General features: G+C 36.1%; 1 protein-coding gene and 2 long non-coding RNA genes across 3 annotated transcripts; 2 read left to right on the top strand and 1 right to left on the bottom strand.

Moving 5' to 3' along the window:
* Window positions 1-26195: 26195 nt before the first annotated feature.
* Window positions 26196-90214, top strand: LOC123868539 (neuropeptide Y receptor type 2-like). The gene is made up of 3 exons (XM_045911097.1): window positions 26196-26433; window positions 83194-84742; window positions 89735-90214. Exon 2 carries the CDS (start codon window positions 83436-83438, stop codon window positions 84732-84734), a length of 1299 nt encoding a protein of 432 aa, XP_045767053.1. The 5' UTR covers window positions 26196-26433; window positions 83194-83435; the 3' UTR covers window positions 84735-84742; window positions 89735-90214.
* Window positions 90215-93304: 3090 nt separating this feature from the next.
* LOC123868560 lies at window positions 93305-99831 on the bottom strand. Its single transcript, XR_006796656.1, has 3 exons — window positions 99652-99831; window positions 93599-93633; window positions 93305-93393 (listed from the first exon to the last, which is right to left on the bottom strand). It is a non-coding gene; the product is annotated as an uncharacterized LOC123868560 (long non-coding RNA).
* Window positions 94090-112719, top strand: LOC123868557. Its single transcript, XR_006796652.1, has 3 exons — window positions 94090-94126; window positions 108113-108117; window positions 112564-112719. It is a non-coding gene; the product is annotated as an uncharacterized LOC123868557 (long non-coding RNA).
* Window positions 112720-113456: the final 737 nt, after the last annotated feature.

Below are 113456 nucleotides of genomic sequence, written 5' to 3'. Positions count from 1 at the left end.
AGCCATGTCAGTACAGTAATAAAATAGCACATTCATATTTGTCTATGTTAGGTTACCACTTACCACCAGGTGAGATTGCAATCAAGGGCTAACTTGTATAAGAATTTAAAAAAAAAAGTAAAACTTATAGGTAAGCCCACCCGTGTAAAGCTGGAGCGCAGCAACAGCGGAGCGGAGCGAAGTTTATTTATATTATAGCTTTCCGATTTTCCCCTATATTTCGCATTTCGGAGAGAAAATTCTGTTTACACGATAGTCGATATCGTATAGTATGGAACGTGGAAGCCAAGAGTTGTAAAAGTCGTAAATGTACGCATACATTAGACATCTTTATTTTACGAGCTAAATTTTATGTTAGGTAATTATATTTGTTTGCTGAAAGTATTGTTATTTCTCAAATTTGGTTTCCTATTGTTTCTGAAATTAAATACAAAGAAAAAGGCTTTTTGTTCAAATAAAGTTACTTATACAAAGTGCTTTTGAACAGTCAAGTGAATCCTACCAAAAAGACCCAGCATTAAACTCGAAGGGTTAGACTTTTAAAAGTCCAAAGAAAGTTACATTACGATATGTATTCAGTATTTACATATTTTATTCTTTGGGCAAAGAGTTTTGTATATTTTAATAATGGCGTTCTATTGAAATGAAAGTATGTACCTAATCTATTTATTTCATGTAGTACTCCACTGCCACTGGTACGGACTCCGGACTCTACCACCGGTTCGGAACGAGTTCTACTGAGAAAAGCCGCATTTAAAGAAACAAAAGTAGGATATGAAGTTTGCTAATCCGCACTTGGCGAGCGTGGACTACCAAACCGTAGAGAGAGTAAAGGAGACATAGCTTCGGTACCATACCAATACCAGTACCCAGCCCCCCCCCCCCCCCCCCCACCAGGTCTATTTTTTTTTATTTGAAATTTTAGCGTACAAGGATTATTCTACAGACAATATGAATATCCAGGAAAAGCTATAGCCTGATTTATCCACTCAAGTTCTAAAGGAATTCAAGGAACATGCTTATGTAAACGAAAATGCAAAGCAAGCATACAAGTTAGACTTGAGGCAACCCAGTTTGTTCAGCTTTCCACCAATCGATCGACCGATTCACGTTTTAGAATCACTTTCATGAGGCATGCATGACCTATAATAATAGACGGTTAAATAGATAAAAAGACCAAAAATAAATAGACTCCCTGGCGTAGTGATAAGCCATGTGGTCTTATAATGTGGGAAATCCGGGTCTCCAGTCGCGTATGGGACAATATGGAATATTTTTAAATTGATGGCGGCAGGACATTCCATATCCTAGCAGTTCCGATTGAAAACGAAGAAGCAAGTCGCTTTGTACATAATGGACAGACAGCGGAGAATAGGGTCCCGTTGGTAACCTTTTGGTAAGATACCCTAAAAAGATATACAGCTGCAGACGTTCACGACGTCTTGCACTACGATAGTAGAAAGGTGAGAGAGGAATCAGATAGATAGATAGATAGTTAGATAGATAGATAGGTAAAAGTCTTTATTTGCACACAAGAAACACATGTAACACAATACAGAAAGAAGAAAACAGAAAAAACATTGTGTGCAAAGGCGGCCTTATTGCTTAGAGCAATCTCAACCAGGCAACCATTGCTGACAGGAGAATCAGATTGATGGAAGAAGGGGATATGAACAAAGTCACAGTTCTGCTTAAACATTCTTTGGCTCCAGATTTTTGTCCCGGGCAATAAGAAAAAACTTGAAGTACAACCTTATAAGTTGAACCTATACAAAGTTGTGTAAAGTTAGCCCTGACTTGCCATCTCGAACTAAAAGTTCGGCACTAAGTGCCCGTGTAGTTGATGTGTTCGAAAGTCGTGAAGTTGGATGTTTTTCTCGAATATTGGAAGTCGATACATATAAAGACGCAATATTACTAATATGAAGGATTCGAGACATGGTCGCTAACTTTGGGCCTCATTAGAAAGCTCAGAGTACTCAGCGGTCGATGGAGAGAGTATGCTTGGATTTAGAAGCCAGAAATGGGGAAATTCGTAAGAGAACCAGAGTTAGCAACATACAACGGGTTAGAAAGGTGAAATGGCAATGAGTAGGGCACATAGAAAAAACCGGTCAAGTGCAAGTCAGACTCGTAGACGAAGGGTTCCGTACAATATACCTAACACCTTTATCTAGAATTCTGCAAGTTAAGAGGGCTCTCTCCGTCACTCGTTTCCACTCGTTTCATACAATCGTAGTTCCAATTTCATTTGAATACTAAGCAACCAAAGTCCATGAAATTTTGCAGACATATTCTAGAAACTAATATCTATGTCTGTGGTTTTCCAGATTTCTGTTAAAATATTCGGTTACGCGGTCTTAAAAATTTCATACAAATCTTTGAGCCTCTGTAATTTTAAAACTACATATTTTTATAAAAATCTAAAACACCACAGACACAGATATTAGTTTCTAGAATATGTCTGCAAAATTTCATGGACTTTGGTTGCTTAATATTCAAATGAAATTGGAACTACGATTGTATGAAACGAGTGGAAACGAGTGACGGAGAGAGCCCTGTTAATAACGGTCTGCGCCATATATATTATGTGATTTCGTAAATTAAATTTTTCGTAAACACATTTTAATATTTTTTTTAATGAGTTAACCACAAAGTCACGATTTTCGGATTCATTCCTTTACTTGTGCTATAAAAACTACCGACCTGCCAAATTTCATGATTCTAGGTCAACGGGAAGTACCCTATAGGTTTTTTTGACAGACACGACAGTCGGACAGACGGACAGACAGAAAGACAACAATGTGTTCCTATAAGACGTTTATCGGGTGACAATGACGATGATGATGATGAAAGACGCAACCTGACAAGTGGTATAGTATGACTCATCTTAGAAGTCGTATCGAACCAGTAACGAGTTTACAACACGTGCCACTTTCAAAGTGAGACTATAGGTTTCTGTAGAGAAAACCCTTGTAGTTTATTCGGTCCATCTGTTCGTCTATCTGTCTGTGTATCACTACTGCGGAACCCTGAAAGTAGCTAAATGCGTATCACGTGTACATTTCACACGTAAACAAGATGCCCCTAATTGATATTTACAATACATCACGCGCTGTTGTCCTTCGCCAAAAAGGGTAAATGAAAACAGAGTGGGTAAACTCGCTGCGTGAGAAATATTAGAGCATGTGCCATTTGCGCTGTATGACCTAGGTTAGGTCATAATAATTCAGAACGGTAATAGACTAGAGACTAGATATATATTCATTTTTAAGGTTTGTCCGTCCGACTCCCGTGGAGATCTTTGCTTTTTTGGGATAAAAATAACCCATGTTCGGCCCCGGGATGTAAGCTAACTCTGTACCCAATTTCATATTGGGCCGTGAAAAGCTAGCAGACAGACAGACATACACCATTTCGTATTTATAATATTAGTTTGGATTTGCTACAGAGGTAGTTTGCGTCACGGAAATTGACGACAACTTTTTATCCCAGAAAATCAAAGAGTTCCCAAGGGATTATAAAAAAAACCTAAATCCTCGCGGGGAAAGTCACGGGCATCATCTAGTTTTTTTTTTTCCTTACCATAAAGCTCCATTATATAATGACAGCTTTATTCCTACTACGATCTAGCCTATGGGCTAGTAAGTAATTTTATTCTAGCTTAAACTTCTACTTATACGGGCATCATCTAGTGTAATATATAAACAAATTTTGTGTAACAAAAAATCTAAATTTAGGGTGGCAGAATAAACACGTAACGAAACGAACGTAACGAAATGTTTTTTTAGGCACATTATAATTAACGTATAAAGCTGCAGAAAAAAATCAAAAACCCATAATTCTTAAACATAAGTGGTCGTAAACAGGGGTCCAAGATTGAAATTAGCGGATAAAGTTTATACGCAATCACGGGCCTCATAAGATAACGGTGGGAGGTCCTCTCATAACGCGCTCCTACATAGGAATAACCGTTATAAGGCATGTGGGATTACCTAACATAGATAAATCATATTGTAATACTAGGGGTTTCTTTTAATTAAAAGAGCTTTTTTACTGAGTGCAAATTATAGGCCGCAAAAGCCGCAAAGGCTGCAAGATGTACGCTGATGTAAAGGGACTTGTTCGGCCAGTGGTGAGCGCTGTGGTGTTATAAGAAGGAAGCCTCGAATTAGTACCTACACACTGCTATAATATGAAATCCGGCTTACTAGTAATACAATTGGTAGGTACCTTTAAAAGAAGAGTGAATAGGCACAGTTATTTAGGCAAGTGCGCTCCACCAGACTACATCAACACTTACTAAAACTAATAATAAAATCAACATTATCTGTAATTTGTCGATAAGTTACTTAGCATTGGTACTTAGCAAGTTACCTACGTTGACATTGGTCACAAATTGTATGGTCTTTATATAAATAACAACATTGCTGAGAAATTTATCGATATATTATTACGCTACGATATATTTTTTTTTTTTTTTGTTACTAACACAAATGGATCTGTGTTGTCCGATTATTAAATAAATAAATAAATAAAATTACAGATACCTTGATTATTAGGGCCTCATTTACACGAGAGCTTTTTTAACGTCCGTTAAAAAAGCGACCAACAAGAAAAAATGTATTCCCAAGTATATTTTATTATTGTTCACACGTCAACGCTGATTTACTTATTATTATTAATCTCATCCATAACTCCATGTGGTCGCAGTCAAAGCCTAACTAATTATATTTACTTATTACTTAATATTAGTATCGAATAAAAAAAATAGTTAAATAAATAAATATGAGGGTTGGCATGTTTAGATTTAACATAAAAACACCACTCAATGTAACCTGCGACTCGAGTGCTAACATAACATACTTAAGGAACATGTGGAAACATGATTTAAATTCTTCCCATACTCAGACATACGAGTGCCTGCTTTTGAATCGCAAATGTGGTTACAAATCCCTTTACCTTCCCATTTGCGAATCCTCAAAGCCTCTCGCTAGCTGACGTTGTCAATTGCACGTCGCGCCGGGTTGCTTCTCTTTCATTATATTTCTTTCAGAGCTGATGGGGAATTTTATAGAGATGCTTGATAAAATCTCCAGTAACTTTTTTATACATTTTCTAAGTATGGTAAACTATAACTCTTTCTTAATACTAAATATAAATAACTATTAATATTATGTACCTACCTGGATCGATTTAATTTATAATAAGTGGTTGTATGTTGTTACAACATACAACCACTTATTATATACTGTGTCTTCTATAATATATATAGTTGTTACAACTCCTGAAACACAGTTTTCACTTCATCAGGAGGCATTGCTTGTAACTTTTGGTCTGTGGTGGGATCATGATTTCTAATGTTTAATTTTTTTATTATATTCAAAAACTACGTAGCTTTTTCTGTAACTTTGTCCGCATGGAGTTAGGATTTTTATTGATTAAAAATTCAGTTGGAATTTCTTGAATTCCTAACTTATTAGTATCGTCGGTCCATCGTGCTGGAGGGCGAACCACAGTACACTTGCTTACACGCGGTCTCCACTCAAGGACTTTCCGGCTCCAACGGCCATCGCCTCTACGACAGGTATGGCCTGCCCACTGCCACTTCAGCTTGCTAATAGTTTGGGCTATGTCAGTGACCTTGGTTCTCTTGCGAAAGGAACCATAAATAATTGTAATACTATTCACTAGCGCCTCCAAAAAAATTACTACCAGCTCTCGGAGAACGATGTTGATGATGCCTCCCACATTTACCTTTGTACATGATTTCCACTTTGTTAGCGCATAATTTCTACTCTCTAATCATCGCTTTGATTTTAGAATTTAGAAAAACATTATCAAGAATACAGGGTTTTAAACCTACACTTTAGTAGTTATAAATTATAATTAAATTACAACATATTATTGAATAATTTTTAACCCCCGACCCAAAAAGAGGGGTGTTATAAGTTTGACGTGTTTATTTGTGTATCTATCTGTGGCATCGTAGCTCCTAAACGAATGAACCGATTTTAATTTAGTTTTTTTGTTTGAAAAGTGGCTTGATTGAGAGTGTTCTTTGCTATAATCCAAGAAAATTGGTTCAGCCGTTTGATAGTTATCAGCTCTTTTCTAGTTACTGTAACCTTCACTTGTCGGGGGTGTTATAAATTTTTAATTTACACTTGTTGATTTATTTATTTTGTAACACGTTCCAAGTCGATAAAAGCTAGGTTTAGATTTAGAAATACATTCATTAATCGTTACTTTAATAACGAACATGAGTTGGTTATTTATAACATCAAAGGAAGCTATCTAACTGTATACCTACCACTTAGCTGGAGCATCAAATGCATCACGTGCTGTCAATTTTCTCCCTCACTCGCTTGGACAGTGTTGTACTCGTATAGGGCGATTACTGCAGTTTTGCGACGTTTTAAATTTTAGGTTGACTAACAAGGAAACCTTTTTAACCCCCGACCAAAAAAGAGGGGTGTTATAAGTTTGACGTGTGTATCTGTGTATCTGTCTGTGGCATCGTAGCTCCTAAACTAATAAACCGATTTTAATTTAGATTTGTTTTTGCTTGAAAGGTGGCTTGATCGAGAGTGTTCTTAGCTATAATCCAAGAAAATCAGTTCACCCGTTTGAAAGTTATCAGCTCTTTTCTAGTTACTGTAACCTTCACTTGTCGGGGGTGTTATAAATTTTTAATTTACACTTGTATTCATTATTTGCAAGCGCTTGACCACAAACACACCTAATGGAAAGTGATGATGTGGCCTAAGATGGGACGCGTTTACCTAGAAGATGCCTCACTCTTGTTTTAAAGATACCCGGATTGTAATTGGTTGTAAACACAGATCGCGGAAAAGTATTAAGAAGTTCAAACCATACCCATTAAAGTTAAACAGAGGCTCGAACATTTGCATCTATCCGTAATTCATCATCACACAAGCTAAACTACTCAATCCCTACCCTCGTTTGCTGCACTTTGGAAAGCGAACATTCGTGAAAATTGCAATCACTTCCATTTGACATGATCGTTTAGTGCGATTAATTATAGAGATCGTTGTATCATAGGCTGACTTTTAACCCGGCAATACCGGGTAAAAGAGGACTTCGTCTGAATTGGTGTTAGCTGGCGGGCGTGTTTTGCCTTTTTGGAGTGTTTTTTTTTTTGTTAAAACTGACTGGAAAGCGCTCTAAGGGGGTGCCGTGCGTGTGTCGGCGAGCGCCGGCACAGACGGGGTCCATACTTGTATAGTTTAACTAACTTGTTACAAATAACTACAAACTTGACATTGGCTAATCTTTGTAAAGCCAGACGAGAGAAAAAAAAAAGATACATAATCATAAAGCATTAAAATGCCAGCTTTTTTTGTAATTCTAAACATTGTGTTTTTTGGAAATGTACATATATAGCCTAGCAATTCCTATTTCTCTCGGTCTCTTTTTTAGGTGGTCCAGTTCTATACCAGAATAGCTCCTGTAAATTCTTGGAGTTAATATGTGCGTCAAGCAATTAAATTAATTTTGCATTAAAGATGAAGGGAAACATCCTAATTAATTCGCGATGTTCTCAAAGGTATGAGTGTTTACGATAACAGTTTTCAGTGGGAGATAATTCAAGCAAAAAAAAAAATTATACGTATGCTTCTAACGGACGGAACCCTTGGTGCGAGAGTCTGACACGCTCTTGGGCGGTTTTTTTTTCATTTTCACGTAGGTGTCAAATGTATTTGTTTCTAGATCAGTGATATGGATAAAATAAGTTTCGATTCACTAGTTTCATGAATAATATTGGTTATTGGCAGCAAAAAGTGACCAAATGGTTTTTGTCTATTGTATCATAAGATAAAAACCGGATAAGCGTGAGTTGAACTCGCGTGGAGAGGGTTCCGTACGATAAAAATAAAAATTAAATAAAAATTATTGTTTATCTAATTAAAGTTTTACAAATACTTTTGAATCTGGTTCTACGAACTACTGGTTCGGAATGCCTCAGCTTGTGTTGAGACGTTCGGGCCTCTCAGACACAAACTCTATGGCGAATATCTGAGGTACCAATGGGTACCAAGGGCCCCAACGGTGATTTTGAGTAGGGGCCCTTTTTGCCATTCGACGTGCGGAATTCTAAATCCTTCGTTACAGTGGAAATGTTATTTGTTTTTCAAGATCAGTGTCTTGGAAGATACGAATATGCCTCATTGCCTCTACAAATACGAAACAGTTGGGATAGTAATGGTCGGAGGCGTTAATAAATAAGGATGATTTACGATACGCGCTAAATAGACCATCGTTAAGATATAAGATTTATGTAGATTAGACTTTTACGATAATATAATGATTGTTATATTTATGATCTGCCATAAATGTTTTCTCTTCTAACTCATTAGTGGTATGTATGTAGTAATTTTAAATTCACAACCATTGTGTCATCTTTTTAAAAATAAACTATTTTGATACAACAATAATATTTATCTTTTATCGCAGTTCAGAGGCATACCTATTAGAATTTTAAATAAATACATTTTCATGTTACTTCCAGGACATGAAAAGCGCATGAGTCATTATCTTATAGGATTACTTCGTTGTCTGTCTGTCTGTGTCTGTCGTGTCTGTTAAGAAAAGGGAATCAAAAAGAGGGGAAAAGTTGTCCCTCATTAACTTGCAATGTTGCACATAAAAGTGTTATAATATTATATCTTGAATCGATCGTACGGAACTCGTCGTATGTAAGTCCGCAATCGCACCCAAACCACACCCAAACTCGCACTTGACCGGTTGTTTTTTCTTTTTTAGGGTTCCGTACCTCAAAAGGAAAAACGGAATCCTTATAGGATCACTTCGTTGTCTGTCTGTCCGTCGTGTCTGTCAAGAAACCCTATAGGTTTCTTCTAGGTACTTCCCGTTGATCTAGAATCATAAAATTTGGCAGGTAGGTAGGTCTTATAGCACAAGTACAGAAATAAATCTGAAAACCGCGAATTTGTGGTTACATCATTTAAAAAAAAATTAAAATGTGTTTCAGTTTTCAAAGTAAAATAACTATACCAAGTGGGGTATCATATGAAAGGGCTTTACCTGTACATCCTAAAACTGATTTTTATTTATTTTTATGTAGGTATAATGGTTTTTGGTTTATCGTGCAAAATGTTGGAAAAAATATAAGAATAAGGAACCCTCAGTGCGCGAGTCTGACTCGCACTTGGCCGGTTTTTTTTTGTTCTACCTACTCGTCGTTTGTTTTTTTGCTGGCGCGGCGTTCATGACACCCGCCATTACACAGCGCGGACGATTTCGCTCGCGATGCATTTGCGTCATTGTTCGTATTAATTACTGCCGGCTTTGTTTGAATTTCTGTCGGAGCTTTTTTTTAAAAAAAAAAACAAATGATGAAACGTGTTTATTTTCTTATTTCTTCTTTAAACAGCTGTAGATACGGTTTTTTAATTTGCGCATGCTAATTCTATTGTACACAATCCAAACGAAAGCACATTGACAGGTCTAAACACAGAACAATCCATACAATCCATACCAATATTATAAATGTGAAAGTATGTCTATCTGTCTGTCTGTCTGCTCGCTTTTCACGGCCCAACACTTTAACCGATATTGATTAAAGGTACAGAGTTAGCTTATATCCCGGAAAATCAAAGAGTTCCCACGGGATTTAAAAAAAGCCTAAATCCACACGAACAAAGTCTCGTATCATCTTCTAGTCAGTAAGATGCTGAGTTGATTCCTGATAGTAGCTTACGTCTCATACCCCGATTGTCATCTCAACCTGTCGCGTACCTACTAGGTAATGCCTGAGCCTATCCAACGTCACGCGGTGTGTCTGACCAAGCCTTTATTCCTTCGCTGTACTCTATCAGGGCTCTTTTGTTTATTTTGCAGTGAATCACGCGCTTTGAAACGTGATATCATTGATATCGGTTGGCTTAGGTGAGATGCAGATGGGACGTCATTTGCAGAATTTCTAGGTTATTTTTTGCTCGATTATAAAGAATGGCTAGTAGTAGCCATGTTAAGGTTACTTATTTTTATCTGTTTTTCGTCATTTTAATATTTTTTTATGTGGCGTCGTCCACGTAAACTTTTTTTTATAGGATCACTTTGTTGTCTGTCTGTCCGTCTGTCTGTCAAGGAAACCTAGATAGGGTAGGTACTTCCCGTTGATCTAGAATCATGAAATTCGGCAGGTAGGGTAGCTCTTATAGCAAAAGTAAAGCAAGAAATCCAAAAAACCGTGAATTTGAGGTACAGCAAATAAAACTAAAATGTTTATATGAACAAATAATAATTAGTATTTTCAATTTTCAAAGTGGGGTATCCTTGAAAGGGATTTTCTAAAACAGGTTTTTATTTATTTTTACGCATAATAGTTATTGATTTATAGTGCAAAATGTCAGAAAAAATATCCAGACTGACTCGCACATGGCCTGTTTTCTAGAAATATCATTTCTTGAATCTCGGTCATAGAAATTACCTCCACATTCTTATACCTCCATGTAATATCTCAAGAACTAGCGATATCCCAAGAAAACCTACTATTATGTAATTAACGGAAAGAGGTTACGACCCTATACGACGGAGCAGAGAGTTAGTACTGTGTTCTAAAGTTAGATGCTAAATGGAGTATGATTTCCTTTGGTGCGACCTCGGCTATCGGGAAGTTTGTAACCAGCGATATGATTGTTCCACTGGATGCGGCGCTAACATGTCCCAACGAACATAAGTATCCGCACTCCTTTTTAGGGTTCCGTTCCTCAAAAGGAAAAATGGAACCCTTATAGGATCACTATGTTGTCTGTCTGTCTGTCCGTATGTCTGTGCCATGCGTTGCATTCGTATTATGTATGTACAAAAAGAACCCCTATGTTACACGGCACGAAATATTGCGCATCGAACTTTATAAAGAGATTTCGGCCTCGTAGAGCGTCGTCTCTGTCACTAATACCTGTGTGACGTTTTGTCGGTCGCAACGACAGAGACAACGCTCTACGAAACCGTTATTTCATTCTAAAGTTCGAAGTAAAGTATTTTCTGTCGGGTACTGTAGGTACTCACCACTGTGCCAGAAAGGACGTCGAAAGTCGTTAGATGCCTAATGGAGCATAATTTCCTTTGGTGCGAGCAGTCGGCTGCCCAGAAGTTTAAGTAAATGTTTGAGATTGAAAATCGAAGTTACACGTGAACTACTCGTACGTTGAATCGAAGCGTCTCAATGCTTGCAGCAATGCTTTCGAGGCAATACCTATCCTTAGCAGTAGGCCGACGATACTTTGAGATGCTAGTTATAATGATAGAGGAAAGGCTATTTCTCGTTAAAATTAATTAATACCTAAGGATTACTATTTATTATTGTTTATACGTATTGTTCTACCGTGTAACCTCATTAATTGCCGTCCTATCCTAAATTTTCCCACATAATAACATTGTCTCACACGTACCCCTAATGCAATCAATCACTTCACTTATTTACTGTAACACGATACAAGCAGGCTCAATTTATTACACAAGCGTTTAAGGCGCAATAATTAATTTACTTCATCAAAATTAGTAGTGCCTATCTCATATTGGTTTTTTTTATCTTTTTTTTTTCTTATTTATCGAACTATCAAAATGTATATACTCGTAGTTAGAGCGGTTACTCATCAGATTCGAGTCCGTGAAAATACGAATATAAAAAACTCGAATCGAGTACGCACTAATGCGATCTCTGATAACAAGTGTAAATTAAAAAATTTCAACACCCCCGACAAATCATTTTCAAATAAATAATTATGTATATCTAGGCAACGTCCATCTTGACAGCTTGACATTTGTCAATTGACACTTGAATATTATGAACCTAAGGGTTATCTAACCTTCTTTTCTACAAGAAAACTAGAAAATAGCTGATAACTTTTAAACGGCTGAACCAATTTTTTTGGATTATAGCTAAGAACACTCTCGATCAAGCCACCTTTCAAACAAAAAAAAGTAAATTAAAATCGGTTCATTCGTTTAGGCGCTACGATGCCACAGACAGATACACAGATACACAGATACACAGACACACAGATACACAGATACACACGTCAAACTTATAACACCCCTCTTTTTGGGTCGGGGGTTAAAAACCAAGCTATTCAGTGGACATCTTTGACATATCTATGTCATACGTCCGAGGCACATCCGAGATATTCTCACGGGTGACGGAGAGAAAATTTGGGTGACGGAAATCGGAGCTATAGTGCGTAGACTACCTACAACAGTTCTATGACTACTTCGAAATGTATTTTCACGGGATCCCGGTGAAGGCAAACTTCGTGAGGAAACCTGCATGCCTGAAACTATTCTCAAAGACATATAAGTCGCCCAATTCGCATTTGACCAGCGTGGTAGACTATGGCCTAACCCATTCTCTTCTGGCAATGGTTAGATGAATATTTTTCAGTACAACGCCATCTCTTGGCAGTCCTGTGAACGACGTGATTTGCGTAGGAAAATGGTTTTCACAAAAACGTTCTCAAATTAAACTCGAGTGATAATCTGTGAGTGTTTTGTTTTTCTTTCAATTATAAGTACTTCATTGCCGTGAATGAGGTCGCTGTGTGTTAATATAAATTAAGGGCTTATTTTTCAATCGCCGAATGACCTACTGAAAATCGTGAAATTTTTAGACGTCACAGAATTCGTCTTTAGCTATTTAGCTAAAAGTGAATAGGCATTTTCAAGGCAAGCGCGTCCCAACCTAAATTAAAAATTAAAACACATTTTAGTTATTTTTTTGGACGATATAACCACAAATTCTCTTTTTCGGATTTATTACTTTACTTGTGCTATAAAACCTGCATACCTGCCAAATTTCATGATTCTAGGTCAACGTAGAGTACCTACCCTATAGGTTTTCTTGACAGAGACAGGCAGACGGACAGACGGACAGACGGATAGACAGATAGACAGACAACAAAAAGATCATAAGGTTTCCGTTTTCCTTTTGTAGTACGGAACCCTAAAAAAAATCGATCAGCTGTCGATTTTCTAGGTATAATAACTATTTACCTACTCAAGACAAACTCAAGGACTTGAACTGAATAAATGGGTCAAAGCCAACCATTTGACATAAGCACCCGCGAATAAATAAAAACAGATTTGTATGTAGTCGGTTTGATTTATTTACACTACATCATAAGATCTGATAGAGCTGATGATCGATAGACCAGGAGCCGATGCTCACTAAATTGATATCTTCTAAACAATTAAAAAGAAATGACTGACTGACCTGTCAACGCACAGCCCGAACTACTCGACGGATCGGGCTGGCATTTGGCATGCAGATAGCTATTATGATGTAGGTATACCTCCGCTAAGAAAGGATTTTGGGAAATTCAAGCCCTAAGGGGTAAAATAGGAAATTGTGTTTTATAGGAAATTGTTTTTCAATCCAATAATTTTATGAAATATCGTATTACACAATGCATTTGTTTTGAACATCGGTCTTAAAAATAGAGATTAGATTTTGAAGATGCCTACAGCAAACCCATTGACTTATTACAAATTAATATGTATAGAAATATGCAACATTCGCGGATGAAGTGGCGGGCATATGCTATTACACAATTATTGCATACTAGAGGATGCCCGCGGCTTCGTCCGCGTGGATCTAGATTTTTATAGATCCCATGGGAACTGTTTGATTTTCCGGGATAAAAAGTAGCCTATGTCCGTCCCCGGGATATAAGCTAACCCAGTACCAAATTTCGTTAGAATCGGTTACACTGTTGGGCCGTGAAAAGGTAGCAGAAAAACCGACAGACAGGCAGACAGACACACTTTCGCATTTATAATATTAGTGTGGATGAGCTATGATGCTTTGCTATATTATGAGCGGTGAGCTGCTTCGTGAGCTCACTGGCTCTTGGCCCACAAGCTTTCAGGATGATGTACGATCGCACACACGATTTATTTACGTTGTCAGTTATCATCCCTGAAGCGAATCGAAAGAGTTTATGTTAACAGCGAGTTCCAATGAATGTTTCCCACTTTTCTCAAGGATACCTAAATATTTCATCAAAATTAAAAAAAAACCAAGTCACAAGTGCGAGTTGGATAGGCGGGGCATTAACCCAAGTTTTTATCTGTATCTGTGTATCTGTCTGTGGCATCGTAGCTCCTAAACTAATGAACCGATTTTAATTTAGTTTTTTTGTTTGAAAGGTGGCTTGATCGAGAGTGTTCTTAGCTATAATCCAAGAAAATCGGTTCAGCCGTTTGAAAGTTATCAGCTCTTTTCTAGTTACTGTAACCTTCACTTGTCGGGGGTGTTATAAATTTTTAATTTACACTTGTAACTATATACATTGCTGGTTTAAAGAATAAATTGTTATTGGTATTGGATTGTGTATAGGCAGTATAATAATAGCGCAAGCTAATTTGTTAGTGTTCTAATTACATCCTGAAAGGTTAAAAAAACTTGTATAAAAGTAATAAGTTTTCTGTAAACAATTTCCGATTCGCGTAAGAATCAGGCCCAATGTACATTGTGAGAAATAAATGGCGGGCGGAAAGATTTAGTTGGTAGGTAAATTGTGATTTAAAATGTAATTCTTATACGCTTGCGTAGATTGTCTGGAATGTTGAGGAAATTATCTATTGAAATAAAATAGTCAGATGTGTCTGAAGCTAATTTGTTAATTTGGAACTACGAATAATAATATTGGAAAATGTTAATGGTGGCACAATACATTTATCTTTAATCTATTGACGATTTTCTACGAAAAATTATTTTTGTTTCACTCGATGAAGAGGCAATGAAGAACCAACCAATGTCAAATGAACTCGGTGGCTATCATTCAGTGTTAGACACTGCGATTCCCCCGCAGGACTCCTTAGAGTCAATAGAGGAGTAATTAGATTTGGCTAGCTTAACTTTTATTTGAACATTTTCGAGAAAAAGATTTGAAAAGAAAAAACTGAAAATTAAATTAGAATAAACAAGAGAGTCTTAATTCCGCAAGCGGACCGGTCGTATCTTGCACTCGGCTTTACGTAATTGTATCAAATGAAATGCCGACAATGAAACGTTTTTTTTTTGGAGAATCATCTTTATTAGATTTAACTTGATCATTAATTATTGCACAATTCAATTTCGCTCGGGTAAGATGTTTTTCTGGGAAAACGGTGCCACTCATTTCTTAAACAAAAAAAACCAAGCAAATGCGAGTCCCACATAAAGGTTTCTACGGAAACCATCGCGTACAAGAAATAACCTTTTTTTGGCGATGTAACCAAAAATTCCGAATTTTCGGATTTGAAACCTACATCCGTCATCAGAATGCAAGCAATCACACTAATATTATAAAGGCGAAAGTTTGTATGTGTGTGTGTCTGTGTGTGTGTGTGTGTGTCTGTGTGTGTGTGTGTGTGTGTCTGTGTGTGTGTGTGTGTGTCTATGTGTGTGTGTGTGTGTGTGTATGTGTGTGTATGTTTGTTACTCCTTCACGCAAAAACTACTGGACGGATTTGGCTGAAATTTGGAATGGAGATAAATAATATCCAGGATTAGCACATAGGCTACTTTTTATCCCGGAAAATCAAAGAGTTCCCACGGGATTTCGAAAAAGCTAAGTCCACGCGGACGAAGTCGCGGGCATCATCTAGTCATTGATAATGATGACCGCGATTTCGTCCACGTGGATTTAGGTCTCTTAAAATACCCTTGGGGACTCTTTGGTTTATCAGGACAACAAGTAAGTAGTTCGTGCCCGGAATGCAAGCTAGATTTCTGTACTATATTATAACACTTATTGTTTCTTGTTTGACACAAACTTCCGTATAACGCCTGTTTCTATCTAACATTTTTAACCCCCGACCCAAAAAGAGGGGTGTTATAAGTTTGACGTGTGTATCTGTGTATCTGTGTGTCTGTGTATCTGTGTATCTATGTATCTGTGTATCTGTGTATCTGTGTATCTGTGTAGCTGTGTATCTGTGTATCTGTGTATCTGTCTGTGGCATCGTAGCGCCTAAACGAATGAACCGAATTTAATTTAGTTTTTTTTGTTTGAAAGGTGGCTTGATCGAGAGTGTTCTTAGCTATAATCTAAAAAAAATTGTTCTTAGCTATGATTCAAGAAAATCGGTTCAGCCGTTTGAAAGTTATAAGCTCTTTTCTAGTTACTGTAACCTTCACTTGTCGGGGGTGTTATAAATTTTTAATTTACACTTGTTATTATTCTACTAGCTTATTTACTTACTTACTTTACTTATGCCCGCGACTTCTTCCGCGTAGACTACACAAATTTTAAACCCGTATTTTACCCCCTTAGGGGTTGACTTTTTGAAAATCCTTTCTTAGTGGACGTCTACGTCTTAAAAGCTATTTGCATATCTTTCAGCCCGATCCGTCCAGTAGTTAGAGCTGTGCCTTGATAGGTCAGTCAGTCAGTCAATCAGTCAGCTTTTTCTATACTAATATTATTATTTATTATAATATTATAAAGAGGAAACCTTTGTATTTTTGTATTTTTGTATGTTTGTATTGAATAGGCTCAAAAACTACTCGACCGATTTCAAAATTTCTTTTACGATTACTTAGAGGGATTCTTCCGAATCCGTATAGGCTATATTTTATCCCGGAAAATAGATAGGATTTTTCGTGGTAGTGAAAATTGTGGAGTAAGGCGTCGAAAAAACTGCCGTACGTTAACGATTCTCGCGAACGCTGCCTAAATGGTTAGAGATGTATGGTTGACTTCTATGGAAAAGTTGTAGAACTCAATAATGTCTCTAAAAAGTCCGCGATAGTATAAACCAAACATTTATATTTTAGCCATTATAACCACTTTTCCATAGAATAAAAGTAATTAAAATTACTAGCCTATGTTTATTGTCGTCAAATACTAATCCTTATCCAAATAAACTATTTATTGAGATAGGCTACTTTTTATCCCGGAAAATCAAAAAGTTCCCACGGGATTTCGAAAAACCTAAATCCACGCGGGCGAAGCCGCGAGCATCGGCTAGTCTTTTATATATCCAGCAGCAAGGTTTAATTTTATTTTTCACACGAATTCGCGAGAATTTTGTGATTTAGCTACGAAATTACAATAAAAAGGACGAAATTATTAAAACGTGATTACGCACTCTACTCGGCGTTTTATATCGCCGTGCTATTACACAGCAATTTGGAGTCAGCTAAATACTGTTAAATTATAGGTGCTTTTAAACATGCTAGCGGCTGGTAGCGCTTTGAGTTACCGATTACAAATGGAGCAGCATATTTATGTATCTGCTCTATTATACAATGTTTATAAGTATTAATAGCACTCAAAAAAGCCTACTCAAAATTAAAAGCGCGATCAAAAAGAACTCAGAATTAGTAGAATCATTTTTAAATACATCCATTACATATTTTTTAAAAATACCGGTAAGTGCTGGTCGGAGTTGCACACGAAGGGTTCCGTAAACGCTTTTATGTGCAACACTGCAAGTTAATTCCGGACAGCACCATCTATGATGTGATTTACTGGAATTACTAATTAGTAATTACTTGTTCGTGAACTCAAAATTGCTCAGAAGACATATGGGAAATGTCTCTCAATAAGTTCAAAGTTTTCGTAAAACGTAAACTGATTGAAAAATCCTATTATAATGTAAAGGATAATTTAAATGATACGAAAGCTTGGGAATGAGTTGCCAATCAGCTTTGATAGTTCTAATAAGTTTATGTGATTTTATAAAGTAGTGATAATAAAAAAAAATACCTAGCTAAGTTTGTTGTGGGCTCTTCTCAGATTTGGGCGCGTTTGGTACTCTCGTAGCTTTAGTTTTAAGATACGTAATTAATTTTCACCACTATATCATACAAAAACAATTTCGACCATCAAAACGAATACAATTGTACCTACTTTGAATAAATGATTTTGACTTTGACTTTGAACCTTTACCTATCCGATGACTTGAGTACTTTTTGCTCCTCTAGTAGTATAATAACGCTCTATGGTAACGTATAATAAAATAACAAGATTATAATATGCCATTTTGACGCTGCTATTTTGCCGAGTGGAGCATGAGCAAAGAAATCAGAACAAGTATAGAAGTGTTAACAGGGCTCTCTCCGTCACTCGTTTCCACTCGTTTCATACAATCGTAGTTCCAATTTCATTTGAATACTAAGCAAGCAAAGTCCTTGAAATTTTGCAGCCATATTCTAGAAACTAATATCTGTGTCTGTGGTGTTTTAGATTTTTCTAAAAATATGTAGTTTTAAAATTACAGGGGCTCCAAGATTTGTATGAAAATTTTAAAACCGCGTAACTTTGAAACCGAATATTTTAACCATCTGGAAAACCACAGACACAGATATTAGTTTCTAGAATATATCTGCAAAATTTCATGGACTTAGGTTGCTTAATATTCAAATGAAATTGGAACTACGATTGTATGAAACGAGTGGAAACGAGTGACGGAGAGAGCCCTCTTAATGAAACCTGAGAATGTACGCACGCCCCGCCGATAGATAGTGTTCTATCATTGCACGCACTAATTTTAAAACTAGACTCATTCACATAACATTATAATCAAATTTACTTTACTTTGAATACTAAATATATTATAAATACATGATGGCCGGAATAGGTAGAGTGATTAAAGAGGAAGGTTTATACGTATGGTTTAATATTGTTTTGTGTTGATTTGTTGAAATGTGGCGATAATTGTTCAATATATCGGAAAAAATAAGCCGACTCAAAAATGCTGTCTTATTCTTTTGAAATATAACACAAGTGTAAATTAAAAATTTATAACACCCCCGACAAGTGAAGGTTACAGTAACTAGAAAAGACCGAAAAGACCTGATAACTTTTAAACGACTGAACTGATTTTCTTGGACTATTCCGCGCCTACGATCCAAAGTATCTGAGTTTTCCAAAACATCATTTTCAAATAAATAATTATGTATTTAGGCAAGGTCCATCTCGACAGCTTGACATTTGTCAATTGACATAATATTATTATGAACCTAACGGTTATCTAACCTTCTTTTCTACAAGAAAACTAGAAAAGAGCTGATAACTCTTAAACGGCTGAACCAATTTTTTTGGATTATAGCTAAGAACACTCTCGATCAAGCCACCTTTCAAACAAAAAAAAAGTAAATTAAAATCGGTTCATTCGTTTAGGCGCTACGATGCCACAGACAGATACACAGATACACAGATACACAGATACACAGATACACAGATACACAGACACACAGATACACACGTCAAACTTATAACACCCCTCTTTTTGGGTCGGGGTTTAAAAATAACCACACTGACATTACATTAGCACCATTACACCTGTACAAAGTCGGGGCGGGTCACTTGTTTATAATATTAGTATAGATAGGATGGATTATATACTTTCCAATTTTTTTCGTACATTTTTGTATGAGTGTACGCAAGCGTAAAATCGGCGAGATGCCGTTAAAGACGACCAATACCATTTCTATAAACTCATTTTGAGTTCTGTAAGCATGCCCTATTTGTTGAATATACGTACACGGAAGCGCATATATTAATCGACACATATTTATTTCAGCTATACACAGCATAGTCATTTTATGAATGATACTCAAATAATTTCCAAAATTTATATACGCATTTTAGCTGTTATTGAAACAAATAAGTAGTCGAAATGAAAATCGAAATACATTTTTTAACAATGTTTAAAGCCTTTTTTAACCCCCGACCCAAAAAGAGGGGTGTGTTATAAGTTTGACGTGTGTATCTGTGTAACTGTGTGTCTGTGTATCTGTGTATCTGTCTGTGGCGACGTAGCGCCTAAACGAATGAACCGATTTTAATTTACTTTTTTTTTTGTTTGAAAGGTGGCTTGATCGAGAGTGTTCTTAGCTATAATCCAAAAAAATTGGTTTAGCCGTTTAAGAGTTATCAGCTCTTTTCTAGTTTTCTTGTAAAAAAGAAGGTTAGATAACCGTTAGGTTCATAATATTATGTCAATTGACAAATGTCAAGCTGTCAAGATGGACGTTGCCTAAATACATAATTATTTATTTGAAAATGATGTTTTGGAAAACTGAGATACTTTAGATCGTAGGCGCGGAATAGTCCAAGAAAATCAGTTCAGCCGTTTGAAAGTTATCAGGTCTTTTCGGTCTTTTCTAGTTACTGTAACCTTCACTTGTCGGGGGTGTTATAAATTTTTAATTTACACTTGTTATTAATCTAACGGTCATACGATTTTATCCAAAGTACTAAATTTTGTTTGCTATTGCGATAAAATGCATAAAATCTATCAATAGGCGCTTTCATTACTATAACATTCTTTGTTTAAAATTTTTCTAGGGTTCCATACTCGAAGGGTGCCATTGGGACCACTGTCCATCCGTCCGTGTGTTCGTCCATCTGTCTGTCTGTCAGCGGCCTGTATCTCATGACCCGTAATATACAGAGTTAAATTTTTTACAGTGTGTAACTATTGCGGCTATGGCAACAAATATTAAAAATTTCAAAATGGCCGCCGTGAAAAATTAAAAAACAAGTTCATAGTCTTGTGCGATACCGATGCGAGTCCAAACCGCACATAACCGGTTTACAAAAAAAAATTGTTTAAACATTTCTTTAAATAAGGTCAACCCTGGTTCAATGTATGAACTCCAATGATAATAACACATAAACAGTATCTACAAAGACTCACACTTCCCAAAACCACACAGCATTTGTTTGGTCACAAACTTTACCCGTTTCACGCTCTACCAATTTGCTAGACATAATTACATCGAGTTTACAACTAGATAGTTGTTGCTAGTCTAAGAGCCCACCTTATTTTCTACTCGACCAAAAGAACTTCGTCTAAAAACTTTGTCCGCGTGGATTTAGATTTTTTTAATCAGGTTTTTTCCGTCTCCGAAATGCCAGCTATCTGTGACCTCCTCTTCAGGGTATCTAGAATCCGATACTGGACACTCACTTTTAAATGTTTAGAGTAATTTGCGTTATAAGTAATTAAATATCAATTGCCTTAACGGTGAACGAAAACATATCAATGAGCAAATCTGCATTGCCTGACAGTTTTCCATAAAATAGTTTGGTGTAAAATCTGTCAATCCACTCTTGGGCAGTGGGACTATCGCCTTAAACCATTCTGATTCTGAGAGAAACCCCGATCGACGATGGTTTGGGGTGACGATGAAGATGATACCAACGTAGACAAATAATTAAAAAACCACCACTATTTTTAGGGTTTCGCACGACAATGCAGAAACGCTACCATCACACTAATATTATAAAGGAGAAAGTTTATATGTGTGTGTGTGTGTGTGTATGTTTGTTACTCCTTCACGCAAAAACTACTGAACGGATTGGGCAAAAATTTAGAATGAAGATAGATTATACCCTGGATTAGCACATAGGCTACTTTTTATCCCGGAAAATCAAAGAGTTCCCACGGGAATTTTAAGAAACCTACATCCACGCGAACGAAGTCGCGGGTATCAGCTAGTTAGGTATATGACCAATTTGTTGGATATCTATCTGTCCCTGTGGCCTTTTTCCTTAGAAACGGCTGAAAACTTAACAAATAAAAACTAACAATAGATTGAAGGTGGTTCCAAGGAGGTAAAATATAATTTTACCTCAATAAAACCAATATTTTTACGGTTTTTGTGTCACGCTCCACGCACTACTAACACCGATGGCTCTTAGTCTATACGGCTCGAAAGTCGTCGTTTGCAGTTGTTAACAAAATTTGCGGTTGCAGTTGTTTATGCAAAGCTAAATGAATACAGTAAGTACTGAATGTAAACATTTATTTAACTGATAGTACTGATATTGAACTTGGAACTGAATCTCGCGCTCGAGGAGGCGCGGTGGTTATGTCAGACTCTTACCTACGATTTTCCGTCTCGTTCGTTGTTGCTGGGCACAGGGACACGATCGTATTCAACTGCACCCCAGCTAAAGGCACAGGCCAAGGCAGACCTAGTTCTGGGACTAAAAGGGGTCCCAAACTCAGTTTAAGGCTCGCCGGAAACAAGGGCGGAAGTTCACAGAAGGAGACAACTACTAGGGGCTTACTAGGAAAGCTCAGAATCACTCAGCGAGCTATGCCTGGAGTTTCTCTACGTGGTCAAATCAAAAATGAGGAGATCCGTAGAAGAGTGACTGACTTAGCCCTTGTTCTATGATAGAACGGTGAAAGAGGAACAAGATTGCAAAATTCCTAAACAGGTTGTAACCAGAACACTAGCAAAACCGAAGACCGGTGATAGTACTGATGATAACTGATAACTGATAAGATACTAAAAGAAAAAAAAATGTTTTTTTTTTAATCCTGTATTGTTTAAAAGTATACAATTTATTGCAAATAAAACATCTGACTGACGCTAGAGGTCAACGAACGTTCCGTGAATAGGTCACTCGAAGTCAATGTCGCGTCGTAGGGGGGGGGGGGGGCATTGACCCGAGTTTTGCACGCTATACAATGCGGGTTTGAAAAATACTGAATCACTAAAACTACAAGATAAGGCAAATGGTTAATATTACTTATTAGCATTGGATTATGTTACAGTAGTATAATAAAAACACTAAGTTTTTACTAACGTTCTGATTACTCCCGGTATCTTCGGTGGAACACCAATAGGGAGATGATATTACGACTGTTGTGTTGTAATAGTTTTGCTTGAGTTAGTGATTGATCACTGATAGTTAATTTTTCGGGCACGGCGATCTATCAAGTCTAATGCGTCGAGGTACTTGGCAGATCTATCTCAGAATTGGCAACAGTAACTACTCCGTGCCAGATCGAATCTTTTTTTTTTTCTTCGGGGGAGGAAAAAATCCCGACGGACTTCTGGTTGCTGGAAGGGTGTGTGCAACTTGCACGGACTAAAATAACCTCCCCATGTCTGCCAAGGTGAGCACGGAACTGTGTGGGATTACTTCATGCTGACCTCCTAAATCTCTATCTTCTTCTTTTCTTCTTTTTCTTTCTCTTCCCTTCGCATCATGATAGCCAGACCGAATCTGAGCTTAGTAAAATGGAGGCGTTCACTTTCAGTTATAGGTATCAAAGATATTAAAATGTTATAATATTTCGTCTGGAAAAACATTATCACGATCCTAAATAAATGAAGGCCTGAAAATCATTTTATCGGCTGAAATTAATTAGTCCTCTTTAATTAACGGGTTAAAAAGCTTTTGAGGGCCTTTTCAGTTCAGTTAATTATTAATTATTATTTAATAATCATTATTCCTGTTCGTCATACACACTATAATAGATGAATCGTTTAAAATAAAAATCTGTTTTAGAATGTACAGGTAAAGTTCTTTCTTATGATACCCCACTTGGTATAGTTATCTTACTTTGAAAATTGAAACACATTTTAATTATTTTTTTTACATGATATAACCACAAATTCGCGCTTTTCAGATTTATTTCTGTATTTGTGTTATAAGACCTACCTAGCTGCCAAATTTCATGATTCTAGGTCAACGGGAAGTACCTACCCTATAGGTTTCTTGACAGACACGACGGACAGACAGACAGACAGACAACAAAGTGATCCTATAAGGGTTCCGTTTTTCCTTTTGAGGTACGGAACCCTAAAAACCGTTCCGTCCCGTTGGTTCTCTTCGGGTACGTAGCTTAAAATGGCAGATATAATCAGTATTTAAACCTATCACTAAGTATTTATCTAATAATAATAAACTTTATAATTTACAGTTACTTATACAGCAATAAAACTTTCTCCTAATGAGAAAACAAATTCAGATAGATGGTAGCTATTTGATCGGATAGGAAAAATAAACACTCTTTTGTGATATTTATATTTAAACATGATCGTGTTAGTTGGCTGGGTAGCCCACGCATCTGGCTATTTGCTGGCCTTCTTTGTAAAACTGAAAGATCTTTGTTGTTTTATGAATAAATAAATCGTCAATACCGTTTGAGAATAATTTTTGTTTTTTCACCGAGAGTTTTATTTCTGTTTAAATAACAGTAAATTATAAAGTTTATTATTATTCTTCAGTAGTAATTGATTGAAAAAGCGATTAATTACGCGATTATTATTTTTAAGATGTTTTTGTAAATACATTTATGAAAGAATGAATAGAAAGTTTGGAATTTACTTTAAAATTTGTACTTTGTATCGAACAGGCAAACTAACAAAGAAGCAGACAAGAAATCAAGTTAATATTGCATTGTCATCCAGTTCCAATCTAGGTTTAAAACAAAGATCAAGCCCATCGGAAAATTTAAAATCGATTGCAATATTTGTATCGAACAGTCAAACAGACCGACAAGTAGCGAGTCAATAAAAACTGGTCAAGCACAAATCAGACTCTCACACGAAGTGTTCCGTACCGTCGTATTAGATCTATGATGTTTTTTAATTTGCCTGGCGACCACTTCGAATTCCACTTTCTTGACTTATATTAAGTACCTATTTGTTGTTAAAGCGGCAATAGAAATACACACTCTGTGAAAATTTCAACTTTACGGTTCATGAGATAGGTACAGCCCGCTGACAAACAAACGGACGGACAATTAAGGCTTAGTAATAGGTTCCGTTGGCACCCCTTCGAGTACGGAATCAAAAATGTGTTAAAATATATTTAATGTTTTCACCTTTGTGACCTTTCCGTGGTTCCGTAATGGCCATCAACATCTTTCAATACCGATATTATTTGTACGCCGCCGCTTTGAGTCATAAAAAGTAGGCAATTAAGTAGTCCAGCCGTCAATATCCTTCACAAAACAACTGATTTGACGATCCTCTAACAAAATTGAAGTTTTTTATAGAAAACTATAGGTATACATAACCATTTATATAAGTCTATGGCATAACTGAGTAGGCTCCTGCGGTAGTAGAGAAGTTTAGTTTAGACTTTGTTTAGATTTAAGTTTCTGTTAAAACGAGATAGATTTATGCCAGGTATATAACGCTGTCTCGTTTTACCAGTATCTTAAGTCTGAGCAAAGTCAAAGTGCGCTCTATATATCTCAGCCTTAAACACTAGGCTATCACCGCTCTCTTTTCCCTGTCTTATTTTTTTTCAAAAATCTTCTTTGAAGTTATGATCTATCTGTGACTTAGATGAAATAATATCTCTATGATCTGTGACCACTTGGAGTTCTGTGTCTATGACCTAATTTTTTGTATAAAATTCGTTTCAGTAATATGCTGTAAATGATACTAAAACCTCTGGTTTAAAATTAATTTAGAATACACGAAGAAGCATATACAGTTTTTTATACCACGCACTCTTCGGAGAAGAAAACCAATAAACTAAATAAAAATTAATAACTGGCCAGTCTGGTAATTTTTATTAGTGTTCAATTCTGTAACGTACCTACCAATGTTTTGATAAGCAATGCACTTGAGATAAATTGTGAAGATATTTTCTTATCATAAGATTTGCAGCATAATAATATGAAACTGTAAATGGTAGAGGAAAAAATACACGAAGAATCACTAAAAGTCCAATACTAACAAAATTTAGTTGATATTATTCATGTTACATTACAATAAAAAGTCAAGAGGCATCTTCTAGGCAAGCGCACGCCATCTTAGGCTGTAATCTGTATAAAATTCTTCATGATATTTCCCATCATTTAATTGTTTAAAAGCACAATATAACTCCGAAAGGCAGTTCCTCTGGTAGTGGTTATTTTAATTTAAACTTCGAGATCCAGGATCTACCCCAGGACAGCGGAAAAGGTGTTAGAAATCCTAACTACCTTCTTATCTATATCTTGCTATCACTGGTCTATAATATAAAATAAATAAAGCCTTTACATAACAATTCATTCAAATCTCCCACTTAAGTTCCTTTGCGATCAGCGCGTCTTCTGACGCATAGGCTTCCTCCAGGTAGTTCCAAATGAGTCTGTTTTGTGCTTCTCTTGTTCATAGTTACCCAGTTGTCTGCTTTATGTGTATAACAACGACATAATAATTCTTATACAGTTTTATCTAGGCCAAGTATTGAAGTAATTCATAAAGTTACCTAGTATCTATTCAGCGCATAGTTGTGATTTTTCAAAGCTAACGCAAGCAATTTCCTTTCCGTTTAAAATCTACGTCGACATTGTTTAGATAAAAATGTAAAGTACGCTATAAAATTCAGTTTTATGACATGCTACTATTAATAAAAAATATTTATGTATTAAATTAATCCTTTATATCAGCAGTGTGAACGACGCGCCAGTCTATTTCAATCTATCGTTGCGGGCGCACGGTACACTGTTCTTTGCCTCTACGCGCGAAAGAAAAAACTTGACGCTACGAAGTTTTGAAAAAGGAACACTATCAATTTTCTGTGCATATTATGACCTCTTAAAATTAATTCAAATTTCGAACTCACATTTTGGACTTGTAAATGTAAAAGTTTCGTGTTTTGTTTTGTTCGAAAACCAAAAGTTTCATTGCTGAATTGAGATTATTTGGTAAGTTCATTTTCTGTCTGTAATATTACGACACCGAAAATAATATTTTAAGCTACAGGTACTTACGGACATGATATTATCAAAATTAAAAAAAATCTCACACTTAAGTAATCGGCGTTCTATTACAAGTGATAAAAAAAGAAAGACTTAAGAAATAAAAGGATTTCCCTGAAAGCTCAAGGGAAGTTTCAAAAGACTGCACGACACTAAAATTTTGAAATTGCTTAAATTATTTCTAAAATTACTTAAATATAGGTACTAACTTATATAAAGGCGTTATGAAAATTAAAGTAAATCTCAGTTAATTGGTATTTCGGAAATGATAAAAAAATTAGGAGACATAAGAGTTAGAGCGGTTACGCACTTACCCGATACGATAAAATCTTGCACTTAGGTACATTGATTGACTTGATTGATTGCCAGTCTATAAATTAAAAAAAAAACTAAACATTCACTGTTGACTGTGAAAGATTGTCCACTGCACTAGGAGTATAACTTGTCATCATGATGATCACACTAATATTATAAAGGAGAAAGTTTGTATGTGTGTGTGTGTGTGTGTATGTTTGTTACTCCTTCACGCAAAAACTACTGAACAGATTGGGCTGAAATTTAGAATGGAGATAGATTATACCCTGGATTAGCACATAGGCTACTTTTTATCCCGGAAAATCAAAGAGTTCCAACGGGAATTTTAAAAAACCTACATCCACGCGAACGAAGTCGCGAGTGTCAGCTAGTTAATAATAAACAAATTACGGATCACTTGTTCGACCTACAATCTACTGTTTTATAAGTCTAGAACTATGAATAAAAATACTTGTAGAATGTAGATGATATCGCTTGTTTAAAATCCTCTGTATTATACTTGTGTATTATCACTTATCACCTTTGAAACTTGCGGCTAGAGATTACAACGAGATTAGGTTCTCTAAGTTTATCTGTACCTATGTTTGATCGATACAAAATTCGGAGATAAATGCAGGCCTTATTGCTGCTAAAATGAATTTCCATATCTCTGACAAGGTTTGCACGCGGTTAGTTCCCACCAGAGAGGTGTTGTACTACAAGAGCATGCAATGCCCTGAAAAAACCGCCTCTACCTCTTTCCAAACCAGAGTCTTGACATACGTATTATAAGTGGCACAGGTGACAGGATGTCATATTGCTACATGAAATAAATAAATACATTTCATTTTTTTTTATTGTTACGATTGGAGGCTCGAATTCTTGTTCCTCAGTAAATTGACACTTTCACCTTGTCTAAATCAAAATCGTGTGTATCAAAATGATCAACAATATTTCTAGCCAGGGCGTTACAACATGCTGGAAACTGTTTGCTATTCTTAGTTTGGACGTATTATACAGGTGTTTATTGTATTATTACTACTTTGGATAGCAGAACCTGCTGAAAACTAGCAAGAAACCTATTCTTTCAATCAATAATCGATATTCTTCTGACGCATCTTCTACGATAACACGAGTTAATCAAGATAAAGAGAGATTTATGTTAATGGTGCTTACTTAAAAAAAATATTGATCACTCTAAACTTGCGCGCGAATCGTTGTGCATACTGTGCATAAACCTGTGAACCGTTCATGAATGATGGGAAACACCTAACCTATTCACGGGCTTTCGCACTGCATTTCGCGCGTGAGCGAAGAGAGGGCCTATTAATTCCAAGCTTACGCCTTTGTAATCATTAGATGAGGGTTAACGCTTGATGTATGATGTATGTTGCTCCATAGGTTTTATCTCCATGGTTCCCACTAACTTTATGAACTATGATAACCAGTATAACTTGAGCTATGTGCAATATGTAAGATAATTGCATGGTAATTCATTTCCGCCACAGAGTAATTGCATCGTCAATAATAAATTACATGGAGTAATTAATAGGTTGTTCAGTTGTTCATTACAGATTTATAATAAAATTAATACTCACTAAACAGATTATGCAAACACGATGACACATCAATTAATTAGATATGTACCTATAGATCGTTTCAACGAATACTTCCTATGGCGTTATGTTGACTCCCCTGTCTGTCTAAGTCATTGGCACCATATTGGCATGAGAAGACGCAGATTTTGTTATTTTCATTTGATTTTCTTTTCATTCATTCCTTATTCATTCATGAAAAGCAAATGAAAATAGCAAAATCTGCGTCTTCTCATGCCAATATTATCGTGACTTAGACAGACAGGGGAGTCAACATAACGCCATAGGAAGTATTCGTTGAAACTATCTACACTTAACCCACTTAACATGTTTCTCTGGACAAGTAGGTATTAGCTTCATTGCCTTTTTTTTTTTTTTTTTTTGACGCTGGGGAATGCATTTACGCATCCCCCCCGGAGGGAGGGTATGTGGGACTCGCCGGCCGAGAGGCGACCGGAATACCCACTAAACCCCAGCGGCGCTACTGCGCGTCGCCTGGCGACTGGGTCACGGGAACGGCCGAAGCAAACAACCGCGACCCAGCCAGCGACGTCTGCCAAGGCAGACCCTCCACCGGGGACCTGCTCGGTCCCCATCGACGCACCTCCGGGACGCACCAACGAAGTGCGTCCCCCGACCTTGGGACGCGCACGTCGCCCGCGTCCCATCCTCCGCTTCATCCACTGTGCCCTCTGCTAGTCAGAGGGACACGCGGAGAAACCTCCCCCCCTGCCAGGTCATTAGCCATAGCCAACAATATCTCCGAAGAGAAATTATTAACCATGTTACCGGGGCGCACCGGCCCGAACACTGCTCTTCCCCTCGGACGCATCCAAAAGGGACCAGCAGCATCCAGGCACACTGGGAGGTTACCTGGCTGGCGCCCCTAGCTTCATTGCCTAGTGCCTACTTATATAAAGCATGATACCGCCTTTGTAAAGGTAGTGAATTATAAATTAACATGTCACGATTTACAATTATTTACCTATAGTTTCTTAACAGGGCTCTCTCCGTCACTTACTCCATACAATCGTAGTTTTCATTTGAATACTAAGCAACCAAAGTCCAAGAAATTTTGCAGACATATTCTAGAAACTAATATCTGTGCCTGTGATGTTTTAGATTTTTCTAAAAATGTGTAGTTTTAAAATTACAGGGGCTCAAAGATTTGTATGTGAATTTTTAAGACCGCGTAACTTTGAAACCGAATATTTTAACGGAAATCTGGAAAACCACAGGCATAGATATTAGTTCCCGGAATGATACAAAATTCCATTGAGTACGACTGGATAGTATTCTAATGAGAGACAAACTACGTTTGTATGGAGCGAGTGACGGAGAGACCCCTCTTAATCTAAGATTTAAAATAAGATTGACAAAATATAATGGAGTGACAAAAAAACGAAGCATAAAACTTGTTGCCAATTTATTAGAAAATATCCTAAAAAAACATTTTCCATATTAATAATAATTATGTCAACGTTAGGTCTTTATTAATATTAATTTTATGTTTCAGATATCCTCAATTTGACATTTAATTACCTTATCACAATCATCTGTCGTATCTGACCTTTTGATCTCTTTATAAAATCACAGTTTTACGAAAAATGTACACCACGTTATTTTATTTTCTATATTAATATGTGGTTTATGTATAGGTACGACAAGTTAGTAATGTTACCAATAATTATTTATGATAATTACTTTTGCTTTTATTTCACAATACAACCTACAAAGGTTAGAAAAAAAAAGACCTCGTGAACCAAAATGGTACAATACAAATAAATAGATTAAAAAATAAATTGAGTAATCGCCGTTAAACTGGGCGTTTTTCGACTGTCTGTTAATTGCAATTTGTCTGTTTTGTTATTTTAAATGTTTCAATGAAAATCCCAATGTCCTTCAAAGTTTACTTTTTACCCGGCTTAGTGGCTACGGCCTACGAGCTCCTTCTCAGACCAGGGTGCGTTTGAAACTCTCGTAGCTTTACTTTTAATTTCACGCAGGTAATTCATTCATTTATTATCACCATTACGTCAATTTGTCTGCAAAATTCAACAATTTACGATCAAAAGGTACAATGATTCCCAATTTTAATAAACAGCTTTGATTTTACGCTAGCAAACAGTCAGCCGCAAATTATAAACTTCCTGAAACCACACCCTAGTGTGTGAGTGTCTCGAACCAAGCGTGCTCGTGGTTTGAGTAAATGAGTCAGTTGTGAATTTTCGAATATCTTACATTAATCTGTGACCATTTACTTATACTTAGTTGGTTCATACAATTATTGGTTTATTATTCTTGATTTTTATAACACACTAGCTGATGCCCGCGACTTCGTTCGCGTGGATGTAGGTTTTTTCAAATTCCCGTGGGAACTCTTTGTTTTTCCGAGATAAAAAGTAGCCTATGTGCTAATCCAGAGTATAATCTATCTCCATTCTAAATTTCAGCCCAATCCGTCCTGTAGTTTTTGCGTGAAGGAGTAACAAACATACACACACACACACACACACACACACACACACACACACATACAAACTCTCTCCTTTATAATATTAGTGTGATCATCATCATGATCAACCCATCGCTGGCTCATTACTGGTGTGAGAAAGGTTTTGGCGCTGGCCAAGTGCGAATTGACTTCACTCAACTTTGAGAACATTATGTAGGCATGCAAGTTTCCTCACGATGTTTTCCTTCACCGTTAAAGCGAGTGATATTTAATTACTTAAAATGCACATACCGCCGAAGAGTCAGAGGCGCGTGCTTGGGATCGAACCCCTTACCTCCGATTAAGAGGCGGACGTCCTAACCACTATGCTATAATAATCTATTACAGCTTATTTTTATAACACAGTAGGTATTATTTAAGTGATAAATGGTCATTGTTACTCAACCGATTGCTAACTGACCCCCAGATATTAGAGGGCGATTCACTAATCACAAAAAAGTAGATTGATTACCTGCCAAACTCGCAATTATTAGAATGTTTGTTATGAAATCCTAGACTAACTTGAGTCGGCTATATTTAGCCATACCATAATATACGAGTATACCACCTCTCACTGTTCATTTGTTGGTTTTCTCCCTAGAGCATAGATTAGTATGTGGAGGATCTGGAAGAGATCGCTTTTAGCGATAAGACAGTCTTTTTGTTTTCTTTTTAACCCCCGACCCAAAAAGAGGGGAGTTATAAACGTTTGACGTGTGTATCTGTGTATCTGTCTGTGGCATCGTAGCTCCTAAACTTATGAACCGATTTTAATTTAGTTTTTTTTTAATTTGAAAGGTGGCTTGATCGAGAGTATTCTTAGCTATAATGCAAAAAAATCGGTTCAGCCGTTTGAAAGTTATCAGCTCTTTTTTAGTTACTTAACCTTCACTTGTCGGGGGTATTATAAATTTTTAATTTACACTTGTTTGTAACCTGTCATTTGTGTTTTGTGGTAAATAATAATAAAGTATTACATCTACATTTTTTTAAATCGTTTAACTATTACATATTGAGATCATAAATTCATTTACATGCTAGGAACAGTTTACCTTATCAGGCATACGATATTATTATGTAGAGGGTAAATACAGCTTTAGGTAACATTATACTAAATAATAATTTGTGAATATTAAATTATTATTACCTTTAATAATGTCTGAATTATTTAATTTTAAAATAAAGTTCTTGCTTTTATCTTGATTGAAAAAGTCATTTATGCTGTAAAATGTAATGTTAATTAACCATAATTTAAAGATTCCTGCTACGGCTTATGAGACACAGCCCGCTGATAAACGAACTGATATACCTACAGCAAAGTCCGTTGGCACGCTTTGAGTACGGATCCCTGAAAACCAACTTTTATCTTATGAATTATTTTTTGAGACAAAATTAAGTTATTCTTAAGTAATTTAATTGTAATAAGATACCAGAAACCAAAAATTAATGTCTTCAAGCCCGACGAGTATCGAATAAACTTGTGTGGCTGGTTTTAACATGTTATACTTAATCAGTACAGCGTTATTAAGTTATCCACATTCTCTTATGTAAACTCTACTGAAATGAAACCCTCACAGAGTTGTATTATCTATTTAAGTTAAAACTTCCTCTTCGATCACGGCAGGAAAACTTTCATTAAATGAACTGATGTATGAACAAGTGTAAATTAAAAATTTATAACACCCTCGACAAGTGAAGGTTACAGTAACGAGAAAAGACCTGATTACTTTCAAACGGCTGAACCGATTTTCTTGGACTATTCCGCGCCTACGATCCAAAGTATCAGAGTTTTCCAAAACATCATTTTCAAATAAATAATTGTGTATCTAGGCAACGTCCATCTTGACAGCTTGACATTTGTCAATTGGCATAATATTATGAACCTAACGGTTATCTAACCTTCTTTTTTACAAGAAAACTAGAAAATAGCTGATAACTTTTAAACGGCTGAACCAATTTTTTTGGATTATAACTAAGAACACTCTCGATCAAGCCACCTTTCAAACAAAAAAAAAAACTAAATTAAAATCGGTTCATTCGTTTAGGCGCTACGATGCCACAGACAGATACACAGATACTCAGATACACAGATACACACGTCAAACTTATAACACCCCACTTTTTGGGTTGGGGGTTAAAAATAAACGAAATACGGGACGTGGTGCAAGGATCTTCTTTTATCAAGAGTCAAGTAGTTGTTCCATTTGCCATGAAGACCCTATGACCCTCAAGTCTTGGTGCTAAAGAATTCTAACGAGACGTTTCACCGCAATTGATTGACTCATCTAGCGACAGACAGTCTGTTTCATTTTTAGGGTTCCGTACCTCAAAAGGAAAAACGGAACCCTTATAGGATCACTTTGTTGTCTGTCTGTCTGTCCGTCCGTCGTGTCTATCAAAAAAACCTATAGGATATTTCCCGTTGACCTAGAATCATGAAATTTGACAGGTATGTAGGTCTTATAGCACAAGTAAAGGAATAAATCCGAAAACCAACAATTTGTGGTTACATCAAAAAAAAAATGGGTTTCAATTTTCAAAGTAAGATAACTATACCAAGTGGGGTATCGTATGAAAGGGCTTTATCTGTACATTCTAAAATGTCGGAAAAAATACCCGAGTACGGAACCCTCGGTGAGCGAGTCTGACTCGCACTTGGCCGGTTTTTCGCATAACGAATCAGTCCAGCAGCGTAGAATTTTTCATTTTTGTTTTATTTAATGCAGCTATAGCACAAATGCAGTATTCATGGCACAATTCCACGCGGGCGTTATTTATTCACGAATTAGATTATGCTACATAGCTATTTTCTATTGTAACATTCAATAAACTTATATAAGTACAAAATAGGCTGTAATAGCTGTTTTAATTACAATGCAAATAACTTTGAAACTACCGTATAACTGCGGTTGAAACTTCAGGATAGAGTTTCAAGATAAAAATGATACTTCATCGCAAAAGCTCGATATGAAGTATTAAAAAGTTTATAGAAATTCTCGTTCCACAAACAATTAGAACTTGAGACAACGTCGCGACAGACTATAGCAAAGTTTGATCAGCCTCGTGCTGCAGCCAACATGAAAATCTTTCTAGACAAAGAGGCCAGAAACTTAGAACTTGTAGGAACTTTGAATCGATTTGTGATGCGAATAATTGAGTAAGTAGAATTCTTAGTTTTTATTCTAATATTTGAGCACAAAGTTTTTTCATATCCATTTTTTTATTTTTATTTTATAAATACTTTACTATCAATAATATTTTTACAAAACATAGATAGTAATTTATATATAGGTATGTAATGCTAAACTTAATTTTCTTATCCTTTGATAGCCTTTTTTTTTATGCGTGGGGAAATCCTCATCCTCACCACCGCGCTCGGGGAGGCGAGGTGGTAATGTCGGACTCTTACCGACTAAAACCCCACGGCTTACCGTCTCGATCGTTGTTGCTGGGCACAGGGACACGAACGTATTCAACTGCGACATCCATTGATAGCCTAGTGATTAAGTTTATCTGTGGCATGATAATATATATCAAATCTTTGAAAAGAGCAAGCGTCGAGTTTCTTGCTGGTTTACTTATTACGCCTCAGTTTTGCACGGGTAGCTTATTACAATTTCGTAGGGATCTCTAATTTTTATGACAATAAAGTAGAGCCTATGCCACTCAGGAATAATGTACCTACTCTTCTACTTGTGAAAGAATTTTCAAAATCAGTTTAGTAGTTTCAGAGATTACTTCCTTCAAACAAACCTACATACTTTACCTCTTTATAATATGTATTAGTATAGATTTAAAGACGTCGCGTCGGTCTCTTAGATGGGGTTCAATCTCAGGTTTAACTTTTTGGAGCTATGTGCGTTTTAAGCACTTAAAATATATCATGAAGAAGTTCTCTAAGATATGTGAACTCTGCCGATCCGCACTTGGCCAGCGTGGTAGAATAAGGCCATTATCATAAGGCCCTTCTCATTCTAAGAAGAAAGTCGTGCTCAGTAGTAAGCCGGCGACGAGTTGATCATGATGATGATGAAACAAACTAATAAAAGCCTTTCAAAATTAAAGCCTTCATTATTAGAATCTGGATAGAGCGTGGAAAAGTGATCAAAGTACAAATACCTACTGTTACATTGAAGTCTTTTGAAATTCTGATTTGTCGGCCAAGGTTGCAAACGCTTTGATCACTTAGATACCTACATAATATAGTCAGAAATTCTAATCTATTCTTTCACCATTTTTGTAGCATTTCTTTATATCTCTCACATTCTATACCTAACTATTACATACCAATATAAACGGAGAATTTGACTGACATTTTTTTTTAAGAATATTAGCTATGCTAATCATAACTAATACACCCTTTCCCCTCCTTCTGTCCGTCTGTCTGTCAGCGGGCTGTATTTCATGAACCTTATACATAATAGGTAGAGAGTTGAAATTTTCACAGAATGGTTCTATTACCGCTAACATTTAACAGGGCTCTCTCCGTCACTCGTTTCATACAATCGTAGTTCCAATTTCATTTGAATATTAAGCAACCAAAGTCCATGAAATTTTGCAGACATAGTCTAGAAACTAATATCTGTGTCTGTGGTGTTTTTCATTTTTTTTTAAATATGTAGTTTATATACAGGGGCTCAAAGATTTGTATGAAAATTATTAAGACCGCGTAACTTTGAAACCGAATATTTTGACAGAAATCTGGAAAACAACAGACATAGATATTAGTTTCTAGAATATGTCTGCAAAATTTCATGGACTTTGGTTGCTTAATATTCAAATGAAATCGGAACTACGATTGTATGAAACGAGTGACGGAGAGAGCCCTCTTAAAAATGGCCGCCATGAAAATTAAAAAATTAAAAAGTTTTATTTCTTGTACGGAACCCTTCGTGATCAAGTCCGACTAGCACTTGACCGATTTTTTAAACCAATATTAAGGAAAACAAAGATATGATTAATTTTATTTAGGATTTCATCTATTATCTAGATTCTAGCGCATACAGTCTAATGAATAAAAAGATTCCTTGGACGAAATCCGAGATTACATTATAAAATAAATTAGAAAAACGAAACGAATTTTTCAACTTATTTTTACATCCGTTTGATACTACGGGATGCATAAATATAAAATAACAATTCTGTTTTGAAAAGAAATGAGCATGAAAAAGTTACTGTTATGATTAATTTTCTTCTGGTTTAAATTTAAAAGGTCGGCACGGTAGTATATTATTTTTAATCAACTTACAAAAAGAAAGAGGCTCTCAATTTAATGAGTTATTTTTAATGGTTGTATTCGTATGCCGATTTCTTCGGCAGTTCCCGTTAAATTCTCAAAGAAATTGGTTTAAAGGTAAACGGGCACTGTAGTATGGAACCACACCCACGGCGGACACAATCTAAAATTAACAGTAATATTCAAATAGGGCTTCGTCCTACAATGACATAGGCCGCGTTGCTTTGGGTCATGGGAAACCTACCTTTTTTTTTAAGAGGGGTCTCTCTGTCACTCGCTTCATACAAACGTAGTTCCAATTTCATTTGAATATTAAGCAACCAAAGTCCATGAAATTTTGCAGACATATTCTAGAAACTAATATCTATGCCTGTGGTTTTCCAGATTTCTGTTAAAATATTCGGTTTTAAAGTTACGCGGTCTTAAAAATTTACATACAAATCTTTGAGCCCCTGTAATTTTAAAACTACATATTTTTAGAAAAATCTAAAACACCACAGACACAGATATTAGTTTCTAGAATATGTCTGCAAAATTTCATGGACTTTGGTTGCTTAATATTGAAATGAAATTGGAACTACGATTGTATGAAGCGGGTGACGGAGAGAGCCCTGTTAAAAACTAGACAGCAAGATAATTGTCGTGTCATAATTCATTCGAAATGATGATAACAAAACTTCCCTTAAGGATTGGCTTCTGAAACAAACTTACTCGAATACTGAAAGACATTTTGATATTCTAGTGTGACCCCACGTTTATTCGAACTTAAACTTTTAGACACACACAATCATTTACATACACACACAAACTTTTACACACACACACACACACACACACACACACACATACACAATCTCAATATATACCCTCACACCAAACTTACACGCACATATTTTCTTTACTTCGTTTTGTATTCTCCGAGTTGGAAGACCTGTTTTCCGAGACACAGTTTTCACTAGTTCAGGAAACAGGTGCACTGTAATGTTCGTTCAGTTGTCAAAATCAAAACACAGTTCTACTGTGTTTTGATTTTGTTTACACTGCTTATTTTCCAACAGTAATGAAATCAGATTGGCTGATACTCTTTACCTACCATATAGTCCATCAATCACAACAATTGAAATTGTAGCGATGCGATTTGTAGCAATTTTCGCAATTGACCTGCGGTTTTTACGTCCCGTTTTATAGAACGTTCATCTATGCGATTAACGTCTAAACCGTCCATTTCAATGATTGCGAAATTTGCAATTGGGTACAACCGTATAATCACATCAGTTGCGTAATACAAGGGATGGTGTTTTTAATATTGCTAATGGGCTATCCTATACAATTTATACGTATCTACTTACCTACCATATGTTAAACTATATTATACTCATAGCTCTGCAAATGTGTTCAAATGCATTAGTAGCAACGGGCTTGAGTCTCAACTCTCAAGAGGTTTACTAAAAATACAAATTAATGTAGAACACCTAGTTTAGATTTTGTAAATATAGTAGGTATATTTAAAATGCTAATTCTTTTCATTCATTTTTTAAATAAAAATAGCGAGCAAACAAAGGTGGACCACCTGATGTTAAGTGATGACCGCCGCCCGCGAACATTTACAGCTGAGGAACCGCCAATGCATTGCCGGCCTTGCAGGAATTTATTGATCCGCCCTACCTCAAGTTGATATCTAGTTATACAGTTTGCGGGATTCAAATAGAATATGTTTTTATTCAAGTAAACTTTTACAAGTGCTTTTGAATCGTCAAAATAATTTACCACTGGTTCGGAATGCCGTTCCTACCGAGAAGAACCAGCAAGAAACTCGGCGGTTGCCCTTTTCGTGTTCAATTTGCAATTATATTATACAAGCATAGTGCCATACTATACAAGCAATTGCAGCCCCGCGCATTGCTGGAGCGAGTCAAATCTATGCTTTTTTATTATTTTATATATAAGTAATCTTTTCTAAGAGGAGACCCGTGCTTAGCAGGATCCAAGCTTTTTGGATTCTAAGAGCTAATCTTTCTGACCACTAGGAAAACTTAATCCAATAAATTCTACTTATTTTAAAGTTTAAACTATCATGAGTGATATAGTATAGGTTGGTAAGACTCAAACGCGACTCGCAGCGAACTGAGTGAGTCCCTATGAAAAAGTACCCCGGATGGGTTCGAAACTAGTCGGGCTTACATCGACTAAAGACGTGAGTATAGGCGTAACAACCTTGACTTATAAATTCTACTCATTATGAAACGGCATTTTATCTATACTCTATACTAATAAATAAAATTGGAGTGTCTGTCTGTAATTTCGAAATAACTACCGCATATTAAGCTCATATGGTTATTTGAACAATACCAACACTGAATCACACGTTTTTAAAATTTTTGTCTGTCTGTCTGTCTGTCTGTCTGTCTGTCTGTTTGAAAAGGCTAATCTTCGGAACGGCTGGACCGATTTTGACGGGGTTTTCACAGACAAGTAGAGAATTGACCAGGGAGTAACATAGGCTACTTTTTTAACCGACTTTCAAAAAGGGAGTTGTGTTTTTCTACCTATGTACACCGAAATCTCCGAGATTTCTGAACCGATTTGCGTCATTTCTTTTTTAATCGATAGAGGAACTTCGCGACATTGTTTCATAAAAAATTTGGAGTCCAACTCCTCAATCCTGATGCTGCAGGGGATCTGACCAATCCACGCGGGCGAAGCTGCGAGCATCAGCTAGTAAGCAATATTCCAGTAGCATCAATGATCAAACAAATAGCGCGCTTAATATTTAATTAGCATTTGGCTCAGCCAATCACCTCGGCTCCTTTATTAATATCTCGTTATCGCGTTAATCCGGCCACCAACATCAATAGCATCGCCATGACTGGGGAATCAGTGGAATTAGCGACGGCACTTATTATATTAGCTAATCAAATCTTCGATAACTCTTATGAGAGTCATGTGGATAGATCAATTTATGACGAACTAAAAAAAATCGGTCAAGTATGACTCGGATTCACACAGAATGGTCCTCACCTATGGTGCTGAAACGTGGACACTGACAAATGGCCTTGTTCACAAATTCAAAGTTGCTCAGCGAGCTATGGAGAGGGCTATGTTAGGAGTTTCCCTGAGGGATAAGATCCGAAATGAGGAGATCCGCAGGAGAACCAAGGTCACTGACATAGCCCAAACTATTAGCAAGCTGAAGTGGCAGTGGGCAGGCCATGCCTGTCGTAGAGGCGATGGCCGTTGGAGCCGGAAAGTCCTTGAGTGGAGACCGCGTTTAAGCAAGCGTAGTGTGGGACGCCCTCCAGCACGATGGACCGACGATATAAAGCGGCTGGCGGGAAGTGGCTGGATGAGGAAGGCTGAGGACCGGGTGTGGTGGCGCTCTATAGGGAAGGCCTATGTCCAGCAGTGGACGTCCACAGGCTGATGATGATGATGATGACTCGGATTCACACAGAATGGATCCTGTACTAATACAAGAAATAACGCTTTTTAATTTATTGATTTGCATGGCCGCCATTTTGAAATTTTAATTTTTAGTTCTTATTGCGGCAATAGAAATACAAACTGACCAACTTTTTATCTATTGAATGTAGCGCGCTCAATATATTTCATAGTTTGGTTCAGTCTGCGTATCTCGCCGGCATTATTAATATCTGGTTATCGCGTTAATCCGGCCACCAACTTCAATAGCATCGCCATGAATGGGGAATCAGTGGAATTAGCGACGGTAGGTACTTATTATATTATTAGCTAAACAGATCTTTGCCTACTCTACTAAGGTTATGTGAGTGAATCAATTTTCGACACGCGTAATACAAAAAATGTCAAGTGCAAGTCAGACTCGCACACGAAGGGTTCCGTACCATCGTACAAGAAATAATATTTCATTATTTTATTAATTATTATAGCGCCCATTTTGAAATTTTATTATTTTTATTATTATACCGCCAGTAGAAATTCACATTCTGTGAAAATTTCAACTCTCTACCTATTACGGTTATAATAGCCCACTGTCAGACAGACGGACGGACGGATGGGCGAACAGCGGATCCTAAGTAGTAGGGTCTCGTTGGCACCCTTTGGGCACGGAACCCTAAAATGATATTTCTTTTAATTTCAATAATATCTCTAGTTTCTACAAAATATTTACGAGAACAAGATATCAGCGACCAATGACACATTATTATCAATGACGCAGCAGTAATCGTAAAACGTAATATCTAATTGTTAAATTATAAGTTCAACTTGAACTTATAATTTAACTTCTGATAAGAAGTTGATAAGAAGTTCAAAATGAACTTCTTATCAACAAAGAGATGTAATATCGTTGGAGTAGCAAACTCAAACATCAAGGACTCCATTAAGGTGGAAACTGACGCGACTTGTAGGTATCTGGATGATAAAATATACACTGATCTATGCAAATTATTTAACGCACGTGAGTAGCGGACGTGTTGGACCGGACATCCGACAGGATTCTGGCCCGCAAGACGTTTCCGAAGTCCGCAAGTCGCGTCCCAAACGACTGTTACACCACGAGTATCAGTGTCGCGGCTACCAGCCGCGGCTTACGGACACCTAAAATAGTTTGCTTCCGCCTTTAGTGTAACCTTTCAATTTAACGCTAACTGTACATAAATCTAGGTAAGTATATGCCTTGAGCGCAGTTTTAGTTACTTTGGATTTCATAACGCCCGCCGCCATCTCTCTGCACATCAACGGTTGTTTCCCAAATGTTTTGATTAATAAGTATTACAGTTCAAAAACACTACCGATAATATTTTGTCATCATTTTAATTCATTAATTAACTGTGCAATTAAAATCTCTAAACGATAAGGAGAACACTAAAATGATAATTTTATTAAATTTATTAATGAGACCTATATTATGACAAAAGAAAAAGTAAAATTGTGTCCATTTTTAATTTTTTGATGGCAATTTTTAAACGGGTTAGCAAATGGGTCACCACCTATAAAGCCCCTTAAAACACCAGATACAAAAACCTAAATCCATGCGAATGAAATCGTGGTAATAAGCTAATTTTGAATGAAATATGTAAATAATATTACAAAATTCAACAATATTTGATAAAATATTAAGTATACAAAAACAATAAATACATCTTACGTTTGTGATAATGTATGAGATAAACTGTCGTGAGCGAGATAGTATAACTTATAGCCGTCAATGACACAAATCTTGTGTACTGCATGACCTTGCTTTACTTATTTAACTACATGCAGATGCATCGAAATGCATCTTTTTGTTACAAGGTTACTATTGAAACCTGATCGACCCATTTCCGTCCCACTATTGAGTACGGATCTCCTCTCAGAATGAGAAGGGTTTAGGCCATAGTCGGCCACGCTGGCCTAGTGCGGATTGGCAGACTTCACACACCTTTGAGAATATGGAGAACTCTCAGGCATACAGGTTTCCTCACGATGTTTTCCTTCCCGTTAAAGCAAGTGATATTTTAATAAACGCACTTAACTGAAAAGTTAGTGGTGCGTGCCCGGGATCGAACCCCCGACCTCAGATTAGGAGGTGGACGTTCTAACCACTAGGCTATCACGAGCTTTACTATTTAAGGTTTCTATTGTTAAACAATAATTAACAATTAAGATCATCAACAACCCATCGCCGCCTCACTACTGAGCACGGATCTCTCATAATGAGAAGGGTTTGGGAGACTTCACACACCTTTGAGAACATCATGGATCATCGCCGAATACATTTGAACCACGGTTACATACGGTGTTTGAACGGACGAATAAAGACGTTTTTATTAAACCCCGACCCAAAAAGAGGGGTGTTATAAGTTTGACGTGTGTATCTGTGTATCTGTCTGTGGCAGCGTAGCTCCTAAACTAATGAACCGATTTTAGTTTAGTTTTTTTTTTGTTCGAAAGGTGGCTTGATCAAGGGTGTTCTTAGCTATAATCCAAGAAAATCGGTTCATCCGTTTGAAAGTTACCAAACTGTAACCTTTTACTGTAACCTGTTACTGTAACCTTTACTTGTCGGGGGTGATATAAATTTTTAATTTACACTTGTTGTTTTCGAAGACAAGACTGTCTACAGGTAAAATTTATTTCTCAGTCAAAAATTATTTGGCAGTTGAAAATCGGCCCAAGTCACTTTAAAATCTTTATTAGTTAAGCAATTATATTGAATTTCAAATCAGTGAACTTCGATCAAATAGTATTTATTACTTATGAATTATTCCATCCCAAATTAAAATCGGACGAATTTTAATATCGAAAAGGCAGTCGAAGCCCAAAAGTCATATTAAATTACTTGCTAAAGAACATTCCTTGATATTACAGTTCAATCAGTCGACTGAACCGGCACTGTACAATTTAGAGTACTTTCAAACGTGCCACATTACAACCACATAGAGGTAAAAATGTCAAAATTGGATGAGAACGCGTAGTTCCATTTTCACGTGCAAAATGGTTGTCGTGGACATGTGGTCAGTACCGACGACATCGTAGGCACTCGTAGTACCTACTTCTATCCATCCTAAAGGTCCCAACGTACTTGAGCTGCGTGGCGCGTCGCGGCGCGAAAAATATAGTTTACTAGCTGATACCCGCGACTTCGTTCGCGTGGATGTAGGTTTTTAAAATTCCCGTGGGAACTCTTTGATTTTCCGGGATAAAAAGTAGCCTATGTGCTAATCCAGGGTATAATCTATGTACATTCTAAATTTCAGCCCAATCCGTCCAGTAGTTTTTGCGTGAAGGAGTAACAAACATACACACACACACACACACACACACATACAAACTTTCTCCTTTATAATATTAGTATGATTTTTATGGAGCAAAGCGCACTCGAGCAACGTGGGTGACGCGTTGCGCTGCGCAGCGCAGTACAAATGCGTTTGGACCCTAAAACTGAGACCCTAAAATATCTATAAAGCATACTTTGACTATACATAGTTAGCATGTCAGACACATAAATCTGTCTCTTTTTAACTCGATAGCGTGGAATAAACTATGAGACGCATCCGTAAGCCGCAACTGATGGGTGTGCGCAGTCATTTTGAACGTAGCTTGCGAAATATTTCTTGGACGTCCGGCTTTCAAGGTTACGTCCGCATCTTACGTCCACTAGCGACATTATTTTTCACCCCTGTAATGTGGTCCGTCTGGACAGACACAGAATCGCTCAAATTTGACCCTTGCTAATTTTGTTATTGATTTTGAATATTTAATACTTTACTCTAAATGCTAAGTGATTTAAGCTGTTATGAGCTGTTCACTGATCCTTGAATTTCAATGTCGGTAATGTCATTTTATTTTTAAAGGGAACATTAAATTATTTGGTTGTTTTTCAAAGTACTGATGCAAAATTGTGATCTTGATTATTTTTCTTCATGTGGCACGTCTTTGCTTGTAGGCCTTGAAACCTAGATGTAAAATCTCAAAGTCTAGACACCAGCGGTTCAAGCTGTACGTTGATGTATCACGCCACGTCTTTGCTTGCAGCTTGATAACTAGTCGAAGCATTGAAACTTGTGTAAAATCTCAAATTCTTCCATATAACCAACCAAACCAGCGATTCAACTACGTCACGTCATGTCTTTGTTTCCAGCTTGATAACTAGTCGAAGCCTTGAAACTTATCTCTCGAGTTGTAAAAACCAGCGGTTCAAACTGTACTATGATATGTTAGTCAGATTCTTTTATATTATATACTAGAGGATGCCCGCGGCTTCACCCGCATCGATTTCGGTTTTTTAAAATCCCGTGGGAACTCTTTGATTTTCCGGGATAAAAAGTAGCCTACGTCCTTCCCCGGGATGTAGCCCATGTCTGTACCAAATTTCATTCAAATCGGTTCAGCGGTTGGGCCGTGAAAACGTAGCAGACAGACAGACAGACAGACACACTTTCGCATTTATAATATTAGTATGGAGGATGATAGGTAGATTACCTAATTGAAATAATAATGTTTAGAATATTCAAAATGATACACAAAGCAAAACAAATCGGTAAGCAGGCAACACAACGAAGCATTATGTGTGTGCATAACTCGTTTACTTATTATTTTACACCTATCTCTCTTTAATGAATTGTCGGTCTCTTTTCACCATACCTACTTGCAATAATTACAAATTACATATTTCGCTGATTTCCCCACAGCAGGCACTAGGTAGTATTGCCGCTTACCCACGCTGATAGAATCCGATCGTCGAAGCACAATTATGTCAGAGTAAAATGGCCTTAAACCACCTTGAGATAACGTCTAAAATTCACGACTTTAATTAGCAGTTTTCACTTGCAGTGCTGGCTGTAGATATGTGGACGAATTTAAGCTTTAAAACAAGACAGTTAAGGTCTATTCATCACTGAAATGTTTCGAACCCACAAAACGATAAATTATGCGGTGTAGGTATACCTATAGATTACAAAATGGCAATATCAAGTTGATGTCCCATTTTTTAAATCTACCCTACCTATTTTATAAATTATTATCAAATAGAACTTGAGCACGCGGATTAATAAATCCTAGTAGTGAATTCATTTATGGTGTATTGTGTTATTTTTCACACTGAATAACTACTGAACTTCTCACCACCATGGAACATTTATTTATCTTTGTTTAAAAAGCAGAGATTGTTATTTGAGCGGAATATTTCGATAACCGAAATCGATGATATCGGTAAGTAAACAAATATAACCTACTCGTATTGAAATTATGTTTATGGTTTTACTTATGTGCATTTAGTATTTTCTAAAGGTTAGCGTAATGTTTTTAGTCCATTTAATACTTTTAATCAGACGCATTATAATATAACAATGTAACCAATATACTAAATACTAGTTGATGCCCGCGACTTCATTCCCGTGTATATAGGTTATTAAAAATCCCGTGGAACTCATTAATTTTCCGGGATAAAAAGTAACCTATGTATTAATCCAGGATATAATCATTTACAGATGAATACCGTGCGCTTGTGGGTCTGTCACTACGGAGAAACGGGGCATGTAGACAATTGTTGACCTGGGCCCAAACCATCAGCTTATAAGATGGAGTCACATCACCACCAAGAAATCGTTGCAATGCATAGCGTGGATTCCTTTTTAAAAATTTGGTTGACAGCGACCAAGCACAATGTAGTTCTACAAACTGTGCGGAAGCATTTGCGTGCGGCCGGAATACATTACGAAGAAAATATTACGAATGGTTTGCACCAGGACCATAGACTTTCATTTTGCAATGAAATATATAAACTTTGACTGATGTAATTACGTTGTTATTTTTAATAATGAAAAATCTTTTGAGTCGGACAAGGATGGACGTAAAATACTATAATAATAGAACAACAGGTAAACGATATATTATACTTTGAATAAAGTATAATATACCTTCAACCTGGGAGTCTCTGTGGGGCAGCATAGACTTGCTGGAATATGGTTACTAACATGACGAGTCGATTACAAAAAGTAATAGCTTACGAGGGTGGCCTACCTTTATACATTATTAAATAAAGTATAGGTAATTAATTTAATTCTATTTGTGAGTGATGTTATTGTTATTGCAGTTAGAAGTTATAATTGATTTTGATTTCTAACTAAGTAATTAACATGTTGATTCATCTCACAAACCTAAAAGTAACCCAAAACGTAAATAAAACATTACGTTCATACTTGACCGACTTTTAGCATACTTCACATCGATATTGGTTTTAAATTACTATAGGAGTAATAGGAGTAGATAAAGTATGTCAATTTTTTTTCCTCTTTTGTATACCTTCTGTTAACTTGATGTGTTAATTTTTTGACAAGCGTCTTATTTATTTCTTGCTTATTATAATAATTTATGAACTGCACAAAAGACAAATAAATAACTTCTAAAATAGAAAAGTGTTATTATTTTTGTTTTTTCTTGCTTATAATTATATTGTTTGAAAGTATGATAATTTTGACTGTATAAAGAAGACAAAATAAATAATTGCAAAAATAAAAAAGCAATCCCCCACTAGGATTAGAACTCACGCCATATTTAAGAACTTCAACACTATTACCACTCGGCCATCAGAACTATGTTGACGAATGTGAAATTTGCAACCCTATACGACTGGTAAGGTTATCTAGAAGTGTGAGTGAGTGTAGTAAGTGTGAGTGTATCTATTATCGGATAGCATCGGGTCGTATCTTTGTGTGTTATACATACGCGCGCATTAGTATGCTCTGCCAAGCTAATTATTTTTCCGAGTGCCGACGTCGACGGATATCAATCATCATTCAATATACAGTTCAACAAAGAAAACTGACAAAGTTAAATTACATTTCAAAGAAGTCAGTCAAACAATAGAGCATTCAGCAAAATGTATAGATATAATACCCATAACGGTGTAGTTTCATAAATAATGAAACAGAACAAAGTTTAACTGGAAGAGGCGGACAAAAGGTAACTGAAGTTATTCTTGTGTTCTTCAATATTATATGTAGCTCAATCGACCGATGTATGTAGCAGTTACTCCATCTATCTATATATGTCACAGCCAAAGTAATAAATCCTGATATTATATATATTATCTAGTCATTATTTATAATGTCTACCCAATTTAGATAAACTGATAATTGACACAGAATTAATCACATTAACTAGCAATTTTATATAATTTCTTCGAAGACTTGGATGATGTAATAAAACAAGTAGGTACTTACAGGTAAATATTATAAAATTATATTTCAATTTGCCTTATGCATACCTAACTATATGTGTAGCAATATTATACTGTTTTGAGACTTATTTCGTGGTTTAATGACATAATTATGTATTATAACGGGTACATAGGTTAGGTTAGGTTAGGTTAGGTTAGGTTAGGTTAGGTTAGGTTAGGTTAGGTTAGGTTAGGTTAGGTTAGGTTAGGTTAGGTTAGGTTAGGTTAGGTTAGGTTAGGTTAGGTTAGGTTAGGTTAGGTTAGGTTAGGTTAGGTTAGGTTAGGTCAGGTTAGGTTCAAAGTTAGACCGTATTTATTACTTTGGCTAACTTTGAACCGCTATTATGAATAATATCCGGATAAAGTGATTAATTTATTACATTGTCTAGTCAATTTTGATATTATACATAATGACCAGTCATTATGTATAATAGCTATTTAATCACTATGACTGTAACATATACATACATATAATAAAATTGTAGAAAAGTGGTGTCTGTACAATGGAAATATATAAAAAAAAGTAGCAGGGGTTGTTATTATATCGATGCCGAACCCGAAATTGTAATTAATTTTTTTTTTGTCTGTTTGTCTGTGTGTTTGTGCACGCTAATATCAGAAACGGCTTATTCGATTTAGATACGGTTTTCACTAATATATTGTAATAAGGGTCACTTAACATTTAGTGTTTATTTCATGTCAATCGGTTCATAAATAAAAAAGTTATGTCAATTTAAAGAATCACGGCGAACATTTTTAACGTACAGAGTACGTACTACACGCCTCGCGCCTGAGCGTCCGTGACTATATAAAGCGCGCTGAGAGCTATTCCACGCGAAGTCGCGGGCACAGCTAGTACTAATAATATAAATGTGGAAGTATGTCTGTCTGTCTATTTGTCTGCCTGCTTGCAAAAAATTTGATATAGAATTATATCAAATTTCTTGCAAGTATTCTTGTTTTCTTGCAAGTATTGTTGTTTGTTATTTAAGTATTCTTGCAAATTATCTATAGTAAGTATTTGTTAAAGCTTGCTTCCGCTGTATAGGAGATAGGCTCATTAGACATTTCAACATATTGTACATACATTTTATTGAATAAATCATTCATTAATAAATTCAAGAAAGCACATGAAGCAAATGGTATTAGATAAGTGCATACTCACTCAGTATATCTGAGAAGTATGAGAAAGTTCAATTATGTGGTGAAAAAAACATCGCGAGGAGACCTGCATGCCTGTGAGTTTTTAACCCCCGACCCAAAAAGAGGGGTGTTATAAGTTTTACGTGTGTATCTGTGTATCTCTCTGCAGCATCGTAGCTCCTAAACGAATGAACCGATTTTAATTTTGTCTTTTTTGTTTGAAAGGTGGCTTGATCGAGAGTGTTCTTAGCCATAATTCAAGAAAATCGGTTCAGCCGTTTGAAAGTTATCAGCTCTTTTCTAGTTACTGTAACCTTCACTTGTCGGGGGTGTTATAAATTTTTAATTTACACCTGTACATACATTTTATTGAATAAATCATTCATTCAAGAAGGCACATGAAGCAAATGGTATTAGATAAGTGCATACTCACTCAGTATATCTGAGAAGTATGAGAAAGTTCAATTATGTGGTGAAAAAAACATCGCGAGGAGACCTGCATGCCTGTGAGTTTTTAACCCCCGACCCAAAAAGAGGGGTGTTATAAGTTTTACGTGTGTATCTGTGTATCTATCTGTGGCATCGTAGCTCCTAAACTAATGGACCGATTTTAATTTAGTTTTTTTTTGTTTGAAAGGTGGCTTGATCGAGAGTGTTCTTAGCTATAATCCAAGAAAATCGGTTCAGCCGTTTGAAAGTTATCAGTTATTTTCTATTTACTGTAACCTTCACTTGTCGGGGGTGTTATAAATTTTTAACTTACACTTGTTCATAATGTTCTCAAAAATGTTGAAGTCTGTCAGTTCGCAGTCAAGAGTGAATAGACATCTTTAATATAGTATTAGTTATAGTATAGTATAAATAATATGGCTTATATTACAATTATTGTTCATCGAGTAAGTTCATGTATTTGAATCACTGTACATACAATTCTCAGGAATATTTTAGCAGTAAATAAACCCCTGCGTTTTCAGTTTTTCTCAAAGTTCTGCAGAATAGTTGTTGTTGTTTTGCCAAGTTCGGCAAGTTGGGTTGTGGTTGAATATCGAGTCTTGTCGATTGGTTAAAATTATTCCTTAAGTTTGTTTCTTTGTTGGTGTAAAGTTACAAGGAACGGCTAGATGCAGACAAAACTTTCAATGAATACTTCTTGAAATTCCATATTGAAAGGCAACTTTGGCTGATATTGTGGCTAATTTTAACTCTATTGACATGTGCTATCTTTTACCAAAGGGAGCATTATGAAAGGGATATCAATATGGTACAACAGAATTAGTCACTTGACAGCCCTTTGCGATTTTTTGCATGCTCTGATACCATATCATCACATTCTATTTAATAGTGATTTTACTACAGAACTTAATGTATCCATGACGGATTTTCCTCACGAAAAAAAAACGGTAGAATATGTTTGTTTACTGCACTGTAAGTCAAATCAACTTCTCTCGTCAATCGATTTCCCTTTACGTCGTCTCGTCAATCGGCGACAATGTGGCGCCGATTTTAAGCTGATCATAGATGTGGGGAAATGAAGAGATCCGTAGAAGAACCGTAGCCGACACACCCCGGCTAGTTGTGATGCTAAAATGGGAAAGAGCGGGGCATATAGAGGAACCGATAGATGTTGGGGTTCTAAGGAGCTGCAATGGCAATCTCACACCGAAAAATTCCACATAGGCAGATCCCCATTAGTGCACAGAAAACATCAAATGAGTTGCAAGGAGCCGCTGGATCCAGGCGGCGCAAGACGTCGCGTCGTGCGGAAATCCTTACAAGAGACCTAGGTCCAGCTGTGGACGTCTGCCGGTTGATAACGACAATGACGACGACGATATCGGAAGCAACGTAAATTAAACCATGCAAATAAGTCCGTTTTTAACCCCCGACCCAAAAAGAGGGGTGTTATAAGTTTGACGTGTGTATCTGTGTATATGTGTATCTATGTATCTGTCTGTGGCATCGTAGCTCCTAAACTAATGAACCGATTTTGATTTGGTTTTTTTTTTGTTTGAAAGGTGGCTTGATCGAGAGTGTTCTTAGCTATAATCCAGAAAATCGGTTTAGCCGTTTGAAAGTTATCAGCTCTTTTCTAGTTACTGTAACCTTCACTTGTCGGGGGAGTTATAAATTTTTAATTTACACTTGTTACTAATGTTAAACTCACAATCTTCTTCTTCACTTCAAAACTTATTTTGAATTCTGTGTTATACTCAGATCAAACAATACTCAATGTTTTACCTTCTTCAAACAGAGTTCTGGCATAAACTTGTTGGTAAACATTTCTTTTTTATTAGTTTTTATTATTATTAGATAACAATTTCACAAGCAAAAATAGTTTTATGACAAAGCTGATGCGAAGAATATCCCACGGCCCTGAGTTTATTACTTGTCCAGTTTACAGCTGAGTCACAAGGTGTGAGCAGATTTGACGGACATATTATGTAATTCAGAAATAAACTCGACATTTTCACCGAATATCACACACACTATCACACTTCACACTAATATTTAAAGGCGAAAGTTTGTGTGTATGTTTGTTACTCTTTCATGCAAAGACTTTTGCATGGATTTGGCTGAAAAGAATGGAGATAGATTATACCCTGGATTAACACATAGGCTACTTTTTATCCCGGAAAGTTAATGAATTCCTACGGGATTTTAAAAAACCTATATCAACGCGAACGAAGTCGCGGGCATCAGTTAGATAGTAATGGGTAAGTAGTGACATTATTCCACTGTTAACCTATTTCACGAAATGAACATAATTTGTTTAAACAGCTCCTCAGTGCCAGTAGTCGGTAGTATTCCACGATGACGGATCCACTCGTTATCTGAGCCCGGATTATAGTGTTTTAGATTTCGGGGGAACGATAACAAATTTTTAGATGCTGCGGAAAACAGTTGAGTTTTCCCTTGTCCATACTTAATATTATAAATGCGAAAGTGTGCCTGTCTGTCTGCTACGTTTTCACGGCCCAACCGCTGAACCGATTTTAATGAAATTTGGTACGGACTTAGGATACTTCCCAGGGAAGGGCATAGGCTACTTTTTATCCCGGAAAATCAAAGAGTTCCTACGGGATTTAAAAAACCGAAATCCACGCGGGCGAAGCCGCGGGCATCCTCTAGTATTATAAATGCGAAAGTGTGCCTGTCTGTCTGCTACGTTTTCACGGCCCAACCGCTGAACCGATTTTAATGAAATTTGGTACGGACTTAGGATACTTCCCGGGGAAGGACATAGGCTACTTTTTATCCCGGAAAATCAAAGAGTTCCTACGGGATTTATAAAAACCGAAATCCACGCGGGCGAAGCCGCGGGCATCCTCTAGTACAAAATAAATGTACCTACACACAGATATTATACAAAAAAAAACCGCCTATAGGTATATCAATGAAAATAGGTAAAGGGCCAAAGCAGACTGGGTGCGCCGAGTGACAGTGAATGGAACACTGGAGTGGAGGCTGTGGTGGAGGCGAGTGGCGGCGCAGTGCGTCCAGTTGCGACTAGTGGACAGTAAATTATAATATAGCTGACACCCGCGACTTCATCCGCGTGTATTTAGGTTTTTCGAAATCTCGTAGGAACTCTTTGATTTTCCGAAATAAAAAGGAGCCAATGTGTTAATCCAGGGTATAATCTATCTCCATTCCGAATTTCAGCCAAATCCGTTCAGTAGTTTTTGCGTGAAAACGTAACAAACATACACACATATACACATTTCATACACACAAACTTTCGCCTTTATAATATTAGTGTGAACTCTACATATGTAAAACTAAATTGCTTTATATGTACGCTAAGATCTTTTAAACTACGCAACGGATTTTAATGCGGTTTTATCAATATATAGAGTTATTTAAGAGGAAGGTTTATACGCATAGTTTAATATTGTTTTGTGTAATATTTTGAAATATGACGAATTTGATCTTTCGGGAGAAAGCAACCTGACTGAGAGCTTTCATCTAAAATGCTGTCTTATTCGTTTGAACATATACTCCACACTGACACCACATTAGTATCTACATTACATCCATTCGAAGTCGGGGCGGGTCGCTAGTATTCATTATAAGTAACAATTGCAACCATAGGTAAGTCAAAATAAATAGTCTGATATTTTGATAAGAAAAGAAGCTGTAACTTGGCACCACTCCACTCCATCTTTACGAGTAGACATCGGCGTCGCGCCTAAGAGATTCAGTGCATTAGTTTGAACTCCTCATCCTCATTTCAGCATCAGTGTTTCTTGCCACTTATAATTTAAGCATCTTCAAGGTAAAATGCATCTTCTAGGCAAGCGCACTTCAACCTTCTACCTTTCATCATTGCTTCCCATAAAGCATAACCATAAACCATAAGCCTATCTTGTAATAAAAAAAAAATTGCCAAGCCAATTGGCGCTGAGCCAATGTGTAGTATTTCAGAGATAGCGTGTCTATTTAACTAAATTATTTCACAAAATTGCCGGTACTGTGGTTAGTTATCGATGCGATATTGCGTAATTTGAATATTTTGTGCCTAAAATTGTTTGTAACCGCAGCTAAAACGTTTCTAGGTACATTATTTACATTTTACATACATAATATTATAATAGCTAGTGGCTAGAGGTAAGTGAATTTTGTACACAATTTCCTCCAATTGGTCCATTCGTTTAGGAGCTACGATGCCACAGACAGATACACAGATACACACGTCAAACTTATAACACCCCTCTTTTTGGGTCGAGGGTTAAAATTAGAGAGTTCGTCTATTTATTGGAGGTAATGTCCGGAACTGATGATCCGAATTTGAAAATTCTTTCAATGATAAATAGCGCTATCCAGGAGTATATTATTATCCGAAGCAAATTTTGTCACACTTTTTACTTTGAATAAATGTCGTCAAGCGCAAACCTATCTCAAAAAAAAAAAAGAATATAATAATACAATGGAAAAAAACAAAGGTGAAACTCATTAAAATGGAAAAGAAAACATAGAAGCCTTATATTGATCAAATCAAAGGACCTATTAATAGCCGGAGAGCGTTCGATTTCAATACCAATCACATTTTGGCTTCTGAAAATATTTTCTTTCATCCCTGTCTATTACCATTTTGTACGATATCACCAATTTTATGCACACGCAATAGATACTCGTAATGAATAATTTATGAAGCTTTTCTGTTTCTGTCTTGTCATGTAAACTAAAAAACAAGTTGAAATACTAGTTTTCGACAAAACTTGTCTAAAACATAATACCTATCGAACATCAAACTTGTATGTAGGTATATAATTGTAATTGTTTCAAAAGATTTTTTAGAACCAAATTCTAACCATGCACACAAAATCTTGATGTAGAGGTCAAATCTTAGGGTCAAATAGGTATTTTCTTAAAATAACATACCAATATTTCTGAATATTGTCTAGTGTAAGTCTGCCCCGCTTTTCAAATTGCTGTTAAACTCTGCCTTATCTGTTTTTATGTGCGTTATAAAACGTTTAATAGTGCAAACGGAGCTAACTTGAAAGCGTGTCCATTTAAAAGGACAATCTTCAATGAAACAAGATTCCAATCCAGTAAGTGTCCCGTTTCTGATAAACCGATATAAAAGCTTTAAAAGCTATAAAGATATTTTAATATCTCTTATCTACGAGTATGATAGTACGGACTAAACGTCGGCTTCATATTCAGGAAGTCGGGGGTTCGATTCCGGGCATGCACTTCTAACCGGCTAGCTTGATTGCCATAATGTGCTGAAAACGGTGATACTTTACTAGCTGACGGCCGTGACTTCGTCCGCGTGGATTTAGGTTTTTCGAAATCCCGTGGGAACTCTTTGATTTTCCGGGATAAAAAGCAGTCCGAGTAGTTCGAGTGCGTGAGCACCTTTAGGGTACCGTTGGCACCCAAAAAAGTCAAATGGTGAATTTTTAAGATGGCTGGAATTCAAAAATTTATAACACTCCCGACAAGTGAAGGTTACAGTAACTAGAAAAGAGCTGATAACTTTCAAACGGCTAAACCGATTTTCTTGGATTATATTAGCTAAGAACACGATTAAGCCACCTTTCAAACAAAAAAAAAAAAAAAACTAAATTAAAATCGCTTCATTAGTTTAGGAGCTACGATGCCACAGACAGATACACAGATACACACGTTAAACTTATAACACCCCTCTTTTTGGGTCGGGGGTTAAAAAGTATAAAGTGTCAGGTATATCTCTACTGAAACTTACGTGTACGAGTCGACTAGCACCTGACCTGTTTTTACTATCACACCTGTATTTATTTATTCACTTGCGTGCTGTTTACGTTATACGCTTAGATACGTTACAAAAATATGCGAAATAACATTTATTTATGTAAATGGAACTACAATTTAAGGTACAGTTGCATGACGGGTGGCTAAAGTTACGTATTTTTAACCCCCGACCCAAAAAGAGGGGTGTTATAAGTTTGACGTGTGTATCTGTGTATCTGTCTGTGGCATCGTAGCGCTTAAACGAATGAACCGATTTTAATTTAGTTTTTTTTGTTTGAAAGGTGGCTTGATCGAGAGTGTTCTTAGCTATAATCTAAAAAAATTGGTTCAGCCGTTTAAGAGTTATCAGCTCTTTTCTAGTTTTCTTGTAGAAAAGAAGGTTAGATAACCGTTAGGTTCATAATATTATGTCAATAGACAAATGTCAAGCTGTCAAGATGGACGTTGCCTAAATACATAATTATTTATTTGAAAATGATGTTTTGGAAAACTCAAATACTTTGGATCGTCGGGGGTGTTATAAATTTTTAATTTACACTTGTTCTTTGTAAATTCTAGTTATTATGTCCACTGAATTAAATAGGTAAAAATACAGTTACTTATATATAACTAACTGTATTCTTAATTTACGTTACGTTAAGTTTAATTTGTTGTTAACAGGGCTCTCTCCGTCACTTACTCCATACAATCGTAGCCCCAATTTCATTTGAATATTAAGCAACCAAAGTCCATGAAATTTTGCAGACATATTCTAGAAACTTGTATCTGTGCCTGTGGTATTTTAGATTTTTCTAAAAATATGTAGTTTTAAAATTACAGGGGCTCAAAGATTTGTATGTGAATTTTTAAGACCGCGTAACTTTGAAACCGAATATTTTAACGGAAATCTGGAAAACCACAGGCATAGATATTAGTTCCCGGAACGTTTCTACAAAATTCCATTGAGTATGATTGGTTAGTATTCCAATGAGAGACGAACTACGTTTGTATGGAACGAGCGACGCAGATACCCCTCTTAAATAATAATTAAATTACTCTGGCAATAATAAGTCAAAGCAATAATAAACAAAAAGTCGAAATGCCATAAATTAAGTTTCGAGTGAAGTTCGCACATTTATGAAATCCTGTTATAGTAAAATACAGGGAAACTGCTTTCCCCGAACCAACTTTTTACTTAAAGTAATAACTTTGAGACCCTTTTATTTTAGAATGGCAACCGTCCATGACTGTTGTTTGTGAATTTACGGGAATGACGTGGTTTGTTTGAGACCTTTATTAAAGATGTTCTTTTACTGGATGAGCAAACCTTGCATCAAAATATATTTATTAAACACAAGTTATCGCGTTAGTTGTGGTGTGAGTGGTGTTTGGTAGTGGAAAACCACAGGAATCAATTAAGATTCTGCGCAAAACTTCTGGGGTTGCTTCACCGACAGCGTTATGGTAACGCGCAGCTGCCTGGATAATCTAAGATTAATTTAACCCTAACAATGCCATATCTCGGTAACTGGTCAAAGTCTTCAACTAAACCAGACCAGAGGCATGCGGTTATGCGGTTTTCACCATCATTTATAATATTGCACTAGGATGGATAGTGGATACATAATACCTAATTAACCATTTAGCTCATCCGTATGAAAATTGGAGCAAATTAAAGGGAAATAAAATAGTCATACTAATATAATTATAAAGGCGAAAGTTTGTGTGTATGTTTGTTACTCTTTCAACTACCGCACGCATTTGATGATTGATTATACTCTGGATTAACACATAGGCTACTTTTTATCCTGAAAATTAATGAATTCCTACTGGATTTTTAAAAACCCATATACACGGGAACGAAGTCGCGGGCATTTGCTAGTGACATATCAGGGCATAAATATGTCATGCTATCAATTGAAAATTTCCATTAGGCTTGTAGAATTATTTTTCATTATTGATGGTGTAGATAAAGACAGAACTCGACGAAAAAAATTTACCCATACTTAAACAAAAAATATTTAGTGTTTATTATTTAATAGTTAAAAAAATTGAAAATCCCCATTGGCAGCATAATAATACCGACGGATATAAAAATCACTTAGGAAATACCTTGGGGCATAAATTGTTTATTCTTATTAAAACTTGATAGTGTTTGATTTCTCAGAGGAAATTCTCATTGCATTTGCTCGATCATGGAAAATATTTCCCTAAATTGGATTAGGTCTGTTAATGGAGAAGCTTTAATCAAGTCCTTCAGGATTCTTCCCCCTTAATCCCAAGGATCAAATGCGATTTACCCTACAGCTAGGTATACGAAATAAAGAGCCATACCTACAAATGGTGTTTTTGACCCCCGACCTAAAAAGTGGGGTGTTATAAGTTTCACGTGTGTATCTGTGTATCTGTCTGTGGCCGTTTGAAAGTTATCAGCTCTTTTCTAGTTACTGTAACCTTCGCTTTTCGGGGGGTGTTATAAATTTTTAATTTACACTTGTTAGGATTCAGTATTTCATAATGGAAACCTCTTACAATATCACTTTGTTGTCCATCTATCTGCCTGTTGAGTTGATACTATACTTGAGTTATGAAGGTAAAATTTATATCGAATACTAAAGCTAATAAATATACTCTAATTGCTGTAAAATTTCAAGTGTCCAGTTTGACTCGATAAAAAGTTACTTATGGTTTTTAAAAGAGTAGGTATTATCGTAAAAAATGTTTCTGGAAATAGCTGGAAAATGCAATCACCCAATTTTTTAATTTTGTAATTATTATTTTTGCAGAAGTGACATTGATGGGGACTTTTCACAATTCATTTGTATTGGTGCACCAAACATTAGTACCAATTTTTAGCGCTATGCGAATTATTGTAACCTAGAATGTCTATTTTGACCGGACTATAATATACCCCATCCCATATCCCATGACACCCCATAGGGAAAAATCAGCTTAAATTCACGTAGATAAAGTCTTGAGCATCAGCTATTTGTACTATAAAATACGGCAATATGTGGGCATGAATTTATGAAACAGATTGAGTTGTATTTGGTATAGAAGCATGATTATTGAGTATTTACCAAATATCTCGTAAAAATATAGTTAAGTCCCTATCAAACTGTATGAGTTAGGATAACAAGATGCAATCCCTCTCTGTGCCAGGAATTTACTTGGTCGAATAATAGTCGAAGGTACTATAATAAACAAGTAATTCCCGTTCACAAATATTTTCGCAAGTCCTCAGGCCTTGGGCAAGGGTCGGGAGGGTCTACGAGTCATTTAGACACGAGCCTCTCGTTTCGCCTACATTTCCAAAATAATATTATAGAAAAAATAAACCATTTTGCTATAAATCAACTCATGGGTATAAATCTTGTATCTAATTTTTCTAGTATACCTTTACCTACTACGTTATGAGTCGGTACGTATGTATTTTTAGTAGATAGAATGTTTCTAATATAATATTATCCTAGTCCTAATATAATGTTTTTTTTTTTTTAACTTTACTTTCATTAGGTACTTCTAGTGAACCGATTCTTATGAAACTTTGTATGAATTTCATTCCTATGCATCGAAATTAAATCTAATATTTTTTGGTTAAATTACTCTGTCTTAAATATCAATTTACTAGTTGTTGTTGTATTTTAATTGACCCAACCTGTAAAAGTCTAATTGAATAAAAATAATTTGAATTTGACCCATAGTTTTTATTAGAACTGAACCATTTCACTTGTAATAATAAAAATTTAGAAGAAGCTTTTTAACAAATCACGGTCATTTTTACTTAAACTTTTTTCTCGTTTCATTCGACTTAGACACGACTTCAGAGAACGTATTGAAATATTAAATATCTAAGTATGTTTGTCCCAGTCAAAAACTACCGGAAATGAAAATGAAGACCCGAAAGTAAATAAAAAGGACAGGATGTGTCGAGACTGAGGCACATTTTAAAGTTATACTAACTTTGAAGTTTAGCACGGTTCTACCATTAAATGTGCCAAGAATACATAATTCAGAGTGACGTTCCATACGCCAACTTACGTGCTGACATGATTTTATACTTTACCTTCTACATTTTGATTTTGCTGCGAAAAGATTCAATTTTGGAAAAATAACTTCAAAACAAATTGTTGGAACTGGCTGTAAACTAAATTGTTTATATTTAAATATATTCTTATTCTTATTCTTTTTCTAAAATCCTTTTGTTTTTACGTTCGATGACTTTTTAACTCACTTCAAATATAATATATCTCAAACAGGACGTCCAAGCTTTTCTTTTTACTGATATTTTTCCTATAAAACCAAAATATCCCAACACGTTATCAGCACGAAGGGCTCTTGGGAAAAATCATAAGTGGAAAAGTGGTGTTAATTGTCCAGTGTTGCTATATTTGTTGCGAACAAGGAAAATCATATTTAAATATTTTTCTTTCCAAACGTCGCAAGCAAGCGGAGATATAAGTGGTAACACGATGTTACATTCGTCGTCAGTTCCTCCTTTTAGTCTTAAAAATAGAGAAGGATATCCAACTTGGAAATTTAAAATGCGGAATTATTTACTGCATGAGGACCTTTGGTTTCCTATAGATGGGTATCCAGAAGGAGATACGACCGCTGCACCAATTAAGGTAAGGAATGACGCTAAGGCTCTGGCTAAAATATGCTTAACATTAGACGGTGTAGCGATTACACATGTAAGATGTGCAAAAACTGCAGCCGAAGCATGGGAAGCCCTGAAGGCAGCTTTTGAGGATAAAGGTATGGGCCGAAGGCTAGCATTAGAGCGTAAGCTTTATAGATTAAGTCTTTCAGACTTTGAGAATATTGAACAATATATAGATGCAGTTCTGTCAACGGCACAAGACCTAGCTGATATAGACAAAGTAATAGAAGATAAATCGATTGCAGCTATATTACTAGGAGGTCTCACATCGAAATATGAGCCATTGATTATGGCACTTGAAAACTGCAACATCGATATTACTTCTGATTTGGTCAAAACAAAACTATTAAATGAAATGTCTAATAATGACACCATACCAACAAATACAGTTTTCCAGGCCAAAGGAATGAAATCCAAACCAAAGGAAGTCACGGATTCGATCACAGCACTTACTGCTAATTTTTCAAATAAGGATGTTTGGTATGTAGATTCTGGGGCTACAAAACATATGACTTTCAGAAAAGATTGGTTCCGGGACATTAGGTCAATGAATACTGGAAATATAACTGTTGCAAATGGTGAAAGTGTTAAATGTTGTGGAATAGGAAATATTTCTATTAAGACACCTGGTGATGTATTAAAAACAATAAGTGATGTTGCCCTAGTACCAGATTTAAAGGCTAATTTACTATCAGTACAGAAAGTTATTGATAAAGGTTTTGTATGTGTTTTCGACAAAAGCGGATGTAGTTTTTATAAAAATGATACTTTTTGTGTTTCAGGTGATTCTGTCCTTCATGCTTCGCCCTGTGGTGGACTGTACATAATTGATTGTACTGTTAATATTCCACCTAAGATGAATAGTGAAAATATTGCGTACGAGGTGCACACTGACTGTCTGAGCAAGTATCAGCTCTGGCATAAACGGTTAGGACACTTATGTCGCATAGGCATGAATCAATTGAAGAATCATCAGGTAGGAGTAGATTTTACTAAGGTTGATAAAAATAGTTGCATCGCTTGCGTAAAAGGCAAACAAGCCAGAAAACCGTTTAAAAATGTAGCGTATAATAGGGCGTCATCACCTTTAGAACTAATCCATAGTGATTTATGCGGACCAATGTCCACGACATCTTTTCAAGGAAACGTTTATGTTTTAACTTTCATAGATGATTATACTCGCAAGATTTTTGCTTATTTTTTATCTTCTAAAACTGAGGTAATGAATAAATTTTTATTATTTCGAGCTCTAGTTGAGAAACAATTAGGTTTTCAAATAAAGGCTCTTAGAACCGATGGAGGAAAAGAATATGTAAATAAAGAGTTTTCTGATTATCTTTCTTCAAATGGTATTGAGCACCAAGTAACAACACCTTATAGTCCGCAGCAAAACGGAGTTGCAGAACGAACGAACCGTACAATAACGGAAAAAGCAAGATCAATGTTGGCCGAAAGCTCACTCTCTAATGCATACTGGCAAGATGCTTTCCAAGTTGCTGTTTATTTGAAAAATAGGTCCCCTCATCGAGCTTTGAGTGGCAAAATACCTTATGATAAGTGGAGTGGTCGACAAAGTGATCTAAGTCACTTAAGAGTATTTGGATGTCGAGCTCTAGTACATATACCTTCATGTAATAGAAGGAAACTAGATTTAAAAGCAGAGGAAGCAATTTTCGTTGGCTACTCGGAAGATCCTAATACTTATGTTTTTCGGGATCCTGCAAATCCAAGACGTATTATTAAGTCAAGAGATGCAAATTTTTTTGAGAATTGTTTTACAAATTTAAAGGAAAATGCATCAAAACCTATAGTTCAAAATACGGAGTCAGTATTACTATTCGAAGAACATACTGAACCTGATGATGATCAATTTTATGATTGTGTTGATTGTTGTAGTCCAGAAGGAGAATCATCTGTTCCTGTGAACATGGATAAAGAGTCTCTTTGTATTGAACAAACGCAAGTAAGTAATGAACCCAGATACCCATCTAGAAATAGAAAGCCACCTGATTTTTTAACTTATCACGTCTCTACTGATGTTGATTCAGGTGAACCAACAAACTATTCTGAAGCTGTACAATCAGAAGATGGTAAAAAATGGGATTTAGCAATGACTGATGAATACAATTCACTAATGAAGTTAAATACCTGGGAGTTAGTAGACAGACCAAATAAAAAAGTTATTCCCTGCAAATGGGTTTATAAGCATAAGAAGGATGCTTATGGCAATATAACCAAGTATAAGGCAAGGCTAGTGGTCAAAGGTTTTAATCAAACAAGAGATATAGATTATCATGAGACGTTTGCGCCTGTGATTCGTCATTCTTCCCTGCGTACTTTGTTTGCATTGGCAGCAGAAGAAAATCTTAAAATGAGACATTTGGATGTTGATACAGCATTTCTTTATGGAGATTTGGAAGAAGAAGTATTTATGGAACAACCTCTTGGTTTTTGTGTAAAAGGGCAAGAAGACAGGGTTTGCCGGCTTCGAAAATCTCTATATGGTCTCAAACAGGCACCTCGTGCTTGGAACAAAAAATTGAATGAAGTCCTTTCAAAAATAGGTTTTGTAGGAACTTCTTCGGAGCCTTGTGTATTTACGAAACTTTTTGGTGATGAATTTGTTATTTTGGGTGTCTACGTGGATGACATAATTGTCTTTTATAATTCTGACGTGACGTTTGACATTGTTAAAAATGACTTGTCAAGATATTTTAGTTTGAAAGATCTTGGCAATTTGAAGTCATATTTAGGATTACAAATAGAAAGGAATTAAAATTACATAAAAGTTAGTCAATCTAATTATATATTGTCCATATTGGACAAATTTAATATGAGTGAATGCAAGTCGGCTAGTACTCCTTTAGCTCACAACAAATTAGAACGAAACGATAGTGGTGAGTCATTGCTGCTGCCTTACAGAAATCTAATAGGATGCCTTATGTTCTTGGCAGTCAATACACGTCCTGATATAGCATTTGCAACGAGCTACTTAAGCCAATTCAATACGTGTTTTTCAACGGAACATTGGAAAGCAGCAAAAAGGATTCTTCAATATTTGAAGGGTACACTAGAGTATTCCTTAATATATAGGAAAACTGGAAAGCCGTTAACAGGGTATGCAGATGCTGATTGGGCAAATTGTCCAATTGACAGAAAGTCTTACACGGGCTATGTCTTTAAATTAGCTGGTGGACCAGTGTCTTGGGAATCAAAGAAACAACCAACTGTTGCTCTGTCATCCACTGAAGCTGAGTACATGGCTCTTACTGCAGCAACTAAAGAAGCCTGTTATTTACGTAAATTTATAGAGGATATTACCGGTAAGATATCTACAATTAAGATATTGTCAGATAGTCAGAGTGCACTAAACTTAGCTCACAATCCTGTGCACCATAGCAGGACGAAGCATATTGACACTCGTTTTCATTTTATACGAGAAAAAGTTAGTAATAATACAATTACTTTAGACTATATGAAAAGTTGTGATACACCCGCAGATATTCTTACCAAACCACTTGGGCCTATCGCAACTAGTAGAATTATAGGTAGTTTAGGTCTTAGTTAGTTTTTATTTTTTTTGTTCCTGTGTGTTAATATGTTATGTTAAGTTTTTTTTTTGTAAGACAATTTAGTTTAAAGGGGGATGTTGGAACTGGCTGTAAACTAAATTGTTTATATTTAAATATATTCTTATTCTTATTCTTTTTCTAAAATCCTTTTGTTTTTACGTTCGATGACTTTTTAACTCACTTCAAATATATATCTCAAACAGGACGTCCAAGCTTTTCTTTTTACTGATATTTTTCCTATAAAACCAAAATATCCCAACACAAATCGTATTAAAAAACCGTACTTATATTAACGTACTCGGGTATTTTTCCAACATTTTTCTCGATAAATCATTAAATAATAAGCATAATAATAAATAAAACATTTTTTTTTGTGATTTAACCACAAATTCGCGATTTTCGGATTTTTCATTTACTTGTGCTATAAGAATATATAAAGTGCTATAATTGACGACATGCATTGCCACGACACTAAGTATCTGGCAATGCATGCCGTGATTTCTAATACTATACCGGAAAAAAAAAATTTATGACCTAAGATTGTTTACACCTTTATTACCTGCTATCTCCCAAAGCCACCATGATCCAAACTTCATAGTCGCTGATCGTTCCTCTCTGTTGGGGACAATACGCAGAGAAACTTTCAGCTTTTATAAAATAACGCAGGTCTGGCACGCGCTGGCTCCTTCTCTTCTACAGGGCATATTTTATTGATGCATGGTCAACCTTTTAAATGTCTTCTATTCTATTAGATATGACATGACAATAGAATACAAAATCGCTCTTTGCAACATAAAACTGTTTTTCTCTTACATCTGTTCTAACATAATAAATGTTCTCTTGTTACAAACAGTACCATTTATTTTCTCTGGTATTTTTCCGACGTAAGCCGAATTGTCTGTTTGCGTGTCCGGTTGTTATCTGCCAGGATAGAACGTTAAATATCGAGAATATGTTCTGACGTGACTTTTGGCTCCAGAGTTATAGCTATTGAGACGGTTCGTATAAAATACACACTGCCCGTCTGTCACCATTCTTATAAGAATTTTTTTCTTATTCGAACTTGGCTTCGACACTTAACCGTGTGTCTTGATTTATTTGAGTAAATGCCAGCGCATATACTTACACTGAATTGAGTAGACCCAAGTCTTCTTGGTAAAGTCATTTCATGTATACTATTTACATTATTTTTATCGACAAAGTCCGGAAAGAGTTGCAAGAGAGAAATATGTGGCTGTACTCAGGCTAAGTTAAATATTGCGAAAAATACTAGTTCTTTATGTGACTCTTTGGGCATCCACCTATGATGATCTTATGTCACTCGCTACAACTCAAAAGGTATAAAAAAGAGGATCACAAATCCAGCATTTTATTAACTTTCGCAAAGCATAAATCAAAAGCTACAGTGCGATTATTATTATTTATCTATTTATATTAGGTAATACTCGTATATAAAGCTTACAAATCATACGTCTACGGCATGATATTTTTATTGTCTTTTCCTTTAAAGGCTTGTATGGATAAAACGGAATTACACGACAGGACGTCACACCGAACGCGCGCTTACTTGTGTACGCTTTTTAGTACAAGAAACTATGAAGCGCATAATATAGTGGGTACATGACAGGCATTAGATTGCACATCAAACTTTAGAAAGAGCTCATCAGCAGCTTCGGTTTCGTAGAGCGCTGTCTCTTTCTTTTTTTTTTTTTTTTTTATTCACTATAGGCAAGCGCTTGACCACAATCACACCTGATGGAAAGTGATGATGTGGTCTAAGATGTGACGCGTTTACCTAGAAGGTGCCTATTCACTCTTGTTTTAAAGATACCCGGATTGTAATTGGTAGGAAACACAGATCGGGGAAGAGTATTCCAAACCTTAGCCATGCGTATGAGGAATGAAGACGCAAAACGTTTCGTGCGTGTAGATGGAATGTCGACGACATAAGGATGGAAACTCGCCCGACGTCTTGCGGTTCGGTGGTAAAATGGTGAAGGGGGGACAAGATCGAAAAGTTCCTGTGCACACTCTCCGAAATATATCCTATAAAACACCGATAAGCCAGCGACCTTACGGCGGTGATCAAGACTATGAAGTTTCGCCAACAAAGGAGAGTCTTCGCCTACAAGTCTCCTAGCTCGACGATCAACGGCATCCAGAGCTGCTAATTGATATTTAGCAGAGCCATCATAGAGGTGACTGCAGTACTCCATGCACGACCTGACTTGTGCTTGATACAAAGTTATCAGTTGGCGCGGCGTGAAGTACTGCTTGACCTTGTTGAGAATGCCTAGTTTTTTTGCGGCGGTCTTGGCTTTGGCTTCGATGGATCTTCCGAAGTTGATGTTAGCAGACACGTCGAGACCTAGGAGATCAATATGATCGGTGATATTAATAGATATATTCCGGAAAGTGGGAGTCAAGGTAAAAGGACTCCGTTTAGCTGTGAGTAAACACGCCTGCGTCTTGGTAGCGTTAAACTCTACCAAATTGGCATCACCCCAATCAGAAACGTATTTCAGGGTAGAGTTTAACCGCAGTACCATTGCCTCCCTGAGTTCATTGATCTCAGAACTACTAGCACGTGGACTGGATATGTATCTCTCCATTACTGTGCTGTCGTCTGCGTACCCAACGATTCCGGGTCGTAGCAGATCGTTTATATGCAGCAGAAAGAGAGTAGCGGAGAGAACAGACCCCTGAGGAACACCGGCATTAGTAACCATGAGTTCAGACGAGCAGCCATCTATGAGATGAGATCACGATTTCGTTGAGATTATAAGTCAGCAACAAAACGTTATATAAGTATGAGTGATTCCATGTGTAATTTTTCATGCCAGGTACATAATAATATGCGTTCTGAAGCGTAAATACTTTTGTATAGTTCCTTGTATTACAACTGCTAGGAATCGCGTTGAACGCTTTTAAGTTGCGCATGTTGTGTGTCTCAGAAGAATAAAATAAACAAAATTGTATTTTTTTTTTTTGTGGCATTACCATCGAAAAAATTCATTTTCTTTCTTTCTTCTTTCTGATAAACTAACTTAGGCGGCCGGCCTAAAAGATCCTAGGAGTTGTATTGGCCCGCTGACGTCGCGCATTCTGTATGCCCCAAGCTTAAAGAAAAACCGACTAAGCCACAGCTAGAAAAACAAAATTTTCGGTCTACGAGCCACAATAATATGTAAATCATATACATTATGTGACAAACACAGGCAGATATTTTTCCATTCTCGACGTTGGCTATACGTAACAGCTCCAAGTATTTATGCAGCGACTAAAATGCTGACTTCACTGAAAAATAAATTCTATTTCCACTAGGATAAAGACATTCACTTTGAATGTTAAGTTTATGATCCGTGTCCCATTGTGGATATGCGGGTATGCTTTGTTGGAATCGTTTGCTGTCAGAGTACTTGACGTGGAATAGCTGCATCACAATGACATTATTAGGTACTAGCTGATACCCGTGACTTCGTTCGCGTGGATGTAGGTTTTTTAAAATTCCCGTGGGAACTCTTTGATTTTCCGGGATAAAAAGTAGCCTATGTGCTAATCCAGGCTATAATCTATCTCCATTCTAAACAGCCCGATCCATCCAGTAGTTTTTGCGTGAAGGAGTAACAAACATACACACACACACACACACACATACACACACATACAAACTTTCTCCTTTATAATATTATATATAGTGTGATGTCATAGACTAGATGATGTCCGCGACTTCGTCCGCGTGGATTTAGGTGTTTAGGCACTTTGATTTTCCGGGATTAAAAGTTACAATGTCAATGATGTCAAAAATTTCAATTTCCGGGACGTAAGCTACCGCGTACCAAACTTCATATAAATTGGTAACATGGATGGGTCTTTAAGAATCCCGTTGATTTTCCGGGATAAAAGTAACCTATGATCATCCTCGGGATATAAGCTAACTCTATACCAAATTTCATCAAAATCGGTTGAACTATTGGACCGTGAAAAGCTAGCAGACAGACACACTTTCGCATTTATCGCAGGCATCAGTTTATAATTATATTAGTATGGATTATTGATGTTCAATCAACCATGCATTATTATTCGGAGTAGGTAGTACAGAAAAGCTTAATTCATGCGGATAAGTTTAATTGAAGTAATAAGCAAGTAAACAATCCCTGTGTTCTCAAACAGACGTTTGTTGAATTTAATCATGCGAGACGATGTACGCTAATTGAATATTGATTTCCGAAATACACACTTTCACTGTTCGCGGAATATAATAATAACCAGAGTGAACTTTAAAACTTAGTTAGTAGTCTTAAATATTATCTTACTCGTATCACCTTTCATCATAATCTACGACCAGTATATACCACCAGTGAATAGCTTTCAGCAATTAAATATTACTTGCTTTACCGGTGAAGGAAAACATCGTGAGAACACCTGCATGCCTGAGAGTTCTTAACACTTGAACTGACTTCGTTGACAAAACTAACAATGGACGTGGATTTTACGTATTTTGCAAGACCCTCTATTTGATAATCACTAAGAAATAATTTATTTTTAACCCTCGACCCAAAAAGAGGGGTGCTATAAGTTTGGCGTGTGTATCTGTCTGTGGCATCGTAGCTCCTAAACTAATGAACCGATTTTAAATTAGTTTTTTTTGTTTGAAAGGTGGTTTGATCGAGAGTGTTCTTAGCTAATCCAAGAAAATCGGTTCAGCCGTTTGAAAGTTGTCAGCTCTTTTCTAGTTACTGTAACCTTCACTTGTTGGGGGAGTTATAAATTTTTAATTTACACTTGTTGACATATGCAAATAACGTATTATTTTAATAGCATCACCGCTATGGCGCGGAGTTTGTGCCCGACGTTCACGTGTTTTCCATATCTCCAAATTAAATCTAAAAGCTTGAAAACGTTTTAATCTCGAAACCTCCTAACATTCGTACCATTTTGGCTACGTGACTTATCTTATCTCGGGAAACGTTTTTATGTATCGGGCTAATGCATTCTACTCTGAGTGCTGTGTCCTACTTCATGACTGCTAATAGATTTATTGCCAACGGAACTCATGGGGGTTATCTTTGACTTTGAATGCTTTTTGGCAAAAAACAATTAATTAATTGGAAACAAGATGATACCCCGCGTCTTTGACTGCTTGCATTTAAGTTGATTTTAAAAATCCCGTGGGATTTCTTCAATTTCCGGGACAATACGTGATGTGTTTTAGGCTTAATGCAAACAAATAAACTAATTCTCTAACAAGACCGGTAGCCAATTCTGCCGCTTGATTGGTTGAATTCACTGTTCACATTTTTTAACACCCAATCAAGGGCAAAATTCGCTACTGATTACGATTACGATGAATACCTACATTTTTTTCATACAATCGGGGGCCTGATGATAAAAACCGCAGTCGGGGTTTTTAAAAATGACTTGTTGATCTTTCTGGTGATGAGTGACCTACTTAGTAGGATATACTGTGATAGTAAAAAATTAAAGATGTATTTTTACTGTAAGATAAAATAAGTACTTAAAATATTATTTTCCCCGTCTGTGATAACCTTTAGACCAACAGTAAGTATATAAATCGTACGGATACCTTTGTGACAAGCGCAGGCATTTTCTGATATTTTCCACTACAAGCTCGAGATTTATAGGAAAACCGAGCCATGTTGCATTTATTGCAAAAAAGACTCAGTTTTATGGCCAATAAGGTTGTATGTTGTATAAGATTTAATGGTTTGTCGATGAGTACACACTGGTGCCTGTTTTTCAGTGCTGCATTATGTACAGGTTTTCATCGTTTGATGTTACGTTATCGATGGGGAAACGATGCATAGAGAGTCAATATATTTGAGTAGAGCGTGTTAAAAAGTGGAAGGATTTTAATAAAAGTCAGCCAAGTGCGAGTTGGACCTGTATACGAAGGATTCCGCAGTCCGCACTATCGTACAAGATATACTTTGTACTAGCTGTGCCCGCGACTTCGTTCGCGTGGAATCAGCGCGCTTTATATAGCCACGGACGCTCAGGCGCGAGGCGTGTAGTACGTACTCTGTACGTTAAAAATGTTCGCCGTGATCCTTTAAATTGATATAACTTTTTTATTATGAACCGATTGACATGAAATAAACACTAAATGTTAAGTGAAGCTTACTACAATATATTAGTGAAAACCGTATCTAAATCGAATAAGCCGTTTCTGATATTAGCGTGCACAAACACACAGACAAAAAAAAATTAATTACAATTTCGGGTTCGGCATCGATATAATAATAACACCTGCTACTTTTTTTTATGTATTTCCATTGTACAGACACCCCTTTTCTACAATTTTATTATATGTATAGATTTTAACTGATTTCAAAAAAGGAGGAGGTTCTAAATTCGTCGGAATCTTTTTTTTTTTAATGTATGTTCCCCGATTACTCAAAGACCCCTGGACCGATTGAGTCGTAAATAAATTTGGTCAAGATCTGATCAATATCTTCGGAGATGGAGAACAGAACTCCTCAATGGATAAGAGCAAATTGCTCGCGATCAGTGTAATAGCTTAGTAAACAGTAGGGTTTTAACTGGGCATAGCATATTATAGTACAGTGGGGCCCCTAGAAATTGTGAATTGTTTGTGGTTTTTGAAGTTTCTTTTGAATTTTTATTTATTTATTTTAATTTGCAGGGTGGCCATTTAGAATTTCTCATTATTTTTACCTACTTATTAGGGTTCATGAGATACAGCCCGCTGACAGTTAGCCGGACGGACGGGCAGACGGACGGATAGTGGAGGCCTAGTAATAAGGTCCCGTTGGCTCGCTTTGGGTATGAAATCCTGAAAATTTTTGTGAGCAACTTTGTGACAATTTAACGTTGCGCGTTGCAGGAAGATTAGGTACAAGTGATTCGGCAGGCGAGAGTGTTAGAGTGTTTGTAATCCAACTTGAGCTCACTAATAAAAACTTACAACTCGGTAAAGTAGTGTTGGCAACACCTCGTTCTCACGTTCTGTGTTGCTTGGTGTTGGTGGTTATGCTGTGGTCGTGACGTCAGAGCCCCCTCCATCGAGACGAAAAAGATGGCGCTAGGGCGAGGACGTGGCGTGGAACGACAAGCTTCAGTTGCTGTTTGCGCTCCGACCGATTTACATTGCATTATACGGGTTGATTTTACTATCTGAGAGTTTAATTGATAACATCAGAAGTGGGATGTAACTTACGCTTTGAGGAAAAATCGGTCGAAACGCAAACGTACTTTTCCACCTAGAGGTCTTCAAGTGCCAGGACACCGTCGGCCGCGATGGAAACGTAATAAGGTATCTCGTAAAGATACCGAAACTGTGAGTACTTTGAATAATTATTAAAGATTAAGTGAATATGGTTTAAATTACTAAATCGTATTCTCAAACTTTTGTATAGTCAGGTGAGATAATTCGTTACTAAACTAAGTTGAAGGTATCAGCTAAAAGTCTGGCACGATTTAATATTGCGTACAGTCTATAAGTGGTCCTCGTGGGAATAGTGATCGGTAAACGAAATTGTCTTTTAGTTCCAAATTCAAAGGAATATGTTTTTTAAAATGGTTAACTTTTAGTTTGTTCGAATTTTATTTTGGAACTAAATGTTAAATTCACGTTTGTCTCAACTTTTTTTTTCGAACAAAATATTATTTAAATTATAGTGGGTCAATTATTATAGTAGCATCAGTAATATACGTCCTTAGAAGATAATAATTTAAAAACGTGTGACGATTGAGCTAGTTATTTACATAGAAGTTTTTATAATAAAAATATTAAACATGTGGGTAGTATACGTGACGAACAAGTTAAAATGTTATAGTGGTAGTGGTAAAAGTAATCGAAGAATGTCTTAGGTGAAATGTTAGCTCAGATATAAATCATGATAACCAATCCCGAACTCGTATACTGAAATGAAATGAAATTTATTTATTTGCTGAATATCAGTTGTTGAGTTCAAAATTATAACTAAGTAGCGACCTTCATATTCTACTTCATAAGCATGCAAATATTTAATACTCATCAGGAATAATCCGTACAAATAATCCTGATGAGACCAAAAAGTGAATTAATTTCTATGGTAACATGTCTCTTAATTAAATGTCAATATTAATGTTATAATAATAAGTTATTATATTAATTGTAAGTAAATTTTACATAATATATGGGGTTAAAAAGTGTATATTTTTGATACATGTCACGAGGCGTTTATGGATACCGGAAGTAGTTGTCCGCGCATATCAAAATCGTTAGTAAAGGGATTTCAGTTTAAAAACATTTATTTATCAATAAAGAGCATAACAGTCTTTTAGATATCAGGAATTACAGCTATTTACATTTACAATGGTAGGTACTTACGCACATGATATCAAGTATCCATTTTAGTACTTCATATTATCTACATTGAATAATTGTGTGGGTAAGTAATAACATCCATACGTTTATAATACTAGTTTTTAGGGAAGTTTTCGTAATTGTTCTTCTTTTAAAGCATAATTGGGAGTGTATATATCCTGTTATTATTTTCCTGATAGGAATACAAGTTTGAAGCGCATACGAGTGACTTATATTTAGAATTTTCGTATCTTTATAGAGGTAATTCTTTATTCTTTCTTTATTTGCATTCATGTCTTACATCATAAATAAAAAAATATCATAATATTACAACATGAAGCCCCGTTGGGGCGTTGCAAAGTAAAACATATGTAAATAATCAAAGGTAAATACTACAATTCTTATGAAATATGAAATATGAATAGCAAAAATTATGAATTAATTATATGGTCATTAAGTAAAAATAAAATAAAAAGGTCACATATAAATAAAGATTATGGGAGTTTTCAAATTATGTCCTATTATAACTAATCAGACTTTAAAAAAAGTACTTACAAATAAAAAGTGGTTAACAAAGTTATTACAATCTTCTTATATCGTATTATCATATTATTGAGGTATATTCATTCAATAGTTCATGCACACTGTAGTAACATTTTTGGATTAGCCATTTTTTTTAGTTTTGTTTAAATAATGTTTCTTTTGTTTTATCTATTATTATTGCTATACAGGTTATTTAAATCAGTAAATATTTAAAAAGAGCCTTTGTTGCAGTTTTAAATAAGTACTGTACAGGTTTACCTTAGTGCTACCTAAGTAAATAATTAATTAGATAGATAATAACTTTAAATTATTACAGTAAAGATTATTTACATATGAAGTTTAAGTTTTATTTTTTATATTCTGCGTGCTCATCGACATAGGCATCCCCTTTTCGATATACTATTCAATATACAATAGAATAGAATAGACTAGACTAGAATAGAATATGATATAATAATTCAAGTAAACTTTTACAAATGCTTTTGAATCGTCAAAATAATTTACCATGCATTACAATATGATGTTTGACTAGATCGTTATAATATTAGGGCGTACTTTTGGCATACAAGATGAATAATTTTACGTAAGGTTTCTATTTAAAGATAAAGCTGATTTTTTTTGTTGATACAAGGGTTTTTAGCAGAATTACAAAAGGGTAATAAAAAAAAAAATGTGTTAACATTCCTTTTAATTCAATTGCGTTAAGCGAATTTATTTTTACGTTATAGGTATGTACCTATTGGGTACTAGGGAGTAATAACTTGCTTGGACGGAATGTAACAGAGTGATCCGATTTGGTTTATCCCCGAGAAAAGTAATGTAGTAGTAGTAGACTCGTATACACATTGACCTCTGAAAGCATTTTAGCTATTTTTTGTCCATCCAAACAGAGAACCGTTTTGTATACATGTACAAGTCGATTAGATTGAACTAGAACGAAGGTAAAAGGATTGTACATTATATTTTAATAAAATAGACACAGACAGACTAGTAACGATGAAAGTAATATTTCTCTTCAGAGTTAGAACTATTGCCTGTAGTCTGTTCAATTCAAAAGTTTGTTGCATTTGATGTGTACCTGCTTCAAAAACAAATAATAATTACGGATTGTGGTGTGTATAGTATGATAATGAAGCTTTATTTAGTTTGTAAAGTCATAGTATATCATTAATAATGCAAATTAGAATAATATTTAAAAAAAAAAATAACTATGATTTATGTTGGTAGTTAATACCTAATATTACAAATTTGGGTAAAAGCTTCACATTTGCGTTGAACAAAGAAATATTCTTGTCCGGATAGCTAAGTGGGTATTATTAACTTGAGAGGGTAGACAAATGCAACATTTTTATGCTCTCAGCTGCAATTCTGTGCTATAATCAGGACAGGCCGAAAATAATAAAGAGTGACAGTAAGAGTATATTGTGCGAATAGAAATATTCGATAGCATACAGTGGCAGTAGATGAATTCCCTGCGTGAATGGACAGATGAATGAGTTAAAAAGAAAGTCTTGGTTTTGGCAGTGGCATGCATCGGTGTCGCTCATAATCCATGACTCTCTGTTTATCATTTTTAATTAACCTAATAATTATTTGAGATAGCGTAATTAATATTTGCATATATGGAATATGAAATACCAATTATTATTATTGTTTGATACTAGAGTAATTCATGAATTAAAATAGTTTGTGGGTTATAAGATTATATTTGGTGACCAACCCTCGTAATTAATAATGCAGTGAACTAGTGAAATCATTAATATAATTGCAGTTAAGATATTGATTAGTTTAAAAAGTGATAGTTTTAGTATGATAATAATTATTTAAAGTTAACTTTGATAGCACCAGCTTTACAATCAAATGATCCGTTTATAATAATAAATCATTGATAGTTAAAATAAAATGGATGAGATCAAATATGATTGTATGCACCGGTGATCCCTTGCGTGGATGCGCGGTAGATAAAGATAGTGTGGTGATTGCATACGTGGATGAATAGTGTCGGAGCACTGTGTGGGTGCACGATGCTATGGCATTGAGTATGTGTTCAGAATTTAGTAAAGAATTTTGAGATTTAGTAAAGAGGTATGATCTGATTTTAATCGTGAGTGCTAATGCATTGCTTCTTTAAAGAATATTCATGGAGTATTAAAAACCGTGTTGGCAAGGCTACCTTGTGTATTATGTTGAGTAATCTATTTAAAATTAAGTATGTATAGCAACATAATAGATACAGCGAGCCGTGATAAAATTTTGGAAGATTAATTAGTTGGAATATTGCACCATGGATATAAGATATCACACTGGGATACGAAGCTTGAACTTTGATAAAATATTCGAAAGATAATTGGGAATATTGTACCATGAATATAAAATATCACATTGGAATACGATGCTTAAACTTGAAGGCGAACTTGGTACGCTTAAGTGAGTGAAATGCTCTTTAAGTGCAAGTGGTCTTCAAGTGATCTTCTACGATGCTTGACCTTGATGGCGAACTTGGTACGCTTAAGTGAGTGAAATGCTCTTTAAGTGCAAGTAGTCTTCAAGTGGTCTTCTATAATGCTTAGAACTTGATGGCGAACTTGGTACGCTTAAGTGAGTGAAATGCTCTTTAAGTGCAAGTGGTCTTCAAGTGGTCTTCTATGATGCTTGGAACTTGAAGGTGAACTTGGTACACTTAAGTGAGCGAAATGTTCTTTAAGTGCAAGTGATCTTCAAGTGGTTTTCACCAACTTGGTACGCTTAAGTGAGCGAAATGTTCTTTAAGTGCAAGTGGTCTTGACCAACTTGCTGCATTTAAGTGAGCGAAACGCTCTTTAAGTGCAGTTGGTTTTCAACTACGACAAATCTGGTCCCCTAAGTGTGGCAAAGTCCCTTTAGATGCGGTTGTTTTGTTCTTTAAATTGAAAGCTGTTGTTGTGATGAGTGATAACGAATGGACAATATTCCTGGATCTTGCGAGTACATAGTGGAGGTGTCTTGTTAAGTTGCGAGCTGTCGTATGATTGTGAAGTGATAAGTGACAATGAATGGGCAATATTCCTTAGGAAGTTAGGAAGGATCCTTACAAGTAGGTAATGTGAATCAGGTGTTAACGGTTGTTTATTTTGCAGTAATTTTATCCCGACTCGTGGGGTGCCCGGGGCGGGCACCATGCAGCATGGCCGTGTTGGCAACACCTCGTTCTCACGTTCTGTGTTGCTTGGTGTTGGTGGTTATGCTGTGGTCGTGACGTCAGAGCCCCCTCCATCGAGACGAAAAAGATGGCGCTAGGGCGAGGACGTGGCGTGGAACGACAAGCTTCAGTTGCTGTTTGCGCTCCGACCGATTTACATTGCATTATACGGGTTGATTTTACTATCTGAGAGTTTAATTGATAACAGTAGTTTCTATTCAATTTCCGAGCAAACGTGTAGATTAGATCGTGTCTACACTCTTAATGAAAATGAAACGATAGTTTGTTTAGAGCCCGCCTCGTCGAAGCGATAACTCGTTGGCGAGTGGAACTTAAAATAGTGCTGTTTCCACAGATGACGGAAACAACGTTATTTGTGCGTGTCACCCTTTCCCTCTAACTGCACGTCACCCCGAGAGAGGTCATTTCTTGGAGATAATTTTGCTTGAGATTCTATTTTGTAGTCAAAAACAGCAACGTGAACATTGCAAATCAACGTTTGGAATTTAGGAACGCCTATTATTGCCAAAAGAAAACATTTTTTTACACAAGCTAAAGATATTTGAAATTATTATGAAATAAAGCGTGTCCCTACAAAACCTATGTCCTGCAGTGGACTGTGAAAAATACTCGGGCGAACTTCACTCTTGGATTTCTTATTTTGTTTTAATAGGCTCGCTCGACTTCATACCTAGTTACATTACACGTGTAGCTAAACAAAAATTATTTTCTACTTTTAGTGTTTGTGGTTTTTGAAGTCGGTTTTATTTTTCTTTTGAAAATTTTTATTTTTCAAAGTCATCCCTATAGTATGCGACAGGTCGAGATGGCAATCGGGGTATGAGTTGCGCGGACGTCCCGCACACCCGCACGTCGGCCGCGCTATCCCGCACCGGGCTATGCGGGTTTGCGGGACGTCCCCACCCAGATTGCCATCTTGACTTGTCGCGTATAAGTATACATTTTATATTGAACTTTATAAGAAGAACTTGAGTAAATTCGAAAGATTTTCTTCTTGAATATTCGTTGTGCGTTTGGCGCGATAGAATAGAATAGAATAGAACAGAATAGATTTTTATTCAAATAAACTTTTACATGTGCTTTTGAATCGTCAAATAATTTACCACTGGTTCGGAATGCCGTTCCTACCGAGAAGAACCAGCAAGAAACTCGGCGGTTGCTCTTTTCAATTGTTCAATTTACAATAGTATTCAGTCAGTAGACAGGTACCTACGTACGGCGGGTGATGATATAACACGATCATCTCAAAAGAATATCTATTTTACTACCATAAGTGTCAGGAGTGCCATCTTACTTGATGGAAAGCCATTATGAGGCCGTAAAAGAAATAAGGTTGCCTATATAGTAAACTAAAGTTCATCCTTTTGAAGGAACATAAAATTTCATTGGTTTTTTTTTAATAACATAATTTTATTACTAAATTGCTTTCTATCCCTTTGGGGGCCAAATCCATACTAAGATTATAAATGCGAAAGTGTGTCTGTCTGTCTGCTAGCTTTTATTGCTCAACAGTTGATCCGATTTTAATGATACAGACGACATAGGCTACTTTTTATCCCAGAAATTGAAAGAGTTCCCACGAATTTTTAAAAATCCTAAATCCACGCGAATCCTTAATCCATCTAATCATCGAATCCATGAGATCAATAATCGATATAATCATTAAGGTGCCCACGCACTTGAACTGAACTGCAGCTGAACTGCGCGTCGCGTCAGCGCCCCGCACGATATTTTCTCCAGTCGCGACGCGCGTACGTCACTGCCGCGCGGCGCGGCTGGAGAGAATATTGTGCGGGGCGCTGACGCGACGTGCAGTTCAGCTACAGCTCGGTTCGAGTGCGTGGGCACCTTTAATGTAGATGGGTAGACCATACGAGACACAGCATTCACTAATTTTGATTAGGTTGTGTTTTTGGTTGATAGGTATTAATAATTTCGTCGTTGCAATCTGGAAAAAACCGGTCAAGTGCGAGTCGGACTCGCCCACGAAGGGTTCCGTACCATCGTACAAGATATACCTATATGCATTTTTTTTTGACAGATACGACTGACGGACAGACAGAGAGACGACAAAGTGATCCTTTTAAAGGATGCCGAAGTCTTAACCACTAGGCTATCCTCGCAAAAACATCTCTTTATCAATATTATTTTCATCAAATATATCGATGCATATTGCACAAACAGGAAAATTAGTGTTGACTCTGCAATCTATGCAGTCTCACCTTTAGCATCGTTTCGTCAATTAAGCTATTTTACTCACAGATTTTGCAGGAATAGTTTAAGCTGAAACTCGATTCACGTTGGATGAATATATTTTACGCTATCCGGTTAACGCATTGAGGTATATCTACCAATGGAGCAACAAACCTCATAAATTAGCCGCCAAAAAAGCGCCCTGCCTAATTAATGGTTGGGTACAGATAACAATAAGCATGTCGAAAGGCTCGTCTACTCCCTATCTTAGTGGATATTTAATTTAATTGTACTTACACTACGAAAATAATAGAATCATCAACAACATTGAGTCTTTTCTCTCATCATCTCTTTGTCTCATTTTTAACCGACTTCCAAAAAAGGAGGAGGTTCTCAATTCGTCGGAAACTTTTTTTTTTCACTAGTAAAGTTTGAAAAAACTCAAACTACGCTAGTAAAAAGTCAAAAATTAAAGCCTCTGTACTTAAGATTTCATCTTGGTTAGTCATAGACAAATAAGAAGTTTGTCCGTAAATAAGTAAAACTTAAGCAACATTGCCACTGAGATACGGAATAGGCCGCCTGGTGCCTCTTGTATATCAGTGAAACTGAGGCTGTTTTATAAAACATCACTGATTCTAGAAATACGCAACTCTTTGGGTCCACGCTTTTCCGGTGAACCGCACGAAGTCATTAAACTTTGTATCCTACGTAATACATTTTACCAACTACAGTTAAAAGTAAACTTGTTTTGATAGGAATGTGGGAGTTAACATTTCTACGCGTTGCATTTCAATTTATCGCTAGTTGCATTTTAGATCGTAATTTGACATAATATAAAATTTTGTTAACCTCCGACCCAAAAAGAGGGGTGTTATAAGTTTGACGTGTGTATCTGTGTATCTGTCTGTGGCATCGTAGCTCCTAAACTAATGAACCGATTTTAATTTAGTTTTTTTTTGGTTTGAAAGATGACTTGATCGAGAGTGTTCTTAGCTATAATCCAAGAAAATCGGTTCATCCGTTTGAAAGTTATCAGCTCATTTCTAGTTACTGTAACCTTCACTTGTCGGAGGTGTAATAAATTTTTAATTTACATTTGTTTCCTAAATAGATCGTCCGCCTTCTAAACGGAGGTCGGGGGTTCGATCCCGGGCACGCACTTAGCGGAGTTATGTACGTTTTAAGTAATTTAATATCCCTTGCTCTAACGGCGAAGGAAATCATCGTGATAGAACCTGCATGCCTATGAGAGTTCTCCATAATGTTCTCAAAGGTGCGTAAAGTCTGCCAATTAGCACTTGGCCAGCGTGGTAGCGTAAAGTCTGCCAATTAGCACTTGGCCAGCGTGGTACTCTATGGCCAAAACCCTTCTCACTCTGAGAGGAGACCCGTCCTCTGTAGTGAGCCGGCGATGGGTTAATCATGATGATGATTATTGACATATTATTTAAAGTAATTTTTAATCTTGCAATATGGTTCTCGGGTCAAGAATAGACTTCAGTATAGGATTAGATGTAATTCAGTAGATTCCTTACATCAATGGTCGAAATGAAAACCTAGATGACATCCAAGCACCATGACATTGCTGGCGCGCGGACCGTAAAGGTGCCCACGCATTCAAATTGAACTGCAGCTGAACTGCGCGTCGCGGCAGCGCCCAGCACGATATTCTCCCCAGCCGCGACGCGCAGTTCAGCTGCAGTTCAGTTCGAGTGCGTGGGCACCTTAAAGAGCCGATTACTGTCTTGTTTTTCCGTAGTGATGCAATTTCCGAACAAGTGGGTGAAAAATAATTTATCTTATGGTACTTATTCAGTATTTGACGACGCTCTTAATTCATGAGATCTAAACAATAGAACTAAACTACAAAGTCGTCAGACAAGCTCGTTCATTAGGAATTCTCTTAAGACAACTGACGACATTAAAACTAAAAGCCCTGGACCGTTGTCATCTTGAAATTCCCCGACCATTTTGTGCTGGCACCGGTCCTCGTTATCTTATCGCACAAAACATTTTTGTGTGTACCTCCAACTAATGCATTCACCATTGAGTGCTATGCTCTGCTTCATGAATGCTAAAAAGTTAAGTATAACAATACCCGGTGTTTTAACCCCCGACTCAAAAAGAAGGGTGTTATAAGTTTGACGTGGTATCTGTGTATCTGTCTGTGGCATCGTAGCTCCTAAACTAATCAACTAGTTTTTTTTTGTTTGAAAGGTGGCTTGATCGGGAGTGTTCTTAGTTATAATCAAAGAAAATCGGCTCAGCCGTTTGAAAGTTATCAGCTCTTTTCTAGTTACTGTAACCTTCACTTGGTGGGGGTGTTATAAATTTTTAATTTACACTTGTTATCATTGAACACTGTCTGTCACTGTCATTACTGAAGAGTTTGGTGTCAATTTCTTTTATGAAACACGTTACAAACAGCAAACAAAGTTAAAGTTTTAACTTTTAAGCTTATCGAACCTTAAGTTAGTTGTAATCTCTGTATATTCCGAAAAAATCTTGTCTGAGAAAACATCTTAAAAAGTTCGAGAAAAAGAACTGCCTAGTAAATTCCAGATTAGACCTGAAAAAGGGTATATATAAGTAGGTAAGTAGTCCGAACAAGGCAGAAATATCAGGCTATTCGAGATCACAAAGTTGTATTTTTACGACAATCTCCCTGTTCATAGTACGAAATAGAGTGTAGGTACAATGTTCCAAAACTTGCCTCCTTTTCTGTAATTTAGTTTCTGTAGGTAGGTAGTAAGCCGTCCTTGTTTATTTGTAACTATTTTTTTACTCGCGACCTAGTCTACGATATATAACAACATATATATTATAGTCGGTATGTATATTCTATAGCACTCGGGTATAATGTAACTACGAGTTAATCTATCAGTGAAATAATTTTTGAAATCGAGAGAGTATAGGTAAACTTACAAAGAATAAACTGACTGACAGACTGCCATATCACTGGGTCTGGGAACCAGAAATTTTGTAAGATTATGTAGGTTAAGCTAAGAGAGTAGAGTAAGGCCGTGACTGGTTAGCTAGTATTAGGTAAGTACATCTTGTTGTTAAACGTGTATACATACACTTTATACATAGATAAAATATACTTAAATAACTTACCACTAAAAATTTATATTTACAAAAAATATACACCATCCTTGTTTTGTGTCATTAATTGGGCCTAGAACCCTATACACTGGCGCTATTGCCCTTGCTGAATGGCTAGGCTTACTAAGCTAAACGCAAGATCTTGGGTCGCCTGACGCATGGATAACTTTTTTTGGGACACGGTACAACATTTTCTACTCTTGAAGACAATCTCTGTGACAGTCAAATGGGGTTCAATGCAGATACGTAGTTTACATTCTTGGCACTGTTCCACGCGGGCATGACATTGTAATGAAGGTTTGGTTAGCTAAAAGTTACACATTTTCAAGACAAGTATTAACAAGTGAGAATAAAAATTTATAACACCCCCGACTAACGAAAGTTACAGTAACTAGAAAAGAGCTGATAACTTTCAAACGGCTGAACCGATTTTCTTGGATTATAGCTAAGAACACTCTCGATCAAGCCAGCCAACTTTCAAATAAAAAAAATATTAAAATCGGTTCATTAGTTTAGGAGCTATGATGCCACAGACAGACACACGTCAAACTTATAACACCCCTCTTTTTGGGTCGGGGGTTAAAAAGTAAACCTTTTTCGGTCAAGCATACTATTATTATGTTTAGGAAATACGCAACGAGAGAATACAGGCTACCTACCTATTTAAAAAAACTTGTCAAGTGCGAGTTGAACTCGCACACGTCTTATACAAAAAAAATTTTTTTTTTGTGATGTAACCACAAATACTCTGTTTCGGATTTATTCCTTTACTTGTGCTGTAAGACCCACCTACCTACCAAACTTCGTGATTCTAGGTCAACGGGAGGAATGACGGACGGACGGACAGACAGACAGACAGACATACAACACAGTGATCCTATAAGGGTTCCGTTTTTCCTTTTAAGATACGGAACCCTAAAAACCTACCGTTAGAACTTAGGTACATGTTGTACTTACTTAGATCATTTTATTCTCAGGCGTGGTAAATAACATACCATCCTTACTCTGTGGTAATGTACAGAGTTTTTACGTAACAAAGAATGGACTGGACATAAAAAGGTTTATTTAAGTTTCACACTCAGTTAACCAATAAAGGGTTAAGAGTTCAAGGTAATTTCCATGTGCTAAGCAGCCTTTTGGGTAGAATATTAAGCCCGGTCTCTTACTGTTAAACATGCAGGAAAAGCCAGCCACCAAACAAACAATACGCACCACCGCCACGCCACGCATCCCAGATAAACGTACAGGCTATATAATTAAATATATTAAATAAGTATAATACTACTTAAAATGTTATAATTATAATTTCCCTGACAACGGATTCCCATACTAAAATATCCAACGGCTCTTTACTGGTATCTTTATAGGCGTTTAATCCGAACGTCGTAAAACGCCACTTATACAGATTAGCTGCTCTTATCAGCTGCAATTTCAGTAACACGAGCATTTCGTAATCGAACCGGAAACGTTTCGTAACGTCGACATTCTGGCAAATACTTTTTTTTTATTTTTTTTTTATTTATTCCAATCCAATCATCATCATCATGTCGTGCATTCTTCGAAACGAAGTTTGGCGATCATCATCCAAAAAGCTTCTAAAGCCACCTCTTTTAACTTCGGTTAACTAAGCCTTATCCACCCCCTTTTATCGTCCAACCAGTTGCATCTTTGGCGACCTGGAGGCCTTTTGCTTGCAATTCTACCTTCCAACACTACTCTTGGGAATAAGAATTATGCTCCTCTCTGTAAATGACCAAAGAAAGCGAGCTACCTCCGCATGATAATGGACCAATCCAATCCACCAGCCTGTATGCGTGCACTGCTGGACATAGGCCTTTTCAAGAGCGTGCCACCAAACGGCCTACCGCCTTTCTGAACATCTTCTTTCTTCTTATTATATTTTTTGGTACGAATAAAAAATCTACATTCCAACGATCCAGTCCATTACTTAATTGCTACTGAAATAATGTAAAAAATGTTTTGATTTCAGTGAGCCATCCATTCCACTTCAGCACTAAAATGATTGAACTGGAATTTTGGATTGCAATATTTGATTCGAGACCCACATATTATAGACCAGTTATTGCTTACAAAATAAGCATACGTTTCCACTAAAACGTAGCGGAGTGGAGAAGTTTTCAATACACCAAGCAGGTTTTTGCTAGATCAGATTATTGAGAGATGACGTGATGATTTTTGTACGTTATAATAACATTATTAGAATAATATATTAATCGTCATGATCATTATTATCATCATCAGCCTGTGGAAGTCCACTGTTGGGCATAGGCCTTCCCTAAAGAGCGCCACCACACCTGGTCCTCAGCCTTCCTCATCCAGCCATTAATATATTAAGCTAATATAATTAAGTGTAGAAGTGTAAATGTAGATAGGTATAACTTAAAAATAGAGTTCAGCGTACAGGCATTGTTTGGTTTAAACATCCTACATGTACTTATAACTAAAGCAAACAGTTTTGCACGCGAGCGTAGTTATAGCAACCGCTAGCTAATAAGTAATAACTGATAATGGATGGGTCACTTAGTGCATCGGGTGATAATAACATGTATGTAAGGCTAAAAGATAATTAATTGTGCCTTAATTGGGCTTTAACCTCTATAAATTATCATATTGTCCGTCCGATATTATACGTCACTTGAATGACTTGAATAACGAACAGCACTTTGTTTGGTTTAAATATGACAATGATTTGTAACAATAGATTTTTATAAATTATGTAGACACTTTTTAAGATTCCGTAGAAAAATAAGGAACACTTATAATTTCGTCCATTCCGTCTGTCCGTATGGCTGTTTCACAGCTATTTTAAAAATAAACTTCAAGAGCTGCAAGTTGTTTAGCTCAAAGTAATTTGTTGCCGCTTTAAAGAGACAAAATTTAAAAAAAAAAACAGGGTACCTCCTGAGCATGATAAAAAAAATCTGTTTACTCCCTTGAGCAATAACTCGTTAAATAGGTATTTTAAAATAATAGTTATCAGGATTTTAAAATGGTTTTTGCAGAAACTAACGCTTAAGAATTTTATTAATGACGAACACCAAAGTTTTTAACATTGCTAGAAAATCCTAACTTATACCTATTCTGACACGCATTTGACCAGCTTTTACTTAGATACTTTTGTTCTTGGCTTCACCCGTTTATAATTTGGGTTTGGATACAGCTCTAGTGAACCTTACGAGTATAATATATCTATTATCCATTTTGTTATCCGATTTGACGCAGGATAGATTAACCCCAGACCCATACCACAATTGGCTGAAGGTTTTGCGCGCTAGCCAGAAACAGATAGGTCAGATATTATAGAGAACCTGGATTGCTTTTGGGTCGACGTTAATATCAACCGCCTTATATCATATTGCCCTCAATATTATACTACATAATATTATCATCTAACAAGAAATTTTTCTTTGTTTCAGATTCTCTTGAAGTTTCTTCTCTTCCATCAGAAGAAATAACGATGAATCAGTTAAGATAACGTACAGTTGAATTGACTGCAGATAAGAAAAATATACAATAAATCTTCAGAAACAGTATGATAATTAGTCAATCTTTGCAAATAAGAAAGAGAAACCATAAAAAGTACCAACCTCACAACCATGATAACATCAATAACAAACCTCGATGGTTTATGATGGTAAATTAATTTGAACAAAAAATTATGCAGAACGCATGGTCTTCAAACGAAACTTTATATGATGACAACGACACATTCGAGAACATTTCCCAATATGACAATGTTACGGTACCGGATCCAATCGAAGATAAAGCGATTCAAGCGGCTTTCTGCACGGCGTACACAATAATTTTCGTAGTAGGCATCTTCGGTAACGCTCTTGTTTGCTATGCGGTAATCAGAAACCGAGCCATGCAAACTGTCACTAATCTATTTATCACGAACTTGGCCTTGTCGGATATATTGCTGTGTGTATTTGCAGTCCCATTTACTCCTCTTTATACTTTCTTAGGTAGATGGGTCTTCGGTGGCTTGCTCTGCCATATCATGCCCTATGCTCAAGGCTGCAGCGTCTACATTTCCACTTTAACGCTCACCTCGATCGCGATCGATAGATTCTTCGTCATAATATACCCCTTCAAACCTCGTATGAAAATTAAAACTTGCATTGGACTTATAATTTTCATTTGGGTCTTCTCTTTGTCTGTGACATTTCCATACGGCTATTACATGGCCCTTCAAGACATTTTTTGTGCCGAAAAATGGCCATCAGATCAATTCCGTAAAGCTTTTGGGGCTGTGACGACGATCATGCAATTTGTTATACCATTCATAGTTATGGCGTTTTGCTACACGTGTGTTAGTGTAAAATTGAATGATCGACTTAAAACTAGACCGGGCAGTAAAAATAGTAAAAAGGAAGACGCAGAAAGAGAAAGGAAAAGAAGAACAAACAGAATGCTCATAGCAATGGTAGCGATATTTGGATTGTCCTGGTTGCCACTGAATTTGATAAACATAAGTAGCGACTTTTACTCTTTAGCTGAGGATTGGAGGTACTACATGGTGTTATTTTTCGTTGCACATTTTATAGCAATGTCTTCCACTTGTTACAATCCTTTCCTGTATGCGTGGCTCAACGAGAATTTCCGCAAAGAATTCATGCAGATTCTTCCATGCTTAGGAGCATTAGTCACAAAGAAGCCTAAGAGGAATTTCAATCAGTCTGAGAGAACGGGCATGTACCGTTCAGAAAAGACTTGCAACGGCAACGACACTATTCAGGAGTCACTATTGACATCCACCGTAACTAAACCTTCTGTTAGATATAAAATAGAATTTAATGAGAAATTAAAAGTCTATGAAGACGATGCCGAGAATATAAGTCCTGATGAGAAACCAGAGGACAATCCTAGTCCGAATGAAGACTGCGTTAAAATGTATATGTTTGTAGATAAATCTGTGGTTTCTTCGGATAAGGAGCCAATTGTATCAGCACTTTAAATTATGTGGTAAGTTAAAAAGTTTACTTATATCTTATAAACGATGAAACATAATACACTAAGACACTGTGAATACAATGTCAGTATTCATCCATACTTTATAAATGCGAAAGTGTGTCTGTCTGTCTATCCGTCTATCTGTCTGTCTGTCTGCTACCTTTTCACGGCCCAACAGTGTTTCCCCAATTCTGACGAAATTTGGTACAGGGTTAGCTTATATTCCGGGGACGGACATAGGCTACTTTTTATCCCGGAAAATCAAACAGTTGCCATGGGATCTATGAAAATCTAAATCCACGCGGACAAAGTCGCGGGCCTCCTCTAGTATCACATATATAGAGATCTACACAATATTATGTACGTTATGTTAAAGATAATATTCCTTGGAAATATTTTATAATATTGTTAGACAATCTAGAAATAACGAACAAAATTCAAATACCTAGGTATAATATTCTAACAAGATGCTTGAAAGGATCATTATCTTTTCCCAAGTAAACCCAACAAATATTTTTAAACATACGACACAGGAAACAACTTCAAAATATGAAATGATGATGATTAAAGGCAAAAGGGTTGAGTTAACGGGCATGTTTGAAAAAAAACATAAAATATCACTCTCAATACAACCGGTAACAAAGACCCTCTGTTTAAAACTGTTTCATCTAACTCAAGTCGTTTACTTCATTCAGCGGAGTAATTTAAAATAATGTGCCTAAATCGTCATCAAACATTTGAAAGCAACTTTGTCGTTAAGCTTTTAGCTCGGAGATGGGACAATATTCGTTTTAATGTTGGTTAATATGAAGAGAGTTTTAATGTTCATAATTTGTTAGCAGCAATGGACCCAACATATTAGCTACTAAATATTCTCATGATAAACTTTTATAATATATACCTAAGTAAAGCCTCAATAGCTCAACGGTTGAGGAGCGGACTGAATTCCGAAAGGTCGGCGGTTCAAAGCCCACACGTTGCACTATTGTCGTACCCACTCCTGGCACAAGCTTTACGCTTAATTGGAGGGGAAAGGGGAATATTAGTCTTGTTTAGCATGGCTAATATTCTTTTTAAAAATTTTTTTTTTTTGAAAAATATTGAAAAGTGTCCTATTTTTTTAAGCGGTTATTCTGCCATAATAAACAATCTAACACAATCGATCTTGAAGTATTTTCGCGTTTTTACTACTTTTTCATAGTAAAAGAATAACTATCATGCTGAACTCATTACCGGCCCACTAGTGAGCACGGACCTCTTCTTCTCAGAAAGAAAATGGCTTAGGCCATAGTCCACTACGCTGGTCTAGTACAAATTAGCGGACTTCACATACCTTTGAGAACAATTTGCAAAACTTTCGGGCATGCAGGTTTCCTCACGATGTTTTCCTTCACCGTTAAAGCAAGTGATAACTCCGAAAAATTAGAGGTGCGTGCCCGGGATCGAACCCCCGACCTCGAATCGAAGGCCGACGTCTTAACCGCTAGACTTACCACTCTCTATTTATCTCTGCATTGCAAGAGTATGAAACATGACTAAGTACTGTTACCCATAAAAGTTTGGGTTTAAAATTGATAAATCAATCCTCAAAAGGAATCAGCTACATATACCTACGTCTTGATGCACTTAGCAAAATAATTTAAAGTAATGTGCCCTAGTTTCACCAAATAAGTAAGAAAGTAACTTTGTCATCAAGCTTTTAGTCACGTTTAGTCCAGTGACATAGCAACTTCCATTTTAATTGTACTTAATGTGGAGGGTGGCATAATTGTTCTAATTTGTGAGAACTCACACCGTGTGCTCGTCATACGTTAGGCGTTTTATGATGAAAGTCGCCTTTGTTGGGTCGATATAATGAAGGTAACCTTTACTTAGTACTGTTTACTGTTTTGCGTACAAAGTCATTTGTGTGAATGGGTATAATCTTTTATAGCAAAACTAGTCGATGCCCGCGAGTTCGCCCGCGTGGAATAAGGTTTTTCGAAATCCCGTGGAAACTCCTTGATTTTTCGGGATAAAAAGTAGCCTATGTAGTAATCCAGGATATTATCTATCTCCATTCCAAATTTCAGCCAAATCCGTCCAGTAGTTTTTGCGTGAAGGAGTAACAAACATACACACAAATACACACATACAGACATACTTTCGCCTTTATAATACTAGTGTGACTAGTGTGATAGTGTGGTAGAGTGATTCTACTATCAAATCAAATCGAACCCGGGACCTTCCACTAATAAGACCACATGCACAGCGCTTACCATTGCGTCAGGGTGGTGGTAATAAAATACTCATAAAATATGTATTTTAATACAAATGGCTTCTACGAATAGCACATTCCATATTATACTACTCCAATACTTAAACCTATCGTTGAAGTATGTTATAGAGATAGATCGTAAATCCTCATCCCCCGCCATATGAACACCAACTCTTTTATTTTAACGACTGCCATATGTTATCTATTAATCTAAACATAGAAGATGTTAGTAGAAAGCTGTTTGTTTATTTAGGTAGGCAAATGATTTTCATCGTGATTGATAGATTATGTAGTATAGTCGCAGTAAATTAAAATCTAAGATATCTGAATTGTAAAATTCAGACCGAATGTCACACCGCGTTTACGAGGTCTAATACATAAATATATGATGTCGTATTGGTTGTTGCTAAATTAAAACAATTTTATGATTAAAATTTCAAAATAATACTTTAAAAAAAATTATTATTAGTGATAATAACAGTTTAATTTATTTTGAGTGTAAAAACAGGTTCCTTGAGTTTCACGGAATTATATGCTTCGTTAGCGCATTCTCCTTTAGTGGAAATTAACAACCCTTTTTCAAATTTTCTTTAGTTATTCAAACCTTAAATTTCTGTTAAAATAAACGCTCCCCATTCCTAAATTTTGCACTAATAGGTAGGTACTTATCAGGAATTTTACAAACTTTTAACTCAGTGTGTGGATGGAATTGGCTGTTTGGAATGGCGATAATTTATACCATGGATTTACACAATAGGCTATTTTTTATTGCGTAAAACTCCATGGTCCCCACGGATTAAAAATTTATCCACGCGGACGAAGCCGCGGGCATCTACAATAGTATATCACATCACACTTCACACTAATATTATAAAGGCGGAAGTTTGTATGTGTGTGTGTGTGTGTGTGTGTGTATGTTTGTTACTCCTTCACGAAAAAACTACTGGACGGATTTGGCTGAAATTCGGAATGGAGATAGATAATATCTTGGATTAGCACATAGGCTACTTTTTATCCCGGAAAACCAAAGAGTTCCCACGGGATTTCGAAAAACCTTAATCCACGCGGACGAAGTCACGGGCGTCAGCTAGTATGGTAATAAAGATATCAGCATTCGGCATTGATTTCACGCCATTAGCGCTACCACACTTAAAAAGTGAGTCATAACTTATAACACCCAATAAAATATCGATCGTACAAATCGCAATACGGGCGGCGAATTTAAGAGTCGACATAAAAATAGAGTTTATTTTTATAACACGTGCCACCATGGCGGTTACGCTCCGGCCTTTGGTCGATGTAACGTTAAACACTCATGAACGAACATGCTATGCTTTTACAACAAACAACAAATTAATCTTCAGCAATTATAATGGATTAACTCGAACGCTCATTTTGAATGAATGCATGAATATACCTACTTTATTACATTTTCATTGCTTGATCCCTCTATCAAACGAAATTGTGAAGTTAAATCGAATAAGTAAGTTCCATCCGAACAAGCTGTGTAATTCAAAAGAGAGCTTTGATAGCTCAACGGTTGAGGAGCGGGCTTAATTCCGAAAGGTCGGCGGTTCAATGCCCACCCGTTGCACTATTGTCGTACCCACTCGTGGCACAAGCTTTACGCTTAATTGGAGGGGAAAGGGGAGTATCAGTCATGATTTGCATTGGCTAATATTCTTTAAAAAAAAATGTCACATAAGGAAGCTTTATGACTATAACACTAATAAATCAATAATCATTTTATTTTATATTACATTGCATATTTCCACCTTTCTTGTACCAATGGTCTTGTAAATAATTGATTATTTTTTTATTTATAAGATACGACCCGCATATTATGAGCATCTATTTTCGTTGGTTGATAGAGAACGCATTCGAGGTGTGAGAGTTGTCTAAAATCATCTAAAGGGCCGTTTTACGTCAGAGCAACAATGAGCAACATTGAGGCATGCCATAGGGCTGTTTGCAACAATAATTTAAACTAGCTGATGCCCGCAGCTTCGCCCGCGTGGATTGGTCAGATCCCCTGCAGCATCAGGATTGAGGAGTTGGAATCCAAATTTTTTACGAAACAATGTCGCAAAGTTCCTCTATCGATTAAAAAAAAAATTACGCAAATCGGTTCAGAAATCTCAGAGATTTCGGTGTACATAGGTAGAAAAACACAACTCCCTTTTTGAAAGTCGGTTAAAAAAGTAGCCTATGTTACACCCTGGTCAATTCTCTACTTGTCTGTGAAAATCCCGTTAAAATTGGTTCAGCCGTTCCAAAGATTAGCCTTTTCAAACAGACAGACAGACAGACAGACAGACAGACAAAAATTTTAAAAACGTGTGATTCAGTTATAGTGTCGTTCAAATAACCCTATGAGCTTAATATGAGGTAGTTATTTCGAAATTACAGACAGACACTCCAATTTTATTTATTAGTATAGATAAGAATCGACGGTAGACATCGTACCGTAATATTGCACAATACGATGTAGGATGATAACTCTACATACACTAAAGTTGATTTCAAACTACGGAATATAATATAATGATATATAAATATCGCTCACCCTACTTTTAAATGTCACTGTTCACACTAAGATGTAATATAATATTATTTACTTTATAGATGTAATAAATTTCCGTAGTTTGAAGGCAACTTTACAACTACAAATGCATACACTTAACACCATCAAACGAATAGCAATTTGAAGGTAGCAATTATATTGAACTAACTCTCTCTTGTTCCAGGTACCCAGCTGTCACAGCTTCAGTCAAAATTAGCGCAAAACTTAAACAGCTTTAAGCTACTTAATTGTTTATTGTACAAAATAAGAAAATGTTTATCAAAACTTAAATGTTGATAGTAGATTTAAAAAAAAAAGTTGTAAATGTCATTAGAGGATCATGTCGTTTTTGTAATTACGATAATATAATTTAAATTGTAAAAGTTGTATATATTTAAATTCATAATATATTTTGTGTAAATAAATTTAAGAAAAGCATTTACGTCAATAATGTTTCTAAAGAACTTTGAGCCCATTGTCGAATTTGCTTTTCTTCATGATTAATTATTAAGTGTTTAAACTATAAAATAAAATATTTTATTTGTGTAAAATATTTTTTTAAACCGAGATAGGGTATAACATTGTAAGTTGGAGCTAATATTATGTCAATGGATGGGAAACTTGTGCAATTCGCTGTCATTAATTTAATAAACTGTACCAAAGATTCGCTACTTTTATTTCATTAGAGACTTGCGCTAAAACCACGGTTAATAGGGATGATGACTCCTAGTCAAATCAGTGACTTTTTATCAAACGTCAAAACGCTCCCTTAGTAAGGGAGCTTGTATGAAATTCACAGAAGTGACGTCATAGACATTTGACGTACTTTTTTAGTTAAATCGATAATTTAAAATGGTTAGCAATGTTAAAACTAACAGCGGACGTGGATTTTACGAATTTTGGAAGACGCTCTATTTAATTATTCCTAAGAAATAATTTATTTTTGACATAGGCATCATCCCAATTACTTAAATTCAAATTACGGATCATGACCATTAGAAATATGATGCGAGAGAGAGAAAGCAACAGAGTGGACCATCGCCTACACACAGTGTGGTACTTATGTATTGTGCTTTAACTATAAGACTTGTCTATGGTTAGCAAATGGTTTAAGAAGTGTACTCAACACTAACCTAACCTACCTAACTACCAAATTACGCAAAATCGTTTGGATCGAAAGCAAACAGAATCATATCGGTGATAGCCTAGCCCTAGTGGGTATGACTGAGTATAAATTAGAAACCTTAGTTCCCTACTCAAAAAGAAAATGACTTCTTTTAAGCACCAAAAGCTTTTGAATATTTAACCAGTTATATTATACCATAAGAAAATCTAAGGTATACCAGAAACAGGCACAAATTACTCAGGTTCTTTAGACTAGTCTAACTAATCCCTTCCAATTTTACCCCTTTTCAAATATGAATATCGGTACTCGGGTATTGAAAACACCTCCCCTTAAGAAGATTGTATAAATAGGTTTTCGAAATACGTTCATCAGGGAAATGAATGTCAAAGAGTTTTTCAAATACTTTCAATCGGAAGAAGAAAACTGAAAAAGCTGTTAAAATACTACGTGCAGGAAATTGAATGAATTATTGAAATACTACCAAAGGAATTGATTTACCATTTTCACAACTTTTTATAGTAGAAGCCACCTAAATGGATTAGAATGCCTACCTAATTCATCAGATTCTACTCAAATAAAGTTTATAATGATTAGGTACCAACTGTTATTTTTCTTCTTGAGTGTTTTAAATATAATTTCCCTTTTCCCCTAAGAAACAGCAAAATACTCGTACGATCTACTTCAGCTCAAAGTTCAGGGAAAATAGCCGGCAGAAAACCACCTGGCCGAAGAAGAACGCCGTGGCTCAAGAATTCATCCCAATGGTTCGGGAAGAGTACCCGATCTTTATTCCGCACATCAGCGTCCAAGGTGTAGCTAGGCTCTAATGGTTGCCAACCTCTTCCGGTAGGAAATTATTCTTCTCCTTCTACAAGAAGAAGAAGAAGAATAATTTCCTATAGGTAACAATAAATTATTGACGACTATTTTTTAACCCCCGACCCAAAAAGAGGGGTGTTAAAAGTTTGACGTGTGTATCTGTGTCTGTGTATCTGTGTATCTGTCTGTGCCATCGTAGCTCCTAAACTAATCAACCGATTTTAATTTACCTTTTTTTGTTTGAAAGGTGGCTTGATCGAGAGTGTTCTTAGCTATAATCTAAGAAAATCGGTTCAGCCGTTTGAAAGTTATCAGCTCTTTTCTAGTTACTGTAACCTTCATTTGTCGGGGGTGTTATAAATTTTTAATTTACACTTGTACTATATTTAGACGCTTATACGAGTAACTTTTAACATGAGCAATATTTCATTAAAATTAACATAGTTCTTCATTATATTTACAACATTTCTACAAATTATGAAAATTGGACTACATTTACGAGGAGAAAACCTTATCGCTTACTACTATAACATAAAACTTGTGACATCCCTGTCCAGTATTTGTTTTATAAGTAAACTTTAGGGTTCGGGAGGCAATTCTAATTTAGAAATAGCTGCGGCCTAGCCACTCATCTGATTTCCAATAAAGTTAGTCCAATATGTAGGTGATGTAGGTACATAAGTCTGACCAAATGCTTTCAAACTACTAAAGGTCCGTCTAATTAGTTTAGTGGTTTTTACGTTACAATTGCCAACTCTATAATACGAAAACGACTGTATGGTTATTTTAAAAGGCCATCCATGTTTATATAACATCTTTCTTAAACTGACAATCATGCAATAAATGAATTAAATCTACTTAAATCTAAATATTTAAGGATAATTAGCCCTCAACCGGTTAACGTTAACATTAAAGTCCACTAACAAGCCATTTTTGGGTTGCACAAGTCAGAGTTCTTAACTTTTTACCAAGGTAGGTAATAATATCGACTTGTGCATCCCACTTTACTGGATTTTCGATGTTAAATGTAGTTTTAACCCTAACCATCTGTCGTGCAACTGGGCCGTATAGGTTGTAGTTGCCGTTAACCGATAAACGTCGCGTCATTTAGCTGCACAACTATGTAGTAACTTCCACATATATTTTTTTTTATAAAAAATAGCAAGCAGTTAGTTTGGGATTGTCCACAAGTCGAACAGCTTGCCTTTGGATCCGATCAAATGGAAGGATTTGGCACTGGGGTGCTCCGGCTCCATGTGTGGGCGGACTGGCGCTTTATAAATAAGGAGTCTGTGCTTGGGCGCGAAGTACCGCTTAGCTCTGTTGAGCACCCCAAGCTTTTTGGAGGCTAATTTGAAAGCAGGAATTTGGAGCCGCTGAATTGAGGTCACTTGCGTCGCCTCAATTCAGCGGCTCCTTGTGACTTGTTTGACGTTATCCATCAACCTAGTGGGAGGTTTGCACAAAGCTTTCACACTTCAAGGTCTTCACTTCAGCGCCTTAGGACTCCAACTTCTATGGGTTCATCGAACTAAGCTTTTGAAGTATTTTCATAATATTATTATTAGTCATTTCCTCTTATAAATCCATCCATCACACTGTATGCATCCACAGCTGGAGCTGCCTCTTCGAGGGCGCAGTACCACTCCGGTCTTTCGAGTTCCACATAAACCTGCTGCCCACCAGTGTGCCTAGTGGGAGATTTTTAACCTATTCGATCGCGTAAAAGTTAACTGCGTTTTGTATGGAATTGAAACAGCGCCATCTAGTGACAAGAAGATCTACTGTGACACTAGGCACACTGGCCACCACCTTCTTGTAGGTCCATTGTAGGTAGTCTACGCTGTGCTAACTGGAATGTGGTCTAGATTATTCCAGAACGCATCTCTGCTCCAGATCTGCAACCGACATGATGACTTAATAAAATTCAAAATTCGAATCATTTATTCAAATTGGACCAGAAATCGTTTATCCTCCTTGTTCCTTTTTAGTTCTCCTTTATAAAGGTATCTGCGAGAATTTGAATAAAAATAAACAGAAGCTTTTTAATCAATCCAAGTGCTTTTCTTTCTTTTAAGAAAGAAAAAGTATTACGAAACTTACCGTTCTCAAAATAACGTTCACCGTGGGAGAGATCGCTGTAAATATAATAATTTTCTATGTTTATTCTTGTTTTCTTTGCACTTTTCCTTATTCTTATACTTGTATTAGCTTTGATACGTAAAAAGAAATAACGACAACAATAGGCCATTTTATGGAAAAGTCAAAGATACCGAGTAGGTATGCAGGGAAGTATAATGGGAGAAAATAAATGTATTTTGTATAAAACTGTCGTTACAGTAATAAGCGTTCGTAGTAAGTGTCCTTTGATGCTGAAGGATTCAATTTATTTTATATCTATTACAGCTAATATTATACAATATGTGAAAGCATGTTTCTTGATAGTTTGTCCTTCAATCGCGCCACAACGGAGCAACGAATCGACGTGATTTTTAGCACGGATATAGTTATAGTTAAAGTTTTATTCCGGAAAATTAAAAAGTTCCCACGGGATTTAAAAATCACACGCGTATAATATCATCTAAAATCCATACTATAATATTATAAATGCGAAAGTGTTTCTGTCTGTCTGTCTGTCTATCTGTCTGTATGTCTGTCTGTCTGTCTGCTACCTTTTCATGGCCCAACGGTGTAACCGATTCTGACGAAATTTGGTACAGGGTTAGCTTATATCCCGGGGACGGACATAGGCTACTTTTATCCTGGAAAATCGAACAGTTCCCACGGGATCTATAAAAAACTAAATCCACGCGGACGAAGTCCCGGGCATCCTCTAGTAGGTAATATAATTAAACAATGCGTTTGATAAATCATATTATATAGTTCGTACTAAATGACTTCTCACGCGCCATTTAAACTCTATGGGTCACTCTGTTATGTCAAAAGTACGGTTCACCTCTCTCGGTTCGGAGCCCTAAAGTCGTACTTTTGACAGGATATTTTTAACATATAAAGTTAAGTAAGAAGTAATTTTTTACGCATTATTTATACCCAACATGAAAAAACCGGCCAAGTGCGAGACGCGAGTCAGACTCCCGCACCGAGGGTTCCGTACTCGAGTATTTTTCCCGACATTTTGCACGATGAATCAAAAACTTCACTTTTCAGATTTATTCCTGTACTTGTGCTATAAGACATACCTACCTGGCAAATTTCATGATTCTAGGTCAACGGGAAGTTTCCTATAGGTTTCTTGACAGACACGACGACGGACGAACGGACAGTAAGACAGACAGACAGACAACGAAGTGATTAATGGTTCCGTTTTTCCTTTTGAGGTACGGAACCCTAAAAATCATAGCCACGTGTCACTAAATACGAGTAAATGTATGTACATAGGTATATTTAAAATCTGTACGCGTGTCCTAAATTCGGCATAATAGCGCTGAATCAATTAGTGACCTAATGGGCTTAATTGACGAACTGGTGGAGGCTTGATCAAATTATTGCTACCTGTCCTATAGTTGAGCACTCGCACACTTCAAAATGAATGAATTCAGTGATCAAATAAAAAAGTTTTCTTTCTTCTTTCTTTCTTTCAAAAAAAAATTGCTTGAGACTTATGTTTATGTTAATGCACGCTGTGACTGCCCGTAAGTGGAGTTGCATAAGAGCAATAGAAAGTAAGGAACAAAATGTATAATTAAAATGTGTAACTCTGTGGGCGGTACTATAGTAAATAAATAAATAAATAAAGAGACAAAAGAAGATTTTTTTAATACCTAAGGAAAATGTACACAATAAACACAACTTAAAAGCATGTCATTTTGAAAAAGTAGGTACCTACCATTGTAAAGTTTTTTATTCACAGTCAAAATTTATTCGAAATAGGTAACATTGTACACTTTTTGATCGTCGACTGTTGGATTTGTAATATGATGGTGATAATTACAATTATGTTAACTTATTAAAACTAATGCTACGAGGGATCCAAACGTGACTCGGTCTGAGAAGAGCCCACGACAAATTCAGCCGGGTATTCTTTTTACTATCACTAAAACCTATTGAAACTATCAAAGCTATTCAACTCATTCCCAAGCTTTCTTATCATTTAAATAATACTTTACATTGTCTGCGCTAAACTGAACACTCTATAAATAAATCAGTTTCAAAAAATACATTATCGACCATTACAAATCTTTGGTATTATAATTTTCAGAGTCAAAGCCCGTTGAATATTTCTCTTTGACAATTTGCAGTGTCTGCGATTTCCAATATAGGTACCTACGCTTTGCAATTTCACGTCTTTTACGAGCTTTTACGACGTTATTTGACGCGCACAACTTTGATTACTTACCTACTGCTAAATCCGTAGATATTACTGGTTACTCATAGTATTTTAACGATAGGTAGATAAATAAATAAAGTAATTTCCCATGGATTTGATTTTCTATTTGAAAAATCAATGTCTTTTTACTATAATATTTGACTGCGCACAGCTCAAACAGGTTTTCTTTACATGTAATAGGAAATAATTTTATTACATCTATTATTATATAATAATAATTATAAAATTATATAATAATAAGACTATTATAGAAATATAAGTCTTATAATATAATCATATATAAAGGTATAAAGAGGTAAAGGTCCCTTTTCAGAATAAGAGCACAACATCCGTGGTAGAGTCATGATGTAAGACACAAGTTATTCTATATGGAATAATTCAATAAATTCATTTTGTTTCAACAATTTCTGAGTTTAGTAGGTATATATTATATCATAGGCTTTGTCTAAGAACCAGTTTTCCGTGAAACGGTGCTATTCATTACCAATTCACGACCTTTACGAATTCCAAAGTTGCTTGTAAAAGCCTATTGGAAGAAAATGCTAATAGGTACCTGTGAAATCAGAATGGGTTGCATAAGCCAGGGTTTGTTTACTTAGGCGTCATTTAAACGAGAGCTTTTTTAAAGTCCGTTAAAAAACGTCCAAATAGAACAAATGTATTCCCAAGTACCTATATTATTTTCACACGTCAACGCTTTTTTACGTGTGAATAGATACTTGGGATTACATATTTTGTTCTATTTGGACGCTTTTTTAACGGACGTTAAAAAAGCTCTCGTGTAAATGAAGCCTTAGGGCAAAAAAAAAAAATTTTAACCTTAATCATGGAAGTATGAATACTGAATACTAATTTGTGCAACTTCATTTTGTCTCTTATTGACAACTAGCTTTTCCCGCGACTTCCTTCGCCTAGTATAACTTATAGCTTATGGCACAGATAACATACTCGTAGTATCTATCAGAAAAAGAATTTTCAGAATTGGATCATAAGTTACGGAGATTACTTCCTATATCCAAACTTACAAACTTTACCTTTTTATAATATTAATGGGTACTTAGACATAAACCAAAATTAAATGGTAACCTTAACCGCCTATCACGCAATTGGACCTAAATGTCAAAGAATAGTCAAAGTAACTTTCAATAGCTGTTATATACATAGTTAAATACATGTTATATAAATATATCTACTTTATGAGACTAAACTATAAACCAACTGATCAAAATATAAATCATAAAGTTACCTACAAACATAAATTATTCAGTATCACAGAGTTTAAGTATATTAGTCTTATGATGCATGTTTCGAATGTAAGGCTCTTAGAAACTTTAATTAAGTATCATATACCTACGTCGTAAGTTACTAATTAGTAACACTGCTAGCTGTTTCCAGTTGAGTTCGGTATCATCAACTTCGGAGACTTGGACAGTTTAATGTGTGTCGGACTTCGGCGTCGGCAAACTTGGAGTTGTTATTTGTATTGACTCGAAGCAACGGCTCAACGACTTATTAGTGCAGGCTGCCTTCAAATTAAGTCCACGTTCCTACTCTACCAATGCCTACGCTTACGGCTTTTAATTTTCTTAGGTAGAATGGTGAAGGAGGAACAAGAATGTGCTACTGAGCATACTCTCCAAAGAATATAAAAAACGATAAAAAGATGACATCGCGTCAATAAATAGGTATTTAAAATTGAAAAAGTACTCAATTCTGTCGGTTTTTACCCTCAAAGATTTTACACAGCTAATTTGTGTGAAACGTGTTATAACAGAGTTTACGAAGCCCTCGGATCGGCGCGGTCAACTTAATTGCTCGTTATTGGATAACGATTACATAGGCTACTGTGCCATAATGCCCGATGGAATGAGTTGCTTTGCCAATTACACGTGTAGAAATTAAAAGATGTACGTAAAAAAAATCCCACCAAAAACATTTCATGTAAAAAGGTAGCCAAGACTCACAAGTTCATAATGTTTTCACTGTTAAAAAGTTATGAGAGGCTCTATAATCCGAATAATAAAAAAGATCCGAACAATAAAAAAGACATCTTTTTTGTCAGAAAGGAGTCATATTAATGGTGTCGTTAAGAGCCCTTCGGATTGGCGCGGTCAGCTTAATTGCTCGTTATTGGATAACGATTACAAGCGCCATTGTAATAATGCCCGATGGAGCGAGCTCCTTTGCCAATTACACGTGTAATTAAAAGATATTATACCTACCCACAGAAACGGTATTATATCATAACCACGTCAGATTAAAATACTATCAGAAAGACTAGGAAAAGACCGCCGATTAGGATTTTAATTTTTTTTAATGTTTTACGTATGTTGAGTATTATTTAGAAGCTTTACTGATTGTAATCAGTTGAATGATCCTAATAATAAAAAATACATCTTATTTGTCTGAAGGGTGGATATTAATGGTGTCATTAGGAGCCCTTCTGATTGGCGCGGTCAGCTTAATTGCTCGTTATTGGATAACGATTACAAGCGCCATTGTAATAATGCCCGATGGAGCGAGCTCCTTTACCAATTACACGTGTTATTAAAAGATATTAAACCCATGAAAAAGGTATTACTTTTATAGGATTTTTTTAAGAAGATCGCGCTGGTTCGGATTTTCACTTTTAAACTTTTTTTATATTTTATGCATGTCAATATTGATGAATGTGATAGAACGGAGTTACAAGTGTAAATTAAAAATTTACAATACCCCCGACAAGTGAATGTTACAGTAACTAGAAAAGAGCTGATAACTTTCAAACGGCTGAACCGATTTTCTTGAATTATAGCTAAGAACACTCTCGATCAAGCCACCTTTCAAACAAAAAAACTAAATTAAAATCGCTTCATCAGTTTAGAAGCTACGATGCCACAGACAGATACACAGATACACACGTAAAACTTATAACACCCCTCTTTTTGGTCGGAGGTTAAAAATAAAATAAATAGTTATATTACGGACATTACCTAACATCTTCGTAGAAAAAAAATGTGTTTAGTTAAAACAAAACAGTTACAACCATTTTTATTAAAAAAATATATGTACTTACCTAATAAAAAATAAAATAAATAAAAAAACCCTTAGATATTCAGCGACCCAAACAAGCGGTTTAAACAGTAGTGTGAGACGTTAGACTAATTGAATAGGTGAGTCTCATGACCTAGTTTAAGTAGCCTCTTTACCTCGATGAAGACCGTCTTTCCCCGAGGTGCACTTATATAAACTAACAAAGTAATTTGATCGTGCCCAAATCTACACAATTAAGGGTCGTTAGGTTCATTAAATTGATACCCATTTGCTTGCTATCTTGTGCTATCCTATTTCTCTAACATTTTAATAGATACCCATTAAAATTTATCCATTCAAAGGGGCAAGTGCCTAAGTATCTATTTAACATTTTTATGATCCTGACGTACCTAATCATACTAATATTAAAAATTGGAAAGTGTGTTTGTTTGTCTTTCAATCACACAGCAACGGAGCAACGGATCGGTTTTGATTTTTTACCCGACTGCGGTAAAACCAAAAGGAAGGTTAATGATTTTAGCAGTCTATGTATGTATGTATGTTTGCATCCAAATTCTGCTCTTTTCTAGTTACTGTAACCTTCACTTGTCGGGGGTGTTATAAATTTTTAATTTACACTTGTTATCCCGTAAAATCAATGAGTTCCCACGCGATTTTGAAAACCTAAATCCACGCGGACGAAGTCGTGGGAATCAGCTATTGTTGATAATAATTGTTTCACTTTATAAATACTTAAAATGTAATTTAAATAATAAAAGTTCGAAAATACTCGTACCTATTAGGTTCGCTTATAATAATAGTGATGAATTAATAAAGCTATTAAGAAGTTAATTATGTTATAGATATACAATTTATTTCTGTTCCAACTGTTCCAATTTGTATGAAAATTTTCTGTTCCAATTTTCAAAATATTTCCAAATAGAAATATCTCAACATATGTACCAAATATAAACTCGGATTTTATAGTAGGTAAATGGTAACCATTTCCTTTAACACAAGATGTCGTAAACTAGAACCAATAAAACATCAATAAAACTAACTGAAATGTATTACGCAATTTTAGATATAAACGACTGAAATAAGGGATGTTACAAAAATATGTGATTTGAAAATATGGTATTTTCTCATAATGCTGTGCGCGCATTTCTGTAGAACTCCGCGAGCACCGCAAGTGAAGCTAAACGCATTTTTTTAAATTTAGATACAAGTTAGCCCTTGACTGCAATCTCACCTGGTGGTAAGTGATGATGCAGTCTAAGATGGAAGCGGCCTAACCTGGAAGGGCTATGGCTGTAGTCATTAAGCCCATATCCCCTTGGTTTCTACACGGCATCGTACCGGAACGCTAAATCGCTTGGCGGCACGGCCTTGCCGATAGGGTGGTAACTAGCCAAGGCTGAAGCTCCTACCAGACTAGATGTTTAGAAATTATAAAATTCCAAACTCCGCCGGGAATCGAACCCGGGACCTCCCACTAATAAGACCACAGCGCTTACCACTGCGACAGGGTGGCATTAGGGGGGACTGGCTCCCCAGCTCGCAGCCCGCACACATGGGATGCGTTGCAGCTGGTTACGACTGGAGTGTGGTCACTAGCCAGGCGGATTCGGGATAGAATCCTACCACGATGCAGACATGACATGATACCTTACCTTTTTACCTTTGAGATTATTCCGTCCGGTATTGAACACAGCAACCTATAAATGGAACTGGGAGTGTCAGAGCCTCGTTTGTAAATCGGCAGGGTGCACCATGGGCAGGTGAGATTGTTGACTTTGGTCAATCAATCAATCAGCCTGTTTGCGTCCATTGCTGGACATAGGCCTTCCCGAGAGCGCGCCACCACACACGATCCTCCGCCGTCCTTATCCACCCACTTCCCGCTATCCTCTTAAAAAGGTCGTCAGTCCAGCGGGTCGGAGGTCGTCCCACACTGCGCTTGCTGATACGCGGTCTCCACTCCAGAACACGTCTGCCCCAGCGGCCATCAGTTCTGCGGCAGACGTGGCCTGCCCACTGCCACTTCAGCTGGCTAATTCGTTGAGCTACGAGTATGTTTGACTTTGAGCTATGTTGACTTTGGTCACCTAGATGGAATTTAGACAACTTGCAATTTTAGACTTTACTGAATAGTGAATATTGAATACTGAATAGTACTGAATCCTGAAAGCTGAATTCTGAAAACTGAATACTGAAAGCTGAATACTGAATTCTGAAAAATGAAAATTGAATATTGAATACTGAATCCTTAGAGCTGAATACTAAATACTGAAAAAACAAAAACAAAACATAAAATGAAAACTGACAAGTATAAAATAAAAATTTATAACACCCCCGACAAGTGATGATTACAGTAACTAGAAAAGAGCTGATAACTTTCAAACGGCTGAACCGATTTTCTTGGATTATAGCTACGAACACTCTCGATCAAGCCACCTTTGAAACAAAAAAAACTAAATTAAAATCGGTTCATTAGTTTAGGAGCTACAATGCCACAGACAGATACACAGATACAAAGATACACAGATACACACGTCAAACTTATAACACGCCTCTTTTTGGGTCGGGGGTACTTAAAACTAAATACTGAGAACTGAACATTTGCCGTGTCTTTAACATTATAAAGTATTTATACTTTAATGTCACGTACATCGATCGTTTGCAGTTGAGTTATAAGTATAGATTAAAGAAATATCGTATCACGTAGAAAAACATCGTTCTTTCATTTACACTTCTTCAAAGTTCATAAATATCAGAAACCATCAAAAACGCTTTGATCTTAACGGGAAAATTTGACGGATATAAATATTAATGCTCGCGATCCGGTCTGAAATAAAACTTTAATAACAAAGGAAACAAAATTATTCATAGTACACCTACGATTTTAGATCGATCGTGTTGACTAAAATTTTAAGCTGTGAAATGAATCTTTTTCCATTCACGGGATTTAAGCTATCTCTGTAAAAAAAATTAAAATCAGTAAATTATAACCTAGATAGATCGTGAAAACCTAGCAGATAGACATCAGATACTTTCGTATTTGTATCAGCACAGATTTTAGAATGAAAGTATTGATGGATTAGTAAGTACGGATTGGCAAGCAAATATGTATATGTATTTGATTTCAGTCTAGCTAGATTAATTGATAACAAACATCCCTACCGGATTTACGATCGGAATTCGGGACTGACGGTTTTATGTGCTCTCCGGGCCCTGAGGAACAGTAATGACTTAATTTGCTCTCCCTAAGGTCAATTCACTAGATATTAGTTGCTGACTTGGGAGATCTTACTTTATGCTCTAGTCATTTGATGTAGCTGCCGACTTAGGGCAAGCTACTTTATGTCCTAGTCTTAGTATATCTAAATATATCCAAGCTTATGAAGGCGTTTGTGCACTAGTCCAATCCGACTCCGAGAAGTTACACTCTGAAATAATACTAAACAACCATATCGCATATATAATAAATGTAAAAGTGTGTTTGTTTGTTAGTTTGTTAGTTTATTGGTTCATCCTTCAATTACACCGCAACAGAGCTACGGATTGACGTGATTTTTGTCATGGGGAGTTGAGGATCTGGAGAGAAGAGGCTACTTTTTATCCCAGGAAAACTGTCAGGATTTTAACCTGCATCTTCCCTATATATCGTGCCCGGAGCGCCTTTAACCATGGTTTACATACTAGCCGTGCCAAAATAGATATTATGTAAGTATTTTTATTCAGTACCCAGTCAAAGGTGCTTCTGGCAAGATTGACAATAACCAGGTGAGACGTCGTTGTATAGAAGCGGGCGTTACTTTGCGGAAATCTGTGGCATACAAGGAACCAAAAGCTTAATTTGCTATAATCCGCTAAACTAGATATAGATTTGTCTGGTTCCTTGTATATCATGCAACTAAGTTGAAATATCGATAATTCCAAATCATTGCACCTATTAAATCGTGGTACGTACCCGACAGGTGTGATGATTTTGAGTGTAAATCCATACTAATATTATAAATGCGAAAGTGTGTCTGTCTATCTGTCTGTCTGTCTGCTACCTTTTCACGGTCCAACAGTTTAACCGATTCTGACGAAATTTAGTACAGGGTTAGCTTACATCCTGGGGACGTACATAGGCTACTTTTTATCCCGGAAAATCAAAGAGTTCCCACGGTATTCCTAAAGACCTATCCGCTCAACCGATTTGTATGAAAGGTACCGAAGTAGCTTGCGTCCATGTTATTGACATAGACAACTTTTTATCCCGGAAAACCAAACAGTTCCCACAGGATCTTCAAAAACCTACATCCACGCGGACGAAGTCGCGGGCATCCCCTAGTAAACTATAATAATATGTCGTTAAACCACGGAGTAAGCTACATACCATTAATTGATTAAAGGCTATTTCCAGTAACTTATATTATGGTACCTTTGTGATTATTCCATTACGAAGTTCAAGCCCAGCGATATATCCACATCTGCTAAATAAATTACAAAGTTAATGTACCACAGACCCTCGTCTTCCCTACGACTGTTTGACGGCAGGAAGGTGACTGGTTTTGTCTTGAAATGACATCCGAGAGAACGAAATAAATATATTATTGCGGTGGAACAAAAATACACGATGAAATAGCGGTTTTAGAGCTGTGGCTAAGTGTAATAAAAACATAAATAAAAAAAACCTGTGTTTTTAAAAGTTCACAATATATTGCAAATAAAACATGACTGACGCTAGAGGTAAACGAACGTTGCGAACGAGGCCACACCGAGTCAACACCACTCGCAAGTAAGGCATTGACTCGAATTTTGCATGCTATACAATGTGGGTTTGAAAAATACTGAATCACTTAAACTATTAAATAAGGCAATTATTCATTAAAGTTACTGGCATTGGATTGTGTATTGGTAGTATAATAATAACGCTAAGTTTTTGTTAGGGTTCTGGTGGTAACCAGGTAGGTATGCTGTAGGTATACAGCATGCGCTCACGCTCAATTCGGAGCGACCATGGAGATCACTTGAGATCGCTTGCACGTTTATCACCCACTTTGAGGAACTACGGCGGTTGAAGCTAAGAATATTAACCTGAGTAATCAATTAAGAAGCATAATTTCTCAAAGTATAGGATCGAACCCAGGACTTCGTCTGTGGCGGAGTTTGCTGGCGCGCGTGTTGTGAATTTTTGGAGTGTTTTTTTATTAAAAGTGGCCGGTTTTTGTGTTCTGCTGATGTTTATTGGTGGTGGAACTGACTGGGAAGCGCCCTAAAGGGGCGCCGTGTGTATGTCGGCGGGCGCCGGCACAGACGAAGTCCATACTTATACATATAGTTTCCATAACTTGTAAATAACTACAAACTTGACATTGGCTAATCAGTGTAAAGCCAGACGAGAGAAAAAAAAGGATCGAACCCGGGCACTAGTAAAGTTAATCTCTTGCTCACAAAGACACAAATTGCACCGCACTGCGCCCTAGCGGTCAGATGAATCGAAAAAACAGAAAAACTTTTAGATCTCGAGACAAAATAATGAATCTGATTCCAACTGTTTAAAAAAGCAATAAAGCTTTTTATCTCCCTCGAGCTAGTGGCCGTTCGAATAAAATAAAAGAAGTAGTATTCTCGATGGTACACTAGAAAATGCATGAAAGCGCGCAGCTCTGCATACAACTGTTCGTTAGATAGAATAAAACTAGTCAAGCTGTAAATCTAGTGACTTTCATTCAATTCTTATCAATTATTCATTGAATTCTACTATAGTATTCAATTATACTTATAATAAACTGGAAACTTATAAAAATAACACCTCATTTTATAATCCTGTTCTAAGAATGTGCCGCTCCTATAATAAATAATATAACAGATATAGTAAATAATATAACAAATATATACATATATATTTGATCACAGATTAATAACTTTGCTAGAAAAGTAGTTAAAATAATTAAGTAAAATAATAGAATAACATTGTTATTTCGTCGAATTCTTAGGTTATTATTTATATCGAGTATTAAGTGTTTATATTAAATTTAATTTATTAATATTAAGTAATAACTCTGTGGTCGGAAGGAAAAGGGGCACAAGTCGCATTTTTTACTAAAATTACAAAAACTCACTAATGAAATATATTATTTCAAGCTTCAAGGGAAAAAGACATATTTTACGAAAACTTTGTTTATTCCAGAATAAAAACCAAATAAAAATTGGGCACAAGTCGATTATCGTCTGTCTTAACCACTTCTTAACAAAGAATAGGGGCACAACTTAAATCATGCCTACTTGTAACAAGGTTTCGCAAAATTTTTGGTTTGGAATATGGCATCATGTCTACTTAGTTCTCAAATCGTTGCGTTTCAGAACAAAAAAAGCTCATGATAAATGACCGAAGTTGCACTGTTTAATTGTTTTGGTGTTTTTTTGGGCCAATTATTACTATCGAACCGTTAGGTAACCGATCCCATTATAGGAAAACACTGTTTGTTAGGCACCTGGACCTTTGCGCAAGATTCCACCACCATTGTTTCATTTAAGTCAGTTATGGATTCTTTTGTACCACTTCGGAAGTACCTAAGTAGGTAGTTTTCTAATTTATTATTACTTAGTTAACGGTTTAGTTATAACTTATTTGTTATTTTTTGTTGTCAAAACGTGTCCGTAGTCCTACGCCCTACTCCTATAATTTTGTTGTATAATTTATATATTACCGGTAAATTCAGAAATATATTTCTTATTCTAGATTCATCTTACTCACAACGAAAGAAAGAGGAAGACAACAATATAAGGTCCATTATAAAACTTAAAAAAAACAGAGGATACATTATATAAACCAAAAAGGAAGAATAGTTAGTGCAAGTAAAGTAAAACACATATCTATGAGTAAAACATTAATCAGATTGCAGGAAGAAATCTGCTTATAAAATTTACCTTTGAGCAGCAAAGTCAGATATTTCAAGAATACTGAAACCATAGTGATTTCAATAAGAGAGTTTTATATTTAGCACAACTGATTTCACATGGTCCTAAAAAGATTTAGGTCCGTTTAACGATCTGTGGACAAAATTTATTTTTGGAAGAAATGTCAATTACATTAACCAATTGACCATATATTTCGGGATTAGATTGTCTGGAGTTTAGAAGTCTTAGTTGAAATAAGAATCTTTCAAACAGACATTTTGTGAGACAGACAAATTTATGCGAACAGTTATTAAAAATCCTTCTTTAGAATATCCGGCATGTACTGACAAAACAAGATATGTACAAGTAATGACAAAACTAGATCTTACAACTCCACCTTCTAAAATTTCGGAAGAAAAGAATAACTAATTCTTGACCACATAAGCTACTTGCTTTATGACTTACCTAACTTATAGATCTCATTATTCACGACGACACACATGTAAAACCTATCTTCTATTAGGCTTGCACTTAACAATTTATGTGGGTACGAAATGTATAAAGAAGACATATCCAGTTTCCATATTACACTTTGGCAAAATATTTAAGAGCACTGGTCTTAAATTCAAAAGCCAGTTCTAGACACGTGTAATACCTACCTATGACGCGCTACATATGATAATTAAATTAGTAGAGCCCATTTAAAAAGAGACACCAACTTTACAGTCATCAAATAAAAGCAGATTTTGCTAATCTAGAAAATTGAAGAAACAAAGAAACCTTCAGCAATGAAAGATTAACCTTTGGTTTGCAGCAATTCTTGTTAACATCACTTTTAAAAATAATTTACAGACATACAAAAAATAAATATAATATAAATCTAAATCTAATATAATATAATATTTAGTATACTATAATATTTAATATAATATAATATCAAAATCACATTTACATAAACATAGAATCATCTAAAAATCTGTGTCCATAACACAAATACTTCCAATTATTGAGATTTGAACCAGCTACATCGGTGATCTAAGATTATATGTATTTTTATCAAATAAATGAATAGTATAACAAACAAATTATCTTAATTTGTTCGTTTTTATTAATAAATACTTACTAAAAAAATGGCCTAAGTTAGTATAACGTAAGGTTGGCAGCCGAAGTTGGGTTTAGAAAAGAGGCACAAGTCACATTAATTTAAAATATATAGTAATAAAATTAAAAAAAATTGGATTATATATTATATGAGCTCATTTAAAAAAGAAAACTATAAATTAAATCACAATATAATGTATATTTCAAAGTGTATCTTGATTTTAAGAAACGGTGTCTCGACTAATTTCTTTCTTTGGTCCGTACTGGCGAAACGAGCTGTAGCCGCGAATCTGACTTATGCCCCTTTTCCTTACGACCACAGAACTAAGCGTGCCTTAAAAACCATGGTCATGTTGTGCGACCATATAGGATTCCAATAAGGTCAAAATGTAACAATTTAAGAATTAGGTTAAAATCACTATTGTAATCCGTTTTGGTTGTCAATAAAAATAAATAAAAAATATACCTATCAAGGAATTACTAGGTATAGTATAATATTTCCTCGAAGCTTGCACGTCTTGCATTATAGGCTTCTTCTAATAAATTCCCGAACCGTTAAAAGAGTCATCCCAGAAGACCCTGCAGGATACCTTATCGACTCACCCCACTTCTTAGCACAGGTCTCCTCTTAGAATGAGAAAAGTTTAGGACATAGTCCACAACGCTAGCCGTCTTCACATAGGCAGACTTCACACATTCAACATTAAGGATAACTCTGAAGCATAGAGGTTTCCTAAAACGATGTTTTCTTTCACCGTTATATTTAACTGCTTAAAATGCAAATAAACTACGAAAAAGAGATGTGTGCCCGGAATTGAACCCTGGACCTCTCGAATTCAAAATCAAAGTTTTAACCAGTAAGCTTGTAATTTTGTTTAAAAAAATGTTTTACCTACATTAGCGGGGAAGATTTAAAACTTTGGGAAATCAATTTTTAAACAGCTCCATTTGAACGCTGATGATCGTCCATTATCCTTTTACGAATGGGTCTCAAATGAGAAAAAAACACTTCAGACAAGACAAATTAGTAAAATTCCTCACTTCAGGCGGCATATTTAGGTACTTACACTTCGCTTAAAAGATAGCAGTCATTTGTTTTCCGAAACGTTTTCCGATAATTCGAGCCCTCAACATGCTTGTGTTATAACCCAAATAATTAACTCTTGTTTAACTACAATACTTATTCCGTAATTTCTGCATTTAATAAAATCCCCTACCCATTTATAAAAATAGACTTAAAACTAGCCTATCATAATAAAAAGGCTAAGTATATGGCGATCACTCCGAAACATCTGAAAATTTATTATTAATTAATTACATAATACGGGAAGTATAAACTTATTTCATATAAGATTTGAAATTTTCACTAAAACAAGCTTTTACTTTTTTAAATTTTCATAGTGGTTACAGTCCGCTGAGAGAGAAGTCCCGTTGGCACCCTTCGGGTTCCAAAACCAAAAAAACAAAAATTACAATTACAATGATATTTAAATATCTATTCTTCAACAAGGTTGGGTGCACACAAAATATTTTTGACCATTATAAGATTAAGTCAATGTTTTTGACTTAGTTACTACACTTTTACCAAGGTATTTTTTTAGCAATATACGTCTACAAAATACCTAACAAGTTTCTAAAGTTTCAAGTATATGAAATGTTAAAACTTTAGAGCTTTAAATAGGTTAGGAGAATAAATTGGTCCCAATGTGAAAAGTAAAAAAAATACGCGTAGCTTGAGTGGTGGAACTCGTTGAATAGGTATAAGTATGTAAGTATAGTTTACAGTTAAACAAGTTGGATGACAAAAGTTTTCCAGAGAAAATCAATTCTATTTTATGAAATAATTTCCAAAATTGTAAAGAACAAATAGATTAGAACAGTCTCATCCATCACTGCCAGGGTGTGGTTGATTTAGCTCCCCTGACACGGGTTCCAAGAATGACAAGTTGAAATACTTTTGACGTTATAATTTCAGGGTGAGAATATAATATTTTTCGATTAGACTATCGACTAAGTATTCAATTAGGCAAATGAACACCCCTACCCGAAGGGTACCAACGGAACCCTATTACTAAGCCTCCGCTGGCCGTCCGTCCATCTGTCTGTCTGTCAGCGGACTGTACCTCGTGAAAGTCGTGAACCGTTGGTAATAGATAGAGACTTGTCACAGAATATGTATTTTTATTACCGCTATAACAAAGAAAAATAAAAATTTCAAATGGCCACCATGAAAAGTGGCACTAAGGTTCTTCTACGATGATACAGAACCCTTCGTGTGTAATTCCTACTCGCACTTGACCGATTTTTATACCTAATTATGTAATGTTTGGTGTCAGGATGGCTTTAACTTGACTTTTTGTTAATGGAGGAAGCGACCCTCTGTACTTTAAGACTAAAGCCTACTTATTTGTTCTCAACTTCCCCATTATAACGACAAATGCAGTGTCAGACTTAATTAACTCAGGAGTTGAAAGTAGGTTGAAAAGTTATTTAATAAAGTCATTTTAAGTTCATAAGTAAAACCAATTATTATTATACCTATGTATTATGGAAGTTAAAGAAAGTAAAGTAACATACAATCAAAATCAAAATATTTTCGGTAGAAAGGGCATTCCGAACCAGTGGTAAATTATTTTGACTATTCAAAAGCACTTGTAAAAGTCTACTTGAATAAAAATCTATTCTAATCTTTTCTATCTTGCAAATTCAACGATTGACAATCAAAAAGTATAAAATGGATGCGATCATGAATAAATGCTGTTAATATAATACTTTGGCTCATGTAGAGACTTCCACACGCCACCGTTTTGCACCGCCTGAACCCAGCGGCTCCCTGAAGATATTTTGAGATCATTTGTTCACCCAGTGAGAGGTCTGCCAATGCTACGCTTTTCGGTGTAAGGTTGCCATTTGGACCCCAACATGTGCTGCAAATTCATAACTAAAAAAACTATGGTAGAGATATCCTTTTCCCACATTTGATCCAGTAAAATTGGTACAGGTAATAATTAGAACGTTTGGTTTTCACTCCTAATCGCTTGATTGCCGAAAGCAATACTAACGAGACTAAAGGCAATTTAAAAACTATAAATTCCTCAATCGCTTCTGCCGGAAATCGAACCTCCCACTTGTAAAATCACAGCATTTACTACAACCACACTATGCCAGGAAGGACTCGTGGCCTTTAAAAACTTCAATACGTTGTACTAAAGAACATTTTCGCATCGAATCATCCCCTAGTCACACTAATATTATAAAGGAGAAAGTTTGTGTGTGTGTGCGTGTGTGTGTGTGTGTGTGTGTGTATGTTTGTTACTCCTTCACGCAAAAACTACTAGACGGATTGGGCTGAAATTTAGAATGGAGATAGATTATACCCTGGATTAGCACATAGGCTACTTTTTATCCCGGAAAATCAAAGAGTTCCCACGGGAATTTTAAAAAACCTACATCCACGCGAATGAAGTCGCGGGCATCAGCTAGTAACCTAATATTTCTCCCGACACTGCGCGTTTATCAACTTTGGTAGCTCAACACCTCGCGGTTAATGGTACAGGGTGATATTATTAAATTTTGTCACTCCCACATATTTCGTATCGTGTGAACGCGACTTGAGCCATTAATCATCTCATGAAATTGATATTGCTGTAAAATTCTCCTTTTACCTACTCGTAGTACCATCAAGCTCATATAACAAACATCCTTTGCTACGAAATTGTTCACACAAAGCAAACCTTTATAAAATTGATGAATATCTTCCAGCTAATTAGAACTCATCAGGATATATGATAATGTCACAATCTTATTGACTGTTGGTAGTGTTGTATGTATTAAAAGAATTAGGTACGTGTTTATTATTACTATACTAGCCGATGCCCTCGACTTCCCCGCGTGAATTTAGGTTTTTCGAAATCCCGTTGGAACTCTTTAATTTTCCGAGATAAAAAGTAGCCTATGTGCTAATCCAGGATATTATCTATCTCCATTCCAAATTTCAGCCAAATCCGTCTAGTAGTTTTTGCGTGAAGAAGTAACATACATACACACACACACACAAACTCACACACATACACACATGCATACAAACTTTCGCCTTTAGTGTGATAGTGTGAATTGTGATTAGTGTGATGCTTATAGTATCTTAACACCAAGTCGGGGTTTTCGACTAACCAAGTGAGTACAACTGTTATTAGTATTTATATGAATGAATGAATTAATGAATATACTTTTTTGTACACCACAATATATATTTATTATTATCATATTTATTATAATTATAGTATCATCACTTAAAATTTCCATTTTATATTATATGCTAATAGAGTTACGCGATACTTTCTAAAAATACATCCCTATTCTAAATAGCTTGTTAATCAAAGAGGAGTTTATTCATGAAAGGATAACACAATTTTGTTAATTACTTTACGAGGCTTAAACAATTGAGATCATGTCCTGTCAGCATCATACCAACCAAATTGCAAGAACTACCCCAACCCTCTTCTTTCTATACAAAGTTGGAGGGTGACCAATCAACACCGAGCTATGTTGCGCTGTGCTGTGGCTATGCTCTAGCTCTTCTTAGATTATAATGAAGATACAAAAAAAAATAACCCTTGTACTGTGTTTATTAGAACATAGCAAGGATCAGGCGATACATGCTGGCTCGCTCGTCATTGCATTGCCCATATCGCTCTGTCTTCTGCCTATCTCGCTTGCACTTGTGCGCATACATGTGGTGCTGTTGCAGTCACACAGCACACCACGCAGCTAAATCTGCCCTTCCTATTGAAAACGCAGCACTTGCAAAATAACGGTTCGGAGAAGCTGCACTTTTTCTTAGCACAGCTATCATTCAAGTACTGCCAAAATCCTTAGCAAAAACATACCTACTTCCTATTAAAATTTTCCTGAAAATTATTTTTTGACGTGTCAGACAGCTCCTTAGGGGTCCATTTTTGTAAAAAAGTGAAACACTCAAAAGTTTCGATTACTGCAAACAGAGTTACGAGGGCAGAAATGTCGTTTGTAGAAAAGCATAGCACCAGAAAGTGAGCTTAGCTGAGCCCAGCTCAATGTTAATGGTTACCCTAAAGGAAACTCCTCTATGAGTTCAGAGGTCTCGTTATTTTGGTCATAAAAAACGATTTGCATAACATGATTGCTTGCCCGCAGATTTTGTTTATTGCTAAGCAACATCGCAAGATTTTCAATCTTTTCCTTGTTAACAAGATTAACCTGTTATAGACTAAGGAAATTGAATTTGTGAAAATAAAAAGCTGCCTTGCTACAACGTTCGGAAATAAAATAAAACATTTTTAACCCTAGGGGTTCAAAGAAAAACCTAAAGATGGATTATCAGATATTCCAACGTCAAGTGCGTGTCAGAAGCATAAGGAATGGTTCCGTAGACATTTTAACTATCACTAAAAACTTCGGCGGTCATTTGGTCATTAATTACTATGTCTAAACGATGTATTTCTCTAAAATTGACTTTGAACTCTAACAATAATTCATTTAAAAATTTTACAAAGATCGATCGCTCGGAACCAAATTTTTTTCGACTCAAGATATTCACGTTTATTCATTCAAGCTAGTCAGGTTCCTACTTTTGATACGGAACGCCAAAAACGTAAATCCATCAGGAATCAACTAATCGATATGCAAATCGTTTATTGCGCTATCCATGTTATAAATGCAAAAGTGTGTCTGGTAGGTTTTCACTGCCCATCCGGTCATACTATTTTGATAAAATCGGTACAGAGATAGCTTGCATCCCGGGAAAGGACATAGGCTACTTTTATCCCTGAAAAACAAAACAGTTTCCACGGGATTTTAAAACCTAAATCCACGAGGGTGAAATTGCGGGAATCATCTAATCTACGATAAATTATATTACACTAGCCGATGCCCGCGACTTCGCCCGCGTGGATTTAGGTTTTTTGAAATCCCGTGGGAACTCTTTGATTTTCCGGGATAAAAAGTAGCCTATGTGCTAATCCAGGATATTATCTATCTCCATTCCAAATTTCAGCCAAATCCGTTCAGTAGTTTTTGCGTGAAGGAGTAACAAACATACACACACACACACACACACACACACACACACACACACACACATACAAACTTTCGCCTTTATAATATTAGTGTGATTTTAATCTGTAGACCTTTTGTGAAAGCGTTATTTACAATGGTTATTTATATTGAAACAATTATTATTTATAGCGTCTACTGTATATATTATGTATCAGAAGTGGGACGATTCCTTTATTTTGTGACTGGGCTTATTTACCGAGCGTGACTGTCTTGAAGCTGGTTGGATTCCGGAATCTTATTTATATTTTATCAGGAACTTTATTTACTGAAAATGATCTACCTTGACAGCCAAGCCAAAAATAAAGCCTCATTTCGTGAAAGCCAACTTACCTATGGCTTTTATGGTATTGCAAAACTCTGACTCACTACTGACTCAGTAGAACCGACTTCTCAGTAGTACTGAGAGGAGCCAGCGAGAAATTCAATAGTTATTCTTTCAAAAGAATTGAGTTGCTAAGTTTCTTGTCTTCTCTGCTCAGTAGAACTTGAATCCGGAACCAGTGGCAGTTAAAG

The sequence above is a fragment of the Maniola jurtina genome, chromosome 9, assembly GCF_905333055.1.
Source record: "Maniola jurtina chromosome 9, ilManJurt1.1, whole genome shotgun sequence".
Classification (NCBI taxonomy): domain Eukaryota; kingdom Metazoa; phylum Arthropoda; class Insecta; order Lepidoptera; family Nymphalidae; genus Maniola; species Maniola jurtina.
This window is presented reverse-complemented; position numbering and strand designations above follow the sequence as displayed.

Coding starts and splice junctions, on each gene's coding strand:
- LOC123868539 (XM_045911097.1), top strand. CDS start 83,436: ATGCAGAACGCATGGTCTTCAAACGAAACTTTATATGATGACAACGAC.